The 129,723-nt window shown below is 42.3% G+C and overlaps 1 protein-coding gene and 2 long non-coding RNA genes across 10 annotated transcripts; 1 reads left to right on the top strand and 2 right to left on the bottom strand.

The window, feature by feature from the left end:
- Positions 1-1,041: 1,041 nt before the first annotated feature.
- LOC120741023 lies at positions 1,042-1,874 on the bottom strand. Its single transcript, XR_005697536.1, has 2 exons — positions 1,616-1,874; positions 1,042-1,536 (listed from the first exon to the last, which is right to left on the bottom strand). It is a non-coding gene; the product is annotated as an uncharacterized LOC120741023 (long non-coding RNA).
- Positions 1,875-35,439: 33,565 nt separating this feature from the next.
- LOC120741012 (ubiquitin carboxyl-terminal hydrolase 21-like) lies at positions 35,440-88,102 on the top strand. 7 transcript variants are annotated; one of them, XM_040043601.1, is made up of 22 exons: positions 35,442-35,761; positions 36,282-36,356; positions 36,454-36,556; positions 36,655-36,767; positions 41,464-41,534; positions 41,618-41,743; positions 42,005-42,100; positions 48,403-48,534; positions 48,622-48,750; positions 48,889-48,926; positions 49,008-49,048; positions 49,152-49,253; positions 54,691-54,793; positions 54,899-55,011; positions 68,720-68,790; positions 68,874-68,999; positions 69,274-69,369; positions 84,798-84,929; positions 85,017-85,145; positions 85,272-85,309; positions 85,385-85,437; positions 85,541-88,102. In XM_040043601.1, exons 2-22 carry the CDS (start codon positions 36,320-36,322, stop codon positions 87,109-87,111), a joined length of 3,420 nt encoding a protein of 1,139 aa, XP_039899535.1. In that variant the 5' UTR covers positions 35,442-35,761; positions 36,282-36,319; the 3' UTR covers positions 87,112-88,102. The 7 variants fall into 7 exon arrangements, with proteins under 7 accessions (XP_039899538.1, XP_039899535.1, XP_039899534.1 ...); XM_040043600.1 differs by having other exon boundaries at positions 49,002-49,048; XM_040043605.1 differs by lacking the exon at positions 85,541-88,102 and having other exon boundaries at positions 35,444-35,761; positions 49,002-49,048; positions 85,385-85,531.
- Positions 88,103-104,159: 16,057 nt separating this feature from the next.
- Positions 104,160-107,845, bottom strand: LOC120741025. 2 transcript variants are annotated; one of them, XR_005697538.1, is made up of 4 exons: positions 107,696-107,845; positions 106,272-106,308; positions 105,550-105,645; positions 104,160-104,819 (listed from the first exon to the last, which is right to left on the bottom strand). It is a non-coding gene; the product is annotated as an uncharacterized LOC120741025 (long non-coding RNA). The 2 variants fall into 2 exon arrangements; XR_005697537.1 differs by lacking the exon at positions 107,696-107,845 and having other exon boundaries at positions 106,272-106,781.
- Between the last annotated feature and the right edge of the window lie 21,878 nt (positions 107,846-129,723).

Raw genomic sequence — 129,723 nt, 5'->3', positions numbered from 1 at the left:
ATATTTACGACCAATACCATACGACCGAGAGAGCATTAAGGGGCAGAGAGGAGGATGATACCCTCAATGTTGTTTGCGCATTTCAGGAGGACGCAGCTAATAAAGTTACACAATTACACAGTGAATTCGTGTTTATTATTATATTTACAAAATACCACAGTTTTTGTCTTGGTCATATCATTTTATTTTGTTGTATTTATCCGCGACACCTTAAAGGTAGGTCCGTAAAAATATTGTCTGACACTAAACCGGTCAGTGGCGAAAAAAAAGGTTGGGGACCGCTGATGTAGGCCATTAGACACTTGGTTTCTAGTCAGGGCAGACAAACTTTAAAAAATAAATAATAAATAAATTTGTGCCATTTCTCTCTCTAAACCCATTACATGTGGCACATTGCACAGTGATGAGACCCAAACTGTTTGCAGTATTTGGCTCACAGGTGAAAATAGGGTGTGGAGATTTGCAATGTAGTGCCATTTGTTTGCACTTTTGGTTTGATAAACCTCAAGTTATAGTTAGGTTATTAGTAGAGTGAATAACTAATCCTGTCTGGGAATGAATGGGGAATTCATTCATAGAAAGAGCTTTATTAGTTGTAGTATGCTCAACAGGAGACCCTGGTGGTGTGAACCCACTATAAGATGTAAAATTACACCTTATGACAATGGGGTTTTTTTTACATTAAAAAATATTTTTAAAAATTTCATCAAAACATAGTAGGCTATGGTCATCTCTGATCGCAAAAACACAATATAATGTGTACAGGCCCATTATCTGATTTAAAAACACAAGGACTTACATGCTTTAAATTTATCAAATACCATTGAGCAGCCCTTACCCTCTAGAAATAGCAGGTAATTACAAATCCAGCATTTCTATCAGCTCCACAAACATGAGCAAACACACAAACTGTTTGCAGTTTATAAAAAGGTCCAGCTGCTGTATTTCATACAGAGAGAAATAAAAGGGAGCTGATTTAAATGGAAAAATAAGAAAGACAGGAAAGGAGAGGAAGAAAAGAGGTTAGATTTAACCGTCAAAAATTACGTCTTTGGTCAGTATTGAAATGTTTGTAAAGTTACAGCTGTAATGGGTCTGACAGATAAAGGGTGTTAAAATAATTTGCGACAGTAGGCAATACTAATTTTACAAATGCTTGCAGCTTCACGTCATGCAGAAAAAGTGTGTGTATTTACGCATGTGGCAAGAAACTTTAGTAACACGGGGATGGATCAGGATCTGAAAGCAAATACTATATTGTTCTACAAATCATGCTGGACAGCTGTTACACCGGGAAAATACTTTTATATCAGTCATATATGTTGAAATTGGCAGTAAGAGAACAGATCGGGTTTTGTTGATGTGACACGTACAAATGTCTTTTGAAATGGAGGCCTAAATATTTTTTAAAAATAATACTACTAAATGATCCTACCTCTTTCAACAACCTGAGACACCAGTTGGTGAGAGAAGACGGGGTCACAACATGACCGCAGGACATCCGAGCTCTTGGAGACTTGAAACCCTCACACAGAACTACAAAAAACAAAAAGTTTAATCATACACACACACAAGAAGAATAACACTGAAATGGACAAGATTTTCGGCTACTTACAGTCAAATTCATCATCTCCGTCTACAAGTTTAACTGTAGAGTCCCGAGGATCGTAACATTTCTCTTTTTCAAATACTGAATTTAAAAAGCTCATCTTTCGCTGTTTATTTATCTAACCTGCAAAGTAGTCTAACGACGAACACCCTTAGCGAGAGACTCTAAATGTGTGAAACTTTCAATTTCATTTCAGCTTAGGTTTCACATCAAGTCAGCGCGCAGCTGCTTAAAGCTGCGGCGCCCAGATTACTCACGTAGACAGCTACTTCCGTGCAACCGATATAACGTGCAAAAACCCCCCACACATTTATGCCTTTGTTGTTAGGCAGAGGTATGCATTCATGGAACCTGACGTTTCTTGCAATTATGACACTTGTGAGATGTTTGCTTGCACTGTATAGCGCAGTCACAAATAACTACAGGCAGCACCACGTAATAATCTATGACAACAGGTTTAGTATATCTGCTCCTATTGTTTATAATGGCTATACGCCTGCAGAATAGTACTTAAAACAATAAAGACCTATTGTGCCAGTGACTCTTTCTTGTTTTTTGAGAATAACGACTGAGAACATGCCATTTTCCAGCTGCCAAAAAGTGATTCCCGCCTATATACTATTTCTACTTCATACTTGTTGGACTTCATTCATAAGGGTTATATGCAATGTTCCCTCTAAACTGTCTCTGCGCAGGAAAAAAATCTGCGTTGCGCACACAAAAAAAATTAAAGTAAATACATTAACAATTCTGTTTTGCGGTGTTAGTCAGTAAGCTACTGGCTGCTCCCGTATGGGATTAGAACGATGCCACCATATCCCATAGTCCAGCCAATCACGCGATTCACATTCCTATATGCGCAGCTAATCAACGTCTTTGACAGGCTATGATACCGTCCTTATATGGTAAATGGCCTGTATTTATATAGCGCTTTACTAGTCCCTAAGGACCCCAAAGCGCTTTACATATCCAGTCATCCACCCATTCACACACACATTCACACACACATTCACACACACATTCACACACTGGTGATGGCAAGCTACATTGTAGCCACAGCCACCCTGGGGCGCACTGACAGAGGCGAGGCTGCCGCACACTGGCGCCACCGGTCCCTCTGACCACCACCAGTAGGCAGCGGGTGAAGTGTCTTGCCCAAGGACACAACGACCGAGACTGTTGGAGCCGGGGCTCGAACCGGCAACCTTCCGATTACAAGGCGAACTCCCAACTCTTGAGCCACGATCGCCCCATATACCGACACCGGCGTTTTAACTAGCAAAGCAGCGTGGCTGATGTGGAGTGAAGCCACTTTATTGACAACGTGTACAATCATTGGAGATGTGAGCAGGACAGACGGAACAGTCAATTACTTGTGTCAAGCCAGCCTCCAATTCGAGACTTGCAGTCAAGCCAGCCTCCAGTTTGTTTTCTGTTCCCTGTGTATTCAAAGTATTACGGGAAGGGATGTGGAAACCGGATTTCAAAATAAAAGCCAACTTCGAGTGAATTAACAGATATGTTAAGAACATAATAACATATAATTTAGGCTTGTTTACAAACTTTAATGTTAGATCTACATGACACAACATTGTACCCTAATAGTGTCCTGTCAATATCAAGGCCATCTTATTTTGGATTTCAAAGTAAAAGCCCTGTGAATTTTCATTTTTTTAACTACTCTTTCAATGACTTCAGAATGCTCTTAAAAGCAAAAGTCATATTTCCAAAGACTAGTTGCATTTTGTATCAACAGTATCCAACCACAGAAATTTGAAAATGCCCATATTTGACTTACTCTTCTAACGATTTCAAAATGCTCTAAAAAGAAAAAATCTGTGGTGGTGGTTGAGCCAGCTGTGACATTCTCATCCTCCCCACCCTTCATGATAGCCATATTACCCTCAACTCAGTCTGTTGCCCAGCTCATAACTCAGTCTTCAGTCCAGTCAGCCTCTCGTCTTCATCCTCAGTTGGAGGTCGATATGCCTGCTGGACCACCCCTGCCATCGTTTCACCCATCTGTCCCTGCATCGCTGTCCAGTCCACCGGGAGTAGCTGCCACACCATCGTCACTTCCGCCCTCTGCAGCTACTTCTCCACCAGCGTCCCATCGGACTGCAGCAACCGCAGCACCCTCTGCTTCACCATCTGCATTGCCTACTCTACCTTCGCCTTCCCACCCGGCAGATGCCGCATCACCACCTTCACCTCCGGATCAACCATCAGTAGCTGTAGCGGAGCCGGAGCCCGGAGAGCGGGTGGAGCCCGCTCTGCCAGCTGCGGAGCCCTGCGAGCCGGAGCAGGAGCCCGGAGAGCGGGAGGAGCCCGCACCGCCAGCTGCGGAGCCCTGCAAGCCGGAGCTCAGCGAGCCGGAGGAGCTCGCGTTGCCCGAGCAGGAGCTCAGCGAGCGGGAGCCGGAGCTCGGCGAACCGGAGGAGCTCGCGCTGCCCGAGCAGGAGCTCAGCGAGCGGGAGCCGGAGCTCGGCGAGCCGAAGGAGCTCGCGCTGCCCGAGCAGGAGCTCCGCTGCGGGATGCGCAGTCGGACTTTGGGACTGTGACCTTCGGGGGGTTGTTTCTTTGGTGGGTTTTGCTTGTTTTGGTTCTGGCCCTCCGTCCTGTGCCCCCCGCCGCCCGCCCTGGGTTGTTTGTGCTGTTGTTTTTTTTGGTTTGTGTTTTTGGGTCGTCGGGAGCAGACCCTTAGAGGGGGGGGGTACTGTCAGGGTCCTGGGACTGGGCGACCCAGGACCCCTGGGCAGTCATGGACCTGTGTTATTATTATGTATTGTTGGTGTTGCTTCCCCTTCTCTGTGCTTGTACATATGTGTGTGGGTGGCTGTGTGTCTGAGTACTTGTTTATAGGCGCCGTCAGGCCTGGGGTGTGTGGCCCTGCTAGGGGACTGGCCACACCCGAAGCCACACACCTGCTGCTGATCAGGCGTAGTTGGGGGAGCTACTTAAGAGAGTCTTGGAGCTCCCACCGACGCGGGATCATTGCTTGGGACTCCACGTTAGTTACCCAGTCTAGGTTTTTGTCATAAAGTGTATGCCTGCCATTACTGAGTGTCCTGACAGCTGCTGCTATTGTTTCCCGCAGGAGGAGCGTGGAAGGCTTGGAGCAGCGAGCACCGGGGGGGTGCTGACACGGGAGCAGAGAGCACTAGGAGGACACGACACGGGAGTCTGGGGAAAACACTGGGATTCATTGTTGCTTTCTACCACACTGTAAATAAACGCACTGCTTGTAATTTGAGCTCCGCGCCTGGGTCCTCCTTTCCCACATTCCCCCACGGTTTGCCACGCCAAACCGTGACAAAATCTTGTTTCCACAGGGTAATTTCACTCTGTATTTACACTATAAAGCTCCACAGTGATACCATGTCAATGTCAAGTCAGTCTGATTTTACTTTCCAAAGTAATGGCCCATTGAAATTGCCCATATATGACTTATTTTGTAATGATTTCGAAATGCTCTAAATAAAAAAAATCCTGTTTCCACAGGATATTTTCACCTTAGATCAACAGTATACAACCCCACAGTGACACCATATCAATATAAAGTCAGTCTGATTTTGCCTTTCAAATTAGTGGCCTGTTGAAATTGCCCATTTAAGACCTAACTTTCAGTGGTTTCAGAATGCTCTAAAAATGAAAATGTCTGTCTCCACAGGGTAATTCCACTTTAGATCAACAACAGTATCCAACCTCACAATGTTACCATATCAATTTCAAGTCATTCTGATTTTGCCTTTCAAAGTAATGGCCCATTGAAACTGCCCGTATGTGACTTACTCATTTAACAGATTCAAAATGTTCTTAAATGAAAAGTTCATGTTTCCACAGGATAATTCCACTTTAGATCAACAATATCCAACCCCACTGTGATACCATATCAATATGAAATCAGTCTGATTTTGCCTTCCAAAATAAAAGCCTTTTTAAATTGCCCATATACAACCTACTCTTTTAACGCCTTCTCATTTCTTTGAGTTTTGTGCTGTGTTTTACAGGCCCACAGAGGAGGACAGCTCCGAGGCAAACAACAATAAATTCCCCGTGCGATCCCAACTCCCGTTCCGTGTCTTCTCCTTTATCCCGTGCTCCGTGCTCTGTCTCTGTTCCCTGTGTACTGTCCGTGTGCTGCCTTCTGGATGCCGCAATGCCTCCTGGGGAAACATGCATACAAAAGGTAGCCGTTAGTACCAAGACCTAATGGCAGACCTGCACTAACCTTGCACATAGACTTAAGACTGACGGGAAGTCTCTCAACGATCCAGCGTCGAGGGGCTCTCAGCCACACTGTTTTGAAGCTCCTCTGACGAGGCTTGATCGGCGCCAGGTGTGTGTGGATTCCTAGGTGGGACCGGTCAGCTGGCAGGGCCACACCCACCAGGCCTAAAAGTGCCTGCCACGACCGCACCCTCACACACATGCACACACCCATAACACCTGACCGTACACCAACACGGAAAAACAGGACAGCAGACACAACCATAATAACAACAACCACAATAATAATAATAATAATAATAATAATAATAATAACTACAATAGTAGTCCACACTGCTCACGGACCCCGAATCCCTGGAACTGGGTCCGTGACAATATCAATGTGTGTGTCTCCTATATGATATATGGAGTGCCTTTGTCTGGGCGTGCCATCCAGAGCTGCACAGCACAGAGGAAAGTTCCAGCGCTCCTGGAATCCCTCTGTGATGGACCGCCACTCTCCAGGTGAAGGCACAGCCATGAAGTTGTCCACTAGACAGTCCCAGATGGCCGTCGCTACCTGGGGGGTGAGCTGGCACACCGTGGACACACCGACTCTGAAACTGAATGCTTGGTCCTGAAGGAGTCCTCGGTGGCAAGGAACCTGGACAAAATTGTTCAAAATTAGTATTATGTGTGCTGCAGTTACAAAATACCTTTGTGATGTCAGATTTAAATCACAAAACTTAAATCTTACATAAAACATTTTGTAATTCTAAGGATAATTACATAATATATAATAGATATAATATAAAACAGTCAGTTGTGTTTTGATTTAACTTTATCACATCATAATTTGATTGGTAGCAACTTTTACCACTACAGTGTGTCAATCACTCATAATTCCTAGACATGTCAATCAGGTAGGAATGAAGTAAGACATTAATAGAAATAAAGAGTTGTATGTTGACATGTAGCCCTTTCCTTGCTTAAATCATTGTTAATATTTTTTAAAAATTAACCTGTAATAAGACAGCATATCAAGATAGAATATGCTAAATAGAACTATATAACTAAAGATGAACCAAACTGTTCACAATTTTATCTAGCTCTCAGTTTTAAGAAAGGCTGGTGACCCCTGTTATATAGTCTGACAGCTGCGGGGATTATATACAAATATTCAACTATACCAGAATTAAACCAGGTCTAAATAAACAAAAAGGAGTGAGCATCACTACAAAGATTAACCCACAGTGGTCCTAATACCACAGTTTGATATCAGCAAACACCGAGAGCATATGTATGACACCACAGCCATGCTATCATTGCAAACACTGATAACAGCATAAATCGAATTAAATTGGGACTTGATGAGACCTTTCGAGTATCACTAGAAATATTATAAACAGTCGTCTCCATACCACAGTTTGCTATCAGTAAACACCGACGGCATTCATTGATAGCATAGCACATCCACGTTAGCAGTGTATAAACGATAGTTTAGCATATATTAGCACAGGTATCAATAAAGGACTACCATAGTAAACACTCTTACTAACTGCAGGCAGATGGACAGGCGCTCTGTGAGTGGGATTGAGCGCCTTTAGTTGGTGTCTAGGCGGGACAAACGCGGGACAGCAGGTCCTCAAACTGAGCGAGGGACAGACGGTGGTACCGCTGAAAGCAGCTGTCGTCCAGGCGCAGCTCCTGGAGCAAATGGTGAAACTCACCAAACTGCTCACGCCTCTGGAGGAGGCAAATGCCCAGTATGCCCGATGGCCAGTCCTACTATAGTCGGTACGAGGGAAATTTCTTTTGCAGCTCCTCTGTAAGATGCACTTGCGCTTTGGGATCTTTTAAACATCATTAGGCACGTTGCTGCGCGCTGTCAGTCCTGGCTGTGAGTGCAGAACAAGCGCTCAGGGGAAACGCGCTGGCATTAGGAACAGACTGAGACAGCAGGCGCATCGCGCACCACTGCCCAGTATCCTACTGGCCAACGTACAATCCATGGAGAACAAGCTCGATGACCTAAGAGCAAGAGTCACCTTCCAACGTGACATGAGGCACTGCAACATTCTGTGCTTCACGGAGACATGGCTGACCCCCACCATGCCGGACCAGGCCGTAACTCCGTCGGATTCATTCTTTGTGCTCCGCGCAGACAGAAAGTGGAGGAGTGTGTTTCATGGTAAACAGAAAGTGGTGTGATGCCAGGAGCATTTCTACTCTTTCCAGCGGCTGCTCGCCACATCTGGAATTCCTGAGCATTAAGTGCCGCCCTTTCTATCTGCCCCGTGAGTTCACCTCGGTCATCGCCATGGTGGTCTACATCCCACCCCAAGCGCACACAGGTATGGCTTTGTCCGAATTACATGACAAAGCCATACCTGTCATGTATGTATAACAATCTCTATGAGAAGTTCCAGTCTGGTTTTAGAGCTCGGCATAGCACAGAAACCGCCCTACTGAGAGTTTTTAATGATTTGCTTTTAACTGTTGACTCTGGTTGTGCTGCTGTCCTAGTAACCCTGGACCTGACAGCAGCCTTCGACACTGTTGATCACAACATACTGCTATCCCGCCTTCAACATTGTGTCGGTTTAAAGGGCACTGTCTTAAAGTTTTTCCAGTCCTATTTGAATAATAGGAGTTTTTCTGTTCACCTTGGTGAACTGTCATCTCCCAGAGCTCCTTTAACCTGTGGCGTACCTCAGGGGTCCATACTAGGCCCCCTGTTGTTTATTCTGTACTTGCTCCCTCTGGGCGATGTGCTCCGTAAACATAATGTGTCCTTCCACATCTTTGCCGATGATATTCAGATCTACCTCCCTCTGAGGTTGAACTGCAATGTTTCTTTGCAGCCGCTACTCTCCTGCTTGTCTGACATTAAGACTTGGATGACTCTTAACTTCTTACACCTTAATGAAAGCAAAACTGAAGTCATTGTGTTTGGGCTTCCCAAAGATCCCAACTTCTCTCTTGACTTTTTGGGACCCCTAACCTCCGATTGCACTTCTTCCATTAAGAGTCTTGGTGTTATTTTTGACAATGCTTTTAAACTTGATAAACAAATCAGCTCTGTAGTTAAGGGATCTTTTTATCATTTGCGGATTTTAGCCAAAGTCAAGTCTTACCTTTGCAGGAACGATCTAGAAAGAGTGGTCCATGCTTTCATTACTTCACGGCTAGACTACTGCAATTCCCTCTATGTTGGCCTAGATCGTTCCTGTCTACATCGCCTTCAACTGGTGCAGAACGCTGCCGCTCGCCTGTTGACCGGCTCAAAAAAAAGAGACCACATCACTCCGGTTCTCTGCTCTCTCCACTGGCTCCCAGTTGCCTTTAGGATTGATTTTAAAATCTTACTGCTGGCTTTTAAGGTTTTAAATGGCACTGCACCTTCTTACCTGTCAGAACTCCTTAGTACTTATTGCCCCAGGAGATCTTTGAGGTCAGCCGACCTGATGCTTTTAGATGTTCCCAGGTATAAATTAAAGACAAAGGGAGAGAGGGCGTTTGCTGTGGCTGCACCCAGACTGTGGAACAGCTTACCTCCTCACGTCAGACTCTCCAAAAGCCTAGAAACTTTTAAAACCGCTCTTAAAACTCACCTCTTTTCATTGGCTTTTAGAAAGGTTTAATTTATTTTGTTTTATTTATTTTTATTTTATTTTTATCAGCGAGGTGTTACTACGAAATTGTGTTCTATTGTATTTTTATCTGTATTTACTGTACAGCACTTTGGTCAGCCTTGGTTGTTTTTAAATGTGCTCTATAAATAAATTTGACTTTGACTTTGACTTTGACATGATGTGCTGGGTTCGCTTCAAAACAAGGACCCGGGCACAGCCCTCATTGTAGCAGGAGACTTTAATAAAACGAACCTCAGACAAGTCATGCCAAACTTTTACCAGCATGTCTCGTGTCCAACGAGGGGGGATCGAATTTTGGATCACTACTACACGCCATAAAAGCAGGGCTACAAAGCTGTCTCACACCCAGTTTTTGGGAAGTCTGACCACAACGCCATCTTCCTCATTCCCCAGTATAAACAAAACATAGGGAGGGAAGAAGTAACCACGAGTGAGGTGAAATGGTGGTCTGCCCAATCAGAAGCTACGCTACAGGACGCACTCAACGACGTCGACTGGGACATGTTCAGAGCATGCGCAGTCGACATCAACGAGTTTACGGAAGTAGCAGTATGCTCTGTCAATATGCTAGCGGAGGAGATTATCCCCACTGCGAGAGTCACCACATTCCCAAACCAGAAACCGTGGATGGACAGATTGATCCGCACTGCAGTGAACGCCAGGATCACCACCTGCAATGCGGGTCTCGCCACTGGCAATATGAGCGCCTACAAAGCAGCCTCATACAGCGTGCGGTGAGAGATGCCAAACGTCGGCACCGGGAGCGTGTGGGCGACACACGGAGTATGTGGCACGGACTACGCACCATTACGGACTACAAAGCCAGGGACACTGCGCCGATCAACGCCGACTCTGCATTCACCAACGAGCTGAATCACTTCTACGCCTGTTTCGAGGTTAGCTACCGAGGATAGTGACGTCATCAGCGAGAGACTGGTGACCAGCATCGCGGAGCATGACGTCCGAGCGGCACTGAGGAGAGTGAACACAAGGAAAGCGGCGGGGCCAGGCGGCATCACCGGCCGTCTGCTGCGCTGCTGGGCTGACCAGCTGGCAGGTGTGTTCACTTACATCTTCAACGAGTCCCTGGCGAAGTCTGTGGTCCCCACATGCTTCAAAAGATCCACCATTATCCCTGTGCCCAAGAACAGCAAACCCTCATCCCTGAACGATTACCGGCCAGTTGCACTGACCTCGGTAGTAATGAAGGTGTTTGAGAGGCTGCTGAAGAACATCATCTCCTCCTCCATCCCAGACACCACAGATCCGCTGCAGTTCGCCTACCAACCCAACAGATCCACTGAGGACGCCATCGCCCACGTCCTGCACACCACCCTCAGCCACGTGGACAAGAAACAGGGTAACTATGTGAGATTGCTGTTTGTTGATTACAGTTCAGGGTTTAACACAATAGTGCCCTGCAGACTGTTCACAAAGCTCAGGGATCTGGAACTCAACAGCCGTGTGTGTGCATGGGTGTTGGACTTCCTCACTGGCAGAACTCAGGTGGTGAAGGTGGGTAAATGCGTCTCTAACAGCATCACCATCAACACAGGAGCACCTCAGGGATGTGTCCTCTCGCCACTGCTCTACTCCCTCTACACTTCAGACTGTGTGGCCACCCATGGCTCCAACACCATTGTGAAGTTTGCTGACGACACAGTGGTGTTGGGTGCCATCTCCAACAACAATGAGGCGGCCTACATGGACGAAGTGAAGAATCTGGCATCATGGTGCCAGGACAACCACCTCCAGCTGAACGTCGGCAAGACCAACGAGCTGGTGGTGGACTTCAGAAGGAGTCAGCACAGAGACTACAAGCCCATTATCATCAATGGAGCTCCAGTGGAGAGGGTGCAGTCCTTCAAGTATCTTGGTGTCCACAGCTCCTCAGACCTGACATGGGCTGCCCACATTCAGGTCCAGACCAAAAAGGCTAGGCAGCGCCTGTATCGCCTACGACAACTGAGGAAGTTCAGGGTCTCTCCAAACATCCTCAGGATTTTCTATACAGGCGCTGTGGAGAGCATCCTAACACAGAACATCACATCGTGGTTTGGGAACAGCTGTGTTAAAGACCAAAAAGCTCTCCAGAGAGTGATCCGTACAGCAGAATGCTGCTGCAGGATTGCTCTCCCCCCGCTTCAGGACACCTACACCAGGAGATGCCGGACTAGAGCAGCGCAGATACTGAAGGACCCGTCCCATCCTGGCAACAAACTGTTCCAACTTCTTTTTTTTTTTCTTTTTTTTTTTTTGTGTCCCATCACAATAAACTAGCTAGCAGTAGATATCAGTAGATACTAAATAATAAACGATATTGTGCAGCACGCAAGATAGACAGCGCACAATGTGCTTTGAGGCAGCAGCCAAGAAAGCTGTAGTCCGCGTCTGTGAATACCCGTGTGTACACCTGTGTGTATACCTGTGTGGATCAGCATGCTTGCATTCCAAAGGTTTCTCCATGTAACGATCTGCTAGGGAGTGTGGGGAGCCACAGCCCCGTCCTCCAGGGTATGAAGCAGGTATGGAGGAGATCAAAACTCCGGACATCCAGAGGCCCCCAGAACACAAGAGACCAAGGAAGACCAACAGAGGGACAGCCGCGCCACTGTCCCAGTAAGAGCTGAGGAGAGTCCCAGATGAGGGCTCACTCAGCAGCCGCGGAGCAGAAGCCAGGGGGAGTTGCAGTGACGCGCCCGTGAGCTCCGCCGGCAGCCAGCTGTGCCTGAGTGACCGAGCCCCAGGCCGAGAGGCCGGGGGCACCCCACCTCCGAAGTGGCCCGAGCGAGCCCCAGGCTCCAGGCCCCGATAAGCGGCCGCCAAGGAGTGAGCCGGTGTGTACCCGGACGCCCACCCCCAGACACAAAGAACCACCAACGCACCGAAACCTGAGGGAGTCCGCCACTGGCAGGGGAAGTGGTGGTGGGTGGAGATAGGCCTCCAAACCTTGGAGGGCCTGAGATGTCCCCAGAGAGGTGGCGTCTGATACCCAACCTGACATATAGACACAGACATACAGGCACACACAGACACAAACATCCATTCCCACCCTCATGCTCTCATATGCACTTACTCCACACTCAACCAACGTGGAGACAGACATAAAGAGACGCTGTACACACGATCACACTCCCCAAGCGTACTCTACGAACCGGGTCTAGGTACCCTTGCCCCTGGAGGGGGGAACTGCACCCAGACCCAGGTGGTGTTACCCTTTTCCCTGCGGTGGGGAGAGGCAGACCGCCCCGACTCCGCAGCAGCAGGGAGGCCCCACACTCCAGACCGCAGTCGGACGGCCAACTGTTCCAACTTCTGCAATCCGGTAGAAGGTTCCGCATCATCCGGGCAAGGACAGAGAGATTACAGAGGAGCTTCTATCCCCAAGCCATCCGGGCCCTAAACACACACACACCCGCCCTCTCACATCATCTATAATTGACTGAGACAGGACTCTCTTCCAGACACTCTAAACCAAGGCAATTTCAAATTCCTTTAATTTTAAATATGTTTATATTGTCTATTCTGTAAAATAGTCAGATTTTCTATTCTTATTAATGTACAGAATTCACCTGCTTGCTGCTACTGTCATGATCAGGCTGTGTGCAGGCAGGATGAGGACCCAAACGCAAACTCACGGGAAAACAGGACTGAACTCAAAATACAGCTTTAATGCTGACAAAAGATAACGGCGATACAAAATAACATGAAACTGAACTGGGAAGTACTAAGGAACTGACTTACGAGGAAACACACGGAGGGGCACCCAGTCATGAGGGAGAACGCGACACTGAACTGAGGGAGATGTGGACATAAATGCACAAAGGGTAAACGAGGGAAGTGGGAGCACATGGGGAACACAGCTGACACAGATAATCGTAACGAGACAGGGCAGGGGTGAACACAACATGATGCATACTGACGAGAGACTGTCAAAGTAAAACAGGAAGTACACAGAGGTTCAGACAGGAGGGGAGAGCACGGACATAATGAAAAACATGGAATAAAACACAAGGAGGGGAAACAAGGGTTCACAGATACATAAAAGGGCACACAGGAGGTAAACAAATAAGGAACATCTTAACTGAACAACCTAGGAACCAAGGCATAAATAGAGAACAAAATAAAAACTGTCGTGCGGCGGCTGTGTGAATGCAAGAGAGGACCCAAATGCACGGCTCTAGACACACGGGGATGAACTCAAAGGCAGGTCTTTATTAACAGGAACATAAGAAGTCATACAAAACTATACTGGGAGAAACTAAAGCTGAGGCGCTGGGAAGACACGGGAAATGCACACAACCTAGAGGGATGACACAACACAGAACAAAGGGACACTCTGACATAAATACACAGAAGGTAATGAGGGAAGTGGGAACACACGGGGAACACAGCTGAAGACAATTACTCATGACCGAGCAGGGAGGACGCGAAACTGAAAATACTGACACCAAGATGTGGACCTTAAACACAACACAGTACACAGAGATGAGCACAGAGAGAGAGGCAGAGAGAGAGAGGCAGAGAACAAGGATGAATACGAGGGGATGAGGAGAACACAGAACACAAAGGACGGGAACACGGTACCAGAACAAACACCACAATAAAAGCATGGACACAGGGGGAATCCAAATACCAAACCAAACAATCCAATGGACATAAGGAACAAAATACAAAACCACAGGAAAACTGAGAACACTGGGTAAAAATGACCCAGGACCATGACAAAAACACACAAAAACTAAGAATACTGGGCCAACATGGCCCAGGACCATGACAGCTACTACTGCACATTCACCTAATGTATATACTATATATATATATAATGTTCTTCCTCTAACCCCCCCCACCCACCCCCCCTCCATTTTTGCACATGTCGAGGAGCGTGTCAGGTTACATTTCACTGTGTGTTATACTTGTATAACTATGCATGTGACGAATAAAGAACCTTGAACCTTGAAAAGAGGATGGTCACCCTAGCATATGTCAATGAAGATAATGTCGGAACATTTAGCATATAGCATACAGCTCTGGCAGGGGCTGGGTCTGTGACCCAGCATTTTGAGTTCATTTTGTATTTTTGATTTCTTATTTTATATATACAACATTATCATCAAGTTTGCTGATCACACTACAGTAGTTGGACTCATCTCAAAGGGAGATGAAGCAGACTACAGAGAGGAAGTCCTGAAGTTGGCAGCATGGTGTTTAGAGAACAACCTGGTACTGAACACCAAGAAAACCAAAGAGGTCATTGTCGACTACAGGAGGCACAACACTGATATAGCCCCCCTATATATCAATGGGGAGTGTGTGGAGAGGGTCCACACCTTCAGTTCTATGGTGTCCTCATCTCCGCTGACATCTCCTGGACAGACAACATCTCAGCAGTTGTCAAGAAGGCCCTACAGCAGCTGCACTTCCTGAGGGTCCTCAGGAAGTACAAACTGAACTCCAACCTGCTGCTCACCTTCTACTGCTCGTCCATTGAGAGCCTGCTAAAATACTGCTTCACAGTATGGTGCAGCAGCTGCACTAAGCCGGATAGAGCAAAACTTCAGAATGTAATCAAGGCAGCACAGAAGATTATTAGCTGCCCTCTCCTCTCCCTGATGAACGTTTAGTCCTTCCACTGCCTCAACAGAGCAACAAACATCATCAAGGACAGATCCAACCCTGGTTTAAACTTGTTCAACCTGCTTCTCTCAGGGAAGCGCTTCAGGTGCATCAGCACAAAAACCCACAGACTCAAGAACAGTTTCTTCCCAAAGGCCATAACCACCCTTAACTCACCCATGCACTGACAAACACAGTTCCACCCCCTATTTTCCCATTTCCCTCTATAAATCACCACTGTGCAATACTAAATTCTATGTGCAATAACCCGAACTCTATATACAAAACGCTATTTATTTACATATTTATTTCTTATTTCTTTTATACACTGTGTGAACAATTATTAGGGAAGTGGGTACTTTGGACATATCATAGTTTTTACACATATTGTCCAACTTCAAGCTGTATAAACTTGAGTGCTTATTGAATTTAAGTATATCAGGTGATCTGTATTTGCGTAACGAGTGAGGGTGTAGGCTACAGAGATCAACACTCCATATAAAGGTGTGCATAATTATTAGTCAAAATGGGCAAAAAAAGACATTTAATGGACTCTGAAAAGTCAAAAATTGTAAAGTCTTTCAGAAGGATGCAGCACTCTTGTAATTGCGAAGATATTGGGGTGTGACTGCAGAACCATCAAACGTTTTGTTGCAAATAGCCAAACGGGTCACAAGAAACGTATTGAAAATACAGACGCAAGTTAACTGCCAAAGATTTGAGAAGAATCAAACGTGAAATTACCAGGAACCCCTTATCCTCCAGTGTTGCCATATTCCTGAACTGCAACCTACCCGGAATGTCCAGAAGTACAAGCTGTTCAGTGCTAAGAGACATGACCAAGGTAAGGAAGGCTGAAACCCGACCACCACTGAACAAAACACACACAGACAGATTTTTCAAAGGTTTTATGGACTAATGAGATGAGAGTAACTCTTGATGGGCCAGATGGATGGGCCTATGTCTGGATCAGTAATGGACACAGAGCTCCACTTCGACTCAGACGCCAGCAAGGTGGAGGTGGGGTACTGGTATGGGCTGGTATTATTAGAGATGAGCTGGTTCAACCTTTTCGGGTTGAAGATGGCCTGAAAATCTACTCCAAAACCTACTGCCAGTTTTTAGAAGACACTTTCTTCAAGCAGCGGGAAAAATAACTGCCTTTATCTTGGGTCCTAACTCTCCACCTTCACACGTCTGCCACAGCGGACGTGACAGTACGAACTAGCCATTGTGGACCCCACAGGCTCTGCCTGTGAGAAGGATCTTCTCCAGGTACAGATTCTGGTGAGGCGAATCACCAGTGCCTCGGACTCCAGGACTTTGGCGGTGGGGATAAATGCCATTGAGGCTATTCTGGTGGGCAATCCCCATCTTCGCCAGCTTTCTGGATTTGCTGGTTTAATCAACAAACTGCATAAAGCTCGGGAGCTGACACGAGCATAGGAGGTAGCTGAATTCGTGCACTCCTGGGATTCCACGTCGAAGACACAGCTCGCCATGGAGCAGCGACAGCGGCAACAAGCGGAACTCGTCACGGCGCAGCAGCAGCCAGCACAGGGAAGGGACATTTCCATGCTGCTCCCACAGAATAGCTCCCTCTCCACATCCTGCCCAGATCGCCGTTTGCCAGCCTTTTTCTTGGCAGTGATGTGGACAGAGGATGAGGAGCCAGCCTTTATTTCTGCACCTTTTCTGGTCTCCTCTACAAACTCCACTCCAGGTTCCAAAAGGAAGCGACGTTCACGCCGTCAACACCCCTCGCCACAGTTGGACCCCGGGATTTCAGAGCGGCCGGCTGTGGTGAGTAAAAAGGACAATTTTTCTTCCTCTCCTGTAACTGAAGCTCTGTTAGCTGCCCAGCCTGAAGCTCTGTTAGCTTCCCAGCCTGAAGCTCAGTCAGCTGCCCAGCCTGAAGCTCAGTCAGCTGCCCAGCCTGAAGCTCAGTCATCAACTCCTCCACCAGCTCCATTTTTATCACAACATCACAGCTGCCCTCTGTTCAGTCTCCAGTGTCACTTGTTCAGCAGCCACTAGCTCAGTCTCCAGTGTCTTCTGCTCAGAAGCCACTAGCTCAGTCTCCAGTGTCTTCTGCTAACTCAGCCTACTATTCAGCCTGCAGCTCAGCCACCCATTCGACCACCATTCTCACCTATTCCTTCCATGCAGGGAGAAAATTTCATGTTTACCTGTGGTGTTTCCCATAAACTGGCTACTTTTGAGATAGTAACTCCCTCCAGGGCCTCCCCAGAGGCTGGGCATCAGCCCTTAGCTGACTCTGGATCCCTGAAGGCTAAGAAGCCCCTGAGAACTGCACCGTGTTCGCACTGCCTGGGCAGAGTCAGTGCCCTGCGCAGCTTCGTTCACCTTCATGTTGGCCTCAGGACCTGGCGCCTGCTGGCTTTGTGTTTGTCTCCGCTGGAGGGTCCGAGGGGCCCATCCAGCCTTCGTCTGCCTTCGCTAGAGGGTCCAAGGGGCCCACACCGTCGCCTGCAGCGCCACCACCTGCGGCTTCCATGCCCTCGTCTGGTCCTGTCTCGTCGGGTCCTGCGGCTGCCATGTCCGGTCCACGTCCAGCACTTCAACATTGCCGGCCACCTTCCAGGCCTCTGGTTGGATGTCATCGCCATCGAGGACGACCCCCTGAACGAGGTTGTCTTCGCCTGCATCGCCACTGCTGCCTTCCGCGCAGCCGGCCTCTGGATCTTCTTCGCCTCTGTTGTCGCCGCAGATATCTTCCATGTGGCCGGCCTCTGGACCAGCTCTGTCATCGCCACCGCTGCCATCCACGCGGTCGGCCCCTGGATTTCTTTTGCCTGTGTCGCCGCCGTTGCTTTTCGCACGGTCGGCCTCCTGAAGTGTACCGTTTTGAACCTCTGTGCTGCTGGCCTCCTGGTCGCCCCCCTGAACTGCCCTGTTTTGGACTCCTGTGTTGCCATCCTCTGGGTCGGCCTCCTGAACTGTCTTTGAACTGCTCCCTGTGCTCCAGTGTTTTTGTGGTTGTTTTGTTTTTGGACTTTTTCCTGCGTCTCCCTGCATTTTAATTTCAGGTTTCAGGTTTCAGTTCTGTGTTTTGTTAGGTTTTTCCAGTTTAGGTTTTGCTTAGTTTCCATCCTCACCTTTGTCGTGTCTGTTTATACCACCACCTTATGAATAAACTCACTTGCATCTCAACTGCCTGCATCTTGGGTCCTAACTCTCCACCTCCACACGTCTGCCACAGTAGACGTGACATTAGGTATGGTTGCAGAGAGCAATAATCGGAGTGAGAAGGGGTTGCCAATGGAAGAGGGGTCTCGGAGAGACTCACAAAGAGAAATGAAGGAACGGGGAGACCCTGCAACATAGTGAGGGGACATTACTGAATGGCAAACCAGAGGGCAGGCAAGCAGGCGAGATAAACGGACCAAAGAAAGAAGAAATGAAAAACACGGCCATTGGTGAGTCCAGTCGGTAGATATGAGCAGTTTCTACACACAAGGATATTTATGTCAAACACAGGCTACACAAGACAGGAATGAAGCACATGTAAAGGCAGGTTACCGCCGTAGAAAGCAGACAAACCTGGCTTCACATGTGCTTCATTCCTGTCTTTTGTACGGGGAGTCGCAGGCAGCGCGGGTCTTTACGAACCTCTCCTGCTGATGAGTGCAGACAATGCCCAGGTACAAAGCTGGCAACTCCACCCCCGAAGGGGTGAATAGCGAACAACACTGCCACCGGTGGAAAACCCCAAGCCACTCCCACGGACCAAGTGACAATGGGAATGGAAGTGCCAAAAAATATCACAGATTAAACAAATACAGTATATGAAGTACAGGCAGTGGCTACAGTGGACACTTTTTCTGCCTTACGGTGTGTTCACACCGAACGCGATAGAGGCGGCCAAAGTGTCAGGTTTACATGTAAAGTTAATGGAAAGGCGCGATGACCTGCAATTGCGGCTCCCGCGAAAATTCGGAAGCAGATTTGCGTCGCGAAAATGCCAAAACGCCTGAAACGTGCGTCAGTGTAGCGCGTTTCAGGCATTTGACTCGCGAAAAAAACCACGCGTGTGAGTTTTTGTGTTGCATTTTGTGCATACGCGCGTTACGCGCGTTATGCGCGTTACGCGTCTACCGCTCGAGTTGGAAAAATCTGAACTCCAGCGTCAAATCGCGCCGCGACAACCAATCAGGAGCCTGGTGACGTGGCTGTTACCTAGGTCAAAGGGGCAGATCCAGCCAAAGCCCTTCATACTTCAATGGAGGGAAGGGTAATCAATGCCGTAGCAAACAACCCGGAGCCGTTCGACACCAGCTGCTTTCTGTACCGAGACAGGAATATAAAGGACAGAGCTTGGAGGAAGATATGTAAAAAGATCGGGCAACCTGGTAAGTTCATTCATTTCTCTTAAGTTTTCTCTAAAGTTTTCACTGACCCGGGGAAGCCGCACAAAAGCTAGCAAGCCACCGCTATTTTCCCACTGACGTACAAATACCGTTCTGCTTTTATGCATGTTGTCATTTAGGAATATATTTTATTGTTTATTAATAAACAGCACACAGTGGTCTCGCTGTTCATTCGTCACTGCTTCGCTTTTTCGCTGATTTTCTTTTTCTTTTCTTTTTTTTGCACCGTACAGCATTGCATTCTGCAGCCTGATTGACAAATCTCCTCCATGTCGTGTCTCCTGCGCTTGCCAAATTTATCATGTTTGGTTTTGATAACCATCACGTCCAATAGAAAAAACAGCACAAAAATACCCATAACTATGACCCTCATTCGGAAATACACACCTGCACCGTGAGGGAAAAAGGCGCACGAAAGTGGCAGGCAGATGAAGACAAACCGCGGCATAATAATACTTTTACGTTTTGCAATCTACAAAGGTTTGCACTTTGAGAATCAATTGTGAGAACTGTGACCAATGTTCATGTGTGTGGGGAAAACAGTGTATAAAGTGCGTGACCAGGGGCTAGTTATTTTGAGAACCCCTGCTGCAATAAATGAGGGACCACTGTCTACTCTATGATTATTATATTCAACCTGTTAACATTTAATACTGTATTGATAGAACCAACTGATTCTGCAGCAGAGCATCCCCAGTCCCTGAGCTCCTGCTGCTGCACCCACAGGTATGTACAGCAAGCACTGATACCTTTTTAGTCGGTGGGATTGCCTTTACTAAATATCTACAACCAATCTGATTATATCATGCTTTTGTTTTTTTTTCAATGTTGAAATTAAAATCTAGTAGCAGCCTTCTCATTTCTTTGTGTTTTGTGCTGTTTTACAGGCCCACAGAGGAGGAAGGCTCCGAGGCATATGAGGGACGGGTCCAGGATGGTCCATCTGCGGTGGAGCTGGCCATCCTAGTATCCCTGAAGAGTCCACACCAGTCTCCAATGGAGCATTTCCTCCTCAGCCTTGTTCCTGCTCCGGAGACCAGCTTGTCCTTTTTATTCCTGTCTCTCTGTAAATACTTATATTTTACATATTTATGTTTAATGTTTTTCTGTTTGAGAATTTTAATATTATTTCAAATAAATTTTTATAATGACTAATGTCTCAGTTCTACTACACAGCAAATGTTGGCACACGACTTGACACATGTAGAATTTATTTCATATTATACTAATGACAAAATATACTAATACAGTGGGATGCAAACGTTTGGGCAACATTGTTAATAGACATTATTTTCCTGTATAAATCGTTGGTTGTTACAATAAAAAATGTCAGTTAAATATCATACAGGAGAGACACACAGTGATATTTGAGAAGTGAAAAGAAGTTTACTGGATTTACAAAAAGTGTGCAATAATTGTTTAAACAAAATCAAGCAGGTGCATAAATTTGGGCACCACAAAAAAGAAATGAAATAAATATTTAGTGTATATCAATGTGTGTGTCTCCTATATGATATATGGGGTGCCTTTGTCTGGACGTGCTTCCCATCCAGAGCTGCACAGCACAGAGGAAAGTTCCAGCGCTCCTGGAATCCCTCTGTGATGGACCGCCACTCTCCAGGTGAAGGCACAGCCATGAAGTCGTCCACTAGACAGTCCCAGATGCCCGTCGCTACCTGGGGGGTGATCTGGCTCACCGTGGACACACCGACTCTGAAACTGAACGCTTGTCCTGAAGGAGTCCCCGGTGACAAGGAACCTGGACAAAATTGTTCAAAATCAGTATTATGTGTACTGCAGTTACAAAATACATTATTCAAATTCCAAAATACTTTTGTGATGTCAGATTTAAATCACAAAACATGAATCTTACATAAAACCTTTTGTAATTATAAGGATAATTACAAAATGTATATTAGATAATATGGCAGCACGGTGGCACGGTGGTTAGCACCGCAGCAAGAAGGTCCTGAGTTCAATTCCAACATCAGGCCGGGGTCTTTCTGTGTGGAGTTTGCATGTTCTCCCCATGTTTGCGTGGGTTCCCTCCAGGTACTCCGGCTTCCTCCCACCATCCAAAGACATGCAACTTGTGGGGATAGGTTAATTGGATAATCCAAATTGTCACTAGGTGTGAATGTGCGAATGAATGTGAGTGCGAATGGTTGTCTGTCCCTGTGTGTTGGCCCTGCGACAGACTGGCGACCTGTCCAGGGTGTACCCTGCCTCTCGCCCTATGACAGCTGGGATAGGCTCCAGCGCCCCCCGCGACCCTGAAAAGGATAAGCGGAAGCGAATGGGTGAATGGATGGATATTAGATAATATCTAAAACAGTTGTGTTTTGTTTTAACTTTAACATATCATAATTTGATTGGTAGCAACTTTCACCACTACAGTGTGCCAATCACTCATAATTCCTAAACATGTCAATCAGGTAGGAATGAAGTAAGACATTAATAGAAATAAAGAATTGTATGTTGACATGTAGCTCTTTCCTTGCTTAAATCATTAATATTTTTGCAAAATTAATCTGTGATAAGACATAGCTTATCAAGATAGAACCATGTAACTAAAGATGAACCAAACTGCTCAGTTTTATCTAACTCTGTTTTAATAAAGGCTGGCGACCCCTGTTATAGAGTCTGACAGCTGCGGGGATTATATACAAATATTCAACTATTCCAGAATTGAACCAGGTCTAAATAAAAAGGAGTGAGTATCACTACAAAGGTTAACTCAGTGGTCCTAATACCAGTTTGATATCAGCAAACACCGAGTGCATACATTGATGTGACACCACAGCCATGCTATCATTGCAAACACTGATAACAGCATAAATCGAATTAAATCGGGACTTGATGAGACCTTCTGAGTATCACTAGAAATATTATAAACAGTCGTCTCCGTACCACAGTTTGCTATCAGTAAACACGGATGGCATTCATTGATAGCATAGCACATCCATGTTAGCAGTCTATAAACGATAGTTTAGCATATTAGCACAGGTATCAATAAAGGACTACAGTATTAAATACTTTTACTAACCTCAGGCAGATGGACAGGTGCTCTGCAGGTGGGATTGAGCGCCTGTAATAGCTAGGTTTCATGTGACGTCGACGTAAAGCGCGAAATTTGACTGGCGGTCGGAAGTGAAAAAGATAAGCGCAAAATCACAGACAGACAGTACGCAAAATGCCTATGTCCTGTTGTGTTTACGGATGCTCCAGTAGGTCGACCCGAGAAACTGATAAACGGTATTTTAGGGTACCAAAAATAGCCCAACGAAGAGGAGAAAAATGGAAAATTCTAACCGAAAAACGTAGGAAAAAATGGATTTTAAATTTACGTTTACAGTCGGGAGGAGCAGAGTCTGCCAATGCCCGTGTCTGCAGCGACCACTTCGTCAGAGGTAATGTTATGTTTGCAAACGAACTTATTAGCATTAGGTTGTCGTTAAATTCTCGTTTACTTAGTGCTTTTAAGTTAGTAGTCTAATATTGACTTGATTGGGACTATAGGCTGCCCAAGTGCTTTGGATGACGAAGAGTCGGAGGACTGGGCTCCGACGGTCAATCTCGGCTACGAACGAAAACCCAGATCGGAATCAGTTCTCAAACGAGAGAAAAGAATGAAGCTTAAGGCAGAACAGCATCGATGTGCAGAGGCGATTTTGGATATGCAACAGACGGCTGAGAGCCCGGATTTGAGCCTAATGACAGTGGAGAACCCCGAACTGCAGCTTCCTACTTAATTAGGCTACTAACCCTGCCATACAATTGCAATGAGCTGCAATCACTTCTCCATCCTCCTTTGCAATTACCCAAGTCTTCAGAGGTGTCTCGTTAGACCTCTGAGAATGGTTTACCTTGAAACAAACAACTGTCACTCTAACGAAGTCCTAAGGATGTGGCATGTTTGTTGACGTTAAAGCCGCTACGGCTAACTGTTAGCGTGTTTAAGATAAAGCAATATAAGAACAAACACTCACCCTTGCAAACACCAAACTGTATCCATCACGGAGACGTTTTGTTCCAAGGTTGTGGACCCACCCGCTGACAAAAAAATTGTACGCCTCCAGACTCTTGAAAGCTTTCATTTGCTGCCTAGTGTAGTAAGAAGTCTGGAGGACCAAGTAGTTGGTGATATCCACAGCCTCGATAGTAGGCAAATCCTTTACTTCTGTGGTGTATTCGGACATTTTCAAAGAATACGGATCACGTCCGATATATTTTTTAACTATGTGTTTATATCTCTCCCGAGAAACGGGGTCTAAAGTTGCACAATAGCTGCTCTCCTGACTCTCCACAGTGTCCTCCATGTTTACTTCCGCCCTCCACTCAAAAATCGCGCTGCCTCCGCACGTCATCAGAACCACGTGACCGCAACCCAACTATTGGTGTCTAGGCGGGCGATTCTGGGACCGACGCGGGAAAGCAGGTCCTCAAACTGGCCGAGTGACAGACGATGATATCGCTGGAATCCGCCGTCATCCAGGCGCAGCTCCTGGAGCAAGTGGTGAAACTCACCAAACTGCTCACGCCTCTGGAGGACATGATGGACCCAGGTACGGCGAGGACGTCGTTTACGCCGCTGCTCTGCTCTCCACAGTACATAGAGAAGGGAGACTCTCTCTTCAAGCGCTAGCTCGACAGCTGCCATCTTGCAAAGATACTGTCTGGCACAACTTCCTCCCACATCCCTCCCACATTTCCGGTTCACACGCATCAAAATATGATATTTTGAGGCGCGATGGATTTTTCTTGGACACGCGTAGAGGTGCAAATGTGCACGCGTCAAATTAGGGGCGTTTCGGGCGTTTTGTTCGCGTCCATCGCGTTCGGTGTGAACACACCGTTAGTCTGTAATGTTTTACCTTCAGCTATCCTACTCAGGGTTGAAACCAACCCATCCAATTCAGCTGATCTGCTTCACACTTCAATTTTTATTTGCTTGGATTAGATCTTCACAGTCCAGACACTGCTCAGTTTAACGACTGTCCCCCCACTACTCTGCACAGCCAGCAGCTCTCCATGCATCCAGTTCCAGACTGTACCTTTACGTCATGTTCCATGATTAGTGCCTCTGTTCTGTCTTTTAGAACAGCTTTGTTGAGCCATTAGTAGTACTTGTTGATATCAGCCACTTCTTATATCTGCTGGTGGTATATACTGTATAGCAGCCTCTCTTTCCATGATGGCTCTTTTTCTTGTTCCTCTTCCTCATCTTCTTCCTTGGGTTTCTCCTGCCTGAGGTATTCACTATCAGTTTTGACCATCTTTTAGATATTTAGGATCTTGATTGTTGCATCCTGGATAGTGGTTCTAATACTCACTAATCAATAGCCTTCTTCCCTTCACCTAGTATACAGTCTCAGGGTGCTAGATTTGGGGTAAAACCCCTCCGTGCATGGTCAGGAGCTTTCTTTTCTTTATCTCAGTGATTCTGTCTTCTCCTTTGGCCAGCTTATTATTCCAGCTTGGTATCTGATCACCGGCAGGCCATAGGCTTTGAATGCCCAAATCTTGTTCTTCCCATTTGGCTGACATCTAAGGACTTGCCTTACCATCTGTAGGTACTTGGCTCCTGCAGCTTTACTTGCAGCCTCATAAAACTAAATCCTAATGACATGATTAATTGTTTTAATTGCTCATGCCTGTTTCTCGCACAGGTGGGGCGTTAGAGAAAGGCACACGCTGATCCCTATGGCCTCCACTTGGGAAATGGATTGCTGCATTACATGATTGTCATGGTCCCCCAGGTCCTTACTATGTTACCTGCCATTTTTTGTTTTGGTCCTTGTCACTTTTCTCCCTTTTTCCCGCATGCGTTTGTTTGTATGCACTAGTCTTTGGGCATTAATGGGACAAGAGGAGTTTCCCAGCTTCTGACTCACACGCCTGCTGGCAATCACAAACATGTGCCAATGATCTCGTTTGGGCAGGTTCATAAGGGAGCTGCTGTGGATCAGTGTTTGCTGGACTGTTGCCTGGAAAGCAGTTAGTGAAGCTTATGTCCTACTCTAGTCTTTGCTTGGATTAATTGTAAAGCTGTACTCATTTGTCTGTCCCTGTGTACATGATTTTGAAATTACGAGATGTCAAGTGGTGAAGCCGATGCTGTACAGATTCTGGGAGAAAACGGATATTGTTTGGAATAAACGTTAAGAAAATTTTGAGACCTTCAAACGGCTCTGACCTATTTGAACTCTGTTTCACCTTTTTCCATTGTAAATGAATGCACTGTGTTCACTTGGAGCACTGTATGTGAGTCGCTCCGTTTGAACTAGAGCCCAAATCCTTCACTCTCAAGGTCTTAGCCATAGAACCGCTGTAACTTGGGCATACCCGGACGTTGATGTCCCTCACAATTCCTTTTTTGTCTCGATTAGTGCTGACAACTATGCCCAGCTTGAGGTGTCCTCTCAGTGCATTCTGATCACTTAACCAGACGACATCCCCAACAGCTACATTTGGAACCATAAGGAAGGGGAACCATAAGGCATGTAAATGTTAAACAGAAGGGGTCCCAAAATGGAACCTTGGGGAACTCCACATGTGATACTTGTCTGCTCAGATGTGAAGTTACCTATTGATACAAAGTATTTCCTGTTTTCTAAGTATGTTTTGAACCAGTTTAGTACAGTTCCTGAAAGACCTGCCCAGTTCTCCAGTCGTTTGAGTAATATGTTGTGGTCAACTGTATCAAATGCTGCACTGAGATCCAGTAAAACTAAGACTGACATTTTTCCACTGTCTGTATTCAGACATATGTCATTGAACACTTTGGTCAGAGCAGTTTCAGTGCTGTGATTCTGTCTAAAACCTGACTGGAAGGCATCATAGCAGTTATTCTGAGTTAAGAAGTAATTGAGCTGTTGAGAAACTGCTTTTTCAATGATCTTACTTAAAAATGGGAGATTTGAGATCGGCCTGTAGTTGTTCATTTGTGTCTTGTCAAGATTGTCCTTTTTCAGTATAGGTTTTATTACAGCAGTTTTTAGTGGTTCTGGAAACACGCCTGATATTAAAGAAAAGTTGACGATCTGTAACAGGTCTGACTCCAAAGTCTTTGAGACCTTTTTGAAAAAACTTGTTGGCAGGACATCTAAACAGCAGGAGGAGGAGTTCAGTTGACCTAAGATGTCCTCCAGGTCTTTGCTGTTAATAGGGTGAAAATGTTTCATGGTGTTTAAACAGTTTTTCGGTGGACACAGTACATATTCTGGATCTGCTGTTGATGTACCAATTGCTTGTCTAATTTTTTGGATTTTTTCTGTGAAGAATTTGGCAAAGTCATTGCAGGCCATGGTCGAATGAAGTTCAGCTGCCACTGACACAGGAGGGTTTGTTAGCCTGTCAACTGTAGAAAATAAGACCCGAGCATTATGGCTGTTTTTAGTGATGATGTCAGAGAAGTAGGACCTCCTTGCACTCCTCAGTTGTAAATTATAATTGTGAAGTTTCTCTTTATAGATGTCATAATGAACCTGGAGGTTTGTTTTTCTCCATCTGCGCTCAGCTTTCCTACACTCTCTTTTTTCATTTTTCAGTAGTGTGGAGTTTCTCCATGGAGACTTTTTCCTTCCAGAGATAACCTTCACCTTAATGGGAGCAATAGTGTCCATTACATTTAACATGTTAGCATTGAAGCTGTTGACGAGCTCATTGACTGACCCTCTGGACAGGTCAGGTGTTAATGGGAAGACCTGGTTAAAAACTGCACAACTGTGTTCAGTTATACACCGTTTTGTGATCACTGTTGTTGATATATTTATGTGGGCTGAGATTTTACTTTCAAAGAAAACACAGTGATGATCAGACACGCCCACATCAGACACAGTAACCTTTGAAATGCTCAGGCCCTTGGAGATCAGTAGGTCAAGAGTGTGTCCTCTATTATGTGTGGCCTCTGTTACATGCTGAGTCAGCCCAAAGTTGCCCAGAGTGTTACTCAGGTCTTTAGTCCCTTTGTCCTGAGGGTTGTCCACATGGATGTTAAAATCCCCAACAATAATTACACAGTCGAAATCAACACAGATCACAGACAGCAGTTCACTGAGGTCATTAAAAAAGTCTGTGCAGTATTTGGGAGGCCTGTAAACATTAAGAAACACAACTTTGGATGGGGCCTTCAGCTGTAAAGCCACATATTCAAAAGACTGAAAACTTCCAGGAGATAGCTGCTTACATTGAAATGATTCATTAAATAAGACAGCAACCCCTCCTCCTCTCCTGCTCACCCTGGCCTCACTGATAAAACTGTAGTTAGGAGGGGTCGTCTCGATGAGAACAGCTCCACTGTTACTTTGGTCCAACCAAGTTTCAGTTAAAAACATAAAATCAAGGCTGTGCTCAGTGATTAAATCATTAATTAAAAATGTTTTCCCAGCTAAAGATCTAACGTTTAATAAAGCCAACTTAAGTGTTTTAGAGGTATTACTTGTCCCCTCGTGTTTGGGAGCAGTCTGTGGCACACAAGGTATGTTTACTATGTTTAAAGATCTTTTACAGTGCAGCTCTCTGTGTTTTGACCAGGCCACATGTCTCCTTCTGTCACCTAAAAGTACAGAGATTTTAAAACCTTCTAGTAAACAGGGTCCCAGCTTCTTCTGGGAAAAGTCACCACTGCCATAATCCTCGCAGCCCGGACCCTCCACACATCACACATCAGACTGGGGAGACAGGGCATGAAGGTGGTAAGGAGGAACTAAGGGGGGCGAGGCTGGGCAATGTGACTTCGATTGCTCTGTTGAGGGTGGGGCTTGATGCCGAACCTTTGGCCGCTCTGGTGGGGGGTTTATGGGGGACAAAAAGGGATTGGGCCGGGGGGTAGATCTGAGCCCAGCATTGACCCGCTCCATCATCTCCTCAGTGAATTTCAGGTGTGGGGAGGAGGGAGAAAGGGAGGGGGAGGAGGGTGATGGGGGTGATGGCCTGTCAGGGGTTTGGGGGACTGGGGAAGATCGTGGTCCCTGGTCCTGGTCCTGGTCGTTGGTGTTGTTGAGATAGTTGGAGGCAAATAGGGACCCCTCTTCTTGCCTCAGATGTCTCTCCTTTCTGAGGCTCTTCCCGGGTGGGGGCAAATGGAGCTCCTCCTCAAGGTTTCTGCTGGGCTTTGTCTGTTCTTGGAGTACTGTTTGTTCCTCTTTATGAGATAACTCCTCGTTTATCTCAGCCTTGGCACCAAGCACAGATGGATGACGTATGGAATAAAACAAGTTGGAGGTGAACAGTTTCACCCCTGACTTGTTAAAATTAAATCCATTTGCTTTAAACAGATGCCTGCGTTCCCAAAAAATATTAAAGTTGTTGATAAAATGCACTGAGTGGTTAGCACATGCTGATATAAGCCATTTATTCAGTGTAAACAACCTGCTGAATCTCTCGTCTCCTCCTCTGACGGGCGGTACAGGTCCACTGATGAATACAGCTGCATTCAGAGAGTTTACAGTATTTAGTAATCCAGTAAAGTCCCGTTTCAGAACCTCTGACTGTTGTTTGGACACATCGTTTGACCCTGTATGCAGAACAATGTTTGTCACAGTTGGATATTCATCTGCAATTTGAAGAATTCTCTCCTTCAGGTGTTTGACCATATCCTTAGGAAAGCAGAGGACTTTAGTGTTCTTACCGCACATCCTTTGTACATCCTTTACGGCAGAGTCACCCACAATCAGAGTTTCAGGCCTAGCCTTTAGCTTTCCCTGTGGTCTTTTACTTTTCAACAGATTTTCAGACCTTACTTCGCTGCTTTTAGATGGATGGTTGTCCGATATAGATCCAGGGTCCTTTAATAGTGGAGCAAATCTGTTCTGCAGTTTCACATTCAGTTGTTTTGGAGGTTTGTTGTTAACCTTCCTATTCACAGTTGTCCAGTCCTGTTTCCTCTCGTATACAGGGGTAGAAGAGCTTCTCTGTCTCGTAGGAAGTGAAGGCCAGTCGGTTTCAGAGATTTCAGCTCGCTGTGATCTGCCCGTGATACGTCCTCCCCCTTCCAGGAGACATGATTTATGTCTTGGTTTTGCACCAAGACAGTCCAAGGGGGGATTATCACTTGAGGATTTATAATAATGCACAGAGTCTACTTTCTTGGTCATGTTATCTGTGCTCGTTAGCTGTGTACTAGCTTGCTCATCGCCATTGTTTTGAATCAAAGGCAAGGTTGTTTCATTTCCACACAGTCCATTTACCTCCACGTTTACTTATAAGCGATGAATTTTTGTCTCCAGTACTGCAATCTTCTGCAGGAGGCTGTGGTAGTCATCTGTGGAGAGGGAAGGCATCTTGTTGCTAGTTAGCCTAGCGGTTAGCACCTTTCCAGGCTATTGAGGCTGTTCGGTGCCCAGACGCTGTAATCAGGCTTCAGCTGTGTCTAGGCCACAGACACACGGAGCGCTGAGGACAAGGTAACCATAAAAATGTTGCTGTTTCTGTTAAGAACACTTTAGTCCTAATGATCTATAAGTGTCCAGAAGCTATCGCAGGTAAGCTCATATGGAAAAAAGGGAAAAAATCAGCATAAAAATCAATAAAAATCAATAAAAGAAGCAAAGCATTTAAGAGCAAAGAGATGAAGCGTCCACACTCAGAAAAGGGGAGGAGCAAAAAAAAAAAAAAAAAAAAAAAAAAGGTCACTTACCTCCATAAGGAAGGAGGTAAGTGACGGAAGTGATGGGAAAAGGTGGGCGACCCATGTTATAGGTGACGTGAGACACCCACAGATTTGGCGGGGGGGGGAAAGCGAACGGTAGCGTAGAATTCAACAAAGTTACTTTAAGCCTCAAGTATACCAATTATACTAATCGATTGTCATATAACTAACAACATCTGTCTTATCATCTCTTTGGAGGACAACGGAGAGAGTTTAGATGCTCTCCAAGATTACATTGACCGGTGCTTCCAGGATCTAGTAATGAAGAAGGCCCAGAGTGCATCTTCTCCGCCCAAAATTGAGATGCCGTCATCGAAAAGATGTCGCCTGGCAGACTCCCCCGACACAACATCGCCTGCCGGCAAAGACATTGCAGACATCCTGGAGTCAATCGACAAGCGATTGTCCAGTTTCGATGTGAGGCTGTCCCTGGTGGAGATTTTACACCGGGAATTTAAATCTTTGAGAGAATCCCTGGAGTTCAGCCAGCAGCAGGTGGAAACGCTTGCCGCTGAAAACGCCGCGCTACGGGAGTCGGTCAAATCTCTCACCGAAAATGTGACCCAGCTAAAATATGGAAAATAAAAGAGACTGTTATCGATCTACAAGCCCGTAGCATGCAAGATAACCTTGTGTTTTCTGGTATTCCAGAATCTGTCGGAGAGGACGCGGAAAAATGGTGAAAAGCTTCATTAAAACCCACCTGAAGCTGCCGGAGGACACAGTGAAGAACATCGCCTTTGAAAGAGTGCATCGTATGGGGGCTGTGAGGTCAGTGACTGGGAGACCACGCCCAATTGTGGCCAAATTCGGCCAATTCAAACAGAGGGAACAGGTGAAGAGTCGTGGCAGGGAGCTCAAAGGAACGAAATTCAGCGTGAATGACCAGTTCCCCAAAGAGATCCTGGAACGACACAAGGTCCTGTTCCCAGTCCGACGTAGTTTCATCCAGAGAGGCTCCCATGCTATCGTCGCCGTGGACCGGTTCTACGTGGATGGACAGCTCTACCGCAACCCCGCCACCATTCCGTGGTTATATTGACTGCACTCCAGATAAGAATCCGCTACACTATTTTCTTATCCACTCATACTCTCTCCTAACCTAGCAATATCAGTATGATGTCATAGCAGATAACACCGTCACCCTCTGTCATTCCTTTAATTGGAATGTTTCCGTTTCTTTCCTTTTTTTTTTGTTGTTGCTCACCGTTCTCGTGGTTTCTTTCTTTCTCTTTTCTTTCACTGCAGTGATCACCTACTTTGCCACTCACCTACAAACAACACCCTCTATTTCTACATACTCACACACCACGATCACGCAAACACATGCGCTCAATGGCAGGACATTTACAACAGCCTCACAGCGCACACAGACTTATAGGACACACACGCAAGCCACGCTTGCTCATATTAGTTAACATACACACACATAGTCAGACTTATGGAACCTCTCACCACATATTTTTTTTCTTTCTATTTACAAACAAGTGATGTTTCCCCATTCTTTTCACCTGTCTAAACAAAACACCCAGCGTACATCATTAGATATACACACACAATTATGGGCACACTAAGGTTTGTCAAATGGAATGTAAATGGAGCTGGCACCAGAGAAAAGAGGTTAAATATATTTAACCAGCTCAAAAAACGACAGGCAGGTGTTGTTTTATTACAAGAGACTCACAGGCTGTCAGGGTTCCTGGGTCGTTCACCCAGTGCTTTCAGTTTTCTTCATGTTCAGTTTATTTTGCCACTTCCATGTTCTCACTTCCTGCTTTTCCTGTGTCAGCTCGTCTCGTGTCATTAGCCAGATTATGTTCAGCTGTGTACTCACCGGTCTCTCATTATCATCCTCATCAGTCTGTGTATTTTAGCCCTCTGTTTCTACTCGTTCACTGTCGTGTCATTGATGTTATGTTGTCGTTTCCGCCTGCAGTCAGCCAGCCAGCCCTTCAGTCCTTCAGTCATTCAGTCAGTCAGTCAGTCAGTCAGCCAGCCATTTCCTACCTCTGCTCTGTTTGTTCACTCCATCGACAATAAAGACCAACCTTCACCTACCTACCTGTGAGTCCAGCATTTGGGTCCTCCTTCTCTCATCAACGACACTACTCCTGACACAGGCCTGTCACAGGTTTAAACAAACTTAAAACACCTGAGTTTCCTAATGTGTTTGCAGCCTGTTATAATTCTAGACAAAGGGGAGTAGCAATTTTAATACATAAAAATGTTAATTTTACAGTACTCGATACAGTTATAGATCCACAGGGTAGATTCCTAATTATTAAATTATCAATACTTAAGAAAAAGCTATGTAAACATGATGTGGAAATGAAACAGTTGGAGGAGGCTCTGAAAGAACCCATGGAGGTGGCCAACATAAAGTGTAAAGGTCACGATGACTCTAACACTTGGGTGGCAAAAGGTAACAGAGCTGCTGATGAAGAAGCAAAACGGGTGGCAGGGTATCAAGAAGGAAAACAGTTGGTGAGTATGGGAATGGACTGGGGAGACCTGCCAGCCCAAGATCGAGAGGACATTGAAAAAGCTCAAAAGGGGGCCTCGCCGGAGGAGAAGGTGATGTGGAGAGAAAGAGGAGCTGTACAGTCAGAAGGGTTGTGGTGAGGACCTGATGGACAGCCGGTCCTCACAGCAGAAATGGCCCGAGAGAGGATCAGAGAAGCTCATGGGCTAGGACATGCAGGAGCAGCCCAGATGGAGAGGGACTTGTGTCATTGGTGGCACCCGTATATGAAAAACATGGTGAGAGAGCATGTGAGAACATGTTTGATTTGTGGGCAGTATAATTCAAAGCCCACAGTGAAGCCAGAAATGGGTAAGTTTCCTCTGCCAGAGAGACCAGGGCAGGAGATTGTGATTGACTACACAGACATGATAACAACGGTCAGAGGGTTTAGATATCTGTTGGTGTGTGTGGACACTCTGACCGGCTGGCCAGAAGCGTAGCCGACACGTCGAGAGGATAGTAAAACTGTGATAAAATGTCACATGAATCACATGAAAAGACATAAGTCATCGTGACAGTTATATGGACAGTGCCAGCACTGGCCCACTGCCTGATGCTTCCCAAGAGCCTCATTCCAGCCCCCTGGGGACTGTTTAGGACCAGTGTTGTAATAGGCTCATTTTTATTCACATACATGCCCCTAAATTTAAAAAGTGATGGCTCTTTCTAAAGTGACAAAAAAAACAACAAAAAACCGATAATACAGGTACTGGAAATTTTTGTCCACGGATGCTATTCTGGGCCGAATTTAACCTACATCAATTTAGATTTAGATCCAGTAGTTTGGGTCAAATCAAGAAAAAAGGCAGGTTTTTAAGGGCTATTCAAACTGTGAAGCTGTATATGCCATGGGTTTATGTATTTTATCTTGTGTATGGGGCAGTGGTGACAACTGAACGGTGATCTGACACTGTTATGAGAACTGTCTGTGTTCCCACCATATATGCTCACATTTCCACAGAGACCATGTAACACCAGAGCAGGGGTGGGGAACTCCAGGCCTCAAGGGCCAGTGTCTTGCAGGTTTTAGCTATGACCCTGGGTCAACAGACCTGAATCAAATTATCAGTTCATTACCAGGCCTTTGGAGAACTTCAACACACATTGAGAACCTGTTTAAATCAGCTTTGATGGATGAAGGACATATCTAAAACCTGCAGGACACTGGCCCTTGAGGCCTGAAGTTCCCCACCCTGTACTAGAGGCTATAGAAGGGCCTAACACACAAAATCTAACACGGAGTATGGCATTTAAGACCATCTTTATTCTTTTCACTATATGACACACACACTCCTCAGCAGCTCCCATGCTTTCTTTCAGCCACTTCAACGTCACTCTGACTATTGCTTGCACTGCAGCTCTCCTGCAGCCCTGCCAGCCTGCCAGGTTGGTTTTTTTTAGAATTTATGTTTGAAGTCTTTTAGTTTTCTGATAGTGGTTTTGATTGTTTTCTGTGTCTTCATTATCTGTTTTCCCAGTTTCGGTGTCTAGTTGTATTTTAATCTGGGTGTCTGTGTTTGTGTTTCTCATTTTATTTTGATAGCCTGTTGTCCTGCGTGCATTATGTTTAGTTTTGCTTCCCCTGTCATCAGTCTGAATTAGTTCACCTGTGCCTTGTTTTCCTTAGCTGTGATTCATCTCCTAATTACCTTGTGTTTATTTAAATCTCCAGTTTCCTTGTATTCCTTGTCGTGTCATTGTCTCTTGTTATATGTGTACCTGTGCAGACAGTTACTGGATCCAGTTTAGTCAGAGTTCTCTGTGAATGTGTATTTTGTTTTCCAAAGCTCCACCAATAAAAGCTGTCAGAGTTTAGTTAGTCTTGTTGTCTGCGAACTGGCAGCCGCATATTGACACTTGACAGTAACTACTAATGAAATTCTAACACAGTCATTATCCAGACCCAGTGATACTTGAGTTTCTCTTTCATTCTATTACTGCTTACAGTAATTCACATGATTTTTGTGAAGTCAGGTGGCCTTCCTTATTTACCTTTCACTGCAGTAGCTGTTACCACAGCTGTGCTTATTGTGTAAACTGAATTAATAGGTAGATATAATTTGTTGTTGTGTAGAGTTTTGCTACCTTGCACAAAGTAGTTTCTTCATCTTTATATAATATATAATTTATATAATATAATATAATTATATATAATATATAATATAATTTATATAATATATTTTTATAAGTCTTCCTGTGAAACAGAAAATGTTTTGCAGTTATGTTTCAGTTATCCAGGCAGATAGTCTGCAGTGTATTTGCAGTCTGTTAGCCAATTATTCAGTCCTGTCTTTGCATTTCTTGTGAGATTTATAGAAACTACAAATGTGTACTGAACACGAGAAACCGAAAAAAAAAGGTTTTTTGAAACCTGTTCAATTGTAAATATGCTATATTATAAATAGATATTCGCAATCTAAGTTTAACATCTTGTTAGATTGATAAAAGAAACGTTTTGAACAGTGTAATCTATTTAATATTCTGTGTTAAAGCTTTTGTCATATGATATTTGCTTTTTTTTTTTTAGGTACACTTATTCGAGGCTTCAGTGTTTTATTGTGCTCATAGCCACTGTGTTTTACTTTTGTTTGGATTTTCCTCTGTAGAAAAATTGATATCAATATAAATAATAGTATAAGTAATGAATAGTATAAAAATAGTTCATTATCAATATCAATTTTAAATAACAAACTCATATTTGGGAAAAATATTTTTTATGATTATAGACGCTGGTGTTTCTGAAAACCATTGAATGCATCAAATTAGTAGGTGTGGCTTCAAGCGAAAGGGAAACTTAGCTGATGTTGTTTCATTTCACAGGAGAAGCGTGTGACCTCCAGCTTCCAACTATTCGTCGAAATATATTTAACTTCCACCTAAAAATAAGCTCATATTTATAGAGTAATTTGAATTACTTGACCACAGAAAACCCTCAATGCAAATTTACCAGGACTCTGTAGACCTCACTTGGAAACAGAGGTGTTAGAAACGTATGTAGGAGTACGCGCGTGAGTCACTATTTTAATTAATCACCTTTAAAACCTTTACTAGAAACAGCTGTCGGGAGTCCTTCAAAGCACCTGTTCAACAAACTCGCAAATAAAAGTAAGTAAAACTTTGTTGATCTAGCACCTTTCAAGATATAAAATCACAGAGATCCAACAATGGATACGAAAAAGAAAAACGACAGGAGTTAAAATAAAAGCGCATTTAAATGTTAACTTTGCTTGGAACGATTTTTAAATTAGACAGCTTGCTGAATTGACAGAATCCATCCTGCTTTCTGTTCCAGTAATATCTGCAGCAAGCAGGAGTGAGTCAAGAGGGTGAAGGCTATTTTATTTTATACCCTAGTTTGGGCTGTTGACAAAATACTGGCATATAACATATTTTGGACATATGTTATATGCAGTTAAACTATTTAAATATTCCAATTTCTGAAATGGAAATCAATGAGTCGTTCATTTTTAAAGATCTATATTTTTTCTCTTTTGAATATTTGTAATTTCTCAGTAATGAGTCAAATATTGTTTATGTAATTACGTAATTAATCAATGGAATAATCAATACTGTAGTCAATGTACTGTTAATTTATGTACTGTTCTGTAATTTTGTTGTTATCTAGGGTTTCACTGTTCAGTGGAAGAGGATACATGATTCCAAATGGCTGCCGTCTATAATTATATTGCTAATTACTTTGGTAAGAGATCAACAGCTGTTAAACCAGTTGATTATCCACAGAGATAGAAGAGAAACAGTTACAGAATTTAAATTGATCCTTGATTATCTCCTTCTAGCCAACAAGTACCATGGGTTAGTAAACCAAGGAGCAACATGTTACCTAAACAGTGTGCTGCAGGTGCTGTTCATGACCAAAGATTTCAGAGAAGCTGTCAAAAGGTTTGTTAGAGAACTTAAAATATCAAATATTTATCTATATTTAAAGTGAATAAACACTGCAGCGAACATGTATTACCATGTGACTTTGATTGCTGTAGGAACCCTGGAAGAAGTCAGTGTATTGATCACCCTCTTAACACTTTGTTTGATAACCTAAAGAAAAATACAACTTACACACATGATATCTGTTCAAAGCTGGACGTCAACCCAGGTACAGTAAAAATGATCACACACTTACAGAATCTGTTTGGAAAACTGCGTAAACTTACATGTTAATATTTTAGCTGTGTAAAATGATATGTAATTAACACTTACTTTATATTTCTGTTGATGTTCACAGTATATATCTTGTCCATAATGAGAGATCTGTTGTGGTTAGTACCAGTGCTTTAAGTGGCCCAAAAGAGGTGCCGGTACTCTATTTTTTTTTTCCGCCTCCCCTGAGGTAACAACAACTATATTGAATGGGTTTTATATACAACAGACAACCTTATACAAAATAATAAATCATTTTATTAGTTTGTGGATTTGCTTGAGCTAGAAAGAGCTACTGAACATAAATAAAATGTGCAAAAAGGTATTGAAATTTCTTTTTAACAAAATGTACATAAAATAAATTATAAAATAATTTGTATTTTGCTCTCTCTCTTGAGTCACTGCTGGTATCAGCAGCAGCACTTGTAAAGTGTACCTGCAGAGCTTGGTAGTTCTCCCATACTACTTTCACTGTTCTCTCACTTGAAGCAACCCAACGCACTGATAAAACACGGCCTATCACAAGGAGACGTTGTCCAACATTGTGAGCACTCTCGGTTAACTCCCTTTGGTTTTTTGGTGATGCATGGTAGAGGGAGTAAAGCTGATCTAAGAACATTTTAAAGTGGTTGATTCCTCCTACCTCCTTCAAAACATCACAAACTGCCAGTTCCAGTCTGTGATTGGAACAATGCCAGACAAACAGGTAAGGGAATTTGGAACAAAGCTGCGCAGCAACTCCTGCTTACCTCCCAAGCATCACTGAGGCTCCATCACAAGCAAATGCCAACAAATGTTCCTGTAGGTAGTGAGGGTCAAAGCCATTATTATGAAGACATCCTAACAGTGCTTCAGTGATGTCCTTTGCTGTGGTCCCCTGCAGCTCAATCAGTTCAAAAAATATTGTGTCTGGATTTTCACTGGAAATAGCTGACCGCAGGCACACGACAAGCACAGACTTTCCACTTATTGTAGTGGATTCATCAATGAGCACACACAATTTTCTTTCATTCATCACTATGTCATTGACTACCTTCTTTTTCATTTCAGCTGCAATGTGATCCAGTATATTTGCACATGAGTTATTAGAGTGCAAACCTCTGCCCATCTTGACACCATTTAAGACTTGCAACTGGACATCTATTGGCATGTCTGTAAAGGGACGCCCATGCTTGCCAATCTTATAAGCTGTTCTAAACACATTGCAAGTTGAAGCATAGTCAGCCTTTCTCATATCTTCAATGTGTTTTTGCATTGTATTTTGTGTTGCCTTCTCTTTTATTTCAACTGCTTTCTTGTGATAAATTGAGTCTCTGTGCTCTTTTATTTTCTTTCGTAGTGAGTTTTGTTGTGCAGCCTTGTCCCTTCCAAAAGACGAGATTAAGCACCCACTCCACTCCTGCGACACTCTCTGCCCTTGCTGCATGTCCACGCGAGCACAAACTTGACTACACACACTACAACCCAACTTTTGATTTCTGCTGATCAACCACTTGTAATTTGTGGAGAAATACCGGACTTGTGCTTGGGACCAACATTCTGGCCACTCATGCTCGCTAACGCGGCTGTTGTCATCGGTAGAAATGGTGTCATTCTCGTCCTCGTCGTCGCAAAAGTGCCGTCGTCCGCAGCTGCGGCACTAGTGCAGCTTTCATTAGCTTGCGTCTGACCTGCAGCGATATCATTCTGGCTTGGTGGGGTGTCAGCCAGCGAGTCCTCTGATTCTGACCTTGTTCTTTTACTACTCAGAGTCTGAAACCAGGAGAGCATATTAAGTGTTCATTGTTTTTGTATTTTAACCGAGCAGCTGTTTGCGCGTTTTACACACCCTCTCCGGACCACGTTGAGTTGTTGACATGACAACGGCAAAAGCGACGCATGCGCTTTTCACTTGTAAAACACATTGGTGTATGGGTAATGTAGTCTCTGCTCTCGGTGGGACGAATTAGGAAGCGTGCTTGTGAAGGGCGCTCTGAAAAGCGGCAGCGCAGCCAAACGATTATAACAGATGTGCAAATGAGAGTACCGGTACGCTAAAAGCACGTTCTGGGCGCATGGAGAGGTGGCGGTACTCTCAAGAGCTATATTTAGAAGTGGCGGTACTGAGTACCGGCGCGTACCGGCCCACTTAAAGCACTGGTTAGTACTATCTGAAGGCAAAGCTAAACTTCTTCACAAAAGTAAAGCTCGTTTACAGAAGATGATTTGCTGTGGAACTTATAAAGATAAAAACATTTATATAATGTTTTTGTTTTGTTTTTAAATTGTGAAAATAAAGTACTCCAAAAAAGGGCATTAAGAAATAACTAAATTTATTTTAAAATACGTATTTTTATAAGTTACTCTTTATGTCTTGAACATACAAGCAATATCAACAACATAAGTTGTTAAGGTTTTTTTTCTTGTTTGCTTGATATATTTCATGTCTTGAGAATATAATCAGGGTCAGTTTTGAATTCTTTCGTAAGTGTTTGCACCAAATTTTAAACTAACCTATTTAGAATAGATACATAGGCTATGTATTAGTAAAGGGGGTTAGGTAATGCTTAGTCTTTCAGAGAACAGAGTGTATTTTTTAGGTTTGACAGCACTGTGTAATTTTTTTCTCAAATAAAATTCGCAATATCATTCTTCTGCGTATCTGTGGCTGGTCACAGGGTGCAAAATCCTAAGCAGAGGAACCCAGACCTCCCTCTCCTCAGCCACCTCCCTAGTTTACTCAGGGGAACACTGAGGCCTTCTCAAGATTGCTGGGATATAAAATCTCACCAGTGAAGCTTGGTTGTAGACCAGCGTCTCCCCTGGTAGGACATGATTGGAACATGTTGCCCAGGAGGCTTTCTAGACTTTCTAGGTTTTTTTTTTTTATATCTAACTCAGTGACCTCTGCCCCAGTGATGGGTGAGTCATCCACCACATCCCTAGGCTCTGTGTGTCTATAGGATTAAGGAGGTCCATGAAGTATTCCTTCCACCACCCAACTAGATCTTCAATTGAAGTCAGCAGCCCCACCCACAATATACACCTTATGAGTAGAGCACCGCTTTCCCCTCTGGAGTTGCCTGACAGTTTGCCAGAATCAATTTGAAGCAGTCTGAAAGTCTTTCAATGACCTCATCAAACTCCTCCCACACCTGAGTTCTTGCTTCAGCTGCCACCAGAGCTGTGTTCTGCTTGGCCTGCAGATATCCATCAGCTGCATCTGAAGCCCCACATGCTAACCAAGGGGGAGTTCTTCGCCTTGGTGATTCCTTCCACCTCCAGTGTCCACCATCTTGGTACCACTACAACAGATACCAACCACCTTGCAACCACAGCTCTGTGTGGTTGCCTCAACAATAGAGATGGATAACATGGTCTGCTTGAACTCAATCTCCTTTAAAATGCTTTAAAAGCTCTGGTGGAGGTGGAAGTTCTTGTATACTAGGACCTCTGAAAAGCATTCCTGTTGCACCCTCACTACACATTTAGGTGTGCCAGGTCTGTCCAGCATTTTCCATCACCACCTTAAGGAACTACTTAAATCTGAAACCCTATTTTCAAACATGTTTGAACAATAATGTTCTTTCAGGTCTCCCTGTCATTGCCTAAGTGAGTATTGAAGTCCCATTAGGCCAACCAAATGGAGAACCCTCAAGCTCTACCCCCATGGACTCTAAGAAGACTGGGTACTCTGAAGTATTTGGGATATAAGTACAAATGACTGCTCTCGAATCCAGTTCTCGAATTCCATCCATATATTCCATCTCCCAATCACCAGCCTTGATGGCCATGAATCTGTCACTAGGGCCTCCGCCCTTGATTTCTGCCACATGCTGCACCTACCCCTCCTGCCTTTTCTAAGACATAAAACCATAACAGCTACAATCATTTAAGAATCTGCATAAATGGCAGAGTAGACCTACTCCTGACATCAAATTAAGCACATAAGGCATTTTGGGTATATCCAACCAGGAGGCCTGGGGCAAACCCGGACACACTTGAGAGACTTTATCTCTTGACCAGCTTTGGAATGTCTTGGAATCCTCGGGGAGGAACTGGATGAGATGACTGGGGAAAAGGAGATCTGAAAATCTCTGTTTTGACTGCTGCCTCCTGAATAATCAGTAATAAATTGATGTTATTTATTAAAAGTTATTTTTTATTTTTTGCAATATTTAATTAGACTATAGATCGTTGTAGCACCCTCTGGTGTCTGAATGACCTTTTCCACTGTCTGGATCATATATATGATCACTCTTAAGCTGTTTTTTAAAAAAACAATCTCACTGTTTTGAGATTTCCCCTATCATTATTTTATGATAATTTCCCCAGTATTCATGGTCTTGTGGAACTCCTCATTTCCCCAATCTCCTTATTTACGTGTTATACTGAAGTATAAATAAAAATAATAATTTATAATGTTAAATAATATTTTTATTTATACTTCTAGTGCTGCAGTGCACTTACAAGGTGATGCTGCTGAGTGCTTAGTGGAGATCCTAGGTTCTAGAAGATTACCTAGATTTTAAATACATGTATTTGAATGTTTTGAGTGAAAATAATGTTTTGGAAGACTACAGGGATTATATGGTATTTGTTAAAATGTTCAAATCATCATTATCATGATCTTTTTAACTACATGTTTTTCTTCAATACCCCCACTGCTCCAGTGTCCGTACAAGGTGACGCTGCTGAGTGCTTTGAGAAGATTCTGAGTCTAACCAGTCCTGAAGCCTCACAGGTAAAGACTGCAGTTTAGATATTACAAATATGTAAGTTAAATTTAAAGTTAAGCTAACAACCTTTGTGTGGTTGTCTTTTAAGATATTCCAGGGAGTGTTGACACACAGGAACAAATGTTCTACATGTAGTACAGAGACAGGAACAGATGATCCATTTTGGACTCTACCTCTTCAACTGGTGGAATCTGACATCAGAGACTACAATGTGGTGAGCAGTGATATCTTGTCTACCTTTTTAATGCATTCAGACTTTGCTAGAATGTATTGGTTAGACATAAGTAATGTCATAATTAGTCTAACTTACATTTCAGCACATTTTGATTAGACATTTCACCATATAAGTGAAACTCCATTTACATAAACACTTGCAAAAATTATGGGGAATGATTTATACATCAGTGGTAGCATGACCTTTTCATTTGATCTGTTAGTAAATTTCAGCACTAAGTGACATGAATATATTTTTCAGGCGGATGCCGTTACTAAATATTTCAGTCAATCAGATGCCATTGGACTAAACCAGCTATACTGTGACGGATGTGGGTGCAAAAGTGATGCTACTATTGTAAGTTATGATTTTTATTTTTCATTTATATATATATATATATATAAAAAACACCCAGCACGCCCCTGCGGGCGGTTTATCCTTCAAGCTCGGGTCCTCTACCAGAGGCCTGGGAGCTTGAGGGTCCTGCGCAGTATCTTAGCTGTTCCCAGGACTGCGCTCTTCTGGACAGAGATCTCCGATGTTGTTCCCGGGATCTGCTGGAGCCACTCGCCTAGCTTGGGAGTCACCGCACCTAGTGCTCCGATTACCACGGGGACCACCGTTACCTTCACCCTCCACATCCTCTCGAGCTCTTCTCTGAGCCCTTGGTATTTCTCCAGCTTCTCGTGTTCCTTCTTCCTGATATTGCTGTCATTCGGAACCGCTACATCGATCACTACGGCCGTCTTCTTCTGTTTGTCTACCACCACTATGTCCTGTTGGTTAGCCACAACCATTTTGTCCGTCTGTATCTGGAAGTCCCACAGGATCTTAGCTCGGTCATTCTCCACCACCCTTGGGGGCATCTCCCATTTTGACCTCGGGACTTCCAGGTTATACTCGGCACAGATGTTCCTGTACACTATGCCGGCCACTTGGTTATGGCGTTCCATGTATGCCTTGCCTGCTAGCATCTTGCACCCTGCTGTTATGTGCTGGATTGTCTCTGGGGCATCTTTACACAGCCTGCACCTGGGGTCTTGCCTGGTGTGATAGACCCCAGCCTCTATGGCTCTTGTACTCAGAGCTTGTTCTTGTGCTGCCATGATTAGTGCCTCTGTGCTGTCTTTCAGTCCAGCTTTGTCCAGCCACTGGTAGGATTTCTGGATATCAGCCACCTCCTCTATCTGCCAGTGGTACATACCGTGCAGGGGCCTGTCCTTCCATGATGGTTCCTCGTCTCCCTCCTCTTTCTTGGGTTTCTGCTGCCTGAGGTATTCACTGAGCACTCGGTCAGTTGGGGCCATCTTCCCAATGTATTCTTGGATGTTCGTTGTCTCATCCTGGACTGTGGTGCTGACACTCACCAGTCCCCGGCCCCCTTCCTTCCGCTTAGCGTACAGCCTCAGGGTGCTGGACTTGGGGTGAAACCCTCCATGCATGGTAAGGAGCTTTCTTGTCTTTATGTCAGTGGCTTCTATCTCCTCCTTTGGCCAGCCTATTACCCCAGCAGGGTACCTGATCACGGGCAGGGCGTAGGTGTTGATGGCCCGGATCTTGTTCTTACCATTCAGCTGACTCCTCAGGACTTGCCTGACCCTCTGCAGGTACTTGGTGGTTGCAGCCTTTCTAGCGGCCTCTTCATGGTTCCCATTTGCCTGCGGGATCCCCAGGTACTTGTAACTGTCCTCTATGTCTGCAATGTTGCCTTCTGGTAGTTCAATCCCCTCAGTTCTGACTACCTTCCCTCTCTTTGTTACCATCCGACTACACTTCTCCAGTCCGAACGACATTCCAATGTCATTGCTGTATAGCCTGGTAGTGTGGATCAGTGAATCGATGTCTCGTTCACTCTTGGCATACAGCTTGATGTCATCCATGTACAGGAGGTGGCTGACAACTGCTCCGTTCCGTAGTCGGTATCCGTAGCCAGTCTTGTTAATGATCTCACTGAGGGGGTTCATATATATATATATATATATATATATGTATATATCAGTATACAGTGGGGCAAAAAAGTATTTAGTCAGCCACCGATTGTGCAAGTTCCCCCACCTAAAATGTTGACAGAGGTCAGTAATTTGCACCAGAGGTACACTTCAACTGTGAGAGACAGAATGTGAAAAAAAATCCATGAATCCACATGGTAGGATTTGTAAAGAATTTATTCGTAAATCAGGGTGGAAAATAAGTATTTGGTCAATAACAAACATACAACTCAATACTTTGTAACATAACCTTTGTTGGCAATAACAGAGGTCAAACGTTTACTATAGGTCTTTACCAGGTTTGCACACACAGTAGCTGGTATTTTGGCCCATTCCTCCATGCAGATCTTCTCGAGAGCAGTGATGTTTTGGGGCTGTCGCCGAGCAACACGGACTTTCAACTCCCGCCACAGATTTTCTATGGGGTTGAGGTCTGGAGACTGGCTAGGCCACTCCAGGACTTTCAAATGCTTCCTACGGAGCCACTCCTTTGTTGCCCGGGTGGTGTGTTTTGGATCATTGTCATGTTGGAAGACCCAGCCTCGTTTCATCTTCAAAGTTCTCACTGATGGAAGGAGGTTTTTGGCTCAAAATCTCACGATACATGGCCCCATTCATTCTGTCCTTAACACGGATCAGTCGTCCTGTCCCCTTGGCAGAAAAACAGCCCCATAGCATGATGTTTCCACCCCCATGCTTCACAGTAGGTATGGTGTTCTTGGGATGCAACTCAGTATTCTTCTTCCTCCAAACACGACGAGTTGAGTTTATACCAAAAAGTTCTACTTTGGTTTCATCTGACCACATGACATTCTCCCAATCCTCTGCTGTATCATCCATGTGCTCTCTGGCAAACTTCAGACGGGCCTGGACATGCACTGGCTTCAGCAGCGGAAAACGTCCGGCACTGCGGGATTTGATTCCCTGCCGTTGTAGTGTGTTACTGATGGTGACCTTTGTTACTTTGGTCCCAGCTCTCTGCAGGTCATTCACCAGGTCCCCCCGTGTGGTTCTGGGATCTTTGCTCACCGTTCTCATGATCATTTTGACCCCACGGGATGAGATCTTGCGTGGAGCCCCAGATCGAGGGAGATTATCAGTGGTCTTGTATGTCTTCCATTTTCTGATGATTGCTCCCACAGTTGATTTTTTCACACCAAGCTGCTTGCCTATTGTAGATTCACTCTTCCCAGTCTGGTGCAGGTCTACAATACTTTTCCTGGTGTCCTTCGAAAGCTCTTTGGTCTTGGCCATGGCGGAGTTTGGAGTCTGACTGTTTGAGGCTGTGGACAGGTGTCTTTTATACAGATGATGAGTTCAAACAGGTGCCATTCATACAGGTAACGAGTGGGGGACAGAAAAGCTTCTTACAGAAGACGTTACAGGTCTGTGAGAGCCAGAGATTTTCCTTGTTGGAGGTGACCAAATACTTATTTTGCACCCTGATTTACGAATAAATTCTTTACAAATCCTACCATGTGAAATCATGGATTTTTTTTTTTTTTTCACATTCTGTCTCTCACAGTTGAAGTGTACCTCTGGTACAAATTACTGACCTCTGTCATTATTTTAAGTGGGGGAACTTGCACAATCGGTGGCTGACTAAATACTTTTTTGCCCCACTGTAGCTGCAGGGAAAAGAGCAAACGAGACATGAAACCTATCATCTCATTTGTGCCTTTTCCAGCGGATATTTCAGCTACTGTAGCAAAATCTTATCCATATTCAGTTTGTGGGTAATCAATTATTTTCTTTAACAACTTCAAAAAGTTTGACTTAAGGGGGGCACGACGCCTGTTCTTGCCCCAGCGTAGAGCCGGCCCCGTCCTCCCCTCCTCTCTTGTGTGGTGTCCCACAGGGCTCAGTTCTAGGCCTCCTCTTTTCTTTGTATCTGCTCCCTCTTGGTGTTATACTGAGAAAACATAACATTGCATTTCACTTCTATGCTGATGAGTGTCAGATCTATGTCACACTTAGAGTTATCCATGCCTTTGCTACCAATTCAATTTTATTTATATAGTGCCAAATCACAACAACAGTCACCTCAAGGCGCTGAATATTGTACAGTAGATCCTACAATAATACATACAGAGATTGATTGAGGTTGATTCATTGATTCACTCAGCTGGATTACTATAATGCACTTTATATAGGGGTCAGTGCTTCATACATTACTCATCTACAGAGGGTGCAAAATACCGCAGTTCGTTTTTTAACTGGCACTCAAAAGTTTGAGCACATTTCCCCTATTTTAGCTTCACTTCACTGGCTGCCCATTCCTTTTAGGATTCATTTTAAAGTTTTTTGCTTTTAAAGCCCTCCATGGCCTAGCCCCATCTTATCTCTCTGAGTTGCTACAGCCATATACACCCACCCACTCTCTCAGGTCAGCTGATCAGCTGTTCCTGAACGTACCCAGGACTGAGCATAAACTTAGAGGAGATTGTGCTGTTTTGTTTTTTTTGTTTTTTTGTTTTTTTAGAAAACTAAACGGAAAGGGCATCCGGTTTAACATTACGGAAACCAGGGTGGTGAGTAATGGTGAATTTAAAACTGCTAAAAAACATGGATCATCTTGCATGTCTAGAATTTAACTTTGACATTTTGTAAGGAGCACAGATTTGTGTTTTTTCCAGATCACAAAAGGCTGTCTGCTACTTCACCAGGTCTTATTTTTCCAGCATCACTTTCAGCTGATTTTACTTGAGTTGCAGTGAAAGTCTCTGGATATTGATGTTGTAGGCCTTCCCACAGTTTAAGCCTCTATATACACCTGGCAATATGATTGTTTGTAATAATTCAAATATATGTAGACACTAAAGCTGGTGCGCCAGAATGTCGTACTAGGGAGGTTCTTTTAAATACAAGGGGGACGTGAGCAAGTCAGAAACCCAGGGCACAGATATGCTGCAGGAAAGCACAAATAGCACAAACTATTCTACAAAAACGTAAGCAATAAAATGTTGCCATTACACTATTATCCCCCAGGAATGAACAAACAATTTTAACAAAACTTATAAAATGTAATGTTCCTTGTGCACTGAAATCCCCCACAGTCCCATGATCCCATTGTCCTACAAAGCCAGGGTGAATATTCCTTGTAGTTGAAAACAGGGGAGCAATGTTTCTTTTGAGTTGGGACCACGCAAGCCTGGTCCCAGGAGGACAAGGAGGAGCCTCACATCTCCGTCTCGTCCCTCCACCAGGCTCGTCCCATAACAGCCCAGCTTGTGCTCTGCACTCGAGCCTCTCACTCCATTGTCCGGGCACTGGTCTGGCTAATAACCATGGCGACCTTCCCTCAACACGGCTGCACCCGGTAAACAACAGTGGAGACACTAGTCACAAATGCAGGCAGAGGTGCACCTCTGCCCTGCTGTCGATCACACACGTTGTCTCGTACTGTCACCATTCCTGCTGTCAGAACTGGGTCGCTGCGTTACGCCCCTGACAATTGGGCAGAACAACCTTTCCAACACCTGGCTTCTATCTGTTCCTTGTCTTCGTATATGGGCCTCCTACAGTGCTCAGCCAGCTTCTTTTTAAACAGGTCCTTTTACCAGCTGATAGGCCACCTCAGGACACACCGGTGCCTCAGCAGATGATCGCAATCAGCCAATTTGTCCCATGCCCAGCTAGTCCACAGTGGATTAAAACAACTTCATATAAAACACTAAAAACATGCAATTCAAACATCAGAATAAAATCTTACAAATAAAAACTACACTCAGAAATAAACTCTAAAATCAGAACAAAACCAATTATGAAAGACAAATACAAATTTCCACTTTGTGACATATACATCAGAAGTCGCTACAGTCACTGAGATGGAAATAAGCCAATAAAGTCTGTCCTTAATCTTCTATATTTCTGTGGAACTCTTGAAGCTCACAGGCTTGGGCTTAAAGTTCACATATATATATATATGTATATATATATATAAGAAATCAGTGTCATCTTAAAATGTTGTGACTAGGGGCAGGCGGTATTAATGGTATAACGCAGAAACGATATAAATTTGGCCCACGGTAGAGATTTTGACTATACTGCTCCACCGCGATAGCACATGTTGATGGTGTCGTCAAGCTGCACATGTTTTGGTTGAAAGCATCGCATCATCTGCAAATTATGCCAGGCAACAGTAATATTAAAGAGATAAAGCACATCTTGGAATATGTGGAAAGTGAAAAACTGCGCTTCCTCCACTTCCGTACTATTAATTCATTAATGTTGAATTCTCTCGCAGGTGCTCTATTCCCATGTTGTTGCAGTATATTAATAACTAATCTCGTAATATGGATGGATTATCTCAGCTGTTCTCCTGACTGAAGTTTGGTCCGTTTACAGCATCCTCCCATGTTGCATTTATTCCTAACCATTGGGAACCCTCCCGTTAATTTTTATCGAGAATACAGTATACAGAAGAAAATAATATATCCCGATATATATATCGTTACTGCGCGTGCTTCAAATTATACCGCATTATAGATTTTTGGCCATGTTGACCTCATTGTAGCGACCTCATTTTTGATCAAAATAGTTAGGTTTTGCCAATGTCCAGCAACCTTTCCTTAAATTTTTTTTGGTTTCGGTGTTTTTATTTACCAGTCATACAAAGTTCCAACTCTTTTATAAAAACATAAAAGAATACTGTTTCTGTGTTTCAATTAGAAATTGGAAATGAGGCATCATCCAGATGTTTTGACGCTGCTGTTGAAGAGATTTAAGTTTGACCATCGATACCAAGTATACATGAAAATAAGACAAGCGGTGATGGTTCCTAAGACCCTACAGATATCAGAGGTATACTGAATATTTAATTATGCTGTCATTACTTTTTATTTTCTGATTCCTGATACTAATATATCTCTTTTTTTTACCCATTATCAGAACCAGACCTATGAGCTTTATGCATTTGTCGAGCACTTTGGTGACTTGAGATCTGGACATTACACCGTAACAATCAAATCTCAGGATGATGACAGATGGTACAACTTCAATGATACCTATGTCAGAATGGTAAGCCAGATTGATTTTGCTAAACTGGTATTTTTACCAAGACATGAATACTTTAACACAAATTGATGCAGTTTTGTCCTTGATAGAAAAAAGTATTTAACCTATAGATGATCATTTTTGTATTATTTTCATTAACAGCTTCCAGAAGGACCATTCCAGCTTGACAGAAGTAACACGTAAGTTTTTATCTGAATTTTCTTCCAAAACAAACATTTACTGAATATTAAACTGACCCTGCTTTACTTTTACAGTACTAGATCCAGTAGTGCTTATCTTCTGTTCTACAGGAAAAAGAAAAGTAAGATGGGAAACATTTCTAATGAACTTACAGATGTGTCTGTAACTGATTGAATCACACTGGCAGTTTGAAATGATTTTGACTGATTTCATTTCATTTCCAGTGCATGCTGCAGACACACAACACATCAGTGAGGCACCCACTGGTGGAGCTTCAATCTATAAGCAACAAGAACAGGTTGTAAAGACCTCAGAGCGAGATGAAGGTGAGGCAGCAGGCATGGACCATAACCTTGTGGACATACAAGGAAATAATCAGGAGATGATAATGAATGAGAGATAAGAGATAAGATAAGATAAGACAAAATTTTATTAATCCCTCGGGTGGGTTCCTCTGGGAAATTCGGTTTCCAAAAGCACAGCACCGACAGAAGTTACAGAGTTACAGAATATTATATATATATACACACACACAGACATATATAAATACAGAGACATATAAAAATAAAATATACGAGGGGGATAAATAGAACTAGAAAAATTTGCATTTCCTGCGAAAATGCAGTGTGGATGCTTTAAAGCTGAAGCTGTCTGCAAAAACTAGCTGAAAAAGCTGAAACGTTGCAGAAATTGTAAAAACTTTGCAGAAGCAAAAGAACTTTGCTAAAATGTTATAACTTAGCAGAACTGCAATATCTTAGAGGAAACATAATACTTGGCAGAAATACAATAGCATAGCAGAAATATAGTAACTTGCCAGAAACATGATAACTTCTCAAAAATACAAGAATTTAGGAGAAATAGTATAAGATAACAGAAAGAATATATTTAGCCAAAAATACTTAAAGATTACGGAAACACTATGATTTAGCAAAATAGTACAACATAGCAGAAATACTGTGATTTACCAGAGACACTGTGATGAACTATGAATATTGTAATTTTAAATTAATACTATGTTTTAGCACAAATACTATAATTTGGCAGAAAAACTATAATTTGGCAGAAATACTATGATTCAGCACAAATACTCTGGTTTAGCACAAATATTATAACATAGCAGAAATACAATTATATAGCAGAAATGCTATATTTAGAAAGAAAAATATAATATAGTAGAAATACTATGATTTAGCAGAAATACTACAATATAGCAAAATAACAATGATTTAGAACAAATACTATGATTGAGCAGAATAGTAATAACTTAAGTGAAAATACTGGAAAAGTAAAATGACAAGCTGAAAAAAAAAACAGAACATGGTTAAGCTCTCTCAAAACTAATTATTGTTCACCTGTGGGGGAAAAAAAGAAATACAAATAAATAAATACAGAAATGTACAGAGAGAGACACACACACACAGGGTCTATGCCAGTCAACCATTCTGAATATATTATATTTTTATCAAACAATGAGATGCTGCCCTAAAGAGGGTCTTTCTCTCTCGCGCGCGCACACACACACACACACACACACACACACACACACACACACACACACACACACACACACGGAGAGAGAAGCAAGTTTCTAGGTCAGTCAAGCAGCCTGGGAGCTGCTGAGTTTGAATCCACCAATCAGAGAGGCTGTGTACTTTTTCCCGCCAAAACAGGTGCACACAGGCAGCACAGAGACAGGATTTTTGTAGTCTATTTCTCATAGTGAGGATTCCCCTCAAACATATGGGCATAATTACCTAACCATAGGGGTTAGAGCGGTCGTTCTTAGATCGTTTTGTTCAGAAGAGAAGGGGAATCGTCAAGTGTTGACAATTTATCATTAAAATATGAATTTTTAGAGATATATGACATGGATGACGGGTTGGTTTAGAAGCCACGAAGGCCCCAATATGCAAATTTGAATGCCTCAGCCCACATATATGATTGGCTGGCTGGAAAGCCGTGCAGGCCCTGATATGTAAATTTGAATGTCTCAGGCCTCACAGAGGATTGGCTGCCTGGGGACCTGGCAGTAATATATAGAAATAGTATGATTAAGCATAAATACTACATTTAGTAGAAATACTATGTTTTAGCACAAATACTATAAAAAGCAGAAATACTATATTAAGCAATATAAAAATCCTATAAAAAGCAAAAATACTGTACTATGATTTGGTAGAAAAACTATAATTAATCAGAAATACTATATTTGGCAGAAATACTATATTTAGCACAAATCTTATAAAATAGCAGAAATAGTATGATTTAGCACAATAGTAATAACTTAAACAGAAAAATTGGAAAAGCAAAATGGACAGCTGAAAAAATGCTGAACATGCTAAGGGTCCCTCAAATATACTTGTTAAATGAAAAAAATCGGCAAAAAAATATATAACAGAGACACAATCACAAATATGTACACATAAGGAAACACACATGCACAGAGAGACACACACACAAGATCCAATTCAGTCAACCAGTCTAAATATATTGAATTTGAATCTTAGAATGAGATCATCCCATTAAAAGGCTTTCTCTCTCTCTCTCTCTGTCACTCACTCTCTCACACTCTCTCTCACACACACACACACACACACACACACACACACACACACACACACACACACACACACACACACACGTAGAGGGAGACAGAAGCAACTTTAGTTCAGTCAAGCAGCCTGGGAGCTGCTGAATTTGAATCCACCAATCAGAGAGGCTGTGTACTTTTTCCCGCCAAAACAAGTGCACGCAGCACAGAGAGACACAGGATTATTGCAGTCTATTTCTCATAGTGACGACTCCCCTCAAACAAATGACCATAATTTCCTAATCGTAGGGGCTAGAACGGTCATTCTTACACCGTTTTGTTCAGAAGAGATGGGGGAATCTTAAAGTGTTATCATTAAAATATGAATTATTAAAGATATTTGACTTGTAATGCACCATAACTGAGTAGAGCGAAGCAAAAAGTGCCTTGACTTGCCCTCAAACAACACTTTCTAACTCTAAATGTATTTGGAGTATCAATATCATTCTTTCACCGTAAGAGACAGCAGGCTTTGGTGAACAGTCATGGAAATTTTCAGGTCTCTGTAGAAATCCAACAAAAAGTTATGACGAGAGAAAAAAAGTGGCTCATTTCCAGAGTTTGAAATCTGAAGAAATCTGAGCGAAGGATGAATTTCCTACCCTCAAACAAGTCTAACTCATTTCAAAACGGTAATAGGTGAGAAAGAAATTCTTGAATTGTGAGAGTCAGGAGTGTCTGAAGATATACTGGGACAAGCCTCATGTCTTAACTTTGTTTCGTTAAGGAGATATGACGATTCGAATATGCCTCTCATTACAGAAATCAAGCGGTGATTTTGAACAAGCTCTCCATTGACTTTCTATGGAGAGTTTTCCGACTTTGTGTTGGTCTGAGGAGATTTGCAAAAATTCTATAAGTCCCACAACAATGATAGTGACGTTTCCTGAAAGCCAGCAAAAATACCTACGTTTTGATGTATAATTTGTGGATGTTGAGTGAAAATTGAGCAAGTAGCAAGAAGTTGTTCGGACATGAAGAGAAGACTGCAAAACCTTTAGTGGCACACTGGAAGCCAAGAGCATAGCAACCATAACAACGCATGTATTTTGTGAAAAATCACAATTTTGCAACTCAAAACTTTAAGAGGGATAAAAGTAAAACAGTAAAAGATTTGAAAAAGCTAATTTATACCTGAATAGCCCAATAATTTGAGAACATTTTAAAGTTTGAATGGTTGTTCTACGTGAAAATATGAGGAAGTACTTAAGTTTCAAAAACAAGTAAATTTTAGCAGAATTGCAGAAGTTTCCCATTCATTTCAAATTAAAGGAAAAAAGCTTAATATTTTAAAAAGTATAATAGTGAAAAATACCAAAAGATATAGCCATCATTAGCAGAAATAGCAGAATAGTTTAAAATTTGAACGGTGAAAATAGCACAAAAATTGTGGAAGTAGATCCACGGCGAAAAGTGTACGGAAACACCAAGAAGAAACTCAATAGTGTGGATGCTTAAAGCATCCACACAATAAATAGGAATAAAAATAAAAATACAAGTGAATTGCACATTTCAAGTATTGAGGTCTATTGCACCATTGACTATGGTGCAAAAATATTGCACAAAAGGTATTGCACAGTGAAGTGAAGAGGCACTACAGCTTAGTTGTTCCCCCTCCTTTGTCCTCCTGTTTCCCCTCCCTCTCCCCTCCAGAGAGGAGTTAAACAGTTTGATGGCGTGTGGGACAAAGGAGTTTTTAAGTCTGTTAGTTCTTGTCTTGGGGAGAAGCACTGAACAGACTCTTCTGGTTGTTAATGGCCGTGTGCAGAGGATGCCCAGCATTGTTCATAATGTCCAGCAGTTTTTTTTAGTGTCCTTTTCTCTGCCACTGTCACCAGAGTGTCCAGCTTCATGCCGACCACAGAGCTAGCCTTCCTGATCAGTTTCTCCAGCCTGGATGAGTCCTTCTTTGCTGTGCTGCTCCCCCAGCACACCACAGCATAGAAAAGTACTCCAGCAACCACTGACTGGTAAAACATCCTCAGGAGATTCCTGCAGATGTTAAAAGACCTCAGCCTCCTGAGGATGTACAGTCGGCTTTGGCCTTTTTTATACAGTTGCTCTGTGTTGCATGACCAGTCCAGTTTATTGTCCACCCACAGCCCGAGGTACTTGTACTTGTTGACCACCTCCACCTCCTCCCCCTCTATCTGAACCGGCAGTGGACCTTCTCCGGACCTCCCGAAGTCCACAACCAGTTCCTTAGTCTTTGAGGTGTTGAGTTGCAGGTGGTTTGTGTGATGTAGAGAAATGATGTAGAGAAAAAAGATGAAAGTAAACAGGAAAAGGAGAAAGAAAAGTACTCTGCAAAAATACAGGAAAAACAAAGACATAAAACATGTAGACAATGAACGCAGTGACCAAATTACAAAGAAAAAAAAACTGATAACCAGTAGTCTGATGACCACAAGAATGATGCTGAGCATCATCAGGATGCAAATTTTAAAACCAGAAAATGCAGTGATCACCAAGATATCCAACACAGTCTGAAAGTGGAACAAGATGAAGAAATGAGAGAGTACAGACTAAGAGATAAGGACAGGCAAATGATGGTAGTTGTAATGGTAGACAGTAAAGGCATAGCTGAAGCCAATAGAAGTAAAACCACAGATGGGAATAGAGAATTAGTAATGCATAAGGATTCCTGATATGTTTTAAACCAATGTGAGAGAATGATGAAGAGCAAAAGAAAAATGATAAGCAAGGTAAGAGAGATTGTGAAGGTGCATAAATAAGACAACAAACAAAAAGACTTTTGTGAGATTAGAGAAGGTCTAAGTCAAAAGTTATTAGCTGAAAACAGATACGAGGTGATTATAGTCACAGCACAACAGAATCAGGGACAGGAAGTGATATACAACTGTGTGGAAAGAGAGATCATCACTAACTTAAAAAAAAAAAAAAAGACACATAGATATGGTATGAAAAGAGAGCAGTGTTTTTGTGAACAGTTTTCCAGGAAACAAAGGACTCATGGAGAATCAGAGAAGAAGCACTGATAGTAATGTGTCATGTGGTCACATGAATGAAATCAACATGATATATTTTTACACTAGGTATTTTGCTAGTGCCTATTCGTGTAAGTGAAAACACTATGCGCTGTTCACCTAGTTTATCTTTCACAGAAACAGTTGTACAATTTAAATTGATCCTTGATTATCTCCTTTTAGCCAACAAGTACCATGGGTTAGAAAACCAAGGAGCAACATGTTACTTAAACAGTGTGCTACAAGTGCTATTCATGACCAAAGACTTCAGAGAAGCTGTGACGAGGTTTGTTACAGAACTTAAAATATCCAAGATTTATCCATATTTAAAATGAATAAACATTGGAGTGAACATGTAACACCATGTGACTAGTTTGTTTAATTGCTGTAGGAACTCTGGAAGAAGTCAGTATATTGATCACCCTCTTGACACCTTGTTTCATAACTTAAAGAAAAATACAGCTTACACACGTGAAATCAGTTCAAAGCTGGACATCAACTCAGGTACAGTAAACATTATTAAACATTAAATACACCTGGTTTTTGTAAAACTGTGTCAGTTTACCTGTTAAGTTGCTGCAAATAAGCCAGTTTTCTTTGTGTTAGCTGGCTCATTAAAATGACATGTAATCAAAACCTACTATACATATACAGTCCTGATCAATGGTTGAAACATGGCAAAAAAATAATATTTTGCATGGTTGGATCTTAACAAGGTTCCAATTAGAGCTTCAACATGCAAGAAGAAGAAATTGTAGTGAGATAAAACTTTTTTTGTGCATGTAATTTATTGAAAACAACTCTTAAACTTAAACAGGCTTGTAAATCCCCCCCCCAGAAAAAAAAAACAAACTGAAATGAAAGTTCAAAACATGAACTCGGTCATGAGGAGCTCCACCGTTATTGTCGATCACTTCAGAAATTTGTTGCGGCATGCTTGAAGCGTTTCCATGAGGTGTTTGGGAACATTTCTCCCAGTGGTGAAGATGGCTGCAAGAAGGGCATCTACTGTCTGAATCGGTTGTCCATTTTTGTAAACTTCCCTTGCCAACCATCCCCAAAGATTCTCAATTGGATTTAGATCAGGGGAACACACAAGATGGTCCAAAAGGGTTATGTTATTCTCCTGAGAGAAATGGTAAATGGCCTGTATTTGTATAGCGCTTTTCTAGTCCCTAAGGACCCCAAAGCGCTTTACACAACCAGTCATCCACCCCTTCACGCACACATTCACATATTGGTGATGGCAAGCTACATTGTAGCCACAGCCACCCTGGGGTGCACTGACAGAGGCGAGGCTGCCGGACACTGGCACCACTGGGCCCTCTGACCATCACCAGTAAGCAATGGATGAAGGGTCTTGCCCAAGGACACAACGACCGAGACTGTCCGAGCCAGGGCTCGAACCAGCAACCTTCCGATTACAAGGCAAACTCCCAACTCTTGAGCCACAATCGCCCCAGAGAAGTCCCATGTCCTACGGGCATTGTATACTGTATTGTTCTCCTGTTGAAAAACCCAGTTGGTACCACACAGACGAGGGCCCATAGTCATGAGGGATGCTCTCTGCAACATCTGGACATATCCTGCAGCCATTTAACGCCCCTGCACCTTCTGAAGCTCCATTGTTCCACTGAAGGAAAAAGTGCCCCCTCCACTGTGGCTCGCATCTCAAGTGGGATCTTCTTGTCATGCAGTAACGTTGGAAACCATAAGGAAACCATATTTGTTGTTGTAGCCCTTCACTCTCAGATGCCGTCTGATAGTTATGGGGCTGTAGTCGGCACCAGTAATGCCGTTAATTTGGGACAAGGATCGTCCAGTCTTTTGATGGACAGCGCACTGTATACCCATTAAACTAGCGTGGAAAATTGGCAGTAAACTAGCCGACATTAATCAGTTACTCTTTACTTATTAGGCTGTTTTTAGGATCCAGTGTGTCATTTTATTCAGCTAGAGAACAATAGAAAAGCTTTTGTAGTTAATATTGAAGCCATTAAATATCATAAGATATAACAGGAAAAAAAAATCTGGCAATCACACTTTAAAGATCTTAGATTATCTGGTAAGAATACCTCTTGACTTGGTTGGCTATTAAAAAAAACAAAACAAAAAAAACACAGGCTGCAAGAAATAGCTCTATGTCTGAGAAAGAAGTGCTTTTACAGAAATCTTTAAATCTTTGCTACATGCACACTACCTGTCAACAGTTTTAGATCATCGCAATTCCAACTGTAATTTGAAATTCAAACTGTTCTTATCCATTCATTTTCTTGAAATGGCACAAAGGTAATGAGTGAACTGCCAGACACTTAAAAAAAGGTTAACCAAAACTAAAAAATAATGTATATTTTAGAATTATACAAAAAGGTATTTTGGGGAATTGTAAAACTAATGTTTTTAAAAAAAAACTGTGGTATCCCTGTCAGCATTATTTGAAGAATATTTGATTGCAGAAAGTGGTGTGTTTCTTAAATAGAAAAAAAGAAAAAGCTACAGAGAAATTGCGGAGAAAGTCAAGTTGTTAGTGAGTACAGTCTCCTTTTATTCTGATAGGAGAAGATCTGGTGGACCCAAAGCCACAACAAAATAAGAAGAAACGTTTTTGAGAGTTAACAGCTTAATAGGCGGCTCACAGGAACACAGCTTAGAATACAGCAATCTGAGTCCAAAACTCTGTCGGCTTCAGGTCCCAAAGCCAAACGACTACTGCAGCATCACTGAGGGTTAAAAACTGTCTAAATTATTTTATCTTAAATAAAATGGTCAGTGTTGCTGCTTTACCAGCTGTAACAATAAAGTTTAACATCCAGGCATCCATGAAAGCAAAATTGGTTAAATTTAACGGAGTTAGAAGTTAGCAGAAAGTTAGCTTGCTAGTTTCAATCTAAACATGATATAGCATGTTCTGACTGAGAGATTTCTGAAAACGTTAAAACGTACAGCTATGCTTGCTTCCAACATAAATGAAGACAGAAAACTAAACAGCAGTGACGTTTGTAGGGTTACTGAAGTTGGACTAGCTGGTATAATGATGTGCTATGTGATCGCTAGCAACACAGCTTTATAAGCATAACGTAAACACAGTGAAGCTAGAGGATGAATGCTAACCTTTTTCCACTTGATAAAAGTTAACGGGGAGGGTTCCTGATGGTTGGAGAGAGTCAGGAGAACAACTGAGATAATGTGATGTGATCAGTGACATGTGTATGTGTGTCTGTGTAGGAAACAGAAGTCAGCATTCATGCTAAAAATCTAATCACTCTGCTAAAGATCTAATCATCTTGTTAAAGATCTAATCATCTTGCAAAATGACAATCATATTGATCCACAATTCCCTGACAGTAATTGTTGTAAATAAGACTGAGTTGCAGGTTTGACAGGTTGAATTGCAGCAAGAAAGCCAATGCTAAGATGTCAAAATGAGAAACTATTATTGACTGATGAATCAAAATTTTAAGTCTTTGGTTCATCTCACAGAATTTTTGTACACTGTCAAGTAGGTAAAAGGATGGTTCTTCAGTGTGTGACATCAACGGTCACACACTGAAAGTACCCTGATACTTTGGGGCTGTTTTGCTAGCCCCAGTGTTGGTGACTTCTGGTGTGCAAGTAGTTGGTCAGGGGTCCTTCAGCAAGTTAATGTCCCAAAACATAAATGCAATCTGAATCTAAAGAATATTTGGTTTTACAAAGAATGGGAGGAGTGTGTTGAGCAGATATATTTACCAAAGATGGCTACTTTGAGTCGAAAGTTCCATATACTTTTTCGTTTATAAATGGATTCCATAATGTCTTATTTAACTTGAACTGTTTATTTGTTCTATGCTTTTGTGTCAAAGTACAATAAGATATTGAACTGCTTGAAATTCAGTTAAGATTTCAGAAGAATTCGGGTGTTCTAAAATTTTGATGGTTAGTGTACCTGAGTCAAGTCCTACAGGTGGGTAATACAAAGCGAAATTAATACTGTAGGTTAGCAAGGGGATGTGGATTAAGGAAAAACACACTACTGTACCATGTGGTGAGGATGCAACAAAGCACACGGGGAGACTGCAGCAATACATACAAACACATAACAAGAGGATAGTGGGAACTCAACTGGGGATGTTGCTGTGAAGGTTCTCAGTCATCCAGGTCATGGTAATCCAAGTATCTTGGAAAGAAAAGCGACTCGACTTTGAGTTTCTCGCAAGGGACAACTCCCACTTGGGCTTAAAATCTTGGACTCTTCATCCACTGGTTTTAGAACTGAAGAAGGTTCTCAAATGAGAGGTGTAATGTCTTCAAGAAACTCAAAGACATCTAGTCACTTTTCATTCCAATCTTCTTAGACCAACTGGGGATGATTAATAAAGACAACACAAGGGGAAGCAAAACTGAACATAAAGTACATGAGATGAGCGACTACAACATAAAACGGAAGTAACTGAAGACTAAAAACACTGGAAAGTGAAGGGGACTTAATAAAATGTGAGAAAAAGGGATGAGTACAAATACAAGACACTATAAGTAGACACTAGGAAAATAAACCAATTCACAAGAGCCTAATTAAAAAAAATTAAGAGAGAAAATACAAAACTCACAACATTGAGTAAATGACCCAAGAACCATGATACGATCAAAGCTTTTTCTAGCAAGACACACCCTAAGAAACCAAAATGGTAATTAATGATACTCTGTGTATCTGTGATGATGTATGCAGTTATGAATTTACAGTAAAGCACTGTGTTCAATGGGTGTACCATGGCTGTGGTGGTCATGCGCAGTGTTAAGTTACATGTAGTCTAGCAAAGTTACATTTTAAGCTGGTAGGAATCATTTACTAAATTCAAACTGTATACCCACTCTATACTATGAATGTGTAAACTTATAGATACAGAACATATTGTGAGTTTGAGAATTTATTCCCCACACTGAGCCGCTACAACTGATCTTAGTGTTCTCCCAACTGACTAATGTCTGTGAAGGCAGTCGTACACAAAACAACATAGTTATTTTTAAATAAGTTGAATCAGCACTTCAGCTTTTATCAGGGTATTTTTTAACACAAGTATCTGGACCTCTATTTAAGTAAAGAATGTCTGTATTTTTGCCACCTCTGGTCACCTGCACACACCCACATAGCAAAATTGGTATGGTCCGGATCTGGCCCACACAATGTGCTTACACATGGCCCACATACCGCAAAGAATGACAGCCCTTTGGTGGCCCAGATGTGGTTTGTCAAAGGTGGCCCACACACAGGCCAGCACGAGGCCAGTTGCAGACACACTGGTGGCGCTGTGCTGTCCCATGTGTGGAGCGCAAGTTTGATAACATCATGGAGAAGCTCACGGCTCCCCAATAGGAGATTGAGAGACCAGTGTTGGACTATTGGAACAGCTTTGAGATTCATATGAGTTGTTCGCACTAAAGTAAAAAACACCATCACTTCATGCGGATACCCTTTCAGCGCCAGCTGCGGTCTCAAGGCTGGAGCCAAACAAAAACACCCTGATAATGACTGTGTTTAGACTGTTCTTCCCATTCCATGCAAGGCCATCTGGGTTGGCTGGAAGACTGTTTACTTAGCCTGGCAGGGTGAAGGACACTGTCTCAGCTGAACTCTGGACACGCACACACATACATATACACTGATATGCACACACTCATCCCCCGTCCCTTTACAAATGCCTTGGAATGGTAGCGCTGGCCAGGATGGCTGCTGTGTTTGCTTCGGATTACTCCTCACCCCCCACCCAACCCTGTGGCTTGTCACGTGTTCCATAATGTTGTGCTGTGGACATTTATGTGCTTTTTTGTGCAGAGGAGTTTTTTTGTTTCCTGTTCTCATGCTGTCCTCCCACAGGAGCCCAGCATGAGTAGAGGTCTCTTTTTTTTTCTTCCTGTACTTTCCCATTGTAGTGTATATTTCAGTGGGGTTTTTTTCTGTAACGCTACCGATCTCCAACCTGTATCCCCATGTGATGTCTGTGTTGTGTGTGTAAGGTCGGGGGGGGGGGGGGTCCCATTTCACTGCAGGGCAACCTGCACGTGGCGAATAAAGCCTTGATTGATTGATTGATTGATTGATTGATTACCTCTGGCAAACCTGGTCTGGGCTGCCAAAGGGCCGTCATTCTTTGCGGTATGTGGGCCATGTGTAAAGTTGTGTGCAACCACGGGCCAGTTGCAGACACACTGCTGGCCCTGTGCTGGCCTAGAACAGTTTCAGTTCTGGCCCAGAACAGTTTCAGCTCTGGCCCCAGATGTCAGCCTAATGTGTACCTTAATTAAGCCATGTAATAACAACATGTGCATAATAGTGCAAAAGTAACATGACGAAACTCTGTTCAGACAGTGAATGGGCTGATTCTTATATAGCATTTTTCAACTCTCCCAGATTACTCAAAGTGCTCTACACAACATGCCACATTCACCCAACCACACACTTTCTCTTAACCAGTGTTGGGTAAGTTACTTTAAATTAGTAACTTAGTTACATTACTAGTTACTTCTATCAAAAGTAACTCAGTTACTTCAAGTTACTCGTTACTTTCAGAGTAACTAGTTACTAGGGAAAGTAACTTTGGTTTTACTCAGAATTCTCTTGTTAATGTGTTGCTTCCGTAACTGGATACCCAGCAGGATTGCCAGTCTTCTAGCTTGCTTACTTGCCACAAGTGCACTGTGCCACCTACCAATAGAAAGGAAAAAATAATGTGCACATTGCCACGAGAGAAATCCCACGCCTGATTCTATCCTAGCCTGCTTTTTACATCCAGCACAAAAACTGCAGTCGTGGTACTTTCGATTGTACTCAGAACTCGGAAATCCTGCCTTCTGAATAGGAAGATGTAGGTAACACCAGACTGCAGATGAGCTGCATACATGGCTGGACTGGGACAAAAAAATCGTCCCAGGCATTTTGACTAGAGACCGGCCCACCATTTTAGGAAAAATCATAAAGCCTTTGAATGAAAATAAACACTGTTGTGACAGTGATGTACACTGTTCTGATGGTATATATGTATCAATCTATCAATTGTTTGTTGTAAGACTCAGATAATTATTTTTTTAAAAGTGAAACATTTTAAATGAGAATAAGAAAGTATTTCCTTGTGCCCCCCATTTCCCTGTTAATGCCCTACATGGACCCCTGGCAACACTTTGCTAGACCCGCCCCTGCACAGTTACCAGCTGTCAGCTACTTAGAAAAGGATCCTGGTGTTATTTATCTCTCAGAAACAGTTCATAACTTCTCTTCAACTCATTCATGTCACCTAAAAGGTAAACCTGTTTCTCCATCACCTGTTCAGCTCTGATGATTCAGTAAGGACATCTCCTGGTTTCATCTTCATGTTTCCCTCTCACCACATATTCAAACCAACATCATGATCAGCAGGTTTACAGCTGTGGCTCCAGCAAACATCAGCTGATACTAGAAATTAATATTAAATAAATTCTAACAACAGCTGATCAAGCTTAAAAGTGCTGCTGTTGTTTAGCACGACATCCGCTGGTTTCCTCTTTCTGGCGCAAAGTGGGCGATAAATAAACAAGAGAGAAAAGCCGATCAGCTGATCATTGATCAGTTTCATGATTGAAGTAGAAACAGGAGAGGGAGGGGAGAGAATGAGAGAAGAAGAGGCAGCTGTGCAGCAAAGACAGAATAACTCCAGCTTTGTGTATTTTTCATTGTAGCTGATGTCCGGGAAAAACTGTGTTCCTTTTCACCTCAATAAGAAACGCGTAATATTTTCTCTGAATACGAGACGATTCCATTTTTTACGGGACGGTTGGCAACTCTAATAATTAACCTTATGAACAAAATAAAGTTCAACATCAGTAACATAGCACCACCCAGCTGTATAGAAACTCCGTCATGCTAGCTAGCACGCAGTACGGAAAAGTAAGCATAACGAAAATAAACTCCACCTAAACTTGGTTCATATCTGACCCAGATGGACTGCAGGTTATAACTTCTTACCTGAAGTTCAGTTCACCTGACACTCTCGGACCAGCGGCTGCTTCGGGTCTCTCCTCTTGCCTCCCTTCTCCTTCATCCACCTGCTGGCCTCCACCACTTGCTAATGTTATTGAATCTGTGGAAGCTCCGCGATAGCCACCACACGAAGTACGAGCCTATCTAAATCCCAGTAACAAGTAACGCGTTCCTGGTTTTGGCATAATAACTAGTTACCGTGCTCGTTACCACAATAATAACCTAGTTACTGTAACACGTTACTTAATAACGCGTTAGTCCCAACACTGTTCTTAACTGAGTGCTTCCTAACTACATTCATACTCACGACATGCAGACTGGGGGAGCGAGGGATCGAACCACTCACCTTCAGTAGGTGACCTGCTCTACCACCTGAGCTACAGCCACCCACTAGCAAAGATGAGTAAACCCTCACTAGGTTTTGGACAGAGGTCGGTCGAGTATCCAAAAATTGTACTCAAGTAAGAGTAGGATTACTTTAAAATATTATTACTCAAGTAAAAGTGAAAAGTAATAGTCAAAAACGTTACTCAAGTAGGAGTAAATAAGTACTTGGCGAAAAGACTACTCAAGTAGCGAGTAACTGTTTGAAATGTCCGATTTATTTTTTAAATAAATGCTATCAGACAAAGAAAAATTAATAAATGTACAAATTTTAGTATTTTCAAAAGGAATATATGTAAAAACATCAACAAAATAAGGCACAACAATTTTACTTTCTAGATTTCAGTTTTTCACAACATAAAACCTATTTAACCAATATCTATCAGTAAATAATATAAATATATAAACAGTGCAAACAATTTCCAGTGACAAGATATGCTGTAAACTTTATATTAATTTTTTGCTTCAAATGGCACAGCAGCCTCAGAGAAAACATTAGAACGAGGCATCTTCAACATATGTACATACAAGGCAGCTCAGTTTACCATAAGTTGTATGGGTGTGCATCTATTTCTGCATATTTAGCAAAAATGTGCCATTTCTTAACTCAGTGAGGTGATGGTTAAGCTTCAGCAGCAGTTTGCTCTCAAGGTTCTTTCTGTGAAGCTGTAACTGTTTAGCAGTGAATAGGAGTCCTGCATGACTAAGAAGTCCTTCACAAGCTCCAGATGCAGGAAGAGCTGTATTGATTTTGATGGACAGCTTCTTGACTATGCAGTTATGAAACGTAACTTTAACCTCAGCCAAACCGATTTGCTCAGTTGTAAATAAAACAGCGAAGTAAACGTGACCCGACAGACAGAACCTGAGTGAATGAAGTCCAGCGTTTAACCACTGAGAGCTAAAACTCAGCTGAGGTTTCAAAGCTGTGTGCCGGTGATCAGCCGCTGATGAAGCTGGTTCGCCTATAAAGTGCTCTGTAAGGAAACAAGCTCCAGCAGCTCTGCGCTCGGGGAAAACACTATATTTACTTATCTTGTGCAGAAAAATGCGCTGACATTGCTTTATATCGAGTACGGGCTGTCCAGTTAAACTGTGACTATCACCAGATAACGTAGGCGTGTTTCTTGAATTAGCAGCAGGTGTTAAACAGCTGACAGATGAGGAGGAGAATGCATGCAGGTAAACTGAGGGTCTGTTGAGCTGATCGCTGGTTTCATGAGAAAAATGTCAGCTCGTTCTTTATGTTACAGAAGCACAGAGACACAAGACCAGACGGAAAGAGACGATCGTTCGGTGAAAATGAGAATCTGTGAATGCAACATGTGGAACACGGAGAGTGGAATATGTAAACAAACCGGTTAACGTAATCCCCTCGGTGCACTCTGCATGCTAATTGGTAGCAGAGCTAGTGAAATCTCTGAAAACATCTGAGCACTTTTGCAAACATGTTCTATGTTGACAACCTGACCAGACATACGTCGCGACATTCGCGGCTAAAACACTGTTAAAAGTGTAGCTGGTGACAGAAAAACGGGGTATTTTGAAAATTACACCACCACCAATGCTGCCTGTGATTTGATCTGCATTCTGGGATACCTGGCTGCCCCAAGTCTACACAAGCAATCGATTATCTAGGATCGACCTGTTTTGACTTACTTTGCACGGCAACCAATCAAATGTTAGAGAAGCTGCATGGGCAGCGTTAACCCCGCCCCCTGAGTTTGATGGGTGAGGCTGACAGATAAAATTATTTCATGATGAGAGCCAGGCGCCAGGACTGCCAAAATGAAATAAATAAATATATCATTAAATAATTAATTAAATGTGTCAATAATTAATTAAAATGTGAAATACATAAATAATTAATTAAATGTGTCAATAATTAATTAAAATGTGAAATACATAAATAATTAATTAAAATGTGAAATACATAAATAATTAATTAAATGTGTCAATAATTAATTAATTACATGTGTCATAACTATTTATTTAATTAATTAATTCCAATTTTAATTAATTATTGCCACATTTAATTAATTATTTAATGGTGTATTTAATTAATTCATTATGGCAGTCCTGGCGTTCCATACTTGATGTGAGGAAAGCCATGCAATAGATCCACACTTCCAGTAAATGGACATGAAAGGTACCTCTCCAGCTCCCCTGCTTCTGGCTTTCCTGACCCCATGGATCCATCATCTTCAACGGTTAGGCTGCTGTTTGTGCTGGCCTCATCCAGCTCTGAGTCTAGGTGATGTCTGAAGTTGAGACCTGTGGAAAGATGTATGGTTTTCAAAAGAATTAGGTCTGGTCATTATAGTACTGTATACACTGCCAAGCTACGGATGTTTGTTTGGAGCTAGCCTCCAAAAGCTGGCCATACACTGTGCGATTTTTGGCCCATTTTGAGACGATTTTTCAGTACAACCGTTTTGGGGATCGGCCCGAGCTTTGCCTTAATTGTGTGTGCATCGTGTAGTATACATGGGGTAACGATAAGCAGTTAACACCTCACAACCAGCTCCCAATCATCAATCATTTGGTCGCAAGATAATCAAACCTGTTTGAAATCCTGTCGCCCCCAACGCAGCCTCTCACACTGCGCACGCACAAACATAGAAATGAAAGTGAAAAGGCGGAGCAGCACGGCAGTGCAGCATGTGATCTGGACACAAGAGATGGAGGTACAACTTGTAGGATGAGGCAAGCTCATCCGAGTACGTAAGCGTAGAGCTGCCACCCAGGCAAAATAAAAATAGAGCTATATCGAGTTATAACGTGAAAAGTTTATTGTTCTAACAATATACTTTTCATGTTTGTACAATATACCTTTCACGTTTGAACAATATAATATACAATATAAATATTGTATATAATATTTATGAATATTAAATATTCATAAATATTATGAAGCAAAAGGGCCACCAGTGTGTCTGCAACTGGCCTTGTGCTGGCCTGTGTGTGAGCCACCTTTTGCAAACCAGATCTGGGCCCCCAAAGGGACGTCATTCTTTGTGGTATGTGGACCATGTGTGAGCACATAGTGTGAGCCAGATCCGGACCAAACCAATTTTGCTATGTGGGCTGCCATGACACCAGTCAGTTAGAAGTACCAGCTTGATCCCAGATCACGGCCAGACGTGTTTTCTATGGGCCTGGGCCACATAAACCAAACCATAATCGGGCCAGATATGGCATGGCATCGCATAATGGGCCTGGCCCATATCTGGATGACATACATCTTATCATGCCAGAAGTCAGCCAGCAGTGCCGGCTTGATACCAGATCCGGGCCAGATCTGTCTGCTATGTGGGCAATAACTGATAACAGGAAAAGGAGGAACTAGAATGACCGTAAATAACAGCACTGCCTAGTAATCTACTGACTCACACACTGAGCTGAAATATGTGGAAATTAGTAAAACAAAATTTGGTAAATATATGGTTTTTTCTTTCTTTCTTTTTTTTTTGGGGGGGGGGTGCCATTTTAATTATGTTACTAATAAAAACCATGTCAGTAAATACAGTGGGGCAAAAAAGTATTTAGTCAGCCACCGATTGTGCAAGTTCCCCCACCTAAAATGATGACAGAGGTCAGTAATTTGCACCAGAGGTACACTTCAACTGTGAGAGACAGAATGTGAAAAAAAAATCCATGAATCCACATGGTAGGATTTGTAAAGAATTTATTCGTAAATTAGGGTGGAAAATAAGTATTTGGTCAATAACAAAAATACAACTCAATACTTTGTAACATAACCTTTGTTGGCAATAACAGAGGTCAAACGTTTACTATAGGTCTTTACCAGGTTTGCACACACAGTAGCTGGTATTTTGGCCCATTCCTCCATGCAGATCTTCTCGAGAGCAGTGATGTTTTGGGGCTGTCGCCGAGCAACACGGACTTTCAACTCCCGCCACAGATTTTCTATGGGGTTGAGGTCTGGAGACTGGCTAGGCCACTCCAGGACTTTCAAATGCTTCTTACGGAGCCACTCCTTTGTTGCCCGGGCGGTGTGTTTTTGGATCATTGTCATGTTGGAAGACCCAGCCTCGTTTCATCTTCAAAGTTCTCACTGATGGAAGGAGGTTTTGGCTCAAAATCTCACGATACATGGCCCCATTCATTCTGTCCTTAACACGGATCAGTCGTCCTGTCCCCTTGGCAGAAAAACAGCCCCATAGCATGATGTTTCCACCCCATGCTTCACAGTAGGTATGGTGTTCTTGGGATGCAACTCAGTATTCGTCTTCCTCCAAACACGACGAGTTGAGTTTATACCAAAAAGTTCTACTTTGGTTTCATCTGACCACATGACATTCTCCCAATCCTCTGCTGTATCATCCATGTGCTCTCTGGCAAACTTCAGACGGGCCTGGACATGCACTGGCTTCAGCAGCGGAACACGTCTGGCACTGCGGGATTTGATTCCCTGCCGTTGTAGTGTGTTACTGATGGTGACCTTTGTTACTTTGGTCCCAGCTCTCTGCAGGTCATTCACCAGGTCCCCCCGTGTGGTTCTGGGATCTTTGCTCACCGTTCTCATGATCATTTTGACCCCACGGGATGAGATCTTGCGTGGAGCCCCAGATCGAGGGAGATTATCAGTGGTCTTGTATGTCTTCCATTTTCTGATGATTGCTCCCACAGTTGATTTTTTCACACCAAGCTGCTTGCCTATTGTAGATTCACTCTTCCCAGTCTGGTGCAGGTCTACAATACTTTTCCTGGTGTCCTTTGAAAGCTCTTTGGTCTTGGCCATGGCGGAGTTTGGAGTCTGACTGTTTGAGGCTGTGGACAGGTGTCTTTTATACAGATGATGAGTTCAAACAGGTGCCATTCATACAGGTAACGAGTGGGGGACAGAAAAGCTTCTTACAGAAGACGTTACAGGTCTGTGAGAGCCAGAGATTTTCCATGTTTGAGGTGACCAAATACTTATTTTCCACCCTAATTTACGAATAAATTCTTTACAAATCCTACCATGTGGATTCATGGATTTTTTTTTCACATTCTGTCTCTCACAGTTGAAGTGTACCTCTGGTGCAAATTACTGACCTCTGTCATCATTTTAAGTGGGGGAACTTGCACAATCGGTGGCTGACTAAATACTTTTTTGCCCCACTGTATACATATACCTATTTGGGACATTTCATTTTATAAGCTTAGCAAAGCAATGATTAAGTCAATTCTCATGTTGCTTTAAACATAAAAGAACAATAAGCTTTATTACCTTAATACTAGTATTAGCTGAGTAATGTATCTGATCAATACTAAAATATGAAATACCCAAGGCCTAGTACTGGTACTCAATTGGAACTGGAAAATGGTAGAGTGGTGCAGCCATTGTGCCAGGTGGAGTTCTTTGAAAACTGAAACTCAGATTTCATAGAGCAGAGAAACTAGTTTGTGCTAGAGTCTTTTTTTTTATTTTTTATGCAGTGGTAGATAGTAGTTGAAATGCATGGTATGTATCTGTTCATCTTATTTTGTGATCCAGTGCTTACATCACCTGTTTTATCTTATTTCTACAATCTCTAAAAGAACTACACAGATTCACACATATGCAAGTAAGAAAGGCCAGGTAGAAAGGTATCCTAAATGCAACTGAGGTTTTTAGTGTTTGTAAAATGACTGTTGAGCATAGCTTATTGTGCTTACTTTAACCTAGATTTGAAATATTTGAATGTTTTGAGTGAAAATATTGTTTTTGGAAAGCTACAATGATTCTGTGGTATTTGTTTAAATATTCAAATCATTATCATGATCTTTTTAACTACACGTTACATTGACAGATGTGTTATAGCATTTTTTTCTTCAATACCTCCACTGCTCCAGTGTCCGTACAAGGCGACGCTGCTGAGTGCTTTGAGAAGATTCTGAGTCTAACCAGTCCTGAAGCCTCACAGGTAAAGACTGCAGTTTAGATATTACAAATATGTAAGTTAAATTTAAAGTTAAGCTAACAACCTTTGTGTGGTTGTCTTTTAAGATATTCCAGGGAGTGTTGACACACAGGAACAAATGTTCTACATGTAGTACAGAGACAGGAACAGATGATCCATTTTGGACTCTACCTCTTCAACTGGTGGAATCTGACATCAGAGACTACAATGTGGTGAGCAGTGATATGTTGTCTACCTTTTTAATGCATTCACACTTTGCTAGAAGATATTAGTTAGAGTAATTATGACATGGTCAGTATAAATTAGACATGTGCATATTTTGTCAAGTATTTCACTATTTAAACAAAACTTCATTTATATGAACATTTGCACAAATTATGTGAAATTATTTATACCAGTGGTAGCATGTTTTGATGGGTAGATGCGACCTTTTCATTTGATCTGTTAGTGAATTTCAGCTTTAAGTGACATGAATATATTTTTCAGGCAGATGCCGTTGCCAGATATTTCAGTCAATCAGATGCCGGTGGAGTAAACAAGCTATACTGTGACGGATGTGGGTGCAAAAATGATGCTGCTATTGTAAGTTATGATTTTATTAAATAAACAAACTAAGAAGATAAAATTATTTTTCAAAGAAGGGTCCACAAAGTACTGGCTTCTTAAACAAATCTAACTACTTTTGTAAAAGAGAGATGTAACACTTACCAGTTAGTAAGCACAGAGACAGGGACTCATGGGGATGACTAAGTGTGAGTTGACTTTATTTATGATTAGTCTTTTCAGACTGCAATCCCACATTCATTGCTCCAGCTGTTCTGCTGCCCAGCTTGTTTTGAGCTCTCATCACTCCCAGAATGTTCCAGAACATTACTGGAATAGCATGCTGGGACATGGAAGGAGATATGTACTGAAAAAAGGGAGACAAGATTAGACAGTTGTTGTCTCCTGTGTCCACCAGTCTCTCCTGGAACTGCCAATGAACACACTGCACCACTTCTCCCCTGAAACTACAGCCCGTTCTCACTCCCGAGGCGTATCATACTGACATTTTGTCACGCGAAAGGTGACCTTAGGTGTTCTTATGGTACGCGCCGGGTTATGGATGAAATCCAGTAGAATGACGTCCTATACCTAACCTTATCCCTAAGCATAACCTTGTTCCTAACCTTAACCAGCTCTTTAATAATGTAAAATAGTGTTTTCCAAAGCGATTTTAAGAAAATGAAGGAACATGTGTAAATTGAGTCCAAACGGTTCTCATGTTTTCTCATTTTTGGAGTCTCGTCAGGAACGTGTTGGGTACCCGAAAGCATAAAATGTCGACGATTTGTCACCTAGCGTAAAATATTACACTTCGGGAGTAGAGTTGGATGTCTCGAGACCGGTCTTGGTCTCGAGACCACTTTTACGTGGTCTTGGTCTCGTCTTGGTCTCGACGGACTTTTGTCTTGGTCTCGGTCTTGGTCTCGCTGTTTCGGTCTTGCGTTCTCAAATCGACATAGTGTTCGGGAGATTTGGAGTCAACCATCAGCGGAGCGGGGGTGGCGGCTTACTGGGCTTAAGCCCAAAAACAACACACAAAGCACAGAGCGCACCGTCGTAAATTCCCCCTAATTTTGGTATGATCCGAGCTCAGGCACTAGGCGACTGAGCGCAGCACCCATGTGAGCGAGGGGGGAGAAGCTGCTGCCTGCGAATTTGCTGCAGACAGAGGAGAGCTTAAGTTTGACCAGGTACCAAAGCAAATCATTCGTACTGAACTAATAATGTAAATATGACGGTGTATCACAAAAGATTGATATCAAACTGATCACTTGGTTGCGTTACTTGCTCTTCGAGTGAATCAACAAATGGATAAATAAAAAGCCGAACAGCAATGCTGATTTTTTAGTCTTAGCTTACATTTCATATTTTCAGTTGTTACCCTCCACGGCTAAACAAACTCTCTAAATCGGTTTCAGTTGTGTACTGATGAACACAACAATGGACATAAGGAGCTTCTTTCAAAGAAAAAACTCAGGTAGATGTTATTTTATATATTATGCTTTGGATGTTGTTCAGTATATCTATGCAAAACAAGAGGAATTTCAATACACAGCAGTATATTCACAGTTGAAACCAGATATTTACATACACTTTATGGAGAAAACATAAAAACTTTTTTTTACTGTTAAACATCAATTTAGAGTAAACTTTTGTTTTAGATAAATAAATGTTGAAATATCTTTTGAATTAGTTAAATGTCAGAATAAAAAGAGGGAGCTGTCTATTTTAATCACTTTCATCAAATTTAGGAGTACATATACACTAAGTTTATTGTTAATTAATAAGAAAACTCCAGACGATTCCATTCTGAGCTAAAGAAGCTTCTGATAGGTTAGTAGAGTCCATGTGATTTGATGTTACAATTAAAAAAGTGTTTGTGTTTTTATCTGAAGAGTACATAAATATCTGGTTTCAACTGTATATTTGATGATGTTGGTGTTTGGCTTGATTGTCAGCACAAAGAGGGAGAGAGAGGAGCAGAGAGGGAGAGAGAGAGAGAGAATGACGACAGAACAGAGATGGAACAAGAGCAGGTGAGACACACATGTTAGTCAAATGGTTGTTTGCCAAAACTCATCAGAACATGTATCTAGTACCTAGTGTTTCTTTTTAGATACCATTTGTTACTTTTCAAATTCTATATTTATTAAGTTATGCAGGCTTGTTTGCACAACGAGGCTAAATAATTATATAAACTTTTCTCAATCTAAATATTGTACTTTGGTAAAATTAAAAAATAAGTGTAGTGCAGGTCTATGATGATTTTTAGTGCTACTATCATCTAGTTCTGATTCTGGTTCTGTCTTGGTTACTGTTGCAGTCCTGTTTTAATTCCAGATCAGTTTTGGGTCTGGTTGAATTGGGGTTTAGTCCCTGTGTCTTGATACAGGCCCGACTTTGTTCTGCCTTGCTGCTTAATTAAAAAACTAGTTTAAGGTGTCCTGAATATGTATATAGAATAGCATCTGGCTGCAGTTTAAAGACTTTTTTTGTCTCGGTCTTGGTCTTGGTCTTGGTCTCATCTCGACTCGGTCTCGGTCTTGGTCTCGTCTCAACTTGATCTTGGTCTTGTCTTGGTCTCGATACCCTCTGGTCTTGGTCTTGTCTTGGTCTCGATACCCTCTGGTCTTGGTCTTGTCTTGGTCTCGGATTAGGCGGTCTTGACTACAAGTCTATTCGGGAGTGAGAACGTGTTGGAAACTAATTGGGTTTGTTACGCCCCTTTGCAGCCCCTAATCTCCTCAGGCTGTGTCCCAGTCCAGCAACCGCACGCTTAGGAGTACGCACAGTTCACGTACTACGTACAGTGTGTACTAGGAAGTACGAGTAGTGCGGAAATGCGAGGCTTGTGAAATGGGATAAAACACCCAGCACGCCCCTGCGGGCGGTTTTATCCTTCAAGCTCGGGTCCTCTACCAGAGGCCTGGGAGCTTGAGGGTCCTGCGCAGTATCTTAGCTGTTCCCAGGACTGCGCTCTTCTGGACAGAGATCTCCGATGTTGTTCCCGGGATCTGCTGGAGCCACTCGCCTAGCTTGGGAGTCACCGCACCTTAGTGCTCCGATTACCACGGGGACCACCGTTACCTTCACCCTCCACATCCTCTCGAGCTCTTCTCTGAGCCCTTGGTATTTCTCCAGCTTCTCGTGTTCCTTCTTCCTGATATTGCTGTCATTCGGAACCGCTACATCGATCACTACGGCCGTCTTCTTCTGTTTGTCTACCACCACTATGTCCGGTTGGTTAGCCACCACCATTTTGTCCGTCTGTATCTGGAAGTCCCACAGGATCTTAGCTCGGTCATTCTCCACCACCCTTGGGGGCATCTCCCATTTTGACCTCGGGACTTCCAGGTTATACTCGGCACAGATGTTCCTGTACACTATGCCGGCCACTTGGTTATGGCGTTCCATGTATGCCTTGCCTGCTAGCATCTTGCACCCTGCTGTTATGTGCTGGATTGTCTCTGGGGCATCTTTACACAGCCTGCACCTGGGGTCTTGCCTGGTGTGATAGACCCCAGCCTCTATGGATCTTGTGCTCAGAGCTTGTTCTTGTGCTGCCATGATTAGTGCCTCTGTGCTGTCTTTCAGTCCAGCTTTGTCCAGCCACTGGTAGGATTTCTGGATATCAGCCACCTCCTCTATCTGCCGGTGGTACATACCGTGCAGGGGCCTGTCCTTCCATGATGGTTCCTCGTCTCCCTCCTCTTTCTTGGGTTTCTGCTGCCTGAGGTATTCACTGAGCACTCGGTCAGTTGGGGCCATCTTCCCAATGTATTCTTGGATGTTCGTTGTCTCATCCTGGACTGTGGTGCTGACACTCACCAGTCCCCGGCCCCCTTCCTTCCGCTTAGCGTACAGCCTCAGGGTGCTGGACTTGGGGTGAAACCCTCCATGCATGGTAAGGAGCTTTCTTGTCTTTATGTCAGTAGCTTCTATCTCCTCCTTTGGCCAGCCTATTACCCCAGCAGGGTACCTGATCACGGGCAGGGCGTAGGTGTTGATGGCCCGGATCTTGTTCTTACCATTCAGCTGACTCCTCAGGACTTGCCTGACCCTCTGCAGGTACTTGGTGGTTGCAGCTTTTCTAGCGGCCTCTTCATGGTTCCCATTTGCCTGCGGGATCCCCAAGTACTTGCAACTGTCCTCTATGTCTGCAATGTTGCCTTCTGGTAGTTCAATCCCCTCAGTTCTGACTACCTTCCCTCTCTTTGTTACCATCCGACTACACTTCTCCAGTCCGAACGACATTCCAATGTCATTGCTGTATAGCCTGGTAGTGTGGATCAGTGAATCGATGTCTCGTTCATTCTTGGCATACAGCTTGATGTCATCCATGTACAGGAGATGGCTGACAACTGCTCCGTTCCGTAGTCGGTATCCGTAGCCAGTCTTGTTAATGATCTCACTGAGGGGGTTCAGGCCTATGCAGAACAGCAGTGGGGACAGAGCATCTCCTTGGTAGATCCCGCACTTGATAGTGACTTGTGCTATGGGCTTGGAGTTGGCCTCTAGTGTTGTACGCCACATCCCCATTGAGTTCCTGATGAAGGCTCTTAGGGTCCCATTGATCTTGTACAATTCTAGGCATTCCAGTATCCAGCTGTGGGGCATTGAGTCATAGGCCTTCTTGTAATCAATCCAGGCAGTGCACAGGTTGGTCAGTCTGGTCTTGCAGTCTCGGCTGATTGTTCTGTCTACCAGTAGCTGGTGTTTTGCGCCTCTGGTATTCTTGCCAATCCCTTTCTGTGCCCCACTCATGTATTGACCCATGTGCCCGTTCATCTTAGCCGATATGATGCCTGACAGGAGCTTCCATGTAGTACTGAGGCAGGTTATTGGTCGGTAGTTGGAGGGGACCGGTCCCTTCTTGGGGTCCTTGGGGATCAGGACCGTCCGGCCTTCGGTTAGCCATTCTGGGTGTCTCTCGTTAACTAGCAGCTGGTTCATTTGTGCTGCTAGACGCTCGTGGAGTGCAGTCAGCTTCTTCAGCCAGTAGGCGTGAACCATGTCGGGCCCTGGTGCTGTCCAACTCTTCATACTGGAGACCCTTTCTTGGATATCTGCCACTGTGATGGTTACTGGACCCTGTTCAGGGAGGTCGCTGTGGTCTGCCCTCAGATCCTCTAGCCACTGAGCATTGCCGTTATGGGTTGCATCCTTCTCCCATATGCTCTTCCAGTATTGCTCCGTCTCCAGCCTTGGTGGTGCTGTTCTCTTATTGTTCCCTTGCCACTGAGAGTACACCTTTGCTGGTTCTGTGGAGAACAGCTGGTTTATTCTCCTGCCTTCTATCTCTCTGGTGTACCTCCTCAAGCGGCTGGCCAAGGCTGTGAGTCTTTGCTTGGCAGTTTCCAAGGCCTCAGGTATGGACAGCTTGCTGTATTTCTTAGGCACCTTATTTGTCGCACCTTTCTGCAACTCCGTTAGTTGGCTAACCTCCCTCCGTGCTACTTTGATCTTGCCCTCTAGCCTCCTTCTCCATGGAGGGTACTGCCCCTTGTCGCTGTTCAACTTGTAGCCAAGCATCTCACTGATCACTGCTGCCGTATTGTAGATCAGCTTGTTAGTGTCGGTAATCGTGGTTGTAGGTAGTGCCCGTAGTGCTGCATTAACATCATCTAGCAGACCTTCTGAGGGTACTTCACGTAATCTTGGTAACCGGCTACGGGGGATCCAGGTTTCAAGCTGTACTGTACAACTAGTAGCTCAGTGTTCCAACATTCGAAAGAAGGGACTGCTCTCACAGCTAGAGATTAACGAGGTACAACACAAATGCTACGGCAAGGAGGAGTCAGGACGCCAGGTCAGGGGGGAGATATCATCACCCCCACCCGAGATTGGGTACATAGCCCCAAGTGCGATAGGAGAAGGATCGTTGAGTGCGAGAGGAACTGACCTGAAAAATAGGATATATATATATATATATATATATATATATATATATATATATATATATATATATATATATATATAGATATATATAGATGTATTATATATAAGAGACAAATATTGTTCATTTAATATGTTGGCATTACAAAATTTGGCTCAATGCTTACATATATGTGTAAAAAGAAAATGTACGAGCTGTGATAACTGTGTCTGATAGAATGAAGAGTAGACTGATGTATTAAATATTCCTTTATTGGGTGAGAAAATCAGACCATGTCATAACTGCTTTAAGTCATACAGAATAGACATCAGAGCCTTAAACAGGCTGACTTCTGCTAAATGGGTCAAACTGGGCAGAAAGTATACAAACACATAACATCCTTATAGAATATGATGTAACACTATAGATCGACTTACCTTAAATATATAAAGCATATAAACAATTACAGCAATATGATGCAACAAACACAGCAGTGCTACTAATCCAAAATATTCAAAGCTTCATAGAACTGGAACAAACATTTATTTTTAGCTCCATTCTGCTGCTGATACATACTTTAGGTTTCTGAATATTAAACTTGTTGCTGCCTTTCATAGTGTGTAACTTGAAGGCCCTGAGTAATTTCTCCCACGCTGAAAACACTGGAATGATAAAAGTATTTGAAAATTACCTAATAAGACTGATTCAGGACAGACAATTAGTTATTTTAAACTTTTCTAGCAGTCCTTCACAAACAGGGAACAGTCTGTCTATTCTTTCCATCTGTCAGCTGCTGCTGGCTCTTCCTCCTCCTCTTCCTCACACACTGCTGAGTTTGTCCTGGTGGATCATCAGGGGTGCAAAGCCTCACAGATGATGTGCAGCAGTGTGTCCCTCAGTCTGTCCTCACTCTGGCCACTTGCAGTTGTCACACATGGAAATCAAATGTGTGATAAGCTGCAGGATTCAAACACAAGTGTAACTTATTAATACATTTTCATACTTTTATTCCACAATCAGAGAGAAAGAAACAGAGAGCGAGTGCAGGGCAGAGAGACAGGTGACAGTCTCAGGTGTAGACACTGCTACAAACAGGAGGATTTAGTGGTTGTGTTATTACGAGTGCTAAACAAGAAGAGTTCCCAGATGGTACAGTGGACACATGTGTGACTGCTGTGATTGAAGCATCTTTCTTTCAGCTTAACGAGTGAACCGTCAGCTCGTTCAAACACACGTTAAAGTCTGTTTGGCTCGACACCACCGAACAGAGGCAGCAATATAACATAGCTAACATTAACAGTGCAGTGAATCCTGCTTGTGCCGTGATATTCAGGACAGCAAACCGAGCAGCATCACTGACTTTCAGCTTGTTGTGTTTGTGGATATATGACTGACTTTAATTATCGATAAAATTATCATTTTCTCTTTAAGATTAAGGCCAACTATTGAACGGTGTATATTTTAAAGTAAAGGCTTTAAAACCAAGTTAGTACAAACATCGCTAATGTCACATAATTGAGTCTAATAACAGATTAAATGCCGTGTTGAGGCTGTCATTTTTAGCATCTACATGGATGTTAAAATCGCCCACAATAATTACTTCATCTGAGCTGAACACTAAATCAGATAGAAAGTCTGAGAAATCAGACAGAAACTCTGTGTAAGGCCCAGGTGGACCATAGTTAATAACACATAAGACTGTTTTTTGAGTTTTGCAGCTAGGGTGGACAAGGCTAAGTATCAGGCATTTAAATGAATTAAAAGTCTGCCTTGGTTTTTGGTTGACTGGTGTGAAAAATTGCTGCCACACTTCCCCCTCGGCCTGTGCTTCTAGCAGGATTCATACACCGTTTTAAAAGTCAAATTCAAGTACTTTTTTAGCACTTTCAATGTCCATTTTCAAACTTTTCCAGCCCATTACCAAAAAAAGAATACATGTTTCACTTTGCATAACCTCAGTAAGATCGTGTGAAGATAAAAACAAATCATCTTAGGCTGACTTTAACGCCTTTGTTCCTCTTTTGTTAAAACATAGAAAAATGCACCAAAAAAAAAAAAAAAAAGATTCCAAAAGGAAAAAGGTTGCCTTATATGCATAAAGTGCATAAACTCAAAACGTACATTTCACTTAAAAATGAAGATGTGCCAATGTGAACATATCAACTTGTTAGAGATATGCATCTCCTGTTGAAAAAAACAACCCCACAAAACAAGAAAACTGCACCAAATAGCACAAAATAATACACATTAAGGCCGAATTAACAAGTCTTCTCATCAGATATTCATGCTTCTTTCCTTTATGAACACAAAAATAGGAGACTGATGTTTTTTTTAAAAGTTAATTCAAAATTAAACTAATTGTTTAACTACATTGCTGTCTGTATTATTGTTAACGTTCTAAATTATCACCTTTAAAGTGTTTGTGCTAATAACATAATGTACAGTAAGACAGGCATTTAGAACAGCACTGACTGGGAGAGGCTTTGAACAGTCAAATCAAATCAATCAAATCAACATATAAGAATTTAAGAATGCACAAGCATCTACCTAAAATCAATTTATTTAATCTATCATCTGTAAAATTATTAGGTACAATTATAATGTATTATTCATCTCCCTTAAACAAACAGTCAGCCTTAAAGTAAAAAAAAAAAAATCATATATACAAAAACACATAAGTTTATCTAGTGCCCCACAGGCCTCAATGTGAGCTTGGAGCCATTTATAATGTTTAAGCTCTTTAATCTGTAGGTGTTCAGGTTAAACTAATTTTAAATGAAAGCCAAAGAATGTCGTTAGCACAAAAACATTTCTATTCTTTGTACACATATGGATGAGTCCATCATATTACCATTATTTCCACCTAAGGTGTTGCCAAAGGCACCAAGTTAATACTTGAAAAAGCTGTAGCAATACACAAAAATATAAACAATACTTTTTATTTACTTGGTGACGGCTTTGCTTTTAGCCTTTAATCAGAAAGCTTTAAGTTGGCTAGTTATTTATCGGGCCAGGGGCAGATCTAGAGAAATGTTCTTAGTGTGGCATGGAAATCAAATGGGGTGGCAAAATCAAAAAAAAAAAAAAAAAAACACATATGCAGGGTTTACATATGGTTAAACTGCATTTTCATGCTTAGCAGCATCATTTATTCTTACAATATTCACATGGTTGCTGTAACAGTACATTTTACAGTTTTAAGTCGTCGAGGTGTGATTGTAGCGGGGCCGGCTCTATGCTGGGGCAAGAGGGGGCGTTGCCCCCTGAAACAAACTTCCTGCCCCCTTAAGTCAAACTTTTTGAAGTTGCTAAAGAAAATAATAGATTACCCACAAACTGAATGTGGATAAGATTTAATACAGTAGCTGAAATATCCGCTTGAAAAGGCACAAATGAGATGAAAGGTTTCATGTCTCGTTTGCTCTTTTTCTCCGTGCTCTGTTTGTGCGCATCCACTCTCCCCCCAGCTAAACATCCAACCACTGTTAGTACGCAAATGACCCGGTGTCAGGTTTCTCAGTAGGCAGGGCAGAGCAAAATCATATTGACTGTAACTGACAGTGAATTATTTTAATGTTGTTCATTGTATTTGTTGGAAACACTTTTGGAATTTTCCTTTTCCTGCTGGACTTTGTTTTGAAACTTGCTGGAGCGGAAGTAAAGCACGGGTTGCACCGTGGGTTTTGCCGCATCTTGCCACCGCCTTCAAGCTGGACTCAAGTTTATAAAGAGTCCATGTCAAAGTATTGTGGTTAAGTTAAATCCATTTTTTTAACCTACCTTTAAGATGAAGTGCAGCTGCGAAGAATGTACTTTCTCCCGTTTGGCTACAGCAGGCAATGAGGTGCATTTAATGTGTCTCTGTTAATTTGAGTTTCCATGAAACCACGGTAAACAGATATTTATGTTTCTACACTTTCATTTGCTCTGCACTCAACAGTTTTTTCTTTTTATATACTCATGTAATTACAGCAATTTTAGTAAAGATTATTTACTTTTGTTAAATGAAAGAAAGAGCAACTTGGTGGTCTTGGCCCATGAGAAGTCCATAACAAATAACTTAGATAAGGATGAATCTGTAAGAGTTTTTGGAAAGGGATGCAGAAGACTGTTGTTATAGACTGGACTGAGGAGAGAGTGGAGCTGTTCAGTTGCAAACAGAGTTCAGCTCCTTGCAAAACAAATAAGCTTAAAACAAGACAAAATGTGTTGTGTTCTAGAAATGAATTTTAGAATTGTAGGAAAAAAGACATGGCATTTTTTTTATTACTATGCCAACCCGTTTTGTAAATATCAGCTATTTTGACAGGTCTTATTTTATTCTTACTTTTTTGTAAATTTATTTGAGAATTAGGCCATTTAATTATGATAGATTTTATGTTGTTGGTTGAAAAGATCTGGTTGGATATTATATTTTATTCTTTATTTTGATTTTTCAGTTGAGTTTGTGTATTGTCTTTTTTAATATATATATAACTTGGCCTACCGTTTTTAGTTTTGTTAATATTGAGAATAGTGAGGAGTACTATTATTGGGTTTAAATATATTTAATATAGGACATCATTTGTTTTTAACGTGGTCAGGGGGTTTGCGTGCCTCAGTGACCCTCAGTGACCCTAAAAGTTAGATCAGCAGAAGCTTAGCCTTCAGGTTGGACATCCAATTTAGCCGGGTCTTAGGGTAGAGGCCTGACAAAGTGCAATCCAGTTAAATGACAAAAACAGGTATCCAGAGCACCCCACCCAACCCTCACCGATTTTCCGCCTCCATTGCCACCATGTGCCCCTTTTACATTTCTGTCTGCCCCCTCATATATGCCTTTCTAGAGCTGGCCCTGGATTGTAGATGCTGTGCAGGTGAGTCCATCTTATCTGCAGCGGCATCGCAGAGCACGCCCCGCCACATACCCCCTTCAACCAACTGAGGCCAGGGAACCATCCGGCCGAACCTACTCCCCCCTTCCTTCGTGAGCGCGCAAGGAAGTCTGCCCAGACTATCGGCGCTCCAGGCTCCACTCTGGTAGTCGCCTGCACATCCAGCGGCGCCGGTGACAAGGTGGTTCCAGGGGCCACCCACGCCTCCAGCGGCACCCGCGGAGCTGGTCCGGTGGCCACCCATGTGGCAAGCAGCGGCTGTGCAGCAGGCGTGGAAGTGAGCCGGGGCTCACAAGCAGCTGGGCAGGTGGCTGGTATGCTTCATATTAAATCCATTAAAAATAAAAAAAATAAAAAAACATTTAATGGATTTAATATGAAAACAAAATCATGTTTAAAAAAAAAATTCTATATGTCAATATGCGGGCAGAAGTAGAGGTGAGGTGGAAAGAAACACAGAAACTGAGTTAACGATAAAAACAATAAATATTAAGGAGAAAAAACATTAAAAACCCTGAAAACCATAACTTTCACACCCAAACCTCAACTCTCGCGGCCTGGTACCAAACGACTCACGAACCGGTACTGGTCCATGGCCCGGGGGTTGGGGACTGCTGTGCTATTCCCTAGCCAAATTAACTCTATATTTTAGAACTCTCTCATAAGAAGGTAGACACAAAGGTTGTCTGGCTCTCACATTGTAAATGAAATATAAATATTAACAAATGTTCAGTTTTTTCAGATTTGACCTTCAAATAACAAATAAATACATTCCCACATTCTTACCTGATATGCAGTTCAGTGCAGTGCAGGGATGATTGCTACATCTCCAGTCAATCAGCTGAGTTTCAATATAATTTCCCACTCAATTGAAAACACTGTTCAATAATAGCCGAATGGGATGTACCACTGTGAGAGGGGTGCTACGGAATACTCCAAGTGATAGCAGCTTTAATTTCCCACTCAAATATAAATAAATGGTTTTTCAACATGATTCTTTTCACCTGGTCAACTATAAATAGATTAGCAATCAATGCCAACAGAACAACTGTGAATCAATGTTATTCCAATGTCACTACTATGAGACCGTCAGGTTCCTCAATATTTGGATGTTGATTCAACATTGATTTAACATTGGAATTTCAGTTGTGACCATAATTATGGTTCAGATGAAAAAGCTACATCATTTCAATGTCTTCTTGCTATCTGGGTAATTACTTTTAACTTGCCCAACACTGCTCATATTCTCCAAGGCGTAATGTATTCTTGTTAAGTTAGAAGACAATCCATTAAAATTTTGTGGGTAACATAAGGTTTAAACTGATTTACACATTTGGTCTTACTATGTCCCTGACTTTGACCCAATTTTTAACAAAATTAGATCTCTTGTTATTGTTATCTACCATCACACCAAATGTAAACATTTGAAAACTGTGGATGCTAGACTGCTAACAAACAAACAGACAGACAGAAAAACAAGCCTCCCTTGAGAATAAAACAGAATGCAAACATTTGTGATGCATTTCACCCTTATGTTTAACTGAAAGTGCTGCAGAAAGAAAAAACAAAAAACAATTTTGTAATATCTGCAGATTTTTAACTTGAAAATCAGAAACTGAAGAGCTCAAGTGCTCTATCATGATGCATTCATCGTGCTTTATGTACGAATTACGATGCTCAGCAGTTCATAGCCTATTTTGTCATGTTTTTTTTTTTATTTCATAACGCTCCAAGTAGTCACTCTTCAATGGGTTTCACCCAGAGCTGGCCCAGACTTCTATAGGCCCTCAAGCACAATTTCATTTAGGGCTCCCGCCCAGTAACCTCTGCACAGCCAATATTAACTAATATGAAGTGACTGGTTAAGAGGGGCCTAGTGGGATAAATGCTTTGTTGGAGGGATACATTTTACAATTTACTTGCCAACAGTTACTGTGGACATTGCAACCCCAACAGTGGAAATGATTAAACCAGTAGTATAACTAAAGTTTGTTTTATTTTTGCTTTGTATGATTACTAATGATATGCTGTATTCCAGTGATACAGCACAAAATTTTTTTAGTTTTACACCTGTGGGCTGCAAGGGCTACAGGACATGCTAAGTTATTAATTGAAGACCCCAGGGACTGCTGTTGTCCATGAAAATCTCAGTTACAATACAGCTTTCCACTGCTTGGTAGGAGTTGTTTAATCAACCTCAATAAGCAAGCAGAAGAAGATACTCTCCCGACTGTTTGCAGTTGCAAAAGATATGGAGACGTTCATAAAACACAAAAATGAAGATGAAAGTGTCAACTGCCCCTCCCAAAAGGCAAGATTTTTGTGCAAGCACAACCCTGACTTCCTGAAGTATGGGTTTGTAAATGGAGGAAACAAGGCGGACCCGAGAGCCCAATGTGTGGAGTGTAGACTAATGTTATCCAACAAACCACTGAAGCCTTCTAAATTAAAATGGCATCTCGAAACCAAACATCCCACGCTCGCAAGAAAGCCGGTGGAATATTTCAAGACTGTTTTTGCAGATGCAGAAACAATCTGTTGTCACTGACTGGTAACTCTAAATGTGCTTTAAAAGCTAGGCACCTCGTATCCAGACTTGTGACACAGAGTAAAAAATCTTTCACCATAGTGAAGGAGTTGATTTTGCCTGCCGCTGTACATATGTGCCGTGAGATGATCGGAGAGGCTGCTGCAAAAAAGCTACTGACCATCCCACTCTCAAACAACACTGTGAGCCATCGCATCATGGACATGGCCTTAGACATAGAGCATCAGCCTCTGGAAAGAAGAAAAACTAGTCCATTTTTCTCTTTGCAACTAGACAAGTCCACTGATGTCACGAATGGTGCCTTGCTGCTGGTTTTTGTTCGTTATCACTGGGACAGAATTTTGCATGAAGACATGCTATTTTGTGGAGAGCTACCAACACGAGCCACAGCTCAGGAATGTTTCTGCTGTGGTGTGCAGTGATAGTGCAGCTTCAATGACTGGCAGGGATCACGGCGTCATTAGGCAGATTTTTGATCGTGCATCAGAAGCTAAATGGACCCACTGTTTTCTTCACCGTGAAAGCCTGCAGCAAAAAAGATGTCACCAGACTTCCACGAGGTGAAGGATGTAAGTGAGAAAACCATCAACTTCATTAAAAATAATGCTGTGAACTCCAGATGTTTTGCCAAGCTTTTTGAGGAGATGGATCAAGTCCAGCTGCTCTACCACAGTGAGAAAAATCTCCTCGTGCACATTATTATGCCAACTCAAGGTTCACAGCTAAGCTTGCCTACCTGTGTGACATTTTTTTCACTGCTGAACCCATTCAAGGGAGAAACAGGAACATTTTTTTTTGTTGCAGACAAAGTTGAAGCTTTCAAGAGAAAACTTGGTTTGTGGACTAAGAGGGCCCAGAAAAAGAGGATGGACATGTTTCCACTTGTGTCTCACATCTTGGAAAACTCCCCTCAGGTGAAGATCAGTGACCCTGTCTCTCAACACCTTTGAAAACTGAAAGAGAAATTTGATTAATATTTCCCTGAGGATCCCAGAGAAGGACAAATGAGGATTTCTGTAGATGCTGCTGAAAATGATGTTGTTTTGCCCTCACTTCTGGAATTTTCCACTAGCGGCACTTTAAAGTTGCAGTGGGACAAACTGGACCTGGGCTCCTTCTGGATTGCTGTCTCAGAGTACCCATGTCTGGCACTGAGAGCTGTGAAACTCCTCACATTTACAACTACATAGCTGCATGAATTAGGATTTTCCATTGTGGCCACAACCAAGACCAAAGGCAGACTCAGAGCAACACTGAAAGCTACTCTGAGAGTTCCCCCATTCCACCCAGATTGGATCTGATCGTGTCTCAGACGCAGGCTCAACTGTCTCATTAAGAGGTGTTGTGACCATTTGTTGTTCATTTGTCTCAATTATAAAGAGTAACTTCGGGTTCTGCCAATGAATAAAGGTTTGCTGCTGAAACAACTTTCAAACTAACTTACAGATTAAAAGGCTGTATTTTCATTTGCACTATATTTAAATTTTATAACAGGTTATTTATTTATTAATTTAATTAGAAAATTATTTGGAGTGTATTTATTTTATCACCACATTATTTATCCGATTTCTATTTTTCCCCTTTTTTCTTGTTTTTGTTGATGCAGTAAAATTGACTTATTAATTATTTTTCTGTTATTAAGCCTGACTTGAGCCTTTCAATTTCTACTTACAGTTTGAATTTTTAACCTGTTTGGCATTTTGTTTTGTTTGCAGGTTCACATACACATAATAAATAAATGTCTTTGTGATTATTAATTCCATCATGTCATCATCATGTTTATTTGAGAAGGTTTTAGTTGCTAAAATTAAGTAGATTTGATTTAGTTATTAAATATAAATAAAACCAAAAGCATCATCAATTTATTCAATACATTCTTAAAATCTGAATGGGCCCTGGGCCACTTTGTAGTGGAAAAGTTGGGCCCGGAGGTAAAAAAAATAAAAAAGGTTTAAAAAAAGAATCTCTGCTTTATTTGTTGAACAAAGGATTTATTCAATTCTTTCAGTTTTTCATTTCTCTTGAAAGATGTTTAAATGTGGAGATTTTAACATTTTAATTACAATTTTGGCTTGCAAGTATTATCATCATCTTACTAAAAGATAATAATGTAAAACCAGCTTTTTTATAAAAACATAAAAGAATACTGTGTCTGTGTTTCAATTAGAAATTGGAAATGAGGCATCATCCAGAAGTTTTGACGCTGCTGTTGAAGAGATTTAAGTTTGACTATCGATACCAAGAACATGTGAAGATAAAACGAGCAGTCACAGTTCCTGACACCCTACAAATACCAGAGGTATACTGAATATTTCATTATGTTGTCATTACTTTTTATTTTCTGATTCCTGATACTAATATATCTCTTTTTTTTACCCATTATCAGAACCAGACCTATGAGCTTTATGCATTTGTCGAGCACTTTGGTGACTTGAGATCTGGACATTACACCGTAACAATCAAATCTCAGGATGATGACAGATGGTACAACTTCAATGATACCTGTGTCACACCGGTTAGCTTGATTGATTTTGCTTCCCAAGACATGAATACTTTAACACAAATTGATGCAGTTTTGTGCTTGATAGAAAAACGTATTTAGCCTATAGATGATCACCTTTGTATTCTTTTTTATTAACAGCTTCCAGAAGGACCATTCCAGCAGGAAAGAAATAAAACGTAAGTTTTTATCTGAATTTTCTTCCAAAACAAACATTTACTGAATATTAAACTGACCCTACTTTACTTTTACAGTGCTCTTACTAGATCCAGTAGTGCTTATCTTCTGTTCTACAGGAGAAAGAAAAGTAAGATGGGAAACATTTCTGATGAACTTACTGATGAGTCTGTGAATAATTGTATCACACTGGCAGTTTGAAATGATTTTGACAGTTTTGATTTCATTTCCAGTGCATGCTGCAGACACACAACACATCGGTGAGGCACCCATTGGTGGAGCTTCAACCTGTGAACAAAAAGAACAGGTTGTAAAGACCAAAGGAAGAGATGAAGATGAGGCAGCAGACATGGACCATAACCTTGTGGACATACAGAGAAATGATCAGGAGATGATAATGAATGATGTAGAGAATAAAGATAAAAGTAAACAGGAAAAGGAGAAAGAAAAGACAGGAAACAGGAAAAACAAAGACATAAAACATGTAGACAATGAAGGCAGTGGCCAAACTACAAAGAAAAGAAAAACTGATAATCAGGAGTCTGATGAGCACAAGAATGATGTTCAGCATCAGCATGAAGCAAATTTAAAACCCAGAAAATGCAGTGATCACCAGGATAACCAACACAGTCTGAAAGTGGAACAAAATGAAAAAATGAGAAAGTACAAACTAATAGATAAGGACATGAAGATGATGGTAGACAGTGAAAGCATAGATGAAGCTAATAGAAGTAAAACAGCAGCTAAGAATAGCAGGTCTGTAATGCATAAAGACTCTAATATGTTTCAAAGCAATGGAAAGTTGGATGAAGGTAAGCAGAACATGTCAGAGTATGATGAATCACAAAAGAAAAATGATAAACATGGTGAGACAGATGGTGAAGCTGCACAAAGAAGAGATAAAACAAAAAGAGACTTTTGTGAGAGTGGAAAAAACAAGTATAGCTATCTATTAGCTGATGACAGTCAAAGCAAAGAACAACACAATCAGGGGCAAAAAGTGGGAGATGAAGGGGTGGAAAGACAGACCATAGAAAATCAGCACAAACTAAGGGTTAATCAGTCACACAGCAGACCTACAAGTGTTGGTGAAGACATGGGAGGTATAGGTTCAGAGAAGGAAGATCAGAGAATTAACATTCACAGAAGCAAAAACACACAGACACAAAAAACGGCAGAGGATGTAAATGACATGCTCTGTAAGTTTAAAAAATTAAATCTAAATGAGCCACCATGCTTTGGAAAACAATTTAAAAACAACAGCGAGGCTAATGAACATAAACAAAAACATGAAGGGCATGAAGAGGCATTCATATATAGTAATATTTCAGAAACAAAACAAGAGCAGCAGAAAGAGATAATAAAATATGGACTATCAAGACCAAATGATTCACAAATCTACGCCTATTACAAAACAACATTAGCCCGATATGATCATGGAATTAGCACTTCTAAGCAAAAGGGCCAGAGGTCGCCACAAGTTGAATTTCATTCTGTAGAGGTTATTGGCCATGAAGAGTTAATAAAAATGGAACTAAAGAGAGATTGTCAACAAATTCCAGGAGATGTAGATCAACAAGAGACTGGAGATCACACAGGAAAACAAAAACATGATGAGGAAGTTGAAAGAGAGCAAACAAAAGAAATACCAAAACCATACTGTGGGGAGAGTGGAAAAGATGAGTACAGTGTGCCACTAGATAATGTTGCTCAGAGCAGAACACAGGAGGACTCTGAAATTATACAAAGCTGTGGGTTAAGAAGCTTTTGTTGGAGACAAAATAGCAGTAATAGTAGTAAATGATGAAGGATATGACTCAAAGAAAGGTGAACTTTACACTTTTCAGAATTTAAGTGTGAGTATTACATCTAGTAATGAAAATGATAGTGGAAAAATAGAAAACAGTAACAAGAAAAATGTGGCAAAAGAGATTTATACAGGAATACAGCATGAGAGTGAGAAACAAGATGTGGTGTAAATAAGAGTGATCAGAGCTCAGAGCCTGAAATAGTATAACACAACATGAAATGTTATTTTACCAGAAGTTTCTACTGTATTTAGTTTTAAAGTGATTTTCAGATTTTTAATGTATTAATCAGAGATCAGCTGGAATCATGTGAAATGCTGTAAAATTGGTTCCTTTTGTATTGTTGTTCTGTATTTCTTTTTTTTTTTTTGGTGTATTTTATGTTGGTATTGGTAATGAAGTTTACTTTATTCATTTTGGTTAACTTTGCTCCATTGTTATCATGTAACATGTATTATTTCCTGATCAAGGGCCTGAAGAGCTTCAGTTTAAATGAACCGATTACAAAAAATTGTTATTCATAAAGTTTTTGAAATTTTATATTTGTTTTTTTTTTCTTTATGTTTACTGATTTCTAATTCAACTTATTCAAAATAGTGTAGAAATGTTTTTTCTATGAATCTGTATTAGGAGGATAATTTCACATGGAGATTCTACATATTAGTATGTTTTTAGTTTTACTGTTTGTACTGTAGAAGTCTGAAGACATATTTGTTTGGTCACAGTGTTAGGACTTATGACGTTCACCTGTAACCACTCAGTATTTAATACACATTAAAAAAACTAAAAAAAAAACTAGTTTTGGGGAAAAATTACTTAGGTTAGAGAAGATTGTTTTTATAATATGACTCAGGTTGAGAAACCTGTCAAACACTGGATCACAGTAAACTGTGTGAAAATGTCTCCACTTCAAGCTCTACCCATGTAATTTCTTTGAATCTATGCTGCAAATACTATATTTTAACTATAAATAAATAGTCGTTTTAATTGTTCTCTGAGTGATATTTTACCATTTCACTGTTTCAACACTCTTTGTCCCTGTTTTACAAGATCCAGTTCTGTGCATCTGTCAGTCCACAACAGTGCAAGCACTGTAACAGGACGTATCAGGTGACACAAACAAACAACTTAACTTAATACTCTCTATTCATTATTGACCAACCACAGGACTATCAGGCCACAACAATTGGCCTGATAGTAAAAGTGCTCCCTTTATACATTGTGAGCACAAAGCCACTTCACCCTCCTGACTCACCTGATGGATTTCCAGAATTGCCTTAAGGCAAACCAAAAGTCTTACTTCACAGCTTCACTGAACTCCTCCAAGTTTTTTGTTTCAGAAACTTCCAGAGCCACGTTGTGCTTGGCCTGCAGGTACCTTTTGAGTCCCACAGGCCAACCGTGCTTGTCAGGACTCCTTCAGCTTCAGGACTCCCTTCACCTATTGTGTCTGCCCTTTGGTTCAGGCATTGCTACCATGGATGCAGTGAAGCTTAGTTTAGCAACCTCAGCAATAGAGGTGGAGAATATGGTTTGAAATCAGTGTTCTCAGCCTTCAGAATGATATCAAAGTTCTGCCACAGGTGGGAATTGACAATCTGACAGACAAGGGCCTCTACCAGATGCTTCTAGCACACCCTCACTATGCATTTAGGTAAGACTTCCACCTGCCACCTGATCCAATTCACTAAGAGATTGTGATGAGCTGACAGGTTACCTCCAGTTATCAATTAAATGTCTAAGACATGTGGGCACAGTTGGACAACACAATTATCACACATTGACACAATAATCTGTATTTTGTAATTTTGTTCTTATGGCAAGACAAAATGCTTGATACTGTCATGTTACAAGATATATTTGTCTGTACAGAATGTTCTGATTGTATTCTATAACCATGGCAGCTAGACAACTTGTTTCTATAAATTATATTATGCTTGTTGGTATTCTTTGTCAACTACAATGCAGACTGCTGCTGTACTCTGTATTGCTGTTTCACAAATTTCACAAATTGTTCTTTGCAAAGAAAAATTAAAAAAGAAGGTTGATTGTTTTAGGATCGTTCGACAAGTCAGAAACAAATCATATGGGGAGAAAGCCTTAAGGGGAGATCTTCCCTTTAAAAGATAATGCAAGCATGCAATATATATGTCTTTTCCCATTAAAGTTGAAAAAAGACTAAAGAGAACAGGTGTTTATAATGTGACTATATTCCCTCCATTGAACTGAAACTATTCACTGAGTCATGTATAAAGAGTTTAATGCTGCTTTATAATGCACAGTTTTGTAGTAATATCCTCAGCCATTCCAAAAATCCTGTCAGCTGATATCTTGTCGTGAATACTTTTAAAGAATATGCTGCACCAGGAAACTAGTCTTTAAACATATAAATACCTTTGCCTTCAACTACCTTAGGAGTCAGGCTGAAAATACCAAAATCAACCAGTGATTTTATTAAGACACTGCTGAGTCTTTATCCAGGTTGAATGACCTCACTTGATTTCTGTAGACAGACGGATGTGGTCTTTCTTCATTTAACAACTTTCTATATACTGATGGCACTTCTACTGTTGAATGTATCGGGTCAAAGAAATATGCTAAACCTTATATGTTACATTAATTAGTGTCCAGCCTGTACCATATGATTGTTTTTATTGTTTTCAGAGAAAAGTTCAGAATAAATTTAGCTTGTTTAAACTACTTCTGTGATTATCATTTTTTCCCATAAACTTTATGTGGTTAGACTTGTCATATTTCTATAAAAATATAGAAAATTCAAAAGGGGTTCAATGCTTTCTCTCGCCCACTGTAAAAGAATTCAGAAAAGTCTTAGCATGCTCCTTAAGTCTTTGTAAAAAACTTAACGTAACTGACGAAACTGGCTAATCAGGCAAAGGTAAAAAGAAGAAACCAGTTTTTAATTACTGTGAGAAAAACTAGGAGATGACTAACTAGCATAGTTCTTGTGCACTGCAGCCAGAGGGCATGATTACTGGGAAGTCTGCCAGTGACAGAAGGAGACAGGAGAAGGAGAGAGAGAGAACTGGAGGTAAAAGGAGGGATGGAGCCCATGTTTTGGACAGTATCATTTTTACAAGACAGATAATTGTGCCTGTTTAGAGGTACAAAAAAGAGAACAACTGTTCATATCAATATGTATTTATCTGATACAGCAACTATCTCTTTATAAACTCTTCAGACTGAAGAAGTCACTTGGATAAGTGACGATACATTTCTTTGACTGAAAATGCTACATCCAGATGAAGAAAATCTACTTTTGGGGATTTCCTTACCTGGATGATTAGGCATTGTTCAAATTCCCTGCTCCGACTTGGCGTCAGGATGTCTAGAGGCAAGAATCAAGTGCACCCAAAGAAAATAAGCGCATCAGTGGTCATGTGGTCAGAACGCAGAGTGGGAATGACTAAAGGAGCTGCTGCAGAGCATCGCAGCTGTAACGCAGTTTCATGTGGTTAGGTTGTGCGTTAATGAACCTAAAACCATGATCATAGTCACACATATTGGATACTTGGATTAAGCCTGGCAAGCGCTCTGATGTAAACAATTTTTCTGTGACAGACCAGGCCAGTGCCATCCTGCATCCTGTTTGTCATCAACGTATGTGGTAAATTTACGACCCTCCGCCCACAGCAATGTTCGACGCATCGATGGTCAACACATGCAGTAGGGGAGGCTGCAGCAGGAGTGCCACTCTGGGGAGGAAATGGTTGTAAAAATGAACCTTTCCTCAAACTTCTGCAGTACTTTAACAGATGCCGCGCGCAAAAAGTCTGAAATGGCCCGCAAATTGTCTGGCAATTGAACCGCATCCTTAGTGGAAATATGATTTCGGGCGATGTGGCATTTCTTGGCATTTATGACAAGTCCAGCATTCGTGATACGTCGAAACACATCAGCAAGATGTTTCAGATGATCTTCCCATGTACCACTGTAAACAACAATGTCATCAATGTAGGCCGCTGCATATTGTTCTGCACCCTTCAACACTCAATCCACCAACCTTTGGAATGTAGCTGGTGCTCCATGCAAACCAAAGGGCATCACTGTGAATCTAAACAGTCCACTTGGCACTCTGAATGTTGTTAAGTCCTTAAATGAGTCTGTCAAGGGAACCTGCCAATAACCTTTACAGAGGTCAAGGGTAGTCAGAAATTTAGCATTTCCCAAACGATCAATTAGTTCATCAACCCTCGGCATTGGATAAGGATCAAAAGCAGACACAGAATTTAACTTAGAAAAGTTTACACAAAATCAAAGCTTAGGATCATCTTTCTTTGGTACAAGCACAACAGGGCTACACCACTCACTGTGCGATGGCTCAATGATTCCTGCAGCCAGCATCTCCTCCAGCTCACTTTTCAACTCAGGCAATAGCTTAGTTGGGATACGGCAAGTGGTATCTCTAATTGGCCTTTGGTCTGGAGAATGCAAAGTGATTTTGTGTTCAATGAGGTGTGTACAACCTGGCTTTAGACTGAAGAGTTTCTTGGTCATAAGGGATTGCACCTCCTGACATCTTTCCAAAGGCAGATGGTTTAAGTCTGGAAACACAGTTTTGACAGCTGAAGAAGGGAAGTACTGCTCCTGAGGATCTTCCTCATCCACAACTGTACATGGCCACATAGATGTTGAGTCCTGTGGCTGGTCAGTCCACTCTTTCAAAAGATTGACGTGGAACACTTGATTCTTTCGACGAGCTGGCAAATGAAGCTCATATGTGACTGGGCCTGTCTTCTTTGTGATTTCATATGGCCCCTGCCACTTTGCAAGAAGACTGCTCTCAGAAGTTGGCAACAGTTGAAGAACTTTCTGTCCCTCACGGAAGACTCTTCTTCTTGACACTTTGTCATATCTTTGTTTTTGCCACTGTTGCGCATGGGCCAGATTGTTATTAGCAAGTTCTTGGAAATGTTCTAGCTTGTCTCTCATTTTGAGGACATGTGAGAGTTCACTAAACCTCTGCTCTGACATCGAACCCTCCCAAGCTTCTTTCAGAACATCCATTGGACCTCTGACAGGGTGCCCATAAAGTAGCTGGAATGGTGAAAACCCAGTAGAACTTTGTGGAACCTCTCGGTAGGCAAATAACAAAAATGGGAGCCATTGGTCCCAATCTGACCCTGTTTCATTCACAAATTTCCTGAGCATTGATTTTAAGGTCTTGTTAAATCGCTCCACAAGGCCATCGGTCTGTTGGTGATAGGGACTGGTCTTGACACCCTGGATCCCTAACCCTGACTACTGTAATTCATTATTATCAGGATGTCCAAAAAACTCACTGAAAAGCCTTCAGCTAATCCAAAATGCTGCAGCAAGAGTACTGACAGGGACTAGAAAGAGAGAGCATATTTCTCCTGTTTTGGCTTCCCTTCATTGGCTTTCTGTTAAGTCCAGAATTGAATTCAAAATCCTGCTCCTCACATACAAGGTCTTAAATAATCAGGCCCCATCTTATCTTAATGACCTTGTAGTACCATATCACCCGCATAAGAGCACTTTGCTCTCGCTCTGCAGGCCTACTTGTTGTTCCTAGAGTATTTAAAAGTAGAACGGGAGGGAGAGCCTTCAGTTTTCAGGCCCCTCTTCTGTGGAACCAGCTTCCAGTTTGGATTTGGGAGACAGACACTATCTCTACTTTTAAGATTAGGCTTAAAACTTTCCTTTTTGCTAAAGCATATAGTTAGGGCTGGACCAGGTGACCCTGAATCCTCCCTTAGTTATGCTGCAATAGACATAGGCTGCCGGGGGATTCCCATGATGCATTGAGTTTCCAGTCACCTTTCTCACTCACTATGTATTAATAGACCTCTCTGCATTGAATCATATCTGTTATTAACCTCTGTCTCTCTTCCACAGCATGTCTTTTATCCTGTCTTCCTTCTCTCACCCCAACCGGTCGCAGCAGATGGCCCTGCCCCTCCCTGAGCCTGGTTCTGCCGGAGGTTTCTTCCTGTTAAAAGGGAGTTTTTCCTTCCCACTGTCGCCAAAGTGCTTACTCATAGGGGGTCATATGATTGTTGGGTTTTTCTCTGTATCTATGAAGCGTCTTGAGGCGACTTTTGTTGTGATTTGGCGCTATATAAATAAAATTGAATTGAATTGAATTGAATTAACAAACTGTATACTTCTTTGAGCATCTTAGAAGTGAAATTGGTCCCCTGATCTGTGATGATTTCTTTTGGGATACCTACTCTGGAAAACAACTGAATCAGGCAGTTAACAATCTGACGAGCCTTTATTTTCTTCAGGGGGAAGGCTTCAGGCTATTTTGTGGCATAGTCACAAACTACAAGTATGTACTTATGACCTGCTTTACTCTGTTCTAGTGGGCCAACAATGTCCATGGCAATGCGTGAAAAGGGTGTATCAATGATGGGCATACTGATAAGCGGAGCTCTATCTGCTTTCCTGCCTGGAGCTGTTAACTAGCACTGTGGGCAAGCTTTACAGTATTGTACCATATCAATGAACTGTTGGGGCCAGTAAAATCTGGGAATCATTCTAGAAAATGTTTTAGATTGTCCCAAATGTCCTGCCCAGGGAATCGAATGACTCATTTTCAAAATGGTAGATCTCAAACTCTGGGGGATCACCAACTGGTCACCAATCTTGCTACGGCGATACAACAAATCTCCCTTAACCACAAACACTTCCTGCCTTCCCTCAACTCTAGTTGACTCTGGAACACATTTAGAAAACAATGGTTTTAGTGTTAGATCCTCTTTCTGAAGCCTAGCAACCTGACTAGCACTGGGGAGAGACTCAGTCTTTAAAGGATCTAAAATGTGTTCAGCTACTTTTGTTCCCTTTACCTTTTCATGTCTTCTCTGTCTCTTGCTCTTTTTTGGTTTAGAATGAGTACTAGACTCGTCCAATGGCGCATCCTCATTTGCAAAAGGTAATTCATCCCAACCCAAAGCATTAACCTGTTGCTCCTTAGCTTTTGACCTTGTGACTGCCAACAAACTTTCAACGGTTTCAGTCTGACAGGAATGCTTGGCTATTAGCTCTGTGAGTACTGGGAGATCATGGCCCAACACCACTTGAGTGGTGGCAGAGTTTGCAGCACTCCCACTGAAAGAGTGTAACACTGGCCTTCTACTTCAATTGCAACTTCAGCAACTGGGTATGATACCTTATCACCATGAATACAGCACACATCCACTGTTGCTCCTGAAAAGATCACATCCCTAGGAAGACTGTCTTGTCTAACCAGAGAGCTACACAGGGTTTGTCTTCAACAAATACCCCAGTTGATGGTTCACGTTACTGGCATTCAATTTCATTTTTGTGATTCTCACTGACTTTAGTTTGTCTAGCAGAACACATGTAATTTTTACTAACAGACATCTTTGTACACTGAGCTTTAAGATGACCTATTTGACCACACAAATGACATGCTTTATTGGTTTTATTTTTTTTCTCAGATCTGGCAGGATCTGAGTTATACCAGTTCTGTCTTGTGTGCTTAACTTTCAAGTCAGTTCCACCACCTAACTTTTTCAATGGCATGTTGGAATTTGACTTAACTAGTGTGAAGTCTTTTGATGGTCGACGAGCTGCTAAGAAAGCTTCTGCTGCTTCCTTGGAAGTCTTTGGGTTACGTTCCTTAACCCACGTCCGAAGATCAGGATTCAGAACCTTGAGAAACTGTTCCATGATGATGGCGTCTCCGATTTGATCCATTGTCTTTGTTTCAGGATTCATCCACTTGATGTACAACTCCTTTAGGCGGACCTGCAGCTCCCTTGGTGTTTCCTCTGCTCCAAAGGTACTAGAGCAAAACCTCATACGATCGGTGTCAACACTTATTTCATACTTCTGCAAGACAGCACACTTTACTTTTGCATAGTCCATAGTGTCATCAATATCCATGGCTACATAAGCGTAACGTGCTTTACCAGCTAGCAGTGGTGCTAGGTGAAGAGCCCACTCATCTCACGGCCACTGGCAAGCATGAGCAATTCTTTCAAAGGTGATTAAATAATGTTCAATGTCCTCACCTTCATTATAAGGTTGCATTTTTGGCCCCTTCCAGCCTGAATGTCTCACCAGTGTTGAAAGCTGTGCCTCACTGCGTTGATGTACCGGCTCCAAGTCAAGCCTATTTGATTCTTGTGTACTGGCAGATGGTTCTGGAGTAGGTGCTCTCAAAGAAGCCGATGTAGATGCTTGTACTTCAAGTTACGGATGCTCTAGATTGCCATGCTGCACCTGCTGTTGAAGCTGGGCAAACTGATGCTGGATTTGCCTCCATCTATCGTCCTGGCGCTTGTGCTCTTGCTCCAGTTTAGAATCGCGTTCAGCCTGCTGTTGCATCAGAGTTTGCAAAAGTTTGGACAATTCAGCCACATTCTCTTGTCCAGCAATACGGCCACTTATTGCCCCTTGTTGGTCGCTGCCATCTTGTAAATCATCTGCTTCACATTCTGGAACAAGCCCCCTCTTTGCTCGGGTAGACATCTTCTCCACTCCTTAATTGGCCTGGAAACCCACTGCTGCTGCCACCAAATGTGGTAGGACTCGACTTAAGCGGTCAAAGAAGTGCAGGAGACTGATGCTGTCCAGTGTAGCAAGTGATTTATTCATCATTTTGTGGCCCAAACAATATTTACAAAGAAACAAATAAGAAACTCAACTCTATAATTAACTCAATTCAAATAAACATAACTGAACTTAAATTAAATTAATGGAAATTAAGGTCAAACTGCACACAGCTACACTGACCTGAACCTTTCTCTCTTGAAACACCTGAGTTCTTCTGCTTAAATAGTCCACTTAATCAAACAATTCCTCCTCTGGACTATTCCATTCAGTAGGTAGGTAAGATGAACATGATTATATTCAAACCTCTACTACTCCTCTTTACTGGCAACATAAACTCTGTGGTGTAATCAATACATATTACAACAATAAATCTAATTCTTCATAAACCCTCTAAAAATCAACTTTATTAAATTATAAGAGTTCTTCCCCTTCTGCACTTGGTCTCTTCCTGTGACCTCAGATGAACCCAGAAGGTATAAAGCAGGAAGTAAAACTACATTTCCTCCTTTTGTTTCTGGAAGACAGGTAGGTAAGGTAAGTTCTAAACAATACAAATTAACAGTTGAAATAAAGAACATGTTAACTTAACAAACTTGTAGGAATTGATTTAAACCAAGATGTTATATGATATAATCTGTAAAAGTGCAAAACATAAACAAACCCGGGATAGTAGATGTTTGCCTATTGCAGATTACATGTGAAATATGGTTGAATCAAAACAAGAATGTTAACTAAGAATATAGACAAATGGTCTTCTCACCCACTTTGTCACATCGATGATTAGTTCATCATGGTAACTGAACAATGGTTTGATTTCTATGGGTACACTACTCACTTGTTTTGGCCACCCATGCTGGATGTAACAAGCAAGTGTCTGTAGAGTAGCATCCTTTGAGGTGTGTTCAGCAAGCTCTTGTCTTGGAGAGCTAAAGTGACATTACCTCGAAGTCGTGTTGGTTGCTCATCCAGCTCTGGTGTGTGAGAGAGTGTGTCTGCAATGTAAGGCGTTTGCCTTTCTTGTATACGAGAGTCAGGTTGAAATTTCGTAATCATAGCATCATGCGTTGTAGCCGTGCCGGAACTGTGTGGAAAGGTTTGTTTTGGGTTGTTACCTAAGGCTGGTGGTCAGTTTCAATTACCACTGGTTTTCCGTAGATGTAGTCATAAAACCTATAACATGCAAACACTACAGCTAGTAAATCCTTCTCTATTTGAGCGTACCTTCTCTCTGTTTGAGTTAAAGTTCATGATGCAGGTTTGTCATCCAGGAGCCATGCAGCTCCTAGACCATGCTGGGAAGCATCACATGTGAGAGTCACTGTTTTGCGCATGTCATAGTATTGAAGTACTCGTGAGCTGGTGATGTATGCTTTAGGTTTGTTGAAAGAATCCTGCTGATGTTGAGTCCAGCTCCACATCACGTCCTTGTGAAACAGCTGATGAAGTGGTGCTGACAGTTCACTTAAGTTCTGGATAAACTTTCCCAGGTAATTGATCATTCCCAGGAGACGTTGGAGAAACGTCTTGTCCTCTGGTGGTGGCATTTCATTGATTGCTGTAATTTTAGTTGGATCTGCTTTTAGTCCTTCATCGGTGAATATGTGTCCCACATAGCTCACTTCTTTGAGTCTGAACTTGCACTTTTTTGGATTCAGTCTGAGTTTTACTTGTCTGCAGTAACAAAGACCAACGCATGAGGCGCTGGTTGTTATTCCTCATGCGAGAAAGGAAAACCAAGGGGTTGTGGTCCATATAAACAACAGTTGGGGCCGGGCTGGAACTGACATACACCTCAAAATGTTGGAGGGCCAAGAGTAACGCTAAAGTTTCCTTCTCGATGGTACTATAATTCATCTGATGTTTATTGAATTTTCTCGAGAAGTAACACACTGGGTGATCAATACCCTGGTCATGCTCCTGCAGAAGTACAGCACCCGCACCATGCGCACTGGCATCCACCTCTAACTTGAACACACGAGTGAAGTCAGGGGCACCTAACACTGGGGCACTGCATAACAGGGCTTTGGCTGAGTCAAAGGCATCCTGACAATCAGAGTTCCACAAAAACAGGCGCGACGGACTTGTCAGCGCCGTCAAGGGAATAACCACGGTGGCGAAATTTTTGCAGAACCCTCGATAGTAGCCACACATTCCCAAAAAACGGCGAAGCTGACGCCGCGTAGTTGGTACAGGGAAATCCAAAACGGCCTGGACTTTGACCATGAGAGGGCGTACCTGCCCCTGTCCCACCTGCTTCCCCAGGTAGGTAACCACAGCTTTGCCAAACTCGCATTTGGCAAGATTTACTGTCAAACAGGCACCCTTCAACCGGGCAAAAACCTCCCGTAGCGTCTCCATGTGCTCTAACCAGGTCAGCGAGTAAACCACAATATCATCTAAGTAGACCTCACATCCATGAACACCCAGTAGCACCGTGTTCATCAGCCTTTGAAACGTGGCGGGAGCATTTCTCAACCCAAACGGCATCACCGTGTATTGCAGGAAATGGTCTGGTGTCACAAAAGCTGAAATTTCCGCCGCCCGTTGCGACAGGGGCACCTGCCAATAACCTTTCAAAAGATCTAGCTTGGTGACAAATTTGGCTGAACCCACCCTATCAACACAGTCATCCATATGGGGGAGCGGAAAAGAGTCTGGTTTAGTGATGGCATTTACTTTGCGATAATCATTACAAAAACGTGGGGTTTGATCAGATTTAGGCACCAAGAGGGTAGGAGAGCTCCATGGACTGAAGCTGGGCACCACAAAACCATTCTCCAACAGGTATTCCACCTCCTTTTTCATGATCGCCCGCTTTCCGGGATTGACCCGATAGGCATGCTGCTTAATGGGCCGGTGGTCGCCAACATCTATATCATGCTCAAGCATAGTGGTTTGAGTCGGCTTGTCACTAAAGAGCACAACGTGACCACAGATCAGATTGTAAATGTCCTGCCTGTGGGGCTCATCCAAATAAAGCAAATGAGCCTCAAGGTCCTCCAAGATCTTAGAATTCTCCAAGCGGGCCCCTGAGCTTGATCCCTGGTGTTCACGCAACCCATCCACCTCGGGTTGGTAGGAGGGTGAACCCACCGTCACAACAGGGGAAACCAAGTTAGTCTGACTCTGGCTCCGGTCCACATATTTCTTGAGCATATTAACATGACAAACCCGGGACTTCTTCCGCCTATCCGGGGTTTTAATCAGGTAATCTGTGTCACTAACTTGGCGCTCGATCTCATAAGGACCACTAAAACGAGCTTGAAGACATGAACCCACAAGGGGTAGGAAAACTAAAACACGCTCACCAGGCAAAAAGGTGCGCTTGAGGGTCTTCCTATCATACCTCTCCTTCATCTTCTCCCGAGCACCGGAAAGCGACCTGCGCGCTAACTCACATGCAGCGTGCAGCCTCTCCCTAAACGAACTTACATAATCAAGCACATTGTGCACGGGCCGCGGCTGGTCTGGCTGCGCGAGCCACCCCTCCTGGAGCAGACGTAGGGGTCCACGCATGGTGTGCCCAAAAACCAACTCCGCCGGGCTAAAACCCAGGGACTCTTGTGTGGTCTCTCGAATGGAAAACAGCAATAACGGCAGGCCCACATCCCATTCGGAATCAGTTTCAAAGCAGTACTTCCGCAACATGGCCTTCAGGGTCTGATGGAATCGCTCCAATGCCCCCTGCGTTTCTGGGTGATAAGCACTAGACACCCGGTGCTTAACCGACAACTCAGTCATCACCTGAGCAAAAACCCCCGACAGGAAATTAGAGCCCTGATCGGTCTGAATGTACTTCGGTAACCCAAATGTAGAAAAGAACTGCACTAGGGCTTTCACCACGGCCTTAGCCCTAAGCGATCGCAGGGGAATAGCTTCTGGAAACCGTGTGGCCGCACACATTATGGTAAGTACATACTGGTAACCCGCCTTAGTTTTCGGTAAAGGCCCTACACAGTCCACAATAACATGCTCGAAGGGCTCCCCTATTGCAGGAATTGGATGTAACGGGGCGGGTGGAATGACCTGATTGGGCTTACCCGACACCTGGCACACATGGCAGGACTGACAATAACACGCCACATCAGACTTAAGCCCCGGCCAAAAAAAATAACGAAGCACTCGGTCATATGTTTTTTTTAATCCCCAGGTGGCCCGACAGATGATGCTCATGGGCCAGACTCAAAACCTGGGGTCGGTACTCCGTCGGCACCACCACCCCTCTCCCTACCCGAAACAGGAGAAAAGAGGGGAATAAAAGAAAACGGCTTCCCACCCCTACAGCTACCAGGCCCAGGTACAACCCTTTCTCAACATTTATATTGCAGCCCCGCGCAGTCACACGCCACGACGGTCCCCAGACACACAGCTCACGGGAAACCAGGAAGTCTTCTCGCCGGCCCAGTCCAACCCCTTTTGTAGCTGGCCTCGTTCCTTCCTCCACCAATGGGCGGCCTCCACCTGGAAACTTGCATAACGAGCGTCACTGAATACAAATACAAACAATAACAACACCGTACTGCAACAAATGACCCGGGTCATAACAGGCCTGCTCCAAGACTTTTTGTCATACTCCTCTATTCCTTTTCCTCTCACTAGGATGTCATCCATAATCACTGTGCATGGATATTGTGTGAATCTGTTCCATCACTCTCTGGAAGACTTCAGAAGCGGTGTTGATACCAAAGGGCATCCTCAAGAATTTGAATCTGCCAAAAGGTGTTGCAAATGTGGTGTGAAGAAATCAGGCAGGATCTAGTTTGATTTGCCAGAAGAAGCTCTTCGCATCCAGAACTGAAAAGATGGTTGCTCCAGACATCTGAGCAGCTACTTCCTCCAGAGTTCGGATGGGATGGTAAGGTCGCATTAGTGCCTTGTTCAGATCCCTTGCAGATACGAACTTCCTTGGTATCTTTTTTTGTGTTGTGACCATGTTGGATACCCAAGATCTGTGGGCTCCTCCACCGGTTCAATTACTCCCAAGACCTGCATTCTTTGAAGTTCCTATTTAACACATTTCTGCATGGGAACAGGAACGTGCCTTGAAGGGTTGACAACAGGTGACATGTTTGGAGTGAGTTTCATTGAGCAGATTACAGGTAAGTCACCAATTTCATCTTTAAACAGGTCTGCGTGTTCGTGAAACGCTTTCTGTGCTAATGTCTCATTTTGATCAGTGTCAACATGGTAGATTTACTTGCTGAAACTAACCAGTTTCATTCGTACTCTGTCCTTTAATCTGAGAATGGATTGCACATCGTGTTTTACAACTTGAAATTGCAGGTCATATAACTGTCCAGCTAGCTTGCACTTGAGAGTAACCGTGCCTCTGGACTTGATCTTCATGCCTCTGAAAGCAACAAGATTTACCTGTTTTTGTGACTTGTGTAGGGTTTCATTTTTGCAGACGTCTCCGTAAGTGTCCAATGAGATTACGTTGCACTGTCTACTTTTAGTTTGAGGGTCTTGTCAAAAACTTTGACTGTGCAGTATCCTTTTTTTGTGATTGTTCTCACCCTCCATTGTTAGGTGCTCAATGCAAAATATCTCATCGCTGTCTGAATCAGTATCCTCTGAAATCTGGTTCACTGGTTTGCCTCTTTGATGTGGTTTTGCTGCTCTGGATTGTTTTTTGTAATGATTGTATTTTTTGCAGATGTGACATTGTTGTCCAAAAGCAGGACATTGCTCCCATTTGGCTGGATGTGAACCTCCACAGTTTCTGCAATTTTGAATGTTTATTAGGGTTTTATTTGTTTTCCTCTTGAACTTGCCATGTTTAAACTGTACAACATCCACATTAGGAGATGTAATATGTTTTGGTGTAGAGAGGGCTCTGCTATGTTGATCTGTGAGCTTGCTTATTTGGCGTATACGTGCCAATTTGGCAAGTGTGAGTTCTGTCTCTTTAAGCAGGGAACGTCTCTTTAAGCAGGGAACTGGTTATCCAACACACTGATCTGTCTCTGATTAGCTCGTCTTGTAATGCACCAAAGCTGCCATGTTCTTTAATGTGCTCATATATGCTTCAATGGTTTCACATGGTTTCCGTTGTCTTTGGTTAAAGTTATGCCTCTCCATTATGACATTGGTCTCTGGGTTGACCAATATATCTGGGTTAGACATGTGGGGTTTTCCCTCGACTCCACGGGGACTTCTGCTACGCCTTCAGTTGATATGACTGCGGGGGCATACGTGAATGATCGCTCTCTTTCAATGGCATCTGGTCCCGCCAGGTTGAGGAGGACTTAGTTTTAGCATTTTTGTCACTGTGGGCAGCGGCAATAAAGATATCATATTGTGAATATCCCACTTCTGACATCATGTAGGTTTGCTTATAATAACCAGTCCACTGTAATTGTATGCCAGCCGTTTTATTAGCAGCCAAGATGAACGTTCGTACATAGGTAACATGAAGCACTGTCATAACAACATACAGAACCACTGCAAGGTTTTAATAGTTTTGCAATTTTCATTAGTTTTTATTTTTATTTAGTTTTGACTTCAGATTTTCAATTCTATATCAGTTTTAATTAGTTTTTACCATTTGTTTGGCAGTTTAGTTTAGTTTTTATTTTTTTTTTGAAAATCCTTCATTTCAGTTTAGTTTTTATTAGTTATAGTTATAGTTTTAGTCTTGTTTGTAATATGAGCTACATACCAGGAACAAGACTGTTAAAAAAATGGAAATAATTAAATGTAACAAAATCCCAGTTTCATCATATCAGTCATTCTCTTCTGCTTATCCTTGGGTATGTTGCTATTCCAGCTACCATACCCTGCACCCTGGACAGGTCACCAGTCTGTCGCAGGGCTAACACATAGAGACAGACAACCCACATTCCCACCTATGGGGAACCTATGGGTTGTTTTTAAAAAAAAAAATTTAATTTAGGGCAGATAAACAAACATTGATACCAGACAACTATAAAATATATATGGCTTTGTAATTAAGAAAAATTTAGTAGACACAATTACCACAGCATCTGCAAAGCAGGTAGTGTAGATAAACAGAGCTTAACCAACTCTAAAGTAACTTGGATGAAATTTAATTTAAACATTAGGAAGCCCAACATTCAATGCAGGTGTTACAGCTGTGATAAAACAATGCAACTGACTAGCAATACAATAACACAACACAACGCAAAAGCCAAGCCATCATGAGTAACTTTTAAGTGTTTAGTTATACATTAGTAAAACATTTTTTAAAAAAAGCAAAAAACCAACAAACACTGAACTGAACTGAACTGCAAGTGTGCATGTGCGGATGGATGGAAAAGGAGAGGTACATCAGGGTACATCAGTCAAGTAACAATATGTTGTTGATCTTTAGGAAAACTTGCTGCTCCAGAGATGTGGCACTAACAAGATCTAAAGCTACAGGGGCAAGTTTTGGATAGACAGACAGACAGTAAGATAGACAGTCTTACTTGCTTTCCAGAAATGCAGCGGTGTCTCATTAAACACACCCTGTTTGACCTCAGTGATGTACTTCTCCATCTCAGTTAACAGACCATCTTGATTTACACATGACAAGTTGAGCTCTATACGAGACGCAAGGAAGCGGTATTTCTGAAGGACATGAGGAGGGACCCCTGTTACAGTTTCAGTGGGCTCTGCAGTGTTAACATCATCCTGAAAAGTAGTGTCTGAGTTATACTGAGCTGGCAGGTTCTGCACAAAGGACTTTGCTGCTTTCATCAGTGATGCTGTATCTGGTGACTGAAGAATCTGTGAAACATTTGGATCCAGCAGGCAGGTTCCTGCTGGTGTAGCATCAAACTGTGTGGAATCAGGATTAAGAATACCAACAAACCGTTCTCTTAAAGATTTCAGAAGCACTTGAGCTAAAGAATTCGGTACAAGTTAAGCAAAGATTCCTAAAAGGACTCGTCAGCAGATGTGCCTCAAGGTTGAGCAGACATGACACTACTTGTGAGAGTGACTGGCTGTCACTCTGAAGCTGGGTCTGTATGAATGGCAAAAGGTTCAAACAGCTTGACAAAGTTCTCCATTTTGGTCCAATCACTTATGAGAACACTGTAAACCCGAACAAGTTGACTGAACTTAAAACTTTTGTGGAAACTGATTACCTCAAAAGATTTAAGTACAAAAACTCATATCTTCTAAGTATGGGGTACTCAAAATTTGTATTTATTGTTAACCTAAAAATTTAAAATTATATTTTATATTTTATTAATTGAACTTTACTCAAAGACTGTATACTTTAATTTCAATATTTTTGTGTTTCTTATAGTTTATTATTTTGATGCAACACAATGCAATTATATTACAACCTAAACTCAAATTATCTGATTATTAATTAAAAGATATTTATGTTTCAATGTTTGAGTGTAGACTACTAAAAAAAAAAAAAGTACGGAAATTCAGTTACTTTACATTTTGTTTATTTAACATTTTTTCATGAAAATTTAAAAAGATCACAAATGTTTTTATAAAACAACTAACATGGACATCGGCACCATAAAGTGAGCATTATAAATTCTGTGTAGAACATTTATCTTTTTATAAAATCACAAAGGACGACATCAGTCCTAATTGGATCTTTCTCAAAATACACAAAAATGCAAAACAAAAAGTCAAATACTAATCACTTTTTTTTAAATAGAAATGAAAAACAATTTTTTAAAATGGGTACAAAGACGATCAGCTTCCAAATAACCAGATAAGGCAGTCAAGTATAGGAAAATTAGGTAAACTGATGGAGTTAAATCCACCCAAAGCCTGTAGTAAACTTAAAGTGCTTAAAGTGCTTCAAACAAAGTGCTCAGTAACAGAGTGCGTGTCCTAACAAACATTGCCTTATATTCCTTAAGAGCATGTAGGCAGGGGTTTCAGGGGTTTGCCGTCATCAAGCCCCATGAAGATATTTTGGACAAAGGCAAATGTGTGAACCAGCTTCCTGGGGTAGTCTAAATGCAGAGCATAGATCAAACCAAACAATAAAGCAAATGCATTTGCAAATCTGGGAATATCACGCATCACCTAATCGCCTTTCACCACAACAGCCATGCTTGAGGAAGTAAAATGGACTGGACTGGGAAGCGCTGTCGGTAACCACAGTGAGAAGGGCAACTGGAGTGTCAATGAGGGTCGACTCATCCAATGCATCCACCTGGAATAGACACAGTATCAATGGTAAATGGCCTGTATTTGTATAGCGCTTTACACATTCAGTCATCCACACACTGGTGATGGCAGCTACATTGTAGCCACAGCCACCCTGGGGCGAACTGACAGAGGCGAGGCTGCCGGACACTGGCACCAGCGGGCCCTCTGACCACCACCAGTAGGCAACGGGTGAAGTGTCTTGCCCAAGGACACAACGACCGAGACTGTTGGAGCCAGGGCTCGAACCGGCAACCTTCTGATTACAAGATGAACTGCCAACTCTTGAGCCACGATCGCTCCAATTAAATAAGTAAGGTTGGTTTGAGAGAATGTGACAAGCATGACCTGTAATCTAGCAAAACATTCAGCAGTGTAGTGGGTTACTTTGTAACGAGTTAGGGTACTCTACTTTTTTTGAAAAATGTACATTAACGTGTTAGCTTCTTGCATTACATAATTTGTATTTTTGTTATTTTTCTAAAAAAAAAAAGTAATTTTTTATTTCATGACTTTATCTCAAAAAGAAACTAAATCTTGACTTCAGCCTGGTTTTTGGGCCACCTGCAGCATAGCCATAGTGCTGTGATACGCCTGTGCCCTGCTCCTGACCTGTGTGTGTGTGTGTGTGAGGGTTTTCTAAAGAGAGGGTATTTTGTTTGTACAAATTGTATTTAAAAAAATCCATAGCATTTTATCTTACTGGCAGAATTTAAGTAATGCAAAAATACACCTACATTACATGTCTAAAAGAATTCTGGGTCCTCCTCCCGCAGGTATACAGGAAGGGCACGAAGTACTGCAGTGCGTTTCACGTTGATATCAGGCGCCTCCTAAAAAGGGAAAAGAAAAGTTCATTTAACGCAAAGTTTTCAGGTGTCATTCTTTGGGGAGAATACATGTTTATGAAACTGCATGACATCAGACTCTACTAAATTTTGGAGACTTTTCTTTTAAGATACAACCTTTCTGTCTCTTGTGACAGAGAGTCTGTTTCTTAATCATTTGACAAAAACCCTACACAGTATTTTAAAATAGTGTTCTCCAGATCAGAGCTGTAATCTATATAGAACATGGGGTTCAAAGCAAGGAAAAATTGTGTGTTTATCAGTGAAACTTTTAATTTGTGTTAATTTTATCATTATCAATATATGAAATCTTCACCTTAAGGGACTTAATGAATGGTTTCTTCTAAAAATTAGAAATGATTGAGTCATTTCACATCATATGAAAATATTAATTTTTAATACAAATTTGGCCCTACAAAAATGGAAACTCAGTAACAAAGATAATGGAGATTCTCTAAACACGAGCGAATATCACAGTAAAATTGTTGATTGTGATTTACACATTGGATGTATCCTCAGTGATTTGGTACAATTATACAACATTTTATAAGAACTGAACAACTGATGAAACAACTTACTTATGTGACCACATATGAAGTGTTATAACTTACCACAAAAGGTGAACTGTGCCACTGACCCTTGGTAGATCTGCACATGATAAAAAAAAAAAAAGCATTATAAATACTAACACAGCTATTAATAATTAGGGGTACATTTAAGATGTTAATGTCACAAAATAAAATAGACTGGTAGAAAGAAGTACAAGGAAATGGTAATGGGGGGAGCCATGAAAATAGATCTTTTCAACATGATTCAGTGTGACAAAGCCAGGGCATGATTTTAAAAAAAAAACAGGTTGTCACGGTCCTGGGTCAGTGACCCAGTGTTTTGAGTTTCTTGTGCCTCTGAGTTTTTTGTATTATGTTCTTAGTTCTCTTTGTTGTCCCAGCTTGTTCTTTAGTGTAGTGTCTTAGTTTGGTGTTCTTGTATTCTGTTTAGTTCTGAGTATTTGGTAGCTGCCCTCTGTGTTTCTTAGTTGCTCTGTCTCCCCTAGTCTAGTTTGCATCTGTGCTAATTCCTGTTTTACTTTGAAGGTCTGTGTCTCATGTGAGTGTATCCTACTTTGCTCCCTTGTCTCGTCAGTTCTGATTTCTCCCAGCTGTGCTCTCCTTCTGTGTCTCATTCCCCTCGTTACTTCCCATTGTATTTAAACCCTGTGTTTCTCTGAGTCAGTGCTGTGTCGTCCCTCAAGCTGTGTGTTTCCTCGTGTGCCTCGCTGCAAGCTGTGAGTTTATATTTTCCCAGTTTAGTTTTGTATGCTCGTTTTCTGTGACCAGCAATTAAAGCTGTGATTTTGAGTTCATCCCCTGAGTCTGAGTCCTGCATTTTGGGTCCAACCCCTGCCTGCCGCACAGCGATTCATGACACAGGTCTTTTAACCTAAAAATGTTTTAATGGCCATGAAGAAAGGACTCTTCAATAGATCTTTCAACTTGCCTGTGTTTACTGTCTCCACCTGAAATTAATTGCAGTCTGAATTTTTTTTTTTTTCTTCTGTCTTTTTGTCTTTGGTCTTCAGCCTTGGAAGGAAAAAAAAATATTAAACCTTATCAGCGCACTAAATATACAACACCTTGCTATATTTCAATTGTTTTAGATAGAAGTTGCCACTGCTAGCTAAGTCACTTTTGAATGATGCTAATGAGAAGAAAAGAAAAAAAAAACCCTGCCAAACAATGAGGCTGCTGTTGTAAAAACGCCAACTTTCTTGCGTTGGCAAGGGGTCGTTAAAATATCACTAAGACCCTTTCTTTATGTGTGATTCTTAGTAAAACTGTGTTTTAATCGGTTAAAACTGACGACATAATCTATGTTTGAAAAAGAGCGCGAACAACAGCGAACAACTATTCACCACCTGGGTCTGTGCTTTTTAACACAACAGCGCATTCGAAAACAAGTTATTGGCTGCAACATATTAATATACTTGCTTTTTTTATGGAAAAAATAAACATAACGAAGGTTCCGTTTTACTTACAAGTTTCTCCAAATGTGTTCTCCAGTCGCTCGAGAAGGGCAGCCATATTGAACAGAATTTTCTGTCAACGTCGTTCAGGTTAGAGAGAAGACGTCATGACGTACACGTGCGGAGCTCGGAAAAAAACATTTACTCAAAAATCATAATTAAGAAAGCAGTATTTACTCTTAGCTTCTAAGCCATGTACAATTATAACTGTTTTGAATCGTTAAACGAACAGAAGTTTTAAGTTGTTTCAACTTTGTGAGGAATTTTAATTGTTATATCCACAAACTTTATAAGTCAGGTAGACTGTTGGGGTTTACAGTGAAGTGTATCCATCTCCAGCTGCTCAAGCAGTTGGTTTAGTTCAGCTCTGGTTTCTAGCAGTTGTTTCATCATGTCAAAAGTACTGTTCCAACGAGTGGTACAATCCCAGATCAGAGTTTTGCCACACCTTTTGATCATTTCTTTATTTGCCACTGATGATTTTCTTGCAGCATCTACCAGTTTTCTTGCAGCTCAAGGTCTTAAAAAACACAAAGCAGACAATTGTAAAATGTGTAAACATTACAAACATAGAATCAATAGTCTAAAAATTTTGTTATATTTCCACTTGATGTCATGATCCTGGGTCTTTTGACCCAGAGTTTTGAGTTTTAGTTTATGTTTAAGCCCTTCAGGTTTTCTAAGATCATTTTTTTTATCATGCCTAGGTTGTTATAGTTCTTTGTTATTAGATTCCCCTTGTCTTCCACCCATGTTAAGTCTCCCTTGCCCTTCATGTGTTTCATGTCTGTGTCTTACGTTGTCTAGTTCAGGTTGTCATGTCTGCGTCTCATGTTTCCTGTTTTATTTTGAAGAGGTCTGGTGTTCTTGTGTTCATCGTGTTTAGTTTTACTCTTCCACTGTGACGTTGTTATGTTCATGTGTGTCAGCTGTCCCCCATGTGCTCCCACTTCTCTCATTAGCCTCCTGTGTGTATTTAGTCTGTGCGTTCTCATTCAGTCTTTGTCGGATCGTCTGTGTTGTTCCCATGCCAAGTCCTGCGTTCAGGTTGTCATATATATATATGCTCATCATCATTGCCATCTTTAGAGTTTTGTTTGTTTTTCTGTTCGCCAGGGTTTTTCATAGTTCGTGCTTCCTCTCTAGTTTACCCAGTTTAGGTTATTGCTTAGTTTGCATTATTTTTGCCTTTTTATTTTGTACTGTTCTGTCTGCCTTAATAAACAGCTCATCATCAGTTAAGTTTGAGTTTTAGAATGTCTGCACCTGGGTCCACTGATTTGATTTAATAAAAAAACTATTTCGTAAACTATGGACATTAACTCTGTGCTGCAGGTCTCTTAAGTAAGCAGACCTGTTTCAATACATTTTATTTCTTAATAGTGTTATCCCCATAGCTATGAGTAGGATCACAGCAGAAGCACTGATTAAAGCTTTTACTGGGGATTGTGAGTCAAATAATGTGGGCAGCCTTTTATGTGAATAAAGCATAAACAGCATTGCAATGCTAAAAAAATTGGGGAACTTTCGTTCATAAAAACATAGTGAACCTTTACCAGCTACAGCTAGTTTCCATTTCCAGCCTCTCTGTAGCATATATGCTGTCTGCAATATAGCTACAGTAAATGAGACAAAGTAGATTTCTTCTATATATTCACATGCATCAGAAAATTGTCTAGGAAACTCTACCATTATAGCTGTAAATGCTGTTGATTAATGCAACTGTTTGTCATTTTTTTTTCTTTTTACTCATGTAATGTGTTTGCTCCTATAAAAACACTCACCAAAATCTCCACGTTCCTCACACTCCGTGTCTGACTCCTCTGACTCAGACTCCATCCACATTTCATCTTGGCCCTCTCCAGCAGCTCTTTGCTCATCCTGACAACCATTGGTATCATCAGTTTGCCTGCGATTCTGAAGAAGCCGTACGGCCTTGACGATGTTGGCCCCGTTATTGGTTACAACGAGCAGCACCTTCTCTTTCCCTACAGCCCACTCTTCTAAAATCTGATCAATGCAGCGGGCGATGGCCTCCCCGGTATGTGGGTGCTCCAGTCGGTGCAAGTTAAGCAAAGAATGGTGGACCTAGCCTCCAGGTGGGTGGTAAAAACAAGCCGACACACCCATGAAAGATGCAGTTAATCCCCTTTTGCTCCAGCCATCTACACACAGTGTTAGCTTCCTCGCTTCTTTCATTAGTTCTTTCAATTTCTGCTTTGCTATATCCATCTTGGCCCCAATGAGACTTTTTTTTTTTTTTTTTTTTTGAGACTAACTCTTGTAGCGCCTGGTGTTCGTAATTTTGGTTCAAGTGAATTGCTAAACTTTTTGAAGGCAATTGACTCACACAGTTGTGTAGATATCCCAGTCTCAATAAACATATTCACCAACGCTTTCTCTGGCTTGTGATGTTCCTGTGAACTGACCAACCAGCAGCCATCGGGTCGCCGTTGGAAACACTGCATTAATGTTTTTTGTGGAGTTGTCTCGGGGTGCATCATGCTGCCTCGCCTGGGGTTAGCTTCTGTTTCTGGGGATGAGGGTTGGGCGTGTTCCTTTACCTTCTCAAGGTAAGCTAGGTTAGCCTTCTTGTGCGAACTTTTCAAGTGCACTTTAAGGTTTGTGGGATTTTTCCCCTTTAAAAATGTCCCACATATTTTATCTCTTTCCACTACAAGACACTTGCTTTTATCCAAAACACAGTCATATTCGAAGTAATCCCAAATTGGACTCTGGTGCTTTCTCCCGACTTTTGCTGACATGATGCAACACAGACAACCCAACTGAGGTACTTGCCACCTGCTGGCATAATGAGGCACAGGAAGAACATAATCTGGAAACTACACTTCATTTTCACCCTAGTCTAACATATGACAGACACACATCAACAAAAACTAAACACATTTTCTCTATAAATTCAGTTAATTTTAGTTAGTTTTGTGAACGGTCATTTCAGTTTTAGTTAGTTTTCCTTTTTTCGCAAAGTCTCAAATGTTTTTTTTATTTCTAGTTTTCGTTATTTCGTTAGTTTTCGTTAATGATAATAATCTTGAACTGCGACATCTGCTGGAAACCTTCGTTACTGCAGCAACGGCAAGCAGTATGGACAAACATAACATCACTGTTATCTACACTGACTAAAGCTGGATCATGACAACATTGACCAATCTATTATATTTGTGTTCTATGAACTAGTTGTTTGTGGGAGGATAGACCTAATATAGCACATTAACAGCAGGGTTGAGGTATTTCATGTTTCTATTCCACCAGTTTTTTTTAAACACTTGTTGGGAAACTTTTATTGAACTTAGAGTAAAAAAACAAAACAAAAAAATGATTAAACAAACAAAAAAATTGTAAGCTCAATTAACGCTATTTGATTTGTCTCTCGTTATTTCAATCTGCAAGGATGTGTGATGACTTGCACACAGTAACAGACCACTGATGAAAAAGACTTAGGGCTAGCACATCAAAAATCCTAACCAGAAGACATGTGTTACTGAATGTTTTGTGTCTTGAGAGCTGAAGGCAGCATGGGGAGAATGAAAACATGAAAAGACTTTGAAAAACTGTCCATAATGCTAAATATAACTTTATTACAGTTTATTACAGGCTTACAGTGCATCACCCCTCCTCCTGCTTGGCCACTCAGACCACAACCTGGTCCTTCTCCACCCCACTTACACTCCTATGGTGAAGATGAACCCCCCCCCCCCCCCCCCCCCACCACCACCACCACGAAGAAGGTGATAAGGGTGTGGTCTGAGGAATGCACTAAGGCCCTAAGAGACTGTTTTGAATGCAAAGACTGGCAGGAACTCTGCAAGCCTCATGGTGAGGACATCGACGCCCTCACCCACTGCATCACGGACTATGTTAATTTCTGTGTTGCGAACACTGTGCCTACCAAGAAGATACAGTGTTTCTCAAACAATAAACCGTGGGTCACCCCAGAACCGAAGGCCCTGCTGAACAAGAAGAAGATGGGCTTTCTGGTCGGGAGACAAGGAGGAACTTAAGAAAGTCCAAAAGGATCTTAAATACAAGATCTGAGAAGGCAAGGAGTGCTTCAGGAGGAAGATGGAAAACCAACTCCAACAGAAAAACGTCAGAGAAGTCTGGAGGAACATGAAAAAAATCTCTGGACACTTCCAGGACAATGGAGGAGCCACAGTGTTGCTGGCCGGGGATGGGCTAACTACTTGAATCTGTTTTTTAACAGATTTGACAATAGCCCACTTATCACCTCTCCCACCCCCAGGTTCCATTAACCCCCCTCCAGTTGCCCCTCCCCCCGTCCGGGTGCAATGCCATTGTCACCTGAGCTCTCCTCTCACCACAACCCTGCATCACCCCTATCCAAACATCTACCCACAACAAAGCGAGCCCCACCCCCCACTCCAGCCCAGCCTCGCATCTACTTCACAGCTGATCAGGTGAGAAATCAGCTCAAGAGGACGAAGGCAAGGAAGGCAGCAGGTCCGGATGGAATCTGCTCCAGACTGCTCAGGGACTGTGCAGACCAGCTCTGTCAGGTGGCCCTGTACATCTTCAACCTGAGCCTGGAGAGGGTTCCTGAACTGTGGAAGACAGTTCAGGAACCCAAAAATCACACACCCCAGTGAGCCAAACCACTTCAGGCCTGTTGCCTTGACTTCTCATCTGATGAAGACCATGGAAAGGCTCATCCTGCACCACCTTTGGGCACTGGTGGGCTCAGTGATGGACCCCCTGCAGTTCATCTACCGTTCTGGAATTGGGGTGGATGACGCTGTCATCTACCTGGTACACCGATCCCTCTCTCACTTAGGGCAGGCGGAGAGCACTGTGAGAATCTTTTTTTTTTTTTTTTTTTTTTTTTTTACTTCTCCGGTGCTTTCAACACCATCCAACCCACACTAATGAGAGGGAAGCTGGAGGGAGCCGGAGTAGGTAAACAGCTGACTGCATGGACCATCGACTACCTTACCAACAGACCACAGTATGTGAGGCTCCATGACTGTGTGTCCGAGGTGGTAATCTGCAGCACGGGGGCACCACAGGGCACAGTTCTCTCACCTTTCCTGTTCAGCCTTTACACTTCAGACTTCTGTTATAATTCGGACGATTGCCATCTACAGAAGTTCTCCAATGATACAGCCATCATTGGATGCGTATCAGGCGGGAACGATCAGGAATACAGGGGGGTCATCAGTGACTTTGTTGGCTGGTGTGAGACCAACGCACTTAAAAATCAACGCCGGCAAAACAAAGGAGATGATCATAAACTTCAGGAGGAAGTCACCCCCTACAACACCGGTGAACATCCAAGGGAAAGACAATGATATAGTGGACTCTTATAAGTACCTGGGTGTTCACCTCAACAATAAACTGGACTGGACTACAAATACAGACATCCTGTATAAGAAGGGCCAGAGTTGACTCCACCTGCTGAGGAGACTGAGGTCCTTCGGAGTCTGCAGGACTCTGTTAAGGACATTCTATGACACTGTGGTAGCATCTGCCCTTTTCTATGCAGTGGACTGCTGGGGGAGTGGATGCACGGACAGGGACAGAAGCAGGATTGACAAACTGGTGTGGAGGTCTAGCTCCGTGCTGGGATGTCCCCTGGAAACTGTGGAGGTGGTTGGCGAGAGGAGGATGTTAGTAAAGCTGACATCCATCATGAACAACCCACATCACCCACTGCATGAGTATGTGAGTGGGCTGAGCAGCTCCTTTAGTCAGAGACTGAAACACCCTCGCTGCAGGAAGGAGCGCTTTCGCAGATCATTCATCCCAACAGCAGTTAGACTCTATAACTCCTCAATCACGATGTCATAAGTCACTGGACACTGTGAACATCCACGATCACCACTTCATGCATAATGGACCTTCCATGTGTATGGACATGTGCAGGTATATATGTATGTATATGTATACATATGTATATTTAGTGTGTACGTGTGTGTGTGTGTGTGTGTGTGTGTGTGTGTGTACATGTCTATGAATAGGAATAGTAGTGGTACAATAGTTATGTCAAGCTATATAGTTTATGTCCGGGGAACGACTGTGGCTCAGGGGATTGGGACGCTCATCTGTAACCGGAAGATTGCCGGTTCGATCCCCCTGCTCTCTCTGTCCAGGTCGTTTTGTCCTTGGGCAAAACACTTTACCCTACCGCCTACTGGTGTTGGCCAGAGAAGCCAATGGCATGATATGGCAGCCTCGCTTCTGTCAGTCTGCTTCTCTACAGTTGTAGAGTGTGTGAATGTGAGAGTGAATGAATAGTGGCATTGTAAAGCGCTTTGGGTGCCTAGAAAAGCGCCATATAAATGCAATCCATTATCATTATTATGTCTTCCATATTTCCAACCATATCCATAATCACATACTGTGTATGCTACCATTGTATATAGTGTATTATCTTACTTTTTTTCACTGATTGTACTTATTTGTATTTTTGTATTTCCTTCTGATATCTGTACCTGAGCTGAGGTGACGCAAAAAATTTCCCCGCTGTGTGATCAATACAGTCTTATCTTATCTTATTACGTGATGAAGTAGGTAAACCAGTGACAAAATCCAAAGCAATGTGTGACCACAGCTGCTCCAGCATGGGAAGAGGAATGAATAAGCTGACAGGAGGAGAACATAAGGATTTATTTTGTGCACACACTGAACAAGCAGAGATGTACTCATAAACACCTTTAGCAAGAGAAGGCAGCCAGAATAGACATTGCAAAAACAAGATTTTAGAATGTGGATATATTTATTTTAAAATGTACAGCATAAAAATAAAAGGTTGTCAGAAAAATAAATATCCAGTACTCTGACACTTGAAAACTCTATCTAAGACACCAATACATATTTAATCTCTTCCCACCTCTGAAAATTCTAAAATGGTGTTGGCCAGAGGGGCCGATGGTGCGATATGGCAGCCTCGCTTCTGTCAGTCTGCCCCAGGGCAGCTGTGGCTACAACCGTAGTTTGCCTCCACCAGTGTGTGAATGCGAGAGTGAATGAATAGTGGCATTGTAAAGCGCTTTGGGTGCCTTGAAAAGCGCTATATAAATCCAAGCCATTATAAAATAAAAAAAGGAATAAAAATCTCTTGTAACAGTCATCCAAATTTGAAATTTGGTTCAAATTGTCATTAGGATATGTATAGAAGATCAGGAAAGCGGTGGAGGAGTGAATATCTATAGTCATCTATAAAACATGTGGCTCTGACATGACTGTATTTTGTAAGGTGGTGTTGGGGATTATGTCAAACTTGATGAAATTATGGACACAGAAAAGTGCCATCAGATTCTGATCCATCAAGAAATGCCATCTGGAAAGCACCTGATTGGCAACAGTATTATTCAACATGACAATGATCTTAAACAAACTGCCAATGCAGTAAAAGAATACCTAAAAAAAAACATAGCGGAACATCATCAGTCAGACCTCAATGTTACAGAGTATAGCATGGTGGAAAAAGGATGGAGAGAATCATGCTCTCTCTCTCTGCGTGTTTCCTGGGTGAGAGAGCGCCTGTTGTTGTTGTGCTAAGCTAATAGGCAGAATGCTACAGGTATAGCTCTAAAGAATGTAGCATCATGGGCAGTGTAGTCCGTGCTGCAGGGAGAATGGACTGCCATACCCGTTATGTGTCTGTGAGCAAGGGAGGGAGAGAAAGGAAAAGTACGAGCTGTCATCGAGCAAAAACGGGAGCTGGAAGCATGTAAATATAATAATAACCACTGCAGCCAAGAAGAGTGCCTGACGAGCCCAGTTGTAAGTAGGCTATTAAAACTCGACTGTACACCGTGTTCGTGTTTTCCTCCAAAACCAATAAGTTCCGTTGGAGCAGTCTTTCAACGCCTCTCTCTGTCTCTTGCAAGCAGAGTTGACCCAGACAACAAAGTGAAGCTATTTTTCGGCTACGAGCCCGACACAGAACCCGTCGTATTAGCCGTATTAGGTCCCTTTACTATGGTTCAGAGCCGCGGACCTTCAGTAACAGTAATAAATCACAGCAATAGTACATTCACGTAGTTGTAAACAGCATGATAATATATTAAGTAATCCAAAGTATTCAGAATACGTTACTGTCATTGAGTAACGTAACGGAATACGTTACAGAATACATTTTGGGGCATGTATTCTGTATTCTGTAATGGAATACATTTTAAAAGTAACCTTCCCAACACTGCAAGTGACCACCTTTCCCCTGTTTGTAACCAGGCTAACAACCCTGACCGCGGTGGCTTTGGGCCTTGGATTCCTGGCCAGAGTTGTGTCTTCAGCCAGTAGTTTTACCCGGAGAAAGAGCAAATAAATCTTGTGTAACCCATTGCAGTGTGGGTGTGGTGGTTCGTTAATGGTCAATATTAGAGCTACTACTTTCTTGTACGGAGGCCATTTTGGGCCTTACGTAACATCAACATTATTGAAGCAGTGTAGGATCAATTCTCTTGGCTCATGGGGGAGGCGGATGCATCTTTTTTTCCCTCTCCCTCCCTTATCTTTCCCTGCTTGGCATCTATGTCCTTAGTCTGCCCTAGTCTCGTCTAACTCTAACCCTTAGGTAGTCTCTCTAAAACCTAAAGAATTCTGGATTTGATCAACTGGTCCCTTAACGACATTGACACCGGATTCTGGACAAGAAGCCTGGGCTCGGGAGATGGTCGGTTGCATTGTGTGCCTGGCAACACTACTACCTATTCGGAACAATGATAACAGAGTTCTGGCTGATCGGAGCTGGTTCGGACCTGGCTTATTGAAGAACAAAGAAAGCAGTTACAGCTGTTCAAAACTCCACGATGGGCAAGCTGTGAGTATGCAGACTGTGTTTATTGAAAGCAATATTTATAAGATCTTGGAGAAGCTCACGGCTCTTCAACAAGAATTGAGAGACCTGATGACCAGTGATGGACATTTAGACCAACTGCAAAATTGGAATGCAGTTGTTCGTTCGAACCCAAACAACCATCTCCTTCATGCGGCTACCCTAGGCCAAGACTGGGAGGAACAACAATTAACGCTGATAAAGGACTTTGTTTTGACTTTCTGCTCCTTCAAGGTCACCTGCATTAGCTGGAGGACTGTTGACTTTTGCTTAACGAGGTGAAAGGACATTCTCTCTCAAGTTGAATACAGGACACACACACGCAAATCTCTCATGAACACTGACAGACACCAACAAAATTGATAATAATCAGTTCTCTATGGTAGTCAAAGGAGCTTGCAAAGAAAAGCGTCTGGACTTCTTTAAGTTGCTTGAAGACGTTTCACCTCTCATCCGAGAAGCTTCTTCAGTTCTAAGGTCAAATGGTGGAGAGTCCCAGATATAAACCTAGTGGGAGTAACCCCCCACAGAGGGACAAAAGGACCCCCTGATGATCCTCTAATCGCCTGAGCCAAGGTGTGAAACTGGGTGTGGGTCCCAATCAGCCAGAGTTTCGGGTGTGTTCATTGTGAAACCTGGCCCCACCTTATCATGCGAATTCTTGAGGTCAGATGGCCCAGGATGTGAGTGGGCGTTAAGGCGTCTGGGAAGGGATCTCAAAACTGGATTATAGATGGCAGAGAGTTGGTGTCATAAACCCCCGCCTCTGTTCAAAGATGGTCGCTCACAGTGGACATAGATGGCTTCTTTCACTCCTCTTTCAAACCATCTGTCCTCTCTGTCCAAAATGTGAACATTGGCATCCTCGAAAGAGTGTCCTTTATCCTTAAGATGCAGATGGACTGCTGAGTCTTGTCCTGTGGAGGTGGCTCTTCTGTGTTGTGCCATGCGCTTGTGAAGTGGCTGTTTGGTCTCTCCAATATAGAGGTCTGGGCATTCCTCGCTGCACTGTACAGCATACACCACATTGTTAAGTTTGTGTTTTGGCGTTTTGTCTTTCGGGTGAACCAGTTTTTGTCTGAGCGTGTTGCTGGGTCTGAAATGCACCGGGATGTCATGCTTGGAGAAAACTCTCCTGAGTTTCTCTGATACACCGGCTACATAGGGGATGACAATGTTGTTGCGTCTGTCCTTCTTATCCTCCCTCGCTGGTGTCTGGTCTTCTTTTCTGTGCCTCTTTGCTGACTTTAAGAACGCCCATTTAGGATAGCCGCACATTTTGAGTGCTTCCTTTACATGTGTGTGTGTGTTCCTTCTTTTTTCCTTCAGGCTTAAACAAGTGACCAAACAGCCACTTCACAAGCGCATGGCACAACACAGAAGAGCCACCTCCACAGGACATGACTCAGCAGTCCATCTGCATCTTAAGGATAAAGGACACTCTTTCGAGGATGCCAATGTTCACATTTTGGACAGAGAGGACAGATGGAGTGAAAGAAGCCATCTATGTCCACTGTGAGCGACCATCTTTGAACAGAGGCGGGGGTTTATGACACCAACTCTCTGCCATCTATAATCCAGTTTTGAGATCCCTTCCCAGACGCCTTAACGCCCACTCACATCCTGGGCCATCTGACCTCAAGAATTCGCATGATAAGGTGGGGCCAGGTTTCACAATGAACACACCCGAAACTCTGGCTGATTGGGACCCACACCCAGTTTCACACCTTGGCTCAGGTGATTAGAGGATTATCAGGGGGTCCTCTTGTCCCTCTGTGGGGGGATACTCCCACTAGGTTTATATCTGGGACTCTCCACCATTTGACCTTAGAACTGAAGAAGCTTCTCGGATGAGAGGTGAAACGTCTTCAAGCAACTTAAAGAAGTCCAGACGCTTTTCTTTGCAAGCTCCTTTGACTACGATGACCTGGATGACTGAGAACCTTCACAGACAGTTCTCTATGGTAAAATTCAGAGAAATAACTCTGGGATCACAACGTCTCTTGTTCCAGCTCTGTGCAGTCATTTTATTTTGGATAGTATTGGGGAATTCATAGTGAACAGTCACAAACACTATTTTGTATTCTGATCCTCTGAGTCAGGCTGAAAGCATTTCACAGTATCAGCCACTAATTTCATTCTGGGACAGTGTTGAATGATTATCCACACCCACCGATACTTGATTTTCACTTTCAGAATTTGTTACACATTTACAGGAACTCAGTTTTGGCTTTCTTTCATTTAACCCCTTTCAGTACCAGATTTTAATGAAACCGAATCAAAATGGTAGAGTATGAACATGTGGATAAGTTGTTTATTTTATTTGTGCCACTGGTCTGATAATCGGTAATCTGTACATAGTGAGACTGAACTAGACTCTTATACAAAAGAAAGAAGATCAACTCATATTGCCAACAAAATTGACAGATAATTAGTTCTCTATGGTAAAATTCATAGACATAACTTTGGAATCATAAAGTCGCTTGTTCCAGCTCTGTGCAGTCATTTTATGTTGGATTAATTGGGGAATTCATAGTGAACAGTCACAAACACCATTTTTTTTGTATTCTTACCCTCTGAGTCAGGCTGAAAGCATTTCACAGTATCAGCCACTAATTTCATTCTGGGACAGTGTTGAATGATTATCCACACCCACCGATACTTGATTTTCACTTTCAGAATCTGTTACACATTTACAGGAACTCACATGACTTCTGTACAGTCAACGTTGGCCTTCCCTCATGTAACCCCTTCCTGTAGCAAATCTTAACCCTTTAGAGCCGGTCGGAGCGGACATGCTCCATTTTGCGTAACTATTTTTAAATCCCGGTAGCACTGCAACCACGTAAGCTAGCGCAATAAATTTTTTTGCATATGAAACCGGAGGAGTTGTACTTACATCTTATGCCATCAGCTTGTCCTAGGTCACAGTTTCCTTCCACATATAGCTGTGCAAAAACTGCATAAACAGCACTTGCAGCAACATCGTGGCCTTATGAGCCTATACTTGTGTTTTTAAAAGTTATGTTTGACTTTATGACTTTCTGTGTCGTTTCTGGGATGCTGAGGACTCATATTGCACTGCTGGAAATATTTTATTTTGATGCATATGCTGTTATTTTGCAAATTTGCACTATAATATATTTTTTCGTTTTTCCTGCAGTATATAAAAAATTGGTGTATCTCAAAAATAAAACTATGAAGACACTTAAAATTAATTTCCTTTGGTGGGAAACTAGTTTGTGCAACTTTTTTGTATTTACAGTTTTGAGGGATAAGCCTCTTAAATTTCTCTAACTAGAAATATATGTTAAAAAATCAAAAACGATTTTCAAGTTTTTTTTGTAGTTTATTGCACTTTTTTGCAATTTATGTAATTACTATGCACTTAATGCAGACATATTATTAAAATTTGGGCTATAATGGTTGTATTGATGTATAGCAACTTGAAATGCTCCAAAAAATGGCTCCACAGCATGTAAAAATATACTATAAGCTCTGGCGGACTTGGTTCTATGGTAGGTCTTAAAAACTTCATATTTAAAATATCTCATCTAATGAGTTTTCTTAAGTTAATCTTTCAGTGTAAAACCTATTTAGATATTTTTTTAAGTAACAAATTCTGGTCTTGAGAGTGGATTGGCCAATCACATTGTGGCAAGGGTTAGCATTAGGGTTAGGGTAGATAAGTTCCAGCTCATCCAGACCTTAAAAAGGACAAATTTGAAAATATGAAGGTGGGTGGATTTTTATCTGCTTTTAGTGATAACAGAGTGAAAGGAAGCTATCGTTGCTGCTCATGCTCCTTTTGCAGTTTAGGTTTCCCCTTTGTGGTGCATGACTGATGATAGAAAGTACCTGAGCTGCCACCCAAAGAAAATAGGTCAAAAACATTCAATTCATTTTAATTCAATTTTTTCAATTTAATTCAATTTATATATATTTATATATATATATATATATATATATATATATATATATATATATATATATATATATATATATATATATATATATATATATATATATATATATATATATACCCTTTCATACTGAAAGGGTCTCCAGTATGAAGAGTTGGACAGCACCAGGGCCCGACATGGTTCACGCCTACTGGCTGAAGAAGCTGACTGCACTCCACGAGCGCCTGCCAGCACAAATGAACCAGCTGCTAGTTAACGAGAGACACCCGGAATGGCTAACCGAAGGCCGGATGGTCCTGATCCCCAAGGATCCCAAGAAGGGACCAGTCCCCTCCAACTACCGACCAATAACCTGCCTCAGTACTACATGGAAGCTCCTGTCAGGCATCATATCGGCTAAGATGAACAGGCACATGGGTCAATACATGAGCGGGACACAGAAAGGAATTGGCAAGAATACCAGAGGCGCAAAACACCAGCTACTGGTAGACAGAACAATCAGCCGAGACTGCAAGACCAGACTGACCAACCTGTGCACTGCCTGGATTGATTACAAGAAGGCCTATGACTCAATGCCCCACAGCTGGATACTGGAATGCCTAGAATTGTACAAGATCAATGGGACCCTAAGAGCCTTCATCAGGAACTCAATGGGGATGTGGCGTACAACACTAGAGGCCAACTCCAAGCCCATAGCACAAGTCACTATCAAGTGCGGGATCTACCAAGGAGATGCTCTGTCCCCACTGCTGTTCTGCATAGGCCTGAACCCCCTCAGTGAGATCATTAACAAGACTGGCTACGGATACCGACTACGGAACGGAGCAGTTGTCAGCCACCTCCTGTACATGGATGACATCAAGCTGTATGCCAAGAGTGAACGAGACATTGATTCACTGATCCACACTACCAGGCTATACAGCAATGACATTGGAATGTCGTTCGGACTGGAGAAGTGTAGTCGGATGGTAACAAAGAGAGGGAAGGTAGTCAGAACTGAGGGGATTGAACTACCAGAAGGCAACATTGTAGACATAGAGGACAGTTACAAGTACCTGGGGATCCCGCAGGCGAATGGGAACCATGAAGAGGCCGCTAGAAAAGCTGCAACCACCAAGTACCTGCATAGGGTCAGGCAAGTCCTGAGGAGTCAGCTGAATGGTAAGAACAAGATCCGGGCCATCAACACGTACGCCCTGCCCGTGATCAGGTACCCTGCTGGGTAATAGGCTGGCCAAAGGAGGAGATAGAAGCCACTGACATAAAGACAAGAAAGCTCCTTACCATGCATGGAGGGTTTCACCCCAAGTCCAGCACCCTGAGGCTGTACGCTAAGCGGAAGGAAGGGGGCCGGGGACTGGTGAGTGTCAGCACCACAGTCCAGGATGAGACAACGAACATCCAAGAATACATTGGGAAGATGGCCCCAACTGACCGAGTGCTCAGTGAATACCTCAGGCAGCAGAAACCCAAGAAAGAGGAGGGAGAAGAGGAACCATCATGGAAGGACAGGCCCCTGCACGGTATGTACCACCGGCAGATAGAGGAGGTGGCTGATATCCAGAAATCCTACCAGTGGCTGGAGAAAGCTGGACTGAAAGACAGCACAGAGGCACTAATCATGGCAGCACAAGAACAAGCTCTGAGCACAAGATCCATAGAGGCTGGGGTCTATCACACCAGGCAAGACCCCAGGTGCAGGCTGTGTAAAGATGCCCCAGAGACAATCCAGCACATAACAGCAGGGTGCAAGATGCTAGCAGGCAAGGCATACATGGAACGCCATAACCAAGTGGCCGGCATAGTGTACAGGAACATCTGTGCCGAGTATAACCTGGAAGTCCCGAGGTCAAAATGGGAGATGCCCCCAAGGGTGGTGGAGAATGACCGAGCTAAGATCCTGTGGGACTTCCAGATACAGACGGACAAAATGGTGGTGGCTAACCAACCGGACATAGTGGTGGTAGACAAACAGAAGAAGACGGCCGTAGTGATCGATGTAGCGGTTCCGAATGACAGCAATATCAGGAAGAAGGAACACGAGAAGCTGGAGAAATACCAAGGGCTCAGAGAAGAGCTCGAGAGGATGTGGAGGGTGAAGGTAACGGTGGTCCCCGTGGTAATCGGAGCACTAGGTGCGGTGACTCCCAAGCTAGGCGAGTGGCTCCAGCAGATCCCGGGAACAACATCGGAGATCTCTGTCCAGAAGAGCGCAGTCCTGGGAACAGCTAAGATACTGCGCAGGACCCTCAAGCTCCCAGGCCTCTGGTAGAGGACCCAAGCTTGAAGGATAAACCGCCCACAGGGGCGTGCTGGGTGGTTTTTTTTTTTTATATATATATAAAATCACAACAACGGTCACCTCAAGGCACCTCTTAATGATGTTGAAGAAGCAAGCTCCTTTAAGCAATTACTTTGGACCAAGGTAATTGCTTAAAGGAGCTTGCTTGGCAAACGTGCGTTGCAACTTCTTATCTGGTGCACGTCTTTTATTTTGACAGCGCATGCTCACCTGCGGACCACTTATGTGCACCCCTGTACATAGCCGATTATTAGAGATAGGTTGATCAGATTTAAGATTAAAGCATTAATTAATGGCAGGACTTCTTTGAGCAGTTTTGTAGAAATGGGGTCTAAAAGATGATGGTTGATGGTTTGGAGGAAGTAATTATTGAAGTTAACTCAGAAAGATCAATTGGAGAAAACGAGTCTAAATGAATATCAGTGGTACTAAAAGTTGCTGTAGATAATATTACATCTGTGAGATCATTATGGGTATTTTTTTTCTCTAACGATCAAAATTTTATTTGTGAAGAAGTTCAAGAATTCATTTCTAGTTAATGTTAAAGGAATAGTTGGCTCAATAGAGCTCTGACTTTTTGTCAGCCTGGCTACAGTGCTGAAGAGAAACCTGGGGTTGTTCTTATTTTCTTCAATCAGTGACGAATAGTAAGATGTTCTAGCTTTACGGAGAGCTTTCTTATAAAGCAAAAACTATTTCTCCAGGCTAAATGATGAACTTCTAAATTTGTGACAAGCCATTTCTTCTCCAGCTTACAAGTTATCTGCTTTAGGCAACGTGTTTGAGACCCTAACCTTATTAAAGTTTAAACTGCCGGTACCAATATTAATAATAGGAACTGATTGTACGGTGCTAGCGTTTGGACATACTGCATAATTTCTGGAAATTATTATATTTTTGTTAAAAATAGCTGATTAAAAAAAGATTAGTGCAACACCCTCTGTCCTTATGTTGTAACTTAATTGAAAAGCAAAGTAACTTTGATGTAAACAGTTATTTTGTAGTCATTGGCTTTGGGATAACAAATGTTTTTCCACTGTAAAAGATGAAGAACATTTTTTAATTGATTTCTTTAGGCATTAATTAACCTACATTCATCGTCATATTGACCACTTTCACACATTCTTTGAGTCTTTTGTAACTAATCATTATCATAATGTCCTGCCCTTCTTAAATAGGCCTAGCTTGCTACTACCAAGCCTTAGTCTGCTTTAGTTTGCACCCTAGTGGCAAAGATTGTGAAAGAAAGCAATCAGAAACTGTGACTGAATGTGCTTATGTTTTCTTACCTGTCATGGTCCAAGGAGGCCTAGTCTCTTTTCCTTTTTTTTCTCACTTGCATCTCACTTTCTTTCCTCTCTTTTTAGTCAGAGCTTGCTGGACTGGCAGGCTTTCTTCCTCCCAACACATACAGGTTCTTGAAGGCAGTCTACAGCACCACCAACCACACTTTCATAACCTCATCAAAACTACCTACTGCAAATGAAATAGCAAATCACTTAGTGCTTCACATTTTTCATCTTCATTACACCTGAAGACCAGGCATGTGCTGAGGGGTGGGAGGGATTTGCTGGGGTTGGACCGGTCGTTTAAGCCTGCGGCTGCTCCCATGGACATTCTGGCAACACTGGTCCTCAGCCAGCAACCTCTAGGCTCGCCAGTCAGTGGCAACAGATCCACTCCGCTGTCTGGAATGGGAGCCCCTTCTTAAGCTTCTCAAGGACCACATTGTTGAGCTGCCAATTTTCCCCGGCTTGGGGTCAGACTTTAGCTACCTGGCATACCCGAAGGGTTGGTCCTCTGGCTCCATCCGACCTTCCCAGAAGCGGTGCTTATGGTCCTTGTGGGAGAGCCCTAGCTGGTCCAGTATGGCTCTCCTCATGTCTGGGAAGGGCTTCCCCTGACAGCAACAGGAGCACCCAGAGAGCCCACTCTTCTGCCGCCGTCACCTGCAACACCTCAAGGAAAGCTCGGGGGTTGTCCTTGTCTCCCATCCCAGCAGCGTGAGGAACCAGACTGACTGATAAGGTTTTCCACACCTCAGTCTGCTGCTTAGTCTGTGCCTGCAGCTCCTTCTGCTTGCAATGTATCACCACCAGCTCTGCCACTATCTTGGTCAGTGCCTCCACTGGGTGCGTGGGTCTGGCATCGCGAAGATGCTCGTAAAGTTAATTTTTATTTTGCATGTTACACTTTCACACTTTCCAGTGTTCTTTGCAATCGCTGCTGCCAGCTCCTCTCGCACAAGCAGCTCTGGTCAGATGCAGGGGAAGCAGGGCCTCTTCCATCCCTGGCCACTACTGAAATAGGGAAGACATGATTAGATGATACCCGCTGCTTCACTCCTTGATCGACTGCATCCTCTGTCATTCAAATGGTGGGTTTTTGGAAGAGGTGTTCTGCCTTCTAAGGAAAACAATGGTACTGGTGACAAAATTGGTAAAAGCCAAAATTTAGAAACACTCTCTGACTTAAATCATTTTACTCACACAACTCAGCTGAATTTTTTCATATTAATAATTCTTTATATTTTGAAGGAAAATATAAACATTCTTTTAAATAGTACTTGCTGAGTTGTTCGTTTCTCTTGTTTTAATTTTTGTAAGACTTTATAACATGACCCGCGAATAAGGTGCAAGTACCCTTTACTTACATGCAATTTGCAGGCAACAAGGTGCAAGTACCCAGTACCTAGGTACAATTTACAGACAACAAGTCAGGTTTTTGGAAGAAACAATGAAATAAGTACAATGTAAATACCCTGTACTTGCATGCAATTTGCAGGCAACAAGACACAACAATTATGCATTGATACTTACAATTATCTGAGGATACAAAAATGGAGACACCAAAGGGTTGTCATTGTGTGCTGGCCCAGAACAGTTTCAGCTCTGGCCCCAGATCAGAGGCGGAGCCAGACATTTGAAACACCCGGGGCTTAGCCCAAAAGGGTAGTATGCATGTGGGATGTGGGATTTTTTTTTCCCTTGGGGGGGGGGTAGAAATGACTGAAAGATTAATTGGCTCTGTTTTGAGTTTTGTTCAAAACAGAATGACTTCATATAGGGAAAAATATATATCACATGTGCAGGACACCTTAAACTAGTTTTTTAATTAAGCAGCAAGGCAGAACAAAATCAGGGCTGCATCAAGACACGAGGACTAAACCCCAATTCAACCAGACCCAGAACTGATCCAGAATTAAAACAGGACTACAACAGTTCAAAATCAGGACTACTTGGGACTTAACCAAGACAGAACCAGAATCAGAACTAGATGATAGTAGCACTAAAAATCATCATAGACCTGCACTACATTTATTTTTTAATTTTACCAAAGTACAATATTTAGATTGAGAAAAGTTTATATAATTATTTAGCCTTGTTGTGCAAACAAGCCTGCATAACTTAATAAATATAGAATTTGAAAAATAACAAACCTAAAAAGAAACACTAGGTACGAGATACATGAGGACCTATGATACGGTGATACTTTTGGCAAACAACCATTTGACTAACATGTGTGTCTCACCTGCTCTTGTTCATCTCTGTTCTGTCCTCATTCTCCTCTCTCTCCCTCTCTGTTCCTCTCTCTCTCTTTGTGCTGACAATCATCAAATATACAGATATTTACAAACTCTTCAGATAAAAACACAAACACTTTTTTAATTGTAACATCAAATCAGACTAAATGTTTATTTTTTAGCTTGATAAATATAAAAAACATATTTGTTAACTTTCAGAGTAAAGAGAGAAACTATCTGTATTTCTTAATTGCAAATGGCACAAAATTGTATTCAAAATTGAGCCACACTTATGGAGCTCCACAGTTCTTTTTCTGGTGTTTTGGTTGACATCTCTTGATTTTCCCATGTCAAAGAAACAGGCTCTGTCTTTTGCCTTATATGCATCCACAGGTGTGCCACCAATTTACTCACATGGACTCTACTAACCTATCTGAAGCTTCTTCAGCTCAGAATGGAATTGTCTGGAGTTTCTTATTAATTAACAATAAACTTAGTGTACATGTACTCCTAAATTTGATCAAAGTGATAAAAAATAGACAGCTCTGTCTCTCTTTATTCTGACATTTAACTAATTCAAAATATATTTCAATATTTATCTAAAACAAAAGTTTACTCTAAATTGATGTTTAACAGTAAAAATGTTTTATGTTTTATAACTAAAGTGTATGTAAATATCTGGTTACAAATGTGAATATCCTGCTGTGTACTGAAATCCCTCTTGTTTTGCATAGAAATATACTGAACAACATACAAAGCATAATATATAAAATGACATTTACCTGAGTTTTTTCTTTGAAAGAACCCTCTAATGTCCATTCTTATATTTCAGTACATAACTGAAACCGATTTAGTCGGGGAGGGTAAGAACTGAAAATATGAAATAAACACACGTAAGCTAAGACTCTCTAAAGAAACAGCATTTGTTCGGCTTTTCATTTCGCCATTTGTTGATTCACTTGAAGAGCAAGTAACGTAATATTGGTCAAGTGATCAGTTTGATATCAATCTTTCGTGATGCACCGCCATATTTACATTATTTGTACGGTACGAATGATTTGCTTTTGTACCTGGTCAAACTTAAGCTCTCCTCTGTCTGCCTGGCTCCGTTTCTCCAACAGCGCACTCACGGGCAGCAGCTGCCCCGCCCCCTCGCTCAGTCGCTTAGTGTCTGAGCTCGGATCATACCAATATCAGGGGGGGATTCACGCACAGTCGTAAATTCCCACAGTGTGCACTATGTGCTTCGAATATTGTGTGTACTTTTTGTTTTATACAGTTGTCAGCCAGGCATCTAACTATGAAAAAATTACACTCCAAAAGACCCCGGGCTTCTGACAAAACAACCCGGGCTTAAGCCCAGTAAGCCACCCCCACGCTCCGCCCCTGCCCCAGATGTCAGCCTAATGTGTACCTTAATCAAGCCATGTAATAATAACATTTGCCGGTACATAATAGTGCAAAAGTAACATGACGAAATTCCGTTGAGACAGTGAGTGGACTCTTATATAACGCTTTTCTACTCTCCTGGATTACTCAAAGTGCTCTATACAACGTGCCACGTTCACCCAATCACACACTTTCTCTAAACCGAGTGCCTCCTAACTACATTGATACACATTCACACTCTTGACATGCAGACTGGAGGAGCCAGGGAGCCAGGGATCGAACAACCAAGCTTCCGATCAGTAGGTGACCTGCTCTACTTCCTGAGCTACAGCCACCTGGTTAAGCGTTAGTAAACCCTCACTTGGTTTTGGATAAAGTGTACACTCACAAACCTGTCAAACCTGCATTTAAAACATTGACTACCATAGCATTATAGTATTGCAACATGGCATTTGGGTCTTCTAACTAAAATAGGAAAATAGGAACATAAATAGTGCCATCATTGCCAGACATGGCCCACATCTGGTTGACATACACCCTGCTATGACACTAGGCAATCAGAAGTGCCAGCTTGATGCCGGATCCGGGAAGACCTGTTTTCAGTAAGCCTGGGCAACATAAACCAAACTATAATCGGGCCAGATATGGCATGCCATCACATGAACAGTGCCATCATTGCCAGACCTGGCCAACATCTGGTTGATATACACCCTGCCATGACACCAGTCAGTCAGAAGTGCCAGCTTGATGCCAGATCCAGGCCAGACCTGTTTTCTATGAGCCTGGGCCACATAAAACAAACTACAATCGGGCCAGATATGGCATGCCATCACATAAACACTGCCATCTATGCCAGGCCTGGCCCATATGTGGATGACATACCACTTACCATACCAGAGGTCAGCCAGCAGTGCCAGCTTGACACCAGATCCGGACCACACCTGTCTGCTATGTGGGTATCCATGCTGAGTAAGTGTTTACTTCTTTGCCTTCTGGTGTTTGAGGCGAGGACAAGAACTTCAGGTGCCTGCCCTGCAGAGGGCAGTTTGTTTGATTATAGAGATATTGAAAGGCTGTACACTTCTGCCTTATTGTCACTCACGGAGCTGTCAGCTCTTACCTTACAGTCGCTTACATAACTGCATGCTTTTACCTTCAGCCGTTTGTGGGACCTTATGTCTTTATCTTACACCCATTTAAGGCGCCTTGTGTTTTTACCTTGTGGCAGTTTAAGGGGCCTTATGTTATTATCATATAGCCTTTTTTTCCTATTTATTCATAGTATATTCAAGTTCTGGTTTGTTTTTGTTTTTTTAACAGTTTTTATTCATTATCAGGAAAACCATAAAAACATAAAGCAGACAACGTCACTGCAACTCCCCCTGGCTTCTGCTCCGCGGCTGCTGAGTGAGCCCTCATCTGGGACTCTCCTCAGCTCTTACTGGGACAGTGGCGCGGCTGCCCCTCTGTTGGTCTTCCTTGGTCTCTTGTGCTCTGGGGGCCTCTGGATGTCTGGAGTTTTGATCTCCTCCATACCTGCTTCATACCCTGGAGGACGGGGCTGTGGCCCCCCCACACTCCCTAGCAGATCGTTACATGGAGAAACCTTTGGAATGCAAGCATGCTGATCCACACAGGTATGCACACAGGTGTACACACGGGTATTCACAGACGCGGACTACAGCTTTCTTGGCTGCTGCCTCAAAGCACATTGTGCGCTGTCTATCTTGCGTGCTGCACAATATCGTTTATTATTTAGTATCTACTGATATCTACTGCTAGCTAGTTTATTGTGATGGTGCCGTTTTTTTTTTTATTATGTTGCTCTTTGTTGTTTGCTTTCTCTTCTGTTTTTTTTCTCCATACAGGTGACCCAGGTGTTTTTTGTTTTTTTGGGGGTTTTTTTTTCTTTCTTCCCCCCCTTCTCACCGTCTCTTCTCCCCTTTGGTTTTCTTTCTCTCCCTCTCTTTCTTTCATTCTTTCTCCCTGTCCTATCCCCCAGTCATGTCTGTCCCGTTTGTAGCAACTGAAAATAAAATAAATTCATAATTATAATAAAGGTCAATCAAATGGACCAATATGGCA

The sequence above is a fragment of the Simochromis diagramma genome, unplaced genomic scaffold (genome assembly GCF_900408965.1).
Source record: "Simochromis diagramma unplaced genomic scaffold, fSimDia1.1 OVJJ01000656.1, whole genome shotgun sequence".
NCBI lineage: Eukaryota > Metazoa > Chordata > Actinopteri > Cichliformes > Cichlidae > Simochromis > Simochromis diagramma.
Note: the sequence above shows the minus strand (reverse complement) of the source record. Positions and strands in the feature narration are given on the sequence as shown.

What these genes read in the sequence shown, in the direction of transcription:
- LOC120741012 (XM_040043600.1), top strand. Translation starts at nt 36,320, where the DNA reads ATGGCTGCCGTCTATAATTATATTGCTAATTACTTTG. An exon ending in CCAGTCCTGAAGCCTCACAG is followed by an intron (nt 41,535 to 41,617) that starts GTAAAGACTGCA and finishes TTGTCTTTTAAG; the next exon opens with ATATTCCAGGGAGTGTTGAC. An exon ending in GCAAAAGTGATGCTACTATT is followed by an intron (nt 42,101 to 48,402) that starts GTAAGTTATGAT and finishes TGTTTCAATTAG; the next exon opens with AAATTGGAAATGAGGCATCA.